At 40.5% G+C, this 121,896-nt stretch overlaps 1 protein-coding gene across 4 annotated transcripts; it reads right to left on the minus strand.

Moving 5' to 3' along the window:
• Positions 1–49,817: 49,817 nt before the first annotated feature.
• Positions 49,818–120,261, minus strand: AHDC1 (AT-hook DNA binding motif containing 1). 4 transcript variants are annotated; one of them, XM_075195813.1, is made up of 6 exons: positions 119,804–120,261; positions 93,047–93,122; positions 75,654–75,786; positions 74,928–74,965; positions 69,868–74,689; positions 49,818–50,373 (listed from the first exon to the last, which is right to left on the minus strand). In XM_075195813.1, the coding sequence occupies exons 2-5, from the start codon at positions 93,087–93,089 to the stop codon at positions 69,918–69,920; spliced, it is 4,986 nt and encodes a 1,661-aa protein (XP_075051914.1). In that variant the 5' UTR covers positions 93,090–93,122; positions 119,804–120,261; the 3' UTR covers positions 49,818–50,373; positions 69,868–69,917. The 4 variants fall into 4 exon arrangements, with proteins under 4 accessions (XP_075051914.1, XP_075051912.1, XP_075051911.1 ...); XM_075195811.1 differs by lacking the exon at positions 93,047–93,122; XM_075195810.1 differs by lacking the exons at positions 93,047–93,122; positions 119,804–120,261 and adding an exon at positions 117,956–118,124 and having other exon boundaries at positions 69,873–74,689.
• Between the last annotated feature and the right edge of the window lie 1,635 nt (positions 120,262–121,896).

Raw genomic sequence — 121,896 nt, forward strand, 5'->3', positions numbered from 1 at the left:
AGTAGAGGGTACAGAAGAATCGTCTGAAGCAGAGGGGTGGGAGAGAAGGACAGGGGGAGTCAGAAGGTAGACAAGAGGAATTGAGATAAGTGAGTTAAATAAAATAATAGCCAACAATGACAATGTGACAATGGACAGGGGGAGTCAGAGGGACAGGGGGAGTCAGAAGGTAGACAAGAGGAAATGAGATAAGTGAGTTAAATAAAGTAATAGCCAACAATGACAATGACGGTGGGGAGAGGTGTGGCAAAGAGGCAAGGCAAGGCAAGCCGTGTTAAATGAGACAGAGAGGCGTGAACGGGGAACAAAGAGACAAGAAAGGCCAATAGACAGAGAGCAGAGGAATACAAAGGGAGAAATAAAATGCGGTTGGAATAGATTAAGAAATGCAAATAAAAATAATTAAATAATTAATTAAATACAGTAAATAAGAGAAGCAAATAGAAATAATTAAATACAGTAAATAAGTAAATAAGAAATGCAAATAGAGATAAATAAATTCAGTAAATGCAATAAAAATAGAGAGCGAAAGATAAAAATAAATACAGTAAATGCAATAAAAATAGAGAGCGAAAAATAAAGATAAAGAATGGAGAAAATAAATATAAAAATATAATAAATAAAGAAATACAAGTAGAATAAAAATAAGGCCTACAAAGGAAGCCAAGAACAATAAATACAGTACAATATGGGCTAGGGTGAAAACAGGAGAATGAGAATGAGAACAAACCCGGGAGATGAGACAAAGTCACTGGGAGAAAGTCTGTGAGGGCTGAGGTGAGACAAAGTCGCTGGAAGAAATTCTGCGACGTCTGTGGTTGCCAGGAGACTTAGAAGCAGGCGCTTCAGGCAGCGGGTGTCCAGAGGAGTGCAGGGCCGATTACCAGAGGTCGCTGTAGTCCTCAGGAGGGCCAGAGATCAGGAACGGCAGCGTGCAGCAGGCAGCGTGGCAGGCAGGCCAGCAGGGACGGGAAGACCAGGCTGCGGGTGTCCAGGGGAACTTGTCAGGAAGACCAGGCGGCGGTGACCAGGGGAACTGGCCGGGATACACCGGCAGCTTAGGCGGCAGGAGACAGCGGACGGATCCGGGTGAGCAGGAAGCGGTACCAGAGATGGCGGCGGCGGTCAGAGAGGAGCCACGTGTAGAGGATGGATGGGGAAGACAGCAGGCGGGTCCAGGCAGTGGGAGACACGAGGCGACCCAGGCGGATCCGAGTCAGCAGATGGCAGGCGGGCTCACAGAAGAAAGCGGAGCGGGGCCCGCAGTAAAGAGATGGCAGTTTGGTCGGAGCCGGAGGGACCGAGGAGGGGAGCCAGAACAGGAACGGACTCAAGCGGGACACATCTGGAGCCAGGGACGGTTGGAGGCATCAGACTGGAGACCGGAGACAATAGACTGGAGGCCAGAGGACCGGAGGTAAGAAGCCAGGGGGGAAAGTAGGCCCAAGCCGCGGCCTGTAGAAGTGGAAGCGGCGGCGGTCAGAGGTAGGCAGGTGGGCATAGTACTGCAATATTTAACTACGTTCACTGTTCCTGCAGTCCAGAAATATTAGTACTGCAATATTAAACTACGTTCACTGTTCATGTAGTCCAGAAATATTAGTACTGCAATATTTAACTACGTTCACTGTTCATGTAGTCCAGAAATATTAGTACTGCAATATTAAACTACGTTCACTGTTCCTGCATTACAGAAATATTAGTACTGCAATATTTAACTACGTTCACTGTTCCTGCAGTCCAGAAATATTAGTACTGCAATATTTAACTACGTTCACTGTTCCTGCAGTCCAGAAATATTAGTACTGCAATATTTAACTACGTTCACTGTTCCTGCACTATAAAGGAATTTGTACTGCTGTATAACTCCAGTCCAGTGGTACTGTCCTGTGCCGCATATAATTTTTAAAGCCTTTGCCGGGTGTGTGTGGTTTAGGGGTACGCTCTCTTGTGCTGCATATAATGGAGTACAAAAATTTGGAGGATAAAGTAGGGAAAGATCAAAAACCACTTCCTCCTAATGCTGAAGCTGCTGCCACTAGTCATGACATAGACGATGAAATGCCATCAACATCGTCTGCAAAGGCCAATGCCCAATCTCCTAGTAGAGGGCATGTAAAATCCAAAAAGCCAAAGTTCACTAAAATTAGCACAAAAAGAAAATTAAAATCATCTGAGGAGAAACGTAAACTTGCCAATATGCCATTTACGACACGGAGTGGCAAGGAACGGCTTAGGCCCTGGCCCGTGTTCATGACTAGTGGTTCAGCTTCACCCAAGGATCTAAGCCCTCCTCCCCCCCCTCTAAAAAATTTAAGAGAGGTAAGCTGTCATCAACAACACAGCAAACAACTCTGCCTTCTAAAGAGATGGCATCACAAATCCCCAAGGCGAGTCCAAGGGTGTTGGTGGTTGCGAAGCCTGACCTTCCCATCACTGTACGGGAAGAGGTGGCTCCTTCCACCATTTGCAGCACGCCCTCTGCATATGCTGGAAGGATCACCCACAGTCCAGTTACAGATTTGGCTAATGAAGGTGTCAATGTTGTACACCGGGAGGAGGATATTGATGTAGCTGGCGCTGAGGAGGAACTTGACGAGGAGGATGCTGATGTGGTAATCTTAAATGAGGCACCAGGGGGTGAAATAGTTGTTGTCCATGGGATGAAAAAGCCCATCGTCATGCCTGGGCAGAAGACCAAAAAATCCACCTCTTCGGTCTGGAATTATTTCTATCCCAATCCGGACAACAAATGTATGGCCATATGTACCTTATGTAAAGCTCAAATAAGCAGGGGTAAGGATCTTGGCCACCTAGGGACATCCTCCCTTATACGTCACCTGAAGAACCTTCATAATTCAGTGTTTAGTTCAGGAACTGTGGCTAGTACCGTCAGCAGTCCAGGGACACCTAAATCCCTTGGTCCTGTTGTATCCACACCAGCAACACCCTCCTCGTCAATTTCCTCCTTGAAGATTGTAGATAGTCCTGCAGGCCATGTCACCGGCATGACTGAGTCCTCTTCAATCCGGGATTCTTCCGGAGGATCTTGCAGCGCTACGCCTACTACTGCCGTTGCTGCTGGTAGTCAGTCATCTTCCCAGAGGGGAAGTCGTAAGACCGCTACGTCTTTCACTAAACAGTTGACCGTACAACAGTCGTTTGCCATGAGCACGAAGTACGACAGTAGTCATCCTATGGCAAAGCGGATAACTGCGGCCATAACAGCTATGTTGGTGTTAGACGTGCGTCCGGTGTCCGCCATCAGTGGAGTGGGATTTAGACGGTTGATGGAGGTTTTGTGTCCCCGGTACCAAATCAGTCGAGATTCCACTTTACTAGGCAGGCGATACCCGGGATGTACAGAGAAGTATGAAAAAGTGTCCTCAGTGCTCTGAAAAATGCGGTTGTACCCACTGTCCACTTAACCACGGACATGTGGACAAGTGGTTCAGGGCAAACTAAGGACTATATGACTGTGACAGCCCACTGGGTAGATGCATCGCCTTCCGCAGCAACAGCAGCAGCATCTCCAAAACGCCTTCTCGTTCCAAGGCAGGCAACGTTGTGTATCACCAGTTTTAATAAGAGGCACAACGCTGACAACCTCTTAGAGAAACTGAGGGAAATAATCTTGCAGTGGCTTACCCCACTTACACTCTCCTGGGGATTTGTGGTGTCGGACAACGTCAGAAACATTGTGCGGGCATTACATATGGGCAATTTCCAGCACGTGCCATGTTTTGCCCACACAATAAATTTGGTGGTGCAGCATTACCTGAAGAGTGACAGGGGTGTGCAAGATATGCTTGCGGTGGCCCGCAAAATTGCTGGACACTTCCGGCATTCTGCCACTGCCTACCGCAGACTCGAGCAACATCAAAAAAACCTTAACCTGCCCTGCCATCACCTCAAACAAGAGGTTGTGACGCGCTGGAACTCCACCCTCTATATTCTGCAGAGGATGGAGGAGCAGCAAAAGGCCATTCAAGCCTACACAGCCACCTACGACATAGGCAAAGGAGTGGGGATGTGCCTGAGTCAAGCGCAGTGGAGACTGATTTCCATGTTGTGCAAGGTTCTCCAGCCGTTTGAACTTGCCACACGAGAAGTCAGTTCCGACACTGCCAGCTTGAGTCAGGTGATTCCCCTGATCAGGCGGTTGCAGAAGCAGCTGGAGAAAGGGAGGGAGGAACTGTTAAAGCATTGTGATTCCACAAAGCATGTAGCTCTTGTGGATGAAGCCCTTCGTACGCTTTGCCAGGATCCGAGGGTGGTCACTCTTTTAAAGTCAGAGGAATACATTCTGGCCACCGTGCTCGATCCTCGGTTTAAAGCGTATGTTGTGTCTCTGTTTCCGGCGGACACAAGTCTACAGCGGTGCTAAGACCTGCTGGTCAGGAGATTGTCCTCTGAGGAGGACCGTGACATGCCAACAGCTCCTCCTTCATTTTCTTCCACCCCTGTGGCTGCGAGGAAACAGCTGAGATTTCATAAACGACCCGCTGGCGGGGATGCTGAGAACATCTGGTCCGGACTGAAGGACCTGCCAACCATTGCAGACATATCTACTGTCGCTGCATTGGATGCTGTCACCATTGAAAAAATGGTGGAGGATTACTTTGCTGACACCATCCAAGTAGACATGTCAGACAGTCCTTATTCTTACTGGCAGGAAAAAAAGGCAGTTTGGAAGCCCCTGTACAAACTGGCTTTATTTTACCTGAGTTGTCCCCCCTCCAGTGTGTACTCCTAAAGAGATTTTAGTGCAGCGGGGAACCTGGTCAGTGAGCGGCGAAGGAGGTTGCTTCCGCAAAACGTTGAGAAGATGATGTTCATAAAAATGAATTATCAATTCTTCAATCAAGACCAGCACTGGCCTCCAGAGACTACAGAGGGACCTGTGATTGTGGAGTCCAGCGGGGACGAATTGATAATGTGTGAGGATGAGGAAGTACACACTCAAGGGGGCGAGGAATCAGAGGATGAGGATGAGGACGACATCTTGCCTCAGTAGTGCCAGTTTAGTTTGTACAGGGAGAGATGAATAGCTTTTTTTGTGTGGGGGTCCAAACAAACCAATCATTTCAGCCACAGTTGTTTGGTAGGCCCTGTCTCTGAAATGATTGATTTGTTAAAGTGTGCATGTCCTATTTCAACAACATAAGGGTGGGTGGGAGGGCCCAAGGACAATTCCATCTTGCACCTCTTTTTTTTCTTTGCCAGCTCGTTTTGTGGGGGTCCAAACAAACCAATCATTTCAGCCACAGTTTTGTAGGCCCTGTCGCTGAAATGATTGGTTTGTTAAAGTGCGAATGTCCTATTTCAACAACATCATGGTGGGTGGGAGGTCCCAAGGACAATTCCATCTTGCACCTCTTTTTTTGCCATTATGTGCACTTTGGGGCCTAGTTTTTCAAACTGCCATCCTGTCTGCCACTGCAGTGCCACTCCTAGATGGGCCACGTGTTTGTGCCGCCCACTTGTGTCTCTTAGCTTAGACATCCAGCTACCTCGGTGCAACCTTTTGGACTAAAAACAATATTGTGAGGTGTTCAGAATAGACTGGAAATTAGTGGAAATGAATGTTATTGAGGTTAATAATAGTGTAGGAGTGAAAAAAAAATAAATATGGATTTTAGCACTTTTTATGCTTTTTAAAAAACAAAAATCAGAACCCAAAACCCAAAATCAGAACCAAAACCTTTCGTGGGGTGTTTTGGCAAAACCAATCAAAGCCCAAAACCTGAAGCTAATCAGTACCCAAAACACGAAAAGTGGCCGGTGCACACCCCTACTTGTAACCAAGGAAAATGCAGTGCAGTGCTCCAGCCTGGCTCAGGCAAGGCAAGACAGAAGTGGACTCTGCTCCAGCGATGGGCATTGACGGAACCCCTCATCTAAAGTGATTACCTAAACAAGTATGGCTTTGCTTGCCAAATAGTATATAATTTTAAATACTGCGTGAGTACAGGGTTAGTACCTTTTACTTGTATGGTTTCATTTGATATGATCCCAGCATTTGCTACATTTAGGCGTTTTCCAACACACTGAAAATTACATTAAATAAGAACTGTGTGTTTCTACTTCACACCTAATCTACAGAATTGATGTCTATTTAAAAAAAAGACTAAAATGCAGCATATAAATACATATGTGACAAATGCTGGTTACAAAATGGTACAACGTCTAAAACATCTGCAAGTATGTATTGCATACGATTTTAACATAATAAACTATTGACAAGGCTCAAAAAAATAGCCCTTTAACTATGCTGCAATGTCTTTACTTCTACGGCCCGGTCTTTTTACAAACAGGCAACATGTTGTCCAGTCACCTTTAAAAAATATAAAGATGTCCCACTAAAGTCCAGTTTACAACCACTTTTAATGACTCCTGTCATTCTTTTAAAATGTTACATTTTTCTTCTAGAACAGTGGATCCCAAACTTTCTCAGTTTGAGGCTCCCTTAGGGTCGCCATCATTTTTTCAAGGCACCCCATAGCCAAAATAATTACCAGGTAGTCCCCCGCCTTGCTTACCACCGGCCCTGGCACAAAGTTTGAGAACCACTGTCCAAGAGTAATACTCGGTTTAGCCCCATTCATTGACTTAAATGGAGGCAGGGGGGTAGTGGTTTTTATATCTCACTTTTTTGTGTGTTTGAAGCTTTTTATTATATGGTCAAAGTGTGACTAGAAATGTGCTTCTCTGCAGAAGTGCAACCAGAAGCTGCAAAATGTGTCCCATTAAAAGAATAGGTATGAGACCCGATATCCAGAAGCTAAGTGATAGCTGAGAATTCAAATCCTTTTGCTAGGATGAGAAAGCTGTTTTCTCTTCCACAAAGAAGGAAACACCCTTTACACCCAAGTATCTCATTTGAATAACCCAATATCACAAAATTATATCTAATTTCTTCACTTCAGTACAAACCGAGCTGATTGTACACTTTATTCACCTTTAGCAATCTGCTCAACTCCTCCCATTGGGTAATGCAAACTTTCTAACCCCTAATATTATCCTTTAGTTATTTGTGGCATTAGTACAGAAGTTAGAGATGGCTGCACTTTAGATCAGCTCGGTGTCTTACGCATACTGGCATTCTCCCTGATGCTGAGCCAGTACAAGACGTGGTTGGCTTCACCATCTGTGGCATGATGACACAGTTCAAAAATTGTGTCCTATGCCAGTGGTTCCCAAACTTTTGCAGTTCGCGGCACCCTTAGAGTCTCCAAATTTTTTCAAGGCACCCCTCCAAAATAATTACTGAACAGTCCTGTTTTAGAGGTAGTTGGATCAAAAAGTTGTAATAAGTATTTAGGTCACGACAGAAATACTTATTTAGTTGTATGCAAAAATGCCCCTCTGCATCCAGGCACACTGCCCCCTCTGCATCCAGGCACACTGCCCCCTCTGCCCTCTGTCACGCTGGCTGCTCCTCTTCCCTCTGTCACGCTGGCCGCTCCTCTGCCACGCTGTCCCCCTCCTCTGCCCTCTCTCATGCTGTCCCCCTCCTCTGCCCTCTGTCCTCCTCCTCTGCCCTCTGTCCTCCTCCTCTGCCCTCTGTCCCCCTCCTCTGCCCCCCTCCTCTGCCTTCTGTCCCCCTTCTCTGCCCTCTGTACCCCTCTTCTGCCCTCTGTCCTCCTCCTCTGCCCCCCTCCTCTGCCCTCTGTCCTCCTCTGTCCTCCTCCTCTGCCCTCTGTCCCCCTCCTCCTCCTCTGCCCTCCTCCTCCTCTGCCCTCCTCCTCTGCCCTCTGTCCTCCTCCTCTGCCCTCTGTCCTCCTCCTCCTCCTCTGTCCTCTGTCCTCCTCCTCTGCCCTCTGCCCTCCTCCTCTGCCCTCTGTCCTCCTCCTCCTCCTCTGCCCTCTGTCCTCCTCCTCCTCCTCTGCCCTCTGTCCTCCTCTGCCCTCTGTCCTCCTCCTCCTCCTCTGCCCTCTGTCCTCCTCCTCCTCTGCCCTCTGTTCTCCTCCTCTGCCCTCTGTCCTCCTCCTCCTCCTCTGCCCTCTGTCCTCCTCCTCTGCCCCCTGTCCTCCTCCTCTGCCCTCTGTCCTCCTCCTCTGCCCTCTGTCCTCCTCCTCTGCCCTCTTTCCTCCTCCTCCTCCTCTGCCCCCTGTCCTCCTCCTCCTTCTCTGCCCCCTGTCCTCCTCCTCTGCCCTCTGTCCTCCTCCTCTGCCCTCTGTCCTCCTCCTCCTCTGCCCTCTGTCCTCCTCCTGCTCCTCTGCCCTCTGTCCTCCTCCTTCTCCTCTGCCCTCTGTCCTTCTCCTCTGCCCTCTGTCCTCCTCCTCTGCCCTCTGTCCTCCTCCTCCTCCTCTGCCCTCTGTCCTCCTCCTCTGCCCCCTGTCCTCCTCCTCTGCCCTCTGTCCCCCTCCTCTGTCCTCTGTCCTCCTCCTCCTCTGCCCTCCTCCTCTGCCCTCTGTCCTCCTCCTCTGCCCTCTGTCCTCCTCCTCCTCCTCTGCCCCCTGTCCTCCTCCTTCTCTGCCCCCTGTCCTCCTCCTCTGCCTTCTGTCCTCCTCCTCGCCTTCTGTCCTCCTCCTCTGCCCTCTGTCCTCCTCCTCTGCCCTCTGTCCTCCTCCTCCTCTGCCCTCTTCCTCCTCCTCTGCCCTCTGCCCTCTGTCCTTCTCCTCTGCCCTCTGTCCTCCGCCAGGCGCCAGCCAAAAAAAAAAGAAAGAAAACAGAAACTTACCAATCCGCGCGGCGCCGGGACCCAGCAGCCTCCTCTCTCCCGCAGCTGTCACTGAATGACGTCAGTGACAGCTGCGGAAGAGAGGAGGCTGCTGGGTCCCGTCGCCGCGCGGATTGGTTAGTTTCTGTTTTCTTTCTTATTTTTTTGGCTGGCCCGCGGCACCCCTGGGAGCCGCGGCGCACACTTTGAGAACCGCCGTCCTATGCCCATGTATTGATGCCTATGGAGGTGGCCATTTTCATGGATACCAAGATTTAATCAAAGACTGACAGGTAAGACAACATGACTTCAGTAATGGAGACAGAAATGTAAAAGACACTTCAGTCTCTAGAGATTCATTAGCTGCTTTTCTTAAACGCATAGTTGCCTACTCTCCCGGAATGTCTTGGAGACTCCCGCATTTCTGGGAGACCTCCCGGGCTCCCGAGAGAGCAGGGCAACCTCCCGGTTCTCGCCCCCAAATAGATAAGTGGTGGGGGCGGGCCTTAATGACGCAAATATCGCGTCATCTTAACCCCACACCCGCCCAATTGGGCAAAATTGTGACAACCGTTTAGGGGCCAAAATGATGTGATTCGTCAAGCCCCGACCCGCACGTCCACCTCCTCTGGGATCTCCCTGAAGCCAACGAGGAAGTTGACAAGTATGGTCTTACGTCCAACTTAATCATCTTTTCACAAATATAAAACAATTAAAATATATGTCAAGAGAGTGGGACATTACCTGGCAGGACTGAAGAGTGTCTTTAAATCAAGGACAGACTTGTTTTGAATACCTACTAGATTACCAGCTTAGTGCAGCTGCTGGACCCATAAAGTTGAACTATCATTGCTGTTGCCATCTTTTTTCCTCCTGCTACAGACTTAACTCACTACTCTGGACAAAGTAACAGTAATTTTATTTTAATCGTCACTCTATTTCTTTCATTTATTTGCCTCCTGTGAATTATTCTTTATTTCCTACAATGTTGAACAAATAGTTATCCTTACTATTCTTTGAACTATAACATCCATCATCCTTCCTGCATCACACCCCCTTTTCCATATTGCCCCATCACTACACCAATCCCCTCTAATTAACACTCATGAACTTTTTTATCCTATAATTTTTCTTTACCCATAACATCTTCAACCTACTGCCAGAAAATAAAAGTTCACACATTTTACAATCATCTTTTTTTTGTTTGTTTAATTTTTTTTATATTAACGATTATACAGATATTACAGAGGTTATATATACAAACAAATAGATGATGATATCAGATAACAATGACATAATCTTCCAAATTTCTCACAACATTAACAGTTGAGTAAGCATGACAAGGGGAGAGGGAGTGAGGAGCAAGGGAGAGAGGGGGTGACCTTCAAGGTATTTTCCTAACTGTATGTTAGGGAATTTAGACTGTAAGCTCCAATGGGGCAGGGACTGATGTGAGTGAGTTCTCTGTACAGCGCTGCGGAATTAGTGGCACTATATAAATAGATGCTGATGATTGCATAATAAAGCCAATTTCCTTCAATATTATAAAAAAAAGTTTAAATTAAAGTCGTATGGTGGCCAGATGCCTGTTAACCACTGTCGAAGTCAGCAAATTGGATAAAGTCATTTCAGTTGATATCGAGCAAACTTGATTGTCCTTGTCTGAAATTATGCGTAGAGCACGCTACGGCGTGGAAGGGCGTATCCAGCCGCAACACATGGCAATAACAGTTTTTACACTTTAGTATACATTCGCACCAACACACACATTTGTAAATAGTACACATTAATCGTAGTTGCAACACATAGTTATTTATGTCGAAATATAGTAGTGTTTATCGGTAATATTATAAGTTATATGCATATTAGTGATACATATGGTTCAGGTTAAAAGAAATGTGTCATGTAATATCATAGTAATCCCCTTTACATCAGCAGCTGTTTGATGCATTCAGCGAAGAGATCGCACATTGCATACTCTAGTTATTAATGTCAGGGAATAAACCTTTAATATGATTATTAACTGTCAAATGCTAATAGACTGATTGTAAGAGGAGTGTGGTGGGAAGAACAGAGGAGTGTGGTGGGAAGAACAGAGCAGTTTAGCGGGAAGAACAGAGAGACCCCCACCTTTGGATTCCTTAGATTGAATCAGCCTATGATGTGTAACCCCCTGGACCCTCCTGATGCCTGGACCAATAGAAACAAGCTATACCACCTGCATTGTTTGACTGTATCTCTGTTTGCATATAAGCAGTAGCTCTCATGTAGTGTTCAGTCACCTAGACCACAGACTTCAGGACTGAATGACTGTACACTGGATCCAGAGCGCCTGCGATAAGTAACGACTGTACTTATTATTTTTTCGCTTGAATATATTCTGCTACTTTTTGAGAATAAATCTTTGTGCGTTGGAAACACAAATCGAGATTCGACAATCGTTATTGAATAGCGACAAAACGCTCATAACAATTTGGGGGCTCTTGAGTTTGGAGGTTTCGTTGCCGGACGATACGCAAGACCAACGGATTTTGGTTCCCCAACAAAGGGTGGAGACGCATCATATACGGGTAAGAACGCAATGTGTTCAAAACCTGAATTTTACTCTGTGTTGTGAAACCGAATGTCCGTTTTGCATTATCTAAGGTACGCTAACTGAATCTAGGGACAAAAGAGAAAACTTTTTCTTTTTTTCTGTCATATTGTGTTTTGATGTATTGTATTGCTGTGCGTATGTGTACTTCCTGCTTTGCGTACGCGAACTTCCGGTAGATTTGCCACGTGGTTAAACAATCGTTTTGATAGTTGTTATACATGCATAGTATAATTACTTGTTAAAACCTCTGGGAAATTATTACTGATGTTGGGAACTTTGATTTTCTGCGCAGAAAAGGTGTATGTCATGTGATTTGTTGACTTTAAATACACTAAGGTTTGATCTATTGTTGAATAGAGTGTCAGTTGCTGTCTGACGAGGCAGGTGCCCAACTGGTGTACGGTATACAAGGCAGGTATAACGGGGGCGGAAACTAAGCGAGTTTTAGCGACGTGCACCCAAGGGTAATCGCATCGCTTACTGATAAGCTTTAAGCGTTGCGATTGCACCGCACGGCAAGGAAAGCCGTGATTGCGACTTGGGGGTAACGGGGAGGAATTACGTTGGTAAGGCTGGTAGGGCTGGTAATTGACTTTACCGGATGCTGCCAGGCGTAATAAACTCAACAGATTTTGTTGGAGAGTCTGGGGTAATCGAGCTGATAACTCTTTAGTCCGAATTGATATTTCTGTATTAGGGGTCCTCGTTCAATACGAGAGGAAGCGAGTGGACGCGGCTTGTAGCAAATACGTTCACGGGCCAGTAAAATATCTCTAGCGGTAGATTGCGGGTAGCAGTGTGTTGAAATTAGTGGCAGGATATTGTGATATTTCTGGAACCCTATTTGTGTGGCAGGATATTGTGATATTACTGGGACCCTATTGTTCAACATGGGTGCTAAGCAGACGCTAGAGATGGCCGAGGTACTGCCTAAGGAAGGGCCTATTGGTTCAGCAAGATTTCTCATGTGTAAGAAATATGGTGCATACGCAACTGCGTATTGCGACACGTGGATCAAGATGACCAAAGATTGTGTTAGGCCTTTCCGAACAATAGGGAGTTTTAATGCAGAGGTAGTAAATAACGTAAAAGATAAAGTGTGGTTGATTAAGTCAACAAAAGTGAGAAATAAAAATAATGACTGTTTAAAATTGTGGCAAATGGAAGGCAACACGTGGCAGAGCAGCGAGTGCACAGCGGAAGTAGGTGTGGCAAAAAGCGGGCGCACAACGGAAGTAGCCGTTGAGAAGCATGGAGAACTCAGCACAAGCGCGCCCCCGTCACCCTATGTGGCGGGGGGAGTAAGTACAGCCGTTATTAAAAATTAAAAAAAGGAAATTGCTAAGTTATATCCTGTTTTAAGTCAGTTTAAAGCAAGTGTTTCTGAAGAAGAGGATGAACCCACGGTAATTTCAGCCATTGCCCATGCTGTTAATATGTTAGATGTTCAGCGTAAGTATGGAAAGGGGGCAATGGCTGAGATAGGTGAGAGTAGTGTGACCACTAGGAGAGACAATATTCAAAGTACTGAAGTAGCTAACCCTGAATATAGTGAACCATTGGGTACGTATCCAGTCCGCACAATATCAGTTCCCAATGGGAAGGCGGATAAGGATGGTGTAGTTCCTTTAAGAAATGTTACAATGCATTGTCCCTGGACTAGATCAGAATTACGTTCCATTATGACTGAATTCCCAGATCCTAGAAAAGAGTTGGCTAAGTGTCAGAAGTTTATTAAAGACTTGGGAAATGCACACGAACCAACCGATAAGGATTGGCGTGTAGTGTTGAGGGCGTGTCAGATGACAGATGAGATTAATCAAGAGAATATTGAACAGATTGTCAAACATTTAGCCATCTATTTTCCAGTAGTAGCGAATTGGAGTAAGATTTTCACCATAAAACAAAAAGATAGTGAAACAGCATCAGATTACTTTAGTAGAGCTATAGCAGCGATAACACAGTTCACTGGGATATCAAACATAGGTGAGGACCCACATCACAGGGAAGTAGCTGTAGGAGTACTAATGGATAGTCTTAGGGAAAATGTAAAAACCAGAGTACAAACCTCATTACCTAATTGGAGAGGCATCACAGTAGATTCCTTTAGGGAGTCTGCTATGGAGCATGATAAAAATATCTTTAGGAAAAAAGAAGCAAAGAGTGACAAGTTGATGACGGTGAGTATACAAGCATTAGAGGGAATGCATACACGACCACCAGCCTATAACCTACATAACAGGATACGCAGAATATTGAGATGTTATAATTGCAAAGAAGGACATATGAGGAAAGATTGTACTAAGGGAAGATATAATCCTAATGAAGGGTCGCATAGATATCCTCCAAGGAGGGATTCACATAGACTAGAAGACTCACACCTGCCCGCGCATATTACAGCAGCAAATGCTGCGCGGAAAAGCAATAGTCAGCGATAGGGGTCAGATCATACCTGTAGTCTACAGCCAGTGAGGTTAACTGAGAGTCTGAGAGAAGAACCAACAATGATAGTTGACATAGCTGGTAGGAAGCAAACTTTTCTTGTAGATACAGGGGCTGCCAGATCTGTGATAACCACTCCTTTTAATCTACAGGTGACCAGTAAAACTATTCCAGCTATGGGAGTAACGGGAGGAGTGTTACATTATCCTCTAACTAAACCCGCTGAAGTTACTATCGGGCCCCTGCATACTAAGCATTCGTTTCTCTTAGCTGCAGCGGCTGCTACTAACTTGCTAGGGAGAGACTTGTTATGTAAAATGGGATGTGTCATATACTGTACTTCAGATGGTGTGTTCTTAGATATACCAGAGAAGGTCGCGCATGAGGTACAGGATATTTTGGACACCCCTCAAAGGTTAATGTTGCACTCTACGTTGTAGAACAAAGTCCATCTCAAGTAAAGGGGATGTTGCTGGAAATACCGGGTTCACTATGGACCAGAAATGGACAGGACACTGGATTGATGGCAAACGTAGCCCCTGTCATGGTCAATCTAAAAAGTGGTAGGATAGCTCCAAAAATCCCACAGTACCCATTGAAACCGGAGGTGGAATTAGGGGTATATCCTGTTATTGAAAGGCTGTTGCAACAAGGGATTTTAATTCGTACATTGAGCACAGCAAATAGTCCAATTTTCCCTGTGAAGAAGAGTGGGGGGAGGGGCTATAGATTAGTTCAGGACTTAAGGGGAATTAATAAAGTTGTTGAGAGCCAATTCCCCGTAGTGCCGAATCCAGCTGTCATCCTCATGCAGATTTCACCGTCTGCTAGTCATTTTACTGTCAATTACCTATGTTCTGCTTTCTTCTCAGTCCCTCTTCACCCTGACTGCCAATACCTTTTTGCATTCTCCTACTAGGGAGTGCAATACACATGGACCAGACTGCCCCAGAGGTTCATTGACAGCCCCAGTATTTTCTCCCAAGCCTTACATGACTGTTTGCAATCCTTTCAACCCCACAATGGGTCTGTTCTAATTCAATATGTGGACGATTTGTTGTTGTGCTCTGATTCTTTTATGTCATGCTTACATGATACTAAATTGTTGTTGCTCCATCTCTCACAAACAGGGCACAATGTGGCAAAGGATAAATTACAGCCATGGCAGACTAAGGTCAAATACTTAGGACACTGCCTCACCAAGGGGCTTAGACACCTGACAGCCGACAGGATTGAGGCTATACAACACATGACTCTGCCGCAGAGCCAGAAGCAGATTCGTACCTTCCTGGGGATGTGTGGATACTGTAGATCCTGGATCCCAGGTTTTTCTATTCTGGCATTACCATTGCAGGAACTAGTCTCTTCCTCAAAACCAGAACGTGTGGTACACACAGAAGAGTCAGAGCAAGCGTTCTTTAATCTAAAATATAGTCAGACTAGAGCACCTGCATTGGGAATACCTGATTATGAAAAGCCTTTTGAGCTGTACTGTACGGAAGCTGATGGTTGTGCAGCAGGTGTCCTCACACAGAAACATGGTGATGCTAGCAGACCGGTAGCATACTACAGTGCACAATTGGACACTGTGGCAAGATCACTCCCAACATGTCTCAGAAGTGTAGCAGCAACTGCTCTTCTGGTAAGTAAGAGTGAGGACGTAGTATTAGGACATAATTCAACTGTCTATACACCCCATGCTGTATCAGCTCTGTTAAATTCAGCTGACATTGGATTGCTATTTGGAGGCTTCTGGGGTACCTCTTTGGTAAGTTAGCTCTCAATTTAAAAACACATATGTATGGCCCAAATATAGGGACTCTCATTGTTTAGAGTAGGACCATCCTATATGCAAAAGCGCCTTGGCGTGGCAGGATGGCTTAAACATACATTTGCAAATGTGTGCAACAAAGACTTTTGCATTTTTATCTACAGTAGAAATGGCAGATCTGTTGCTGGCTATAGCAGTGTGCTGGGGGAAAAAATGTTGTATGTATGTTCCTTGCAGGATAACCCCACCCTTTCAGCACCTGTTATGGCCTATAAATTGATTTGAGCAGCTTCCACTTTTGTATTTGTTTGAGAGGCATGTTGGTGTCAGTAGCTGAGGGGGAGTGCTGACATTGGATTGCTATTTGGAGGCTTCTGGGGTACCTCTTTGGTAAGTTAGCTCTCAATTTAAAAACACATATGTATGGCCCAAATATAGGGACTCTCATTGTTTAGAGTAGGACCATCCTATATGCAAAAGCGCCTTGGCGTGGCAGGATGGCTTAAACATACATTTGCAAATGTGTGCAACAAAGACTTTTGCATTTTTATCTACAGTAGAAATGGCAGATCTGTTGCTGGCTATAGCAGTGTGCTGGGGGAAAAAATGTTGTATGTATGTTCCTTGCAGGATAACCCCACCCTTTCAGCACCTGTTATGGCCTATAAATTGATTTGAGCAGCTTCCACTTTTGTATAAATTCAGCTTAAACCAGACATGTTTCTTCAGCTAGATTCACAAAGTGGGAACTAGCTCTGATGGCACCCTCAAACATCACCATCAAACGATGTAGCACCTTAAATCCAGCTACATACCTTCCATATGTGTCTCTAGAGACACAAGGGGTGGGAGGTGAGGAGACCCTGGTTGATGATGAGTTAGGCAAGAGTACTGATACGCATGATTGTATGGAACACCTGAACCAGACCTTTACTGCAAGGCCCGACATACGTGACATCCCCTTAGAAAATGTCAATTTTATGTTTTATACAGACGGGAGTTGTCATAGACAGACAGAGACGAGAGAACTATGTACTGGTTACGCTGTTGTAGATGATCAGGGTGTGGTAGAAGTGGAACCCCTTGGCCCACCTCACTAAGCTCAAGTGGCGGAACTAGTAGCTTTAAGGAGAGCGTGTGAGTTGGCAGAAGGTAAATCAGCTAATATATATAATGACTCTAGGTACGCCTTTGGGGTAGTGCATGATTTTGGGGCCCTTTGGCGTCTTAGAAACTTTACGACAGCAGCAGGTACGCCAGTGGCACACTCACAACACATAAAAGGACTTTTGACAGCGATACAGTTACCCAAGACGGTAGCCGTCATAAAGTGCAAAGCCCATACCTCTGAAGAAGACCCGGTGTCATTGGGCAATAATAGGGCGGACGAAGCTGCTAAATGGGCAGCAGGGCAACCTGTGACTGTATCGACCGAGACTATGATGGTTTTTCAGACATTAGACATGCAGAAATTAATTGAAATTCAAGATTTGTGTTCCCTGGAGGAAAAGACGGTCTGGAAGGTGAAGGGATGTGGTCAAGAGTCCTCAGGACTCTGGAGGGATAGACAAGGTAACCCTGCAGCTCCCCAAACATATTATCCAAGCCTGGCTGAAGCAGCACACGGTCTGACTCACCTGGGTAAAGAAGGTATGTGCAAACTGGTGAGAGCATACTGGTGTGCTCCTGGATTTTCCTCTCAGGCTGGTAAGAAAGCAATGTCATGTCTTGTTTGAGAAAAAATGTCAGGAAAACTATTCCAACTGAGCCATCCCACATCCCTCCTACAGACGGACCTTTTCAGGTAATACAAATTGACTATATCCAATTACCACCTTGCAGGAATCTAAAGTATGTGTTAGTATGTATTGATGTGTTTTCCGGTTGGGTAAAAGCATATCCAGCAGCCACTAATACTGCTGTGTTCACTGCAAAGAAAATTGTACAAGTGTTTGTGTGTAGGTTCGGTATCCCTAGAATCATTGAAAGTGATAGGGGTACCCACTTTACTGGTGATATCTTCCAAAATATGTGTAAGCTCATGGGAATCCGTAGCAGACTTCACACCCCTTACCGACCACAAGCCAGTGGTAAGGTGGAAAGAGTAAATGGTACTATAAAGAACAAGCTTGGTAAGATAATGGCTGAAACTGGGTTGGCGTGGCCTGAAGCTTTGCCACTAGTCCTCCATAGCATTCGAACCACTCCTAGACCTCCTCTTAATCTGTCCCCCTTTGAGATACTGTTCGGTCGACAACCTTATTTAATCGTGAGCCCACAAGACGACTTGAAGTGTAATAATGAAGTGACTGTACAATATCTTATAAAAATGAGCAGACAGCTAAAGCAACAACAACAAAAACTCAAAATGCTGTCACCTGGTATGCCAGAAACGAACTGTCATGATGTTGAACCTGGGGACTGTGTTATGATCCGCAATTTCTTACGTTCAGGTTGTTTAACAGACTGCTGGGAAGGCCCGTACCAAGTGCTGCTGACCAGTACTACATCACTGAAGGTTGCAGAGAGAGACACTTGGGTCCATTCCACCCACTGCAGGAGAGCCAGTAACCCGGAGAAAGTGCAAGATAAAGCTGAAACCGACGAAACTGATCTGTCACACGTACACCTGTTCCGGGAGACTTAAAGCCTGCAGTCAAGACACCTGAACCAGAGACGTTGCCTCAGAACTATCTTTCCAGCGATAAAGTAGCGGTTTTTGTTTTTCCTTTGTTCCAGGATTTTCCTTGTTTTTACACTCGATTTTTGTGAAGGAGGATGGAGGACAGAGGCAGGTTCTGGTAGTGATACGGATGAGATGGAGTTATTAGAATACCCAGAGCAGCCCATTATCAAGCTTGGTCCAGGGCTTATGAAAAGGTCTGCTAGCTCGGGAACTCGGAGACAGTGTGAGGGGCTATTGTCTGATGAGTATTGTATCTGTAAGTTCTGTGATTCCCTAGTTGAAGAAACGTGCATCCAGCGATGCCAGTCCACCAGTACCCTGGACATGGGCGGGCATCCTCTGGAGGATTATCACTCCTTAGTGGGTAAGGTTCTAAATCAAACTGAGTGATGGGTGTGCTCACATGTGCCTCAGGGACAGCATAACATAGGACTAGTACCATTCCCACTAAACATCTCTGAGGTACTAGAATTGAAGGGAGGGAGGCCCATAGAAGGGAGGTACAATAACACTAGGTCCCCTAGTCTGAAGCTTCGACAATACTCCTTAGACAGATCCTTACTGTGCCTAAACATCTCTCATGCAAAGCGTCTGGAGAATTGGGAAGCTGACCTATCCGATCAGACAATGGCTCGCCACACTCATTTTGGAAGGAGACTTGTAAGGTCACCAATAGCCAGGACTGTTGATGGACACCACAAATTAGGGCAGGTAACTAAACATAAGAAAGTATCCATTGGAAAGGTCTCTATTGGTAATTGTAAGAATGTCATCCATGCTGACACGTATCTCGAACAAATGGAGGCACTAGGCATGGGTAGTTTTGTCAAAACCTTATGTGATATAATTAATGGGCATACTGTTCCTTATGTTCTCCCTGATGATGTGTACTTTGTTTGTGGGAGAAAAGCTTATTCCTGGGTGACTCCGAGTTCCAAGGGTTTGTGTTTCTTAGCTAAACTGGTTCCTGAAATCATGACTATTACTCATGATGAAATGGTTGGTATTCACAAGACTACATCACCACCATACATACACACACAGTATGAACACCATGGCAAGAGAAATATGATTCCTGGTGAGGAACCCATAGCTACAAAATTGATTAGTGAAACCGCTGGTTTTCAAGTTATGGTTGCTCTAGACCTCACCAGGACCACTCGGGGGAATGTTAAATTTTAAATATATTCAAGACCTAGCTAAATTAATAGACTATATCACTGAGATGTATGATGACACTTTCAGGTATACTGGAAGGGAGCTACAAGCGTAAAAAAGGAGTTGGTGCAACATAGACTGGTACTAAATTATCTCACCTCTATTACTGGTGGGTACTGTGTGACACTGGCCACCCAGTTCGGTGTCAAATGTTGCACGTACATCACCAATAATACGGATGACCCTAAGGAGGTTATAGAAGATGGATGAAATTCTGCAACTGAAATGGGACCATAATTCTTCGTTATATGAGATCGGGGAAAAGGTGGCAGAATGGTTCTCGTGGTTGAATCCTGTGAAATGGTTCTCTGGTCTGGGGGAGTGGGTACAGGAAATGGTTGCTAGTGTAGGTAAGCTCCTTCTCCTTATACTGGGTGTCATCTTAGCAATTGGTATATGTGTCAAATGTGTTCCTACTGTGTTGAAGTGTGGAAAACAGTCTTCTAGGAGAAACACTGAGAACGAGACTGAAAGGGAAGTGAGAGATACCGAGATCATGGTCTGTGAAGAGGTGTATAATCCTGAACTTGAGACGGTTATTAGGTGATAGTTCATAACACTATCAAAGGGTGGAGCTGTCGAAGTCAGCAAATTGGATAAAGTCATTTCAATTGATATCGAGCAAACTTGATTGTCCTTGTCTGAAATTATGCGTAGAGCACGCTACGGCGTGGAAGGGCGTATCCAGCCGCAACACGTGGCAATAACAGTTTTTACACTTTAGTATACATTCGCACCAACACACACATTTGTAAATAGTACACATTAATCGTAGTTGCAACACATAGTTATTTATGTCGAAATATAGTAATGTTTATGTATAATATTATAAGTTATATGCATATTAGTGATACATATGGTTCAGGTTAAAAGAAATGTGTCATGTCTAATATCATAGTAATCCCCTTTACATCAGCAGCTGTTCGGTGCATTCAGCGAAGAGATCGCACATTGCATACTCTAGTTATTGATGTCAGGGAATAAACCTTTAATATGATTATTAACTGTCAAATGCTAATAGACTGATTGTAAGAGAAGTGTGGCGGGAAGAACAGAGGAGTGTGGCGGGAAGAACAGAGCAGTTTGGCTGGAAGAACAGAGCTCATCCCCTGGAGAGACCCCCACCTTTGGATTCCTTAGATTGAATCAGCCTATGATGTGTAACCCCCTGGACCCTCCTGATGCCTGGACAATAGAAGCAAGCTATACCACCTGCATTGTTTGACTGTATCTCTGTTTGCATATAAGCAGTAGCTCTCATGTAGTGTTCAGTCACCTAGACCACAGACTTCAGGACTGAATGACTGTACACTGGATCCAGAGCGCCTGCGATAAGTAACGACTGTACTTATTATTATTTCGCTTGAATATATTCTGCTACTTTTTGAGAATAAATCTTTGTGCGTTGGAAACACAAATCGAGATTCGACAATCGTTATTGGATAGCGACAAAACGCTCATAACACCACCTTACAAGGTCATATTTTCTAATTCGCCATAAACATATATACACAAGATATAACAATCATCACTCCAGTAGGAAGGGGAATATTTAAATTATAACAATCTATACCAACTGTGGAAAAGGTAACCAGAATAGGTCCTGTCCAACAGGAAAGGCACAGGCAGGGTTAATGATCCTGTTGTTACCGTGAGGAGGGAGTTTATACACAAGTGCATGACCTGGGTGTAATTGCTGTAGTGTGTGTTTGTGAATAAAAGGATTGTTGGATCTGGTGGGCGGGGCTTCCAACGCTGACTAGCAGCCAGAAAATAGCTAGGGCTTGTGGGTGTAGTAAGTGTGTTAGGATGCCGTGGAATCTATTACATTTTTGTTATGCTGTTTTATGTTGGAATAAAACAGCAACTGCTTCAGAAGCCTGTAGTAAGAAATCTCTTATTTGGTAATTTCTATGCAAGTTGTTGTTTCTGTAAATCTGCATAACGATCTAGACCGCACATGGAGTTGTCGTCCATGGCCATGTAGAAATCTATTCTGCCCACCCAATCTTTGAGGGTAGGGGAAGAGGTTGACCTCCAATGGAATATGATTACCAACTGTACAGTATTATTTAGGTGTCTTAGGAGTGTTTTTTTTTTTTTATTATTATTATTTATTTATTTGTATTGAAAGGCATGTTTGGGAAATTAAACAACCAAAAGCCTGGCACATGAGGAACAGGGGAACCTATTTTTACAGCAAGTTCCCTTACTTTGAGCTAGAAAGAGGCTATTTTGGGACAATTCCACCACATATGTAGGGTCAACCTAACTTCAGAACCACATCTCCAGCAGAGACCTGATACACCCAGATGCATTTTAGACAATTGGAGAGAACACCTGTACCATTTAGAGAGGTCCTTAAACTGTTTCTCCAAGACGGATAGACTAGAAGAGCTTGTCTGTGTAAATTAATAGCTCTGGGGCCAAATCTGATCAGAGTCCTACCTGTCCAAACCGATCCCACTGTTTGACATATCCAGGAAGGGAGATATATAGGTTTTAATTTAATATTTTATAGACTGCAGAGACGGTGTGTTTATGGTCTTGAGGAGCACACAAAGGTCCTCATCCATAGATTGTAAGCTTGCGAGCAGGGTTATCTGTATTGTTTTATTAATGTTTGTTCCCAATTGTAAAGCGCTAGGGAATTTGCTGGCGCTATATAAATAAATGATGATGATGATTATGATAAGGGGTCCAGACTCTTTTCACTTCATTTAAGATATTCCTATCTAGAAGGAAATATCTAGTCTGTAAGTATAGCCAGAACTTGGCTGAGGAAAGGTTCACTTTCTCCTGTAAGATGGTGGATGCATACTTTCCCACCTTCCATTAGCTGGCAGCTCTTGATTACCCCCTAGTTGGACCAGTTTTCAAAAGGTCAAGAATACATTCCAGGGGGTATAGTTTCTAAACTGCGGGTTTGAAAAGTGGAGATGTTGCCTATAGCAACCAATTAGATTCTAGCTTTCATTTTGTAGAGTGTACTAAAAGAATAATAACTAGGATCTGATTGGTTGCTATAGGCAACATCTCCACTTTTTCAAACCCGCAGTTTAGTAATTATACCCCTAGGTGGAAAGTCTGGATTTTGTGATAATTAGGTTAGGAGGTGGGACAAAGATAAACTAGATATAATTAAGTTTGCTCAGCTCAGCTACACGGTGGAGCATGGGACCAATTGTAGGATGTGATGTGCATGGCAATTTGGATAGCCACAGGAAGATACCAGAGGGAATACCTAACTAATGCCCCTCTATTGTCACCCACTGCATAAAATTAGATGCCCATGTCCATTCCAGTACTCTGGTGAGCATTACTGTCTGGTGATATTTGGAGAAAAGGAAGATCTGGAGTCCGCAATGAGACCTCCTTCTATGAAGAATGTTTTGTGAAATCTGAGAAGGTTTCCTGACCCAGACAAAATAACAGATTATTGACTTTCTACCTTTGTGGTATGTTGATAGGAAGTGTCTGGAAGACATACAGGACTTTGGGCAGGATATTCATCTGGATGATATTTATCCTACCTAGCCAAGAGAAGCCACGAGAAGGTCACTGACAAAGCTCAGAAGGCAATCAGAGATTAAAGAGATTAAATTTGCATTGAACAGGTCTTCAGGGTCCTTGGTGATCAATACCCTTACATATGGGTAGAGTGCCAGGAAAAGAGAAAGGTGGGCTTAATGCCATTCAACTTGACTTGACTTGTTTGGAGAAACAGAAAGGTTCAGAGCTACCAATTTGGTATAATTTATTTTGAAGTTCAACAATTGACTGATTTTTTTAAATTCTAGTGGCAAATTTGGAAGAGAGGCGACTGGTTTGGTAATGATTACCTGCAGGTCGTCCACAAATAGGGAAGGTTTATGATCCGCCAACCCCCCCCCTCTCCCCCCCCCCCACACCTGGGTCCACATGATGATTTGGCTATGGCCAATACAAAGGACAAAGACCAAGATGGAGAGCGGGTTCCCTGTCTAGTCCCATTTCTGGTGTGGTAGGGTTCTGAAAGAAGGCTGTTAATTTTAATTCTGGCTGTGAGGTTCATTTCTAAATAAATCATTATTTTTGTGCCCATCTTAAGATTTTACTGCAGAGGTGAGGTGCAACTAAGGAATGACCCACGGGTGGTGTCTTTACTGATGCACTTGTTAAAGCCAAAATGTTGGTGGGGTTGATAATAGGCCTGTGCTCTGGAAAGAAGGGGAGGTCGGAATCCTCAAAAGATCTAGGGAGCATCTGTCATGCTAACCGTGAGAAACAGAACTACCTACTGGTATTAGCGCAGATAATCTAGGAGGCACGGAGTCTAACGTGCCAGGTCTTCGCCAGTGACCCCCGCAAGGAGGTTTGGGCTTCGCGGCAGAGACACGCAGGTCGTGGCCCTCCTAGGTGGCCACCAGAGAGGTAGATATAGAGAGGTCGGGCAATCTGGGTCAGAACCATGCAGGAGATAGGACACGAAGGAGCAGACAGAGGCAGAGTCAGGGGATCCAATACAATTCAAGGAGCAGAGTCAGACAATTGAAATTCTTGGAGCCCAGACGGAAGGATAGGGACCAACGAGCCTGGCAGGGGTTGAGGCACAGTGCAGTTTTATGGTAAGTGACATTCTTGTGATCTGTGAAGACCTTAACTGGATGTTTGGCCCCTTCCAGGAGATTATGCCACTTCTCCAGAGCAGCTTTGATTGTTAGAAGTTCCTTGTCTCCAATGCTGTAGTTCTACTCACTTTAGAGATGAATTCACATGGGATTCTGGGTTGAGCTCCTTTTCATGTGAGTGAAGTGATTGGGGCTATAAGGGTGAAGCAACCCTAGATGAATTGGCGATAATAATTGGTGATGACGATAAAACGTTGGATGGCTTTCACACCTGTGGGTTGAGGCCATTTAAATATAGCCTTGACCTTCTCAGGGTCCATCTGCAGCCCAGAGCCAGAGACCAGGTGACCTAGGAAGGGAAACTGGATGTGGCTAAAGAGACACTAAAGCTTGCAATACAGGGGAATGGAGGCCCCCTTAGCCCAGGGGCCTTCATTCCCTTAATCCGGCCCTGCTTCAGAGACATCCTGTATCGTTTCGTGGTCATCTATTTAGATGATATTCTCATATTGTAACCCCTGCTTCTGGCTCCTGCTGTGTTTTCTAGTTCTCGGCTCCTTGTAAAAATTCTCCTCACGTGTCTGACTACGTTTCCTGGATTAACCCTTGTGCTGTGTTCTTCACACAGTACAAGGGTGTATCTGACCCGGCTTGTTCACTGACCTCACTTTCTGGATTGTCCTTGGCACTGTGTACCTCTATCACATCAGGGTGTTACCCTGAGGGTCACGACCTCCAGTCTCCCGGCAGCAAAATCCATCCTGACTTGCAGCATTTCTTGATGAAGACCGGGGGTCTGTTACACTCCGCACCTCAGAAAGGCCTGCACCAATCCTGTTTGATAGTTGCCCTCAGTGACTGTAACATCCAGGGGTAAATGTATCAAGCTGAGAGTTTTCCGGCGGGTTTGAAAAGTGGAGATGTTGCCTATAGCAACCAATCAGATTCTAGCTATCATTTTGTAGAATGTACTAAATAAATGATAGGTAGAATCTGATTGGTTTTTCAAACCCGCCGGAAAACTCTCAGCTTGATACATTTACCCCCTAGCCTCCAAATGTTAGCTGAAAACTCACCTCTTCAGACAAGCTGATCAGATTCTTGAACTATCCTCCTATCCAATTACTACACCTCTACACCATTACATACAAACTGTGTTCTCTTTCTGTGTTCAAACAATCCTCTGACCCCTAGACCAAAATTTCTGTGTGACTGGATCATTTAGCCCCAAAAAGCAACTTTTCCAATTGTAATCTGGCTGGACCAATATGCAATATCAAACTCCGATTGTCCTATAGATTGTAAGCTTATGAGCAGGGCCCTCTTACTTCTTTGCCTATCTGTTAATACTCAGTTTTGATTGTGCTACGGAATATGCTGACACTATATATGTAAATGTTAACGAATAATAATTGTTCCCCACACCTCTCAGATTGTAAGAACATTTGAGCATGTCCATCTTCAAATTTTCTGTTTCATGTAATTGTTTGTATCATGAGTCCCTCTGTGTGCAGTGCTTAATTGTTGTAGATTTTAGCGCTTTATAAATATAGTAATAACCCCTAGATGATGCCATTTCCCCCTCAAAACCATATGCCTCCCATAAAAGGTTGAATGAATAAGTCCAATGACCAGGCATGGCCTGGCAGATGTCAGCCCGGGGGGGGGGGGGGGGGGGGGACTGAGATGTTAGGGAATTTAGACTGTAAGCTCCAATGGGGCAGGGACTGATATGAATGAGTTCTCTGTACAGCGGTGTGGAATTAGTGGTGCTATATAAATAAATGATGATGATGATGGACTCACAAAGATGGGGGACACACCTGATATCTAGATCACCTGAGCCCAGTTTTCGGTGTACATATCCTTTCATTTTTCTAAGAGAAGAATCCACCCACCCAATTTATGTTTGTTGCTGGGTGAGATTATTTTTAAAATAGTTGTTTTTTTACTTCAATAACAAGACCAAGTTTTAAGTTTTCACAAACCTATTGTTTGCCCTAGTAATAACTTTTTTATTTGTATTTCTATCTGGCTAAGCATATTGTTTTTCTGGTTAATAGATTTTCCTTGCAGAATATTTTACTCTATAGTGGTAGGTGAGCATTTTGTTTTTGCTTAAACATATTCTTTAACTCTGTTGGTAGTTGGCAAGTGTTGGCTGGGTATGCAAGTGGGGTAGGGGTGCAGACATTGGAATAAATAGAGTCTCATTTCTGGATTGGCATATCTAAAAATATGCTACTAGAAAAATATATTTTCAAGGAAAAGATCTATGTCTGTGTGAGTAGACGGTGTAATAGTAACTTTGTGTCTGACGTACAGCAGTACAGAAAACAAGTCATAAATACATTCTATTATTATGTAAACTCTGATCTATAATGTATAGTTATTTGCCAAATATGCGAGAACTAAATGATACAGCATGTTTTCTGTTTTGTAATGAGCAAACACATAATTTTAACAAAATAGACCTATACATTGGTAAGCATGTGCCCACCTGCAACATTCACTATTATCCAGTATTTATAAAGTGCCAACTGTTGGCACCTTGCCTTTCTTTTACTATACTAACAACTACATTACGTCTCATATCTACTAAGACACTTCTACAAATGTACATGATTATCAGAAGAAGTTCCTGAAGCTGGGCAAAAAAGATTCATTGCCTCAATTAACTTTCAAATTATACTCTATACAAACAGAGTGATCGTTTTCCACACCAGCGAGGTGACTTAAATGAGAACTACATTTTTATCCCACTAGTAAACGCCTCGCAACCCAACATTGAATGTGCTGCACCCAATAATGGTCACACCCATTTCATAGTCTTTGGAAATGCCCCCTAAAATCACTCTGTGCCTAGTGGGTTGGCAGATCCCCCGGAAAATGTGCATGGTGGAAAGAGTAAAAATGCCTCATTAAAGTCCAGCCTTTACTCCCTTGCCTAATCCACATTTATCATGGAAAGGTCAAAATCTGCTCAACCTCCCATTGGCCGCTTCTAACTTCTTCCTCCCGGTAGTTGCCACCTTCTAGAATTGCAAATCCTTGTGCTTCTCCATAAAACTTGGTGCAAATGTGCAAAGTAGGTTATCATTGAAGCTAAATGGACAAATCTCAGCAATCATTCAACTAAGTTTATTGACATCAATAAAATGGACTGCATTTACTTTCAAAGTTCTTCCAACTATTAACCTGCTTGAGAATGATTTCTTGCAGTTCCACTGGGACTGAGTAGCAGCTCGTGTCCCAGGCATGTTCATTATTCGGAAAAAAAAAAATTTGCTCAAACTTAAAAATATATGTGCCTACATACAAAAATATATTCAGAGCTGTTGTTGTCATAGATGTGAATTTATATGCCCTAAATTTTTGATTGTGTCGACCATATTCTCATACTCCTCTCTTCAAAGTCCCTTCCTCCATAATTTTTACTGGGAAAAATAGGTTGTTGTCATGACCAAGTAGCAAAGAAAATGTGTTTAACACTAAAGTATGCTGAGCAAATGCTTAGGGACTTACCAGTTATTATACTTTTATTTATTGCTGTTGATTTCTTCAATAACACCTAGAGGATCGGCAGACCTATGTGAAAGTCAAATAATTTAAAAAAGTAAATAAAATTGATTAATATTGTTTTACCGTGCGATTGCGATTAGTACGCCACGTGTTATGACGCAATTGCATGGATAAATAACGCACACATACATTTACACTCACACATTCATTATGTAAATAGTTCACCTTAATAAAGTTCCAACACCCAGTCTTTTATAATCAAATGTAATAAATTTAATAGGTTAATGTAATAATGTTAAAACCACTTTGGTTCAGGGTATAGGAAACATATCAAGTTTAGAGACATTCAAATTCACTTTTCACCATCATACAGCCTAAACGATCGCACCTTGCGAATGCAAGTTATGGATGATGGAAGATTAATGATCAAATTGATAGTGTGTGTGTAATGATAATAGACCAGTTTAAACAAGCTTTTCAGAGGGAAGACACATTTGCAGCTGTTGGAGAGTTGACCCCCACCCTTGGAATGCATTGTTTGAACCGACCTATGATCTGCAGTACACTGGACTGTTCTGAATCCTAAACCAATGGAAACATGCCATGACATCACTACTGTTTTTTATGTACCACAAACTGTATATAAACCAGGCACTGAGACCATCATACAGTCTACTTGACCAGACTTCAGGATTGAATGACTATAAGCTGGATCCAGACCGCTTACGTATGTATTGGCTGTACATTATTTATTGAATTGTTATTTGTTACATCTTGCTATTAAATCTCTTTGTGCGTTAGAACCATACGCTTCGCAGCAGACAATGTTTTATTGGTAAGCAACAAAATGACTTTAATACCTAAAATAGATGGAAGTAGCTGGAGGTGCGGTATGGAGTAGATGCACTCTAGCAGCGAATATATACAGCAAATAATTACAGATAGATTAGAGGTTACAGTTGATTTGGGTCTACTCTGCACATTAAAACTATAAAAGATGTCTATGAAACTATTTGCGCAGCCGGAGATGATATCCACGATCCGGATCACTGTATGATGTGCTGCACATGAACGGGTATTCTCCAAATTAGCTGATAGATGGTGTATGAAGCTCAGGCAAAACAGAACTGTCAGCGAGTCCGGTAGTGAGTTCATGAGTATGTGAAGTGGAATAATCAACACGTTTCGTCAGTGTACACCTGACAAAAGTCCAGTGTATACTAACGAAATGCGTCAGTTTCCGGCTGCGCAAATATTAGGAAAGGGGAGTTTTTCTTCATAACAGCCACCACGCTCCCTGGGGTTAGATCTCAGCCTACTTACATCTACAGAACGAGCTCACTATAAAGTGATTTGAATCATGGATTTTATCTTCGACTGCACAGACGTCAGGAGGGGGAGTTTTCTACTTTACAGCTACCATGCTCCATCAGGGGAGAATGAATCAATATCTCTGGAATTAGGTAATCTCCATATATTTTAACTCTATGTTTAACATTTAACAGACAAGACTTGAATTATCCACCATTTATGGATTTGGATTGTCGAGTGGACTGGCCACCCACTGCAAGTTCCATTACCATCTGCATGATATCTACAGTAACTGGGATATATACAGAACTGCTTGAAATTCAGTAACAACCACCACTTGTGGTTCTTTATTTTACTATTCACTCCCAGCAGTCCGTTGTGACATATTTTGCATTATGTCTTTTTCATTCTGATTTTGCTCTTATTATATATTATGATTATTATATCTGTATATTCATAGAAACTTTTCTAATCAAAATTGCTTTTAGTGTATTGTTCTAATAAATATTTCAGAATATATACATGCTTTCCACCATATTTTTTGCCTATTTTTGCTAGTTATTCATACATACATTTCTGGCGCACCTCTCTATATACGATATTACAGTCCATGTTTTAAAGTTGTCCAATTTGGATGATTTAGACCAACAATTTGCAATGATCAAGCAGAAATGGCAGATGTTTGTTTGTTGCAACCTTAAGTCTTTCACTGTATTCATCACCAATGATTTAAATTAATTGATGGGGCTAGTAATTCTCCCATTATTTGTTACACAAAGACATCTTCAAATCTTGATTTAAGCAGTGTACTCGAGAAAGGGATTGAGAACCTGCAATAGGACAGGGGTCTTTTAAAAAATTCAAACAGTAATTATCAGGAGTTCTCCAGCTTCAGGTAGATTTCTATTTGTCACTGTATTTGTACAACTTGCCAGTTTTTTACCACTCGTCAAAAGTCATGGGTATAGAGCAATTCATTTTATTCAGAAAAGTCTGATGTAGAGTTATAGCTTCCCTGGATATTAGAGTATTTAATGGAAAGCATAAAACCATTTGTTGTGAGAAATATTGGTTAATTCTTGAACAAATTTTTAATGTATGGATTCATCTAATTTTGACATCTGTCAGTCCCTTAAGTGTGCCATGCCATACTAGAGATGTTCACTGACCCCTGTGTTTTGGTTTTGAATCTGCACTAAGTTCGTGTTTTGGTTTTGGCAAAACCGCTCTCGCATGTTTTGGTTTTGGATCTGTATTTTTACAAAAATTGCTAAAATATGCTAAAATCACATAATTTTGCTTTTTGTTTGTTCCTACGCTATTATTAACCTCAATAACACTAATTTCCACTCATTTCCAGTCAATTTTGACCATCTAACAGGTCACAATATTATTTTCATTCACTTTTGGACAAAGACTGCACCGAGCTGGCTGGATGCTAAGCGACAGAGCAACAGCACAAACACATGGCAGTTCATAGCACATCTAGGAAACATTGCCACACAGCAGTGTCAGAAAAGAAAAGTGGTGCAAGATAGAATTGTCCTTGAGCCCTCCCACCTACACTTATGTAAGATATTGAAAAGGACATGTACAGTTTAACAAACCAAGCACTTCAGTGACAAGGAGTACCACTTTTGTGGCTGAAGTGCTTGGTTTGTTTGGCTCCCACAAAACAAGCTACCAATAGCTTAGTTGTCTTAAGCCCAGTAGTACTGTCAATGAACTCTACATTATTAAACCTTGTCTGCTCGTGCTGCATCTTTAATCTCCTTTTCCTCTGTGGATACCTCCCTCTCATCCCTGAAGAACTGCCAAACTTATGTAGACACAGGAATGAATATTACGACTGTAGTGGCATTAGCTCGACTTCACACAGACTGTGACATGAAACATGTGGGCAACATGGAATCTGTCATGTTGGAATACGTTGCATTGAACAGAGATTTAAACCAATATATAGATGCTTGTGCAGATAACAGATACCACATAAAAGGGGGCGCGTAACCCTATTCAGTATACAGTCACTAGGCGGGATAATTACACCCAAAGTCCAATGTACAGGAGGCAGCCAGTTCCAATACAGGTGGTGAGTCTGGAAAATCTATAAAGGAATAAAGGAAACACGGCGCCACATGGTGTATTACCACAATATATAGATGCAGTTGAGGAGATTGTACTTAAGTTAAAACGTGACCCACCGGATGAGATCCTGAATTTAAAAGAGCTTGTACATGAGAGATACACTGTGCTTCAAAATAATAATACAGAGGAGGCCCTAAGGATGATAAGTAGGACAATAGATATGTCCAGTTTAAAGAACAGCTTTGTTCTTTGTTAATAAAACTGATGTCTTTATACCTCCATCATTCTTTGGATGTTGATAGTAGGATCAGATAGAGTTACGCCAGCGGTGTCATCATCATCATCACCATTTATTTATATAGCGCCACTGATTCCGCAGCGCTGTACAGAGAACTCACTCACATCAGTCACTGCCTCTTTTGGAGCTTACAGTCTAAATTCCCTAACATAAACGGACACAGATAGAGAGAGAGACTAGAGTATGTTTTTGGAGTGAGGGAGGAAACCGGAGCACCTGGAGGAAACCCACGCAAATACGGGAGAACATACAAACTCCACACAGATTTTGATCCATTCTTTTAGAGTAGACCAGACCAGGGGGTAAATGTATGAACATGCAGGTTCTTCAACACCCGCGTGTTCAGCGTGATCAGCGATTAAATTTCAAGCGGCGCTGCATTGTAAAGGGAAGTTTCCCTTTACAATGCAGCGGCGCTTGAAATTTAATCGCCGTACACGCGGGTGTTGAAGAACCCGCATGTTCATACATTTACCCCCAGATGTCAAAATGTTGGACTGAGGCATCTACATCATCAATGGGTGTCTTGGGAAAGCTAAGTTTTGCAAAGCACACAACAGTTTATAGCACATCTAGGTAACGGTGGCACACAGTGGTAGCTGAAAGGATAAGTGGTGCAAGATGGAATTGTTCTTGGGCCCTCCCACCACCCTTATAATGATTCTTAAAAAGGACATGCACATTTTAATAAACCAAGCACTTCAGCGACAAGGACTACGACCTGTGTGGCAGATTTGTTTGGGCCCCACAAAACAAGCTAAGAATGTCTCTGTAATTTGATGTAATTGTTGAGAAAGGCCTTCCTCGTTCATTTTGATGAATATCATCTTTTCCACATTTTTAGAAAGTAGCCTCCTATGCCGATCACTGACAAGGATCCCGGCTGTGCTGAAAACCCTGAGTACACACTGGAGGGTGGGCAGCTTAGGTATGGCAAAGCGAGTTTGTACATGGGTCTCCAAATTGCATTTTTTTCCTCACAGTATGTAAAGGGACTGTCTGTCATGTCTATTTTCTATGCTGTTATTCACCACCATCCTTTGGATGTTAATAGTAGGATCAAGTGGAGTTATGGTAGAGGTGTCACAGTTTTTGGTCAATTCTTTTAGACCAGACCAGGGGTAAATGTATTAAGCTCCGGGTTCTTCAACACCCGCGAGTTCGGCATCTTCGGCGTCTAAATTTAAAGCGGCGCTGCCTTGTAAAGGGAAACTTAATATATTTACCCCCAGATGTCAAAATGTTTTGCGGAGTCATCTGCATCAATCCTGGGTCTCTTGGGAGAGCTAAGTTTTTTCCTAGCAGCAGTTGCTCGAGAAACTGAAGGAGGAGACGCCGTTGTGCCACGTACAAATTGAGCTGTCAACTTGCTCACCAGGAACTCCTTGCATTTCTTAAAATCTAGGGCAGTTGGAAGCAAAGAGAAAACATAGCTCTTAAACCTACGATCAAGCACAGTCGGCCAAAATGTAGTGATCTGATTTCAAGATTTTGTGAACTCTTGGATCCCGGCAAAGCGAATAAAGTACTTGATCTACAAGTCCAACATACTTAGCGTAATTGCTTTGTTTTATCTCCTCCTTCAGTTTCGCAAGCTGCTTTTTCAAAAGTCTAATTAGGGAATCACTTGGCTCAAGGTAGCAGTGTCTGAACTCACTTCACAGGTGACCATTTTGAATGGTTTCAGCACCTTGCACAACATGGACAGTATTCTCCACTGCACTTGACTAAAATACATTCCCCCTCCTTTCCCAATATCATGGCTTGTGGAGTAAGCGTGGATGGCTTTTCGCTGTTCCTCCATCCTAAGAAGCATATAAAGGGTGGATTTTCACCTTGTTACAACTTCTTGCTTCCGTTGGTGGGGGGGAATGAAATTGGTTGGGGCAAATGAAATTGGTCTTGTAGCTGCTACAATCTCCTACATGCTGTCGCAGAATGCCAGAAATGTCCCGAAATTTTATGAGCCACAGACAGCATCTCCTATACGTCCCTGTCATTTTTCATAAAGCTCTGCACCACCAAGTTGATTGTGTGAGCAAAATAGGGAATGGGATGGAATTCACCCAGCTGTAATGCTCTCACAATATTGGTGGCATTATCAGGAATAACATATCCTGAGGAGAGTCCAAGCGGGATAAGCCATGTAGCAGTGACATCCCTTAGTTTTTGTAACAGATTGTCAGCTATATGCCTTAATGAAGCCAGTGATACACAGACAGGGGAAGGCTGGGCTGGGGGGCATCTGCCAACTGGGCCAGTCCCATAGCGGGATACCTTGGGCTGGGTCACTGGGCCACATGCATTTTATTTCCTGTAAAATAGGCTGCTGAGTCGAGTCTTGCTCCCCCGGGCTAAAATTTGCCAGCCCTCCCCTGTACACAGAGTAGCCTGCCTCTGAAAAATCTGACGTAGTTGGGTACATGCTGCTGCTGTTCCTGCTGGTGAAAGCAAATCGCCAACCCAGTGGGCTGTCACAGTTATATAATCTTTAGTTTGCCCACTATCGCTTGTCCACATACCTGTGGTTATGTGTACAGTGGGTAGAATGGCATTTTGTAGCTCAATAATTACATTTTTAAGAACCTTCTGGTAGAGGTGAGGAGTAACTTTTCTATTAAAATGGTGTTGTGATGGAATTTGGTAACAGGGATACAAGACCTCAATTAACTGTCTAAAACCAGCTGCATTAATAGTGGATATTGGAAGCAGATCTAATACTAGCATAGTCGACATGGCATCTGTGATCCGCTTTGTGACTGGGTGACAGCTTTCATATTTGCTTCCTCTTGCAAAGGATTGTTTAACAGTCAATTGTTGTAAACTACTAGTAGTCTTCTTCTTGGTCTGCTTCTGAGATAAAAATCCACCCCAGCAGCAGCATAGGGACTAACACTAAAGAATCCTTCTGAGAAATCCTGGATAGGGGAGGAGGCATCTAGCCTTAGCAACTTGGATGCAGGACTATCTCTGATCGCTAGTGAGGATATTGAGGAGGACAGTGTGTTGGGTGTAGATTGCATTTGCCAGGATCTAGGTGAGAGAAGGAAGCTAGCTGATGCTGGACTGCTTGTTGTTATTTTTTAGCATCAATTTCTGATTTTCCCAAAAACTTTGCATGAACTCTCTTCAAATGGCGTAACATGGATGGTGTTCCTAAATGGTTAAGGTCCCTACCTCTACCAGGGCCATCTTTTCCATTGGACATGATAGGCAGCTGCCCGGGGGCCCCACGGGCAAGGGGGCCCTATAGGCACGGCTCTTAATGAGAATAAATAATCCTGCAAAAGAAAAAAACCTGCAAGGGTCACTGAGCAAGTACATCTATATATCTCTATCTCTATATATCTATATCTGTATACATCTATATATCTATATCTAGGGGCCCCGGTGCACTGCTTTGCCCGGGGGGGGGGGGCATAATGTTGTTAAGATGGCCCTGACCTCTACTGATTGTGGCTTTACAAATGCTACAAATGGCTAGACAACTATCAGAATTTGGGTAAAAATAATTCCACACATAAGAGGTGGATTTTTTTGGTCTTATGCCCAGGCATAACAAAGTTCTTCTTCTTATCACTGACAAGAACTGCTTCCACTAGTGCAGGACTTCATCATCATCGTCCTAAACATCCTCATTAGTGCCATCATCAGCTACGCAAATATCCCCCTCATCTTTTTGCAATTCCAAAGTGGTATCCTCAATTTGTGCATCACCGGCTACACTTGTCCTGTTCATGCACACATCTATAGAAATGCTGAAAGGAGGCTTCTTTAGGAGTACAGTATCAGAAAGGTCAGGTTTGCACATAGCACTTGTGGACAGACTCTCCTCAGGGATTTTTGTCATTTCTGAATCTGAACATAGTTTCTTCTAATGCCTTACTGTTTTCTTCAAGCTCGGCTTTAACACTTAAAGTATTTGGGCACCACTTTTTGAGTCTGAATGACAAGGTCTTGCATCGTCATAACTGACCTTACAAGAAGATTCCTCAATGACAGTTGCAGAACTAGCACTCATACAGAAAGGCGAAGGCTTAATTCTTTCCTTGCCACTGTGTGTGTGTAGAATGGCATGTTGGCAATTTTATTTTTTTCTGCAGTTATCTTTGCACTGAGTACAGGTGTTTTTTTCTTTACCAAGGTAAAAGGTGTTTTTTTACATTTATGTTTTTATGACTTAAAAACACTTTCACTTTAGCAGCTGATGTAGAAGGATTACTATCATCATGACTGGTGCCAGCAGCTGCTTGGTGCTCCTGGGCTTCTGTGGACTGATGTGAATCCATATCGATTGCACAGAGCAATGTGAATGGAGAGTTTTAAAAACACTTTTACCCCTATTATTTCTGTTTCAGCACTGACAATGAACAATGGCACATACACTGTAGACTGGCAAGAACACTGCCACCTCTCCTCTTTCGGTGTGAGCTATGGCACAGAGCAATGTCACTGGAGACTTTTAAGAATGTTGCCAGCCCTCCTGTTTTTCTTTTGTTAATCATGCTGCCCAACTGCACTGGAGACTGCCAAGAACCCTGCTACTCCGTTTGTGGGTCTCTTTGAAATGGCGCTGGATCTCCATGGAGAGCGGAACTTAAAGGATCCAAAACTCGCCAGATGATGAAATGATAATGTTTTGCCTCATTTTCAGTTCTGAGGGAGTAATAAAGTACCGAGCCGCCTTGGTTCGGTACTCGGATCTGCAATGTTCGGGTGGGCTTGGTTTTTGGAAAACCGAGTCTGAGCATCTCTACCTAAAAAGTGTCTCTCACATGGAGGCGGTTTTGGAGTACTACCTTTTCTAGACTAATTCACAGTTGTGAGAAAAAAGGAGGAGTACAACCGCACTAGGTCTATAGCCAAGTATCCTATATATATCAGTTTATAGTTGATAATATACTATCATCGAAAATCAGTAGAATCGCTGAAAGGTGCACCCTATAACCTGGAGATATATTGGTAACAAAAAGGACAGAACAGAGGTTATGGCGTGGGGCACTCTAGGATACGAGGTTAATGAAGATGTATATAATAAAATGCAAATCTTTATTGGTATATATTAAAATACATATATCCTAGCAAAATGAAAGCTACGCGAAATAATTAAAAGAAAACAAGGACAGTGAAATTAAAAGTTGTAAATCAACTGCAACAATCGCTCTGTGGTCAAATTCTTAGGGCTGATAAATCATATAATATGATATAAGTACATGAATCGGTGGGCAGCTATCAAGTCTTAATGCAGAGGTATGTCTATAAGATTATCTATCCTCTGTCTATCTTATCATAATAAGTACCATAGACTACTAGGTCAAATAGTCTCCTTTAATTAGGAGCCCTAATCGCTGTTCTGGTACAAATCTCAAGGACATCTCTGTCCTTGAGATTTGTACCAGGACAGCGATTAGGGCTCCTAATTAAAGGAGACTATTTGACCTAGTAGTCTATGGTACTTATTATGATAAGATAGACAGAGGATAGATAATCTTATAGACATACCTCTGCATTAAGACTTGATAGCTGCCCACCGATTCATGTACTTATATCATATTATATAATTTATCAGCCCTAAGAATTTGACCACAGAGCGATTGTTGCAGTTGATTTGCAACTTTTAATTTCACTGTCCTTGTTTTCTTTTAATTATTTCGCGTAGCTTTCATTTTGCTAGGATATATGTATATTAATATATACCAATAAAGATTTGCATTTTATTATATACATCTTCATTAACCTCGTATCCTAGAGTGCCCCACGCCATAACCTCTGTTCTGTCCTTTTTGTTACCAATAATTCACAGTTGTGCCAGTCTCTCCCTTTCTTAATGTTAGAATTGAAAGATTATATAAAAAGTCTTTGAAATGTTCTATTCTAATTGGTGTTTTTCAATAACTTTTCTCAGATTTGGTTTGACTGTTCTTTGATTTTCATGATGAAGCTCATTTGAAAACGGAGTAACCAACTTTGGGATATCTCACAAACAATTGTATTTTAAAATAAATTGAAACACTTTAATTGTACACCAATCAATTAGGTGACCCCGCAAGACAAATTGTTGCACCAGTGTTTATTTATGTATATTTTAGCAACAGGGTGTATATCTATTTAATAAATTATTTCCTTCTTTTTGTTATTAAGAAAAAGCTTTAATGTCATCACTCATTACAGATTATTTTGTGTTAAATCGTAATGTAAGAAACTAAAATGTGAAAAATGCCAAAGGGGTGAACACTTTATAACTAATAACCATATCCTAATTAATAGCTTTTAATTATCTAATACAACCTCCATCTACCTCCACTTTTCAGTGTACGGGTACTGCACCCTTCACTCTGTGCTAGCTCCACCCTCATGTGTTATCCCTAATATTGTGGGATTCAGCTATGGACAATAAGGGAGAGATTCAATTACAAAAAAATATGCGCAATGTGTCTCCAGGATGGGCGAATGCACCTCGAGCATATTTTTTAGTGAAATATCCGCTCTATTTTGCTCACGCTCCATAGAGCTGCAAGCTAAAATGAGGAGATACTTTTACTGTACTAACAGTAAAAATGCGCAGCCACAATGTTCTCAGGAACAGCACGGCTAATTGAATATACCCCTGTAATTCACTTTTCTCACATTGGTATATGGTGTTTATCTTGCAGTTTTAAAGCAGTTTCTAGTACTTATTGGTAGCTGTAACTTTAAAAGTAAAGAAGGTAGATGAGGGGTGGGGATGATATTAGAAGATACATAAATTATGCTCTGCATAATTACATAATAATTTTTTTTTTGAATAGTGGACCTTTTATTCAGGAGCCTTTTAAGTGTAGTATTTGGGTAGCCAAAAATCATGATTGTCCTGGGAAACTGGGCCCTACCTGTGCTATTTATCAGCATGAACATAGCAATGGTCAGATTCCAACGAGTCTCGAATTGTGAGATTTCAACAGTGACCTGTTCAGTCTTCTGCCATCTCTCCTCATTCCAACCGTATCACACCACGGATAGCTGCAATGAAATGACATTCACCAATGTCTGCTTTATTATTAGAGGCTGATAATGCTGCTGCCTAAAAACGCTGCCACACACTTTGGTCAGCAATAAATACAACTGATAGTCCGTTGCTTTATGTATAAAATGTTAGTCACACCTTAGATTGTAAGCTCATTTGAGTGGGGCCATCTTTACTTGTGTCACGATCCCATCAATGTACAGTGGTACATAATACATCAGTATGAATAAAAAAAAATAAAAAAATATTATAATACTTTAATTTTAACATTTTCAGCACTTCAGGATGTCGAGGTTTTAGGAATAGTAGAGTTAGACAACTTGCTGGTTTTCTATTGGTATATAACAGCAGCCAATTATAGAAGGGACAGTTCACTACAAGCAAAGTTTCGGCCTAGTTAATATTCTGAACTGAGATGTTTATATTAGGCACTTATGATACAGTACGGGAGAGACAGGAGTGCTAGTGCAGTTGTACTTTATTTGCAACATTGTTTTAAAAAGGGTATTAATCAGAAATAATGGCATTGCCCTAAGCAGTGGTTCCCAAACTTTTGCAGTTGTCGTCACCCTTAGAGTCTCCATAATTTTTTCAAGGCACCCCTCCAAAATAATTACTGAGCAGTCCTGTTGTAGAAGTAGTTGGGTCAAAAAAATGTAATAAGTATTTAGGTCAGGACAGAAATACTTATTTAGTTGTATGCAAAAATGCCCCCTCTGCACCCAGACACTCTGTCCCCTTTCACGCTGCCCCCTCTGCCCTCTGTCACGCTGTCCCCCTCCTCTGCCCTCTGTCACAAGCCCTCTCACTCTGCCACGGCCAACCAGAGAAAAAAAAAAAATAAAACCTTACCAATCCGCGCGGCGCCGGGACCCAGCATTCTCCTCTCTCACGCAGCTTGTCACGAAATGTCGATATTCAGTGACAAGCTGCGTGAGAGAGGAGGATGCTGGGTTCCGGCGCCGCGAGGATTGGCAAGTTTATGTTTTGGTTTTTTTTTTCTGGCTTGCCCGCGGCACCCCTGTGACAGCGCCGCGGCACCCATCTTTGAGAACCGCTGCCCTAAGCAAAGCGGTTAATGTAGCGTTGGCTCGATATCACACTTATGTTGCCCCAAAACAAACGGCATACTTAGATTTGCCTATTTCAAACAAACCATTCCTATTTTCAGACATACCCAAAAATCAGGTTGGCAGATGACCAGTGTTGGCCTGAGTACTTAGCCATCCGCATACTCTGATTAGCCCCCCTCACATGCTTATTAGGCCTCCCTTGTGATCCTGAGCAACAGATTTTAGCTTGTAATTGCCAAGCAATGCAGTTTACTTTTATTTACTATGAAAGAAATAAAACTACAGTCACTCACATAACAATTACAAAAAGAACATCTCTCTGGTATGGGTAGGAGAGACAGATACGTTATATGTACTCTACACACATATTAGTATCTAATATTTCATTAGCAGCATAGAGCATGTCTGAAGGGACAAACTCAGTTTCATGTGCGACCTTTGAAGTGGGAGCAGGGCTGTTGGTGCCAGTTCCTGCTGACCTCATTACTGACACCTCAGGCTTCTAGAGCAGACATCCCCCACTCTTTCCCTCTTCTCCATCTGTTCTCTTCTACTTACACCCCTCTACTCCCTCCCTTTCCTTCCAGCAGAGTCTGTTTTTCCCCAATTCTCAAATTGCCTAGCATCTACTATTTTGCAGTCTCTCCCTTCTGCACCATTTTTCAGGCTCTCCTTACTACCCCCACCTCCAATCTACCTTTGAACCTTTATTCTTTTCGTTAATGTATTTGGGCTGTTCTTTGCTAAAATAAAAAGCAAGGAAACAAGAGAAGAGGGTTAGGTAGTACAGAATAAAGAGGGGGAGGTGTGCAAAGGGAGAGAGAGAGATAGTGGTGGTGAGATTAAAGACAGGGAAAAACCTTAAATGGACAGCATGAGACAAAAACAGTAAAGGCCTCTTCCTCCTCTCTCCCTCCTTTCCTCTGGTAACCATGGTAACGTGTCACCCTCACACCTTCTGTCCCTGACATGTCACACAGCTCCTGGCTCTGTCCCCAGCACCTGACATTGAGTGACAGTAGAGAGGGAAGAGCCTTGTACAGCAAAACACAGTCATGTCGCACATACACACCTCCTATAATCATTTTCTTGCACAGCACTCTGCATCAACACACACTTTCATGCATCTTTATAGTCACACTGCATTAAAACTTTCCTTCTTGATAGATATATCTATCTATACACACACACACACACACACACTTATTTATCTATATCCTATAATAAAATAATCCCCTCCTTTCTCCATAGTGATGTGACCATTCTCAATTCACATATCTGAAGTCAAGGATGTCTCATTATAAACCGAAGGGGTAAATTAACAATGAACCAGTGCTCATGAGAATACAGCTTGTACATAGCACTTGTTTCTACATTCTCATCAATATTGGCTCAGTCCATGAAATGGCTGCATCCACTGAGTGCAGACAACTGGCATACTTTAGCTGCTTTCTTGAATGTGCAAAGAGTAAGATGATGTACATAGCAATATAAAATGACACATTTTGGTCTATAAAAGACTCAAATTAAAAAATTACAAACAAAAAAACTACATATAGTAAAAACAAAAGCACTCCTTTCTCTCGGTGTATAAATGTTGTCACTATGAGAACAAGCATTCGACCAGTTTTCATGTTATTTTTGACCACTGGGTGGCAGTGTTCTATAGCAGTCTAAAGGCTCATGCACATGGGCGTTGCAAAATTAGTTAAAGCATGGATACAATCTACAGTGTGTGTTTACTTTAAACCAAGCATTTGAAGCACAAACATTAATGCATTTCAAAACTTCTCTTCAGCCTTGTATATAAGACAGAGAAGATAATGCTTGTCAAAAGGTGTGTATATACAGGTCCATTTGCTTCCATTATAACATACCTCTCAACTTTGTTAGCAACGAGTTGGGACACAGTGATCTGCGTGGCCATACTGCCAGGGGCGTGTCTGCCGCTTCTGAGGCACTATAGTGCCCTTCCTCATTACATGCTGAGCAGAGCAGCAGTGCACATGACATACCCCCTAACATTCCGGGAGGGTGGACAGGCCCCTCTAATTTGGAAGTTATGTTATTATTTGGACTATCCACTTGACAGCATGTTTAATAGGCTGAGAATGCATATTCAATGACTTAAAATGATGCCTGCATCTCAAACACTAAGAATTATAAAAATATAATAATAGAGCAGCTCTTAAGAATGTATACATTAAAGGATAAGTCCATCTAAAATGTATTTTTCTTGTAACACTTGGCATCAACCAACTATCAGGACTGTAGCTGTTGCCTACCAAGGACCACCACAGTATGCAAGAACACTTCCCTGCCATTGCCATGCTATGGGTAGCATGGTGGCATAGTGGTTAGCACTTCTGCCTTACAGCACTGGGGTCATGAGTTCAATTCTCGCCATGACCTTATCTGTGTGGAGTTTGTATGTTCTCCCCATGTTTGCGTGGGTTTCCTCTGGGTGCTCTGGTTTCCTCCCACACTCCAAAAACATACTAGTAGGTTTAATTGGCTGCTATCAAAATTCAAACTAGTCCTGTGTGTGTGTGTGTGTGTGTGTATGTTAGGGAATTTAGACTGTAAGCTCCAATGCGGCAGGGACTGATGTGAGTGAGTTCTCTGTACAACGCTGCAGAATCAGTGGCGCTATATAAATAAACTGTGATGATGATGTTTAATCTGCACTATATCAGTTTTTAGCAGAAATTTATACAGTTGCAGCTCTGTCCAATCTGTGCCTGTGTTAGAAACAGTGTGGCTTAAAATGTAACTGTTTCTGATGATCAATGCAGGAACAAGAAGCCATGTCACGTCTGGTGGCGGCAAGTACTCCTGAATTGTGGAGTTCCTTGGCAAAAACACGGTTCTTCTAGTTCAGAAAGTAGTGTTTTGTTAAAAACATTTTAGTTGGAATTAGCCGTTGAGGTGCCACTACAAATAAAAGTTGCCATTTATAAAAGAGTTGCTTATATCATTCTCAGATAGAGTTGCTCAAATTAGAAAGATATTTGAGATAAAGCTGTAATTGGAAAGATTTACATGTATATTTGTGGGAACTCTTTAATATAAAGCAACTTGTATTTTATTTATTAATGGTCCTTTAATAGATGCAAATATGCAGAGACATATAAACATGTATAGAAAAATAAACAGATCTTATAGTTATGATATATTTTTTCCTTGATAATTATTATTAATATAGCACTGATCAAGTTACAAAGCGCTGTACAGTAACCTCAAAATCCCACTGGTGCATAACTCAAATAATTTGTAGGTATATATAAAGCATTTGCATTAACCCATTCATAATTATACAATTGTGGTTATGAAAATATTAGAAAACGTAACTCTTCTCTACCCAGGTAAATGTTTGGGCACAAATCGGAGGGGGATGGATGTATAAATAGCATAGCAGACTTTGAAGTGGGCACAATTTCCCATTAATCATGCCACTAAGATTTATGGGTGCGACACCTTCCACCAACACGATAATCTGAATGAGCAAGGGGCAAACACAGGAGTTGGGAGAAAAGCAGTTATAGTAGATTGAGAACTGTACCTAAAGAAACAAAATCCACAATATTTTACATAAGCATAACAATAATTATATATATATATATATATATATATATATATATATATATATATAATACACACAAGAATGGTATATGTTCTAGTTCAGTTTATAAAACTACATTGACTAGAAGGGGCTCTGTAGTACTCAATGGTTACAAGATATACTGCATTTTTGTTTTACTATAGCATTCTTACTACCTTTTGACACTCACATACTTAACTAGCCCGTGTTTCAAATTAATCGCAAAATGCTGGATAACTATCGAGAAACAATATCATATTTAAAGATTTGTTTTAAGGGACGTCTAATGTCTAATCCACGGTCACTGAACAGTGCCACCTAGAGGCCAAATATGTGCAGAATACATTAATGGTATTACCAATTATTATTATATTTTTTTTAACAAAGCCTCATAGAAAGTAGCTTTAAACTGGCATGAACTAAGGGATGTAACTAAAAAGCCTAAGTCGTCAACCAATTGGAACTAGAATTATTAACATTTTTTGCACCAATCTTCAAATAGCAAAATATGTCTGCTGCAGTTCTAAATATGAAAGTAGAGATTTGTAATTTACATAAGTTTGTACAATGTGCAGGTCAGCCCTCCAACATCAAGACAGTCCCTAAAAGGGCTAGGTACATCTGCTATATAAATTACATATTTTGCTTACATGGGACTGAATCTCACATCTGTATCTTTTGATTTATTGGGGTGCTTTCCCATAATCCTCCAGTGGCTTCAGTTCTATACACTAAAGTTTGCGGGTGTAGCGCTAACAATGGCAACCGCTGCACCTCCTATGTTCCCTGTATTGCTTTGAGCACAGCACACACCACTCACTCTAAGATTGGAGTGGCAGATTCAGCGCTTACCCCGTATCCCGATCTCGCCATGAACTTGTGCTTAAAAAACAAAGTATATGGGGGAAAAAAGGGTAATAAAAACAATGTAACTATTCAGATGTAAAACTAGTCTCTTGAAATGATGCAAAAGATTGATCAGCAAGCACCTGCACATTGCTAGTAACTCACCTCCTCTTCAATAACTGCTGGCTCCCTATAGGATAGGACATTCTAGCTGCTCTGTCCTGTTACTGCAGGACAAAGATACAATGGGCTGCTTCTTTCTCAGACAGTAGACAAGCAGCATATATAATGATCCCATAGGAAACCTGCAGCTTCAGAAGAAAAGATAATTTTTCAGATAAGTGCAGTCATTTGCTACACAGCCGCCAGCACAAAATGTGTAGCTGTAGTCTTAGGTTAGGGTTATGTTGGTGATTGTTTTATTGCAACCAGAAGCTACATCAACAGCATGCAACAAATTGCTGCATACAACATTAAGTGACTCAGCAAACTAGCATCAAGTAATTATTACCAAATAGGGGATTAGCTTCCATATTCCAGAATGCAAAAACTAGGAGACTACGTGTGACTATGACATTAACAAGTGTGGGAGAAGTAACCCCCCCTTCCCCCATAGTACAGCTCGGTCAGTCATTGTGCTCCTCACCTAGTGACTGCAGGAGGTAACACACAAAATGTGTGCCACTGGGCGCTTACTCCTGTGGTCACTGTAGGAGGCAAACAATGGGAACTGGAGAGGCAGGGCACTCAGAGAAACCACCTCACTGCCATATCTGGAATTGTGCTGCCTAGGACAAAGATCTCATCTTGCCACAATGGAAAAAATTGCCCCTGAAACACTTAAAAAAAATGCCCCACTTATGCTATTTGTCACAGACCCGGAGACCTTACTGCCAGTAGTAATCCATGATGTATTATCCCAATTTAGTAGAGCCTCTCTTTATAAACTTAATACTTCTAAGACAGAGGTACTCACAATGAATATCTCAACTGAGAGATTAGAGTTTGAAAAACAAATTTAGTTATACTTGGAAATCCACTGAACTATCATACCTGGGTATCCAGATAACTCTGCATCTCAATACAGTTATAGATAAAAACTTCTCTTCACTCCAAGCCCAACTGGTGTCATTAACAAACACGTGGATGAGCTACGAGGTTTCTTGGCTGGGCAGAATTTCAGCATTTAAAATGTCACTCCTCCCAATGCGGATGTACTTTTTCCGCATGTTGCCGTTCTTTCTCCCTGAGCGCCCCACAGCAAACGTGTCCATAAGGGCGGTGGAAAAACAGATCGCAGATTTTAACCTGTCAAGTTGGGCGGCTAGAGGTATCCAGACATTAGGCCATTTAGTTGAAACAGGCAGGCTCTCCTCCTTTAGTCACCTCAGTTGGCCCTCCACCAGTATTGTTTTATTCTAAACTGATGAAAGGGGGTAATAGAGCTAACATAACGTCCTGGTACAATATCCTACAAACACAAATAGACCCACCCAAGACCAAGATACAACTCCAATGGGAGAGGGACCTCCAGGTAGAACTGGCAGGTAGGGGCTGGGAACACATATTTTTAAACTCCTTCAAAATGTCTAAATGCATTAATCATACAGAAATGCTGGTAAAACTTATAAATAGAATGTAAGCTACTCCGGAAAGATTACATAAGATGTGGCCCACTACTTCCCCTATGTGTTGGCGTAATTGTGCAGAAAAGGGAGACATCTTCCATATGTTTTGGTCTTGTCCGATATTGCAGCCCCTGTGGAGTGAGATATTTAAGCTATTAAGCAAAATTCTTGGTTATCCGGTTCACCCGTCCCCTGAAATGGCCCTGCTACACCATTACTCTGCTCTAATTCCACAATGGGACAGATATGTGACGGGTCAGGTCCTTACAGCATCTAGAGCGGCTATTGCCCAGGCGTGGAAACAACCCTTCCCACCCCCAATATCAAAGATCATCTCCAAAATTAATTTCAGCTTCGAAATGGAAACACTCGGTATGCCTTACTCCACAGCAGCTCCCTCCCCATTAGTAAAATGGTGTGCTTGGCATATTTATGTTACTGAGGGAACACCAATTAGAATTAGTCTCAGAACAGAGCACTGGAGGTATGCCCTCAAGTTCACAGATTGTAGCTAACCTAATAAGAGCCCTTCGCTCTGGTTGGGCAACTGAGCATGCCCGGGGTTGGGGTAGGAGAAAACGGACTAAGTCCTCCTGCCTGCTCCTTTGGTATGCCATTCCAAGATGGTGATGCTGTGTATCTATTTGTCAAACTATGTAGACTTTGATATATTATGTTCCATACACACCCGCTGCGCGGATTGGTAAGTTTATGTTTCGTTTTTTCTCTGGCTGGCCGCGGCAGAGGGGGCATAGTGAGAGGCCAGAGGAGGGGGACAGCGTGACAGAGGCCATAGGAGGGGGACAGCGTGACAGAGGCCAGAGGAGGGGGACAGTGTGAGAGGTGGCAGAGGAGGGGGACAGCGTGAGAGGTGGCAGTGGAGGGGGACAGCGTGAGAGGTGGCAGTGGAGGGGGACAGCGTGAGAGGGGCCAGAGGAGGGGGACAGCGTGAGAGGGGGCAAAGTGAGAGGGGCAGTGAGAGAGGGCAGAATGACTGGATGCAGAGGGGGCATTTTTGCATACAACTAAATAAGTATTTAGGTCACGACAGAAATACTTATTAAATTTTTTTGACCCGACTACTTCTAAAACAGGACTGCTCAGTAATTATTTTGGAGGGGTGCCTTGAAAAAATTATGAAGACTCTAAGGGTGCCGCAAACTGCAAAGTTTTGAGAACCACTGGCTTAGCCCTTCATTTTTACAGCTGTGGTAACAAGCAATGCCCGATGAAATTAATGGACTGATATGGGAGTATGTTGTACAACAACCTCCATTTCTACAAATATAGTGTTATGGGACACCCAATAAAACGCATGGACAGTTTGCTAAACTTACATCACCTACACCCATTGTAGAACATGGTTTCTACTATTTGGAATATTTTTAAAAGAAGGCAGTTAGGCCAGAACTTTCGGTTTCAACATACTGCCAATGCATTAACATTTGACAGTCACAGCACCAGGTTATTAAGGCTTTCAAATATTACTTCAGCAAACTGAAACAGTAAAATAATATGGCGGTAGGTGAGCCCAAGGCTAGTTCTTTACATCAGATCTATCCTGGTGAAGGCTCGCATTTGTTAAGTGTTCATCATGGGCAGAAGGCAGGCCTGGGGAGGGACCTCCACCATTATAGGTCAAATTCTACAGGATTCAGTGATTTTCCCTGTTTCCCTCATAATCCTATGTATGTTAAAAGTAGAAAATATTAGACTATTAAAACAAATAGATAATTTATTAAACACAACAGTTGTATTTGCTAACAAAGTGCAAAGTATAACCAGTCAGCAATTTGCTTTGATCAGTTACACAATGAAAGCAAACGTCTGGTTGGTTGCTATGTGTTCCTGCATATTTGCACTTTGTTCGTAAATAACCTCCAAGGAGAGGAGCCAGTGTCCATGATGCTCATAAATTGTACTGGATGAAAATGGTGACAACAGCTGTGACCTCGAGTGAAAGCTCTACTGCAGCATCCTTATGCTTGTCCGTTCCAGCTGCTTACTTCCTTGCCTCCCACCCCCTGCCTTGCGATGGCACAAAATATGCTCACATTTCACATACACACACACACACATATATATATATATATATATGTTGGGCACAAACTTTGCATGCACAGCTATGCTATAACTGCTGCATAATAACGCACTCAGCCAGGACAAGAAGCTACTTCAGCATAAAATACATGCAGCATGACCATGTGAGTGCTGGCTTGTGAATAGCAGATGACCTTTACATATAACTATATCCATTTTTGAGTACTTTACGTTAACCAGAGGTTCTCAAGTCATGGGCCTTGCCTTCATTTTAGGTGGTGTCCATATGCCTCAATTTAGATAGTACACAGGATAAAGGAAATGATGGAGCTTTCAAGAGATGAATGGGGAAATACATGAGGCACATAAGCAATTTAAACAAAAAAAAAGCTAAAATAACTAGATACAGCTATGAACTGTGAAATAAATACACTGTACCCATAAATGTATTTAATAAAAAACATGGGCACTATATAAATTGATAAAAGGTATCAGAACTATTTGCAGATGAAAGAATTTGCCTTAGTATTGACTTCTTTTAATTAATATAGGAGACAGAGTAGAAGCACCTTACGACAATCTGCTCATTAGTGTACACTAGAGAATAAAATGGTTTCATTTATGCTGCATTTTTTTTTTTTAATCATTTACACGAGTGGTAGAAATGGCAATAAAAAAACATAAACCTGTTTTTCACTATAATTTCTCTTTAAATTCATCTTCGTCACAGATTTCTCAAGTAAAATTCACAAGGTATTTATATCCATTGCTTCTTCTCGCACATTTGCATGATACTGTGTACACCACATGCATGTTTAGCTGTTACATATGCAAGTTCGTGTACAAACAAATAAGAGATTTCAGTCACATACAGCGGTCTTGGAAATATTTCTCATTCACACAAACACATCTATTATATCTCACAAACAACCCTCTCTCACTCTGTTGCATGCACACCTCGCACACACAGCTGTGTCAGTGCACATTGTACAGGGTCAGACATCTGGGCTGTTGCTGGGCAACGCAGCCCCCCCACTCGCCACTTACCTGGCAGAGAGACACTCCCCCCCCTGGGCAAATCTGGAGGAGCAGCAGTGACCTCCACCCCCCCACTAATCTACAAGGCCAGAACAGAGGATTAACCAGCACCCTGCCAGAGAGAATCCAGCAGAGCTTAGCAAGTAACCCTTTCCCAGCCAAAGACAGACATACAAAGCATAGCAATCTATACCCTGACAGAGACAAAAACCTACACAGCCTTTCACTGTAACCTCTTCCATGCCAGACAGAGCTCTTGAAAGCAGATGCATGTAACACACTACCTAGAAGCACTCAAAGCAAGGTAATGGCAATTACGATTTCAGAGACCAAATGCATAACTCCCTCACAGCTACAAAGCCTGGGAGATGTATTCTGTGCTTGTACAAATATTCATATAACACGCACACACATATATATATATATATATATATACACACACACACACACAATTTGTGCTACTGCAGTATTTGAAAGCCTTTCAACCACCAATAAGGTGTACCTGGGGTAATTAGTATTGGAGGGCGATAGGCCTTGGGGGATTGTGGAAGGACAGTCTGTTCAGAGCAAGAAGGGTCATAGAGCAGCAGGAGCTTGGCACTGCTAGGAGATAGAAACTGAGGATTGGGACATGGAGAGCCTGGTGTGAACTGGTGAGAGGGGGAAAAGCAGGGGACAACGATCAGAAAGAAGAGCAGAGAAAGAGGGTAATGTATATACAAATACAGGAGGCAAATTATGGGAACTACAGGTTGCAGGAGCAGAGGTAGTGGAAAGATTGAAATAGATATTAGACAGGAAGTGCTGGACTTTTTGGCAAGGTCAGGAAAGAGATGAGGCTTATAGAAGGGGACATTAGACATAAGGGAGGGTACTATTAAAGTGGAAAACTTAATGTGCATGCAGAATATGAGCTAGCGGAATATGACCGAGCAACAGACCAGGTAGAGAGTAGCATGAGAAAGTACAGGGACATTGTGATATAAAGATTCTGATAAACAATAACATAAAGGAAGGCAGAATGTGTGAGGACGAGATAAGGAACATGTGAGGTTAGAAAAGATGCAAGGTAAACACCCCAAAAAAAAAAAAAACACGAAAAGAGATGGAATATATATATATATATATATATATGAAAAGGGGAAAATCTGATTAAGGGAGTGTGGGTAGAAATACAGAAAGAACTGATGAAAGAGCAGAGATACAAAGGAGACTAATGGAAACTGAGTCCCGATCACTGTCACCTTGGATTATCACACTGCTCAAATAACACTCTGTATACAAATTCCAGAAACAGAGTACGCACACATACACAAACCCACTGTCTGCTATGTAAAGGCACCCGCTTCTACCCATTCTCTCATACTGAAAACACAAAAAACTGTTTTTGGACAATACACAATTTATGAGAAATCCTTATTTACAATAAATAGTTTTAACCGCCGAGGGTGGTGGTAGGGCTTTAACATATGCAAGTTCAGTGCAGCCGGTAGATGGGGGACAAAGGGTGTTGGTGCAGGATTGGGGGTATGTGAGGGAAAGGGATTGGATTGTTTAACCCTTTCCTCCTTAACAGAGGTGCCAAGGCATTTCAGGCCACTCGGCTCACATGGGAATAAGAGATCAGACTTTCCACCCTGCCGCATTCCCTACCTCCCCCCTCACATACTCCCCATCTCCGCATAATTTTTTTTTTATACATTTTAAAACATTTAAAAAAAATTCTTATGTACAATTTTTGCTGGTTTTGTGAAGAGAAACTAAAACAAAAACAAAAAAAAATAACAAAAACACAAATTTCTTCTTAGGGGAGGAACTGGAGGGGAGGAGGTTCCAGAGCTCAGGGAGGAGAGGGAGCGCACTCATGATGTAGGTGGTGCAGGCTCAGAAGGGGATCCCACGGCATTTCTTCTGGCTTCAGTGGAGGGGAAGGGTCTCAGCTGTGGAATCAAGAGAGAAAGACGTATTAGGCTGAAGACTAAAAACAATGTCAATAATACAATTCGCACAGAAGCAGGAAGAGACGAAAAAAGAAAGGTGCAAAATGTGTATAGTGAAAAAAAAAAAAAGAAAGACAAAAAAAAAAAAAAAAGACCTGACTCGTGGGTCTAGGTGGACGTGCACCTGAGTACCATATTCTTAGTGGAATAAGGCTGGATGACAGCAGTTAGTTGGGCAGCATACAATATCAGTAGTTGAAATCAATGGAAGGGTTAAGTATGGCAATGCTAGATTCTTATGTCAAGCCACCTGATAGTCCTGCTAAAGCTTCAACAGTACTAGAAGATTCCAGTGAAGTCAATGGTGATCATAGGTAGGTTGCTAAGATACATCTGTGAAGCTCTCTGAGAACTATACTGAATCATGTACAATTTTTAAACACACATACACCATTACTGAGGGTGTTAAACAAGTTGTTGCATTAAACCCAGTAACTGTATTTAACAGCAATTGTCCCTGGAAAATCTTGAAAGTAGTATGGTGTTCACGACTGCAATATCAAGGTGGTTCAACCCTTTCATAAAGGCAAGGAGATAGATAAGGAAGGGTCGGTACTGGAAGAATACAGGGCAGCACGGTGGTGTAGTGGTTAGCACTTCTGCCTCACAGCACTGGGGTCATGAGTTCAATTCCCGACCATGGCCTTATCTGTGTGGTTTGTATGTTCTTCCTGTGTTTGCGTGGGTTTCCTCCCGGTGCTCAGGTTTCCTCCCACACTCCAAAAACATACTAGTAGGTTAATTGGCTGCTATCAAAATTGACCCTAGTCTCTACCTGTCTGTCTGTCTGTGAGTGTGTGTCTATATTAGGGAATTTAGACTGTAAGCTCCAATGGGGCAGGGACAGACATGAATGAGTTCTCTGTACAGCACTGCGGAATCAGTGGCGCTATATAAATAAATGGTGATGAATACAGAATGAAGGTAAACAAGCTGTTTGCATGTACACAGGGCTGTTGTGTCTCCAATGACCAATTACAGAATACTTTCTGAATATAATATGTTCCACAGTGGGCGATGCCCAACTACTAAGCACAGATAAATGACAGACACTTCAGCCGAGTTTTAAGGACAATTTTGTGTTTTGGTAGAACACCCAAAATAATGAGAAATCAGGAAATTAAAATGGCAGCTTATTTGTTGTGTTACAATATTAAACATAACACCTGGGGTAGTAGCAACATAACAATATGTTTAGTAAAAAAATATAACAAACAATTGTACTTATTTCACTATGAAAATGGTTATAGTTTCTCCTCAGCATGCAGTATCTTCATCTACCCAGCAGATGTCTCTAGTCTAATCAATTTCTTTAGAGCACATTTGGCACACGGCTCAGTATCACACAGCAGTAGACACGGCAACATTTTTTTTTTTATTAAAGCGGTGGGAATAGCATAAATTTTATTTTTTTACTTAAGATCAAAAATTTACTTTTTTTCAGAATTGCTGAATCAAGTATTAATTCTACACCTTCTAGACTTCTTCCTCTCCTGAAACTTAACTGTGAAAAGAAAACCCCAGGCCAGCAACATGTCTAAATTACGAGTGTGTATACTACCCACTACAAACGCTGTCACATTTAGCCATATTTCTTTAAGGTAGTCCCAAATGGTGAGAACCAGGTGTTTGGCTTAAATCTGTTCTTTAAGGGAGGAGTCAAATAAATCAAATCACAATGCAATCATGCATTTCTGGTCAGCACATGAAACCATGTATACATTGATATAATCATTAGACCAATTGGGGGCCAAAGCAATGTCAGCCATCTTGGTTAAACATTACCATCTTGGGGGGGAGTCAATCCAGCCCGAGCTGCCTCGCACGCCATTTATAGGGCAGCACGGTGGCTTAGTGGTTAGCACTTCTGCCTCACAGCACTGGAGTCATGAGTTCGATTCCCAACCATGGCCTTATCTGTGTGGAGATTGTATGTTCTCCCCGTGTTTGCATCGGTTTCCTCCCACAATCCAAATACTGGTAGGTTAATTGGCTGCTATCAAATTGACACTAATCTGTCCGGGTGTGTGTGTGTTCGGGAATTTAGACTGTAAGCTCCAATGGGGCAGGGACTGATGCGAGCGAGTTATCTGTACAGCGCTGCGGAATTAGTGACGCTATATAAATAAATGATGATGATGATGATGATTTATATGTAGTGAATGCCTGGGGAGCTATTCAATTCCTGGACTCATGGTTCTCATTATAGGAAAAAGGGCTCAATTACACAAATTCTTTGCTTATACCACCATTACTCACTTAACTTGAAATAATTTGATTATTTCCATAATAAACTTCAGACAAATTTTTACACTCAAATTTTCCTCAGTCATTTATAAAGTTACAAAGGAAATTTACAACAATTCTCAGAGCTAAATTAAGCACCTATAGGTACAGTCAAGTCCAAAATTCAGACAAATGCTTGCTTGCAATCTATATTGCCCAATAAATAGAAACAAACCTATAGTAACATAGGGAACACTGAAATGTTAGTAACACAACCAAAGGTGACACCACCAGCTATGTTGTGTAGTGTTCAGAAAAAGGGTGTCTATTGCAAGGGTTAATGTTTACATATACATAGGAGTTTGAAAAAAAACCATAGGATTTACGAAAGGTTGAACTTGATAGACCTTATTGTGATGTGGCACAGGAGGGCTAAACAAAACCTTCAGCAAATTACATAAACTAATTGCTTACATATACAAGTGGCCATGGCTGGTGTAATATGTAAAAAGGCGCACTTGTCCTGGGCATTCTAGTTCTATAACTCAGATGGAGGAATGGTCTAGAGTCTAAATAGGCCCTTCGTATACTAGGAACCCCCAACCATGAAATCACATATTTCATACAATTGTTTTGCTCAAGGAAACCTAAATGTGCCTGATGAGTTTAGTAAGAAACAGAAAAAAGTAAAGTTATCCTCAACATTATCCTGTTCTTAGTCATTAGACTAAACTAAATTAAGTTTAAACACTAGCCTTAACTAAAAAAGGAAACATCTTCAGTATTGCAGGACCACTAAAGCTAAAATATAAGCTTGACATATACAAATATTCTATGTACCTGGGTGCAAGCAATTGTCATATTTTAGAGAGTTCAGAAAGGAAGTTAAGTGCAATGTCTTCAATGGGATTACAAACAGGGAGATCAATGCATTAGGGAAGATACACTATTTGAATGAAAAAAAGCAAAATGTAAATCCTGATTTTTTTTATTTTATTTCAGTGTTCAAACCTTCCCACCTCAAAAGTTAAATGGGACACACAGTACTGCACAGCAATGACAAGGGACAGTGTAAATATGATGGGGTGATCAGGGATAACTACTTTACTTCCTTTATATACAGTTATAAGTTTACATAACATGGCAACTGAATTTGCTTTAACTAGAGTTGCTTACATTTACAAAAATATCTAGAAAAAAATGTAATATACAATTATATTTTATTTTTACTGAAGAGCATCTGTTGTCTACGCAAAATGGAGGCAGCCAGTTTCTGGGCTGAACCAATGAGAATGCAGCTTATCCACTACAAACCAGTGACATAACTTTAAGACAAATATTCATGAGAAACCATTAAATTAGCTGTATTCAGACAAAAATTATTTCAACCCCACTGCCCCCCCTCAGAAAAAAGGCTGCCTCTGTTGTGTTTAGATGAGCTCAATTTATTTAAATCTACGTATGCCCAAAACACAAAAAATTGATGAGCAGATGTTCAACAGGTATGAATGTGAATACCAAAGTGGGGGGTGAAATAAATTGTAGCTAATCTGCCCACAGCAGTACAGATTATTTCATTATGAAATAATAAGTAAATTGATCTTGTAAATCTACTTGTGAGATTATGTTCGGAAGGACTGGGCTGCAGGTGACAGCTACAATGTCACAAACCAAGTTAGGAAATTGAGAAGTCTCCCAACAGCACCAAGCAGTGATTTGAGGCACTTTTCAAACTGCTGCAAGAAGATTGTGGTGTAAAATGTACCTATCAAAAACAAACATCACACATCCAACGTCTATTGGGATACAATTCTATTTTTCGATCAGGGGGATACGAATACATTTTGTTAGAAAACGCTGTAGGGTAAAGTACACCAATCAAATTAATATATTCTATCTTTATATGCTATTTCAGACCTTATCTAATTAATTAAATGCACATTAAAAGTGCTTTGATAAACATAAGCCCTAAAATTTGGGACTATAATCTCACCACTAAATTTACATGGTTTTCATGTGTGAACGGAGTGAAAAATGCATGGAGAAGAAAACTATTACCAGTGACTCTAGCCAGTCGCATTGTTATGCAAACTGTTTCGCTGGTTATGTTTGACGTCAAATTTGTAAGTCTGATGCTGCAGTTTGTTTAAATATCTTTAATGGAGTCAGAGACAATCCATATCTGTTATTGTTTTGATTACTTTTTCTATTACCTGTACAGGAAAAATAAGAACATAAATATGGACGTGAGCATATAGCCTTTAGTAGGTATTAATATGTGCCAGCTACCTCTAATATGAGACAAATATCCTCAATTTTGTCATCTGAAATTTTTGTGCCCATCAGTTCTTATTTTACAAGTACCTCTAAGGAATTAAAAATGTATTGTGCTGACCTAGCTATGTCCCCAATAATATCATAGCCTGTTTTACCCAAGTTGCAGGTAGCAAAAGAAAATGTACATATATTAGGGCTATATATCTAAACATACGGACATACAGACACATGTGGAAAATAGAAAGTACATGCTCTTTTTTTTTTTTTTTACATATCAGGACAAAATATAGTCCTCACCATGTCCTAAAATTTGATCAATGTAATCTTGTACCAAAACACACATATTTTACTTTGTCATTATTTAATCAACAACTAAACCAACATGAAGAAGCCATGTGTGAAAAAGTACACCACTGTAATTGCTGCCTGATAGGAGGTTCTTATGACGATATGCTCCCAGACATGGTGCTGTGCATTAAGACCAAACAACTCGCATTGTTCCAGAAGTCCTATGTATGTTCAGATGCAAGTCTGCACACCTAAGCCATTTGTTTTCTCCTGGCCATCCTTCCATGAAAGCCATACAGATGTTTTTATGATGACAGTCAAGAACTTTAAAGTGCACTTGATTAAGCATTACCTGGCTCATATTACCTACAATGCAGATATAAATGCACACATTATACTGTATTTAACCAATCTAGGTAGGATGTGCTCCAAAACTTCCACTCAACTTAAAACACATAGGGCCTGATTCATTAAGGAAAGTTAAGCAAAAGAACGAGTAAGTTTTCTGGACACAACTATGTTACAATGCAAGGAGTACAAATTAGTTTTTTCATGTTGCACAATACTTGATAGCTTATTTGTACTGAAATTTAAAAGTTGATAAAGGACATGCTTTACCCCAACTATAAATCTGCCATCAAATTCTAAGCCAGCATAGGCAGACAATGAATAGGTCTCAAAACCCTGTCAATGGGACTTTGCTACTTTACACCCATGTACAAAAAAGATCAGTATCAACCCTTCCGAAGTTCATATTTCACAGGCAGAGAGACATCTGTAAAAAAGATGGTGTATGCGCAAGTAGTGTAAAATTTCTTATTTCAAAGTATCCCCTTACAGAGACACAGGACACAAACAAAATTAAAATCAAAGTAACAGTTTATCTTTATATGGACAAAAACAATGCAAGGAGTGCTAAGGAGTTTAATGTTCTGATAAGGTGGAGACCCAAAACAACCAAAAGAAACCACCCACTGCCATCAGCAAAGAGTCCTTCTGCTGCTAGTCCAGATGAGAGATCCTAGCCTCCACTCACAAACCAACACTTGCTCTCCATGTACAGTTGTTACTTAACAAGAAGTAGTCTAGAGTGGAGGGTTGAAGGAGGTGGCCCAGGTTTTGCAGGAATATAGATGCCTTAGACCAGGGTTTCCCAAACCCAGTCCTCCGGGCTCCCCAACAGTGCATGTTTTCCATATCTCCTTGCTGGAGCACAGGTGTATTCATTACTGACTGACACATTGTAACAGATCCACAGGTGGTCCTAATTATGTCAGATGTGATTCAGAAAACCTGCACTGTTGGGGAGCCCTGAGGACTGGGTTTGGGAAACCCTGCCTTAGACTAACATGTCTAGGAGTCCCATTTTCTAGTATCTGAAAGGATTCATAGAGCTTTAACCAACCCCCCTTGGGCATTCAATTGTGTCTGGGATTGGTTCAGTAATTTTCAGGAAATCACTTTAGAATGTTTTAAGCCTGCATTCTTATACTGCATATACATTCGGTTATCACTTTATTAGGTACACCCGCTTGCTAATACAAATATCTAAAATCAGACAATTGTGTGCAACTCAATGCATAAAAGCATGCAGACATGGTCAATAGATTCACTTGTTGTTCAGGCCAGATCTCCTAGGAATTTGCACACACCGCAGTCTACAGAGTTTACAGAGAATGGGGCATAAAATGAAAAAACATCCAGTGAGTGGCAGTTCTGTAGGAGAAAAAATGCCTGGTTAAGGAGAAGTCAAATGAGAATTGCCAGGCTGATTCAAGATGACAGGAAGGCGACAACTCAAATAATCATGCGGTGCAACAAAAGTGCTATGCAGAAGGCAGCACCAGTTTCCACTCCCATCAGTAAAGAACAGGAAACTAAGGCTACAGTGGACACAGGCTCACCAAAATTGGACAGTTGGAGAGTGAAAAAACATTGCCTAGTCTGACAAATCTCTAATTCTACAGCAACATGCAGCTGGTAGTGTCAGAATTTAGTGTAAATAATATGAAACCGTGGATCCATTCTGCAATGTGCCATCAGTGCAGACTGGCAGTGTAATAGTGTGGGGAAAGTTTTCTTGGCATCATTAGGCCCCTTAATAATGACTGAAAATCATTTAAATGCAACCGTTTACCTGAATATTGTTGCTTATCATGTTCATCTATTTATGGCCACAGTCTACCCATGGCTACTTCCAGCAAGATAACATGCCATATTACAGAGCAGAAGTCATGTTAAGCTGGTTCTAAGAACAAGACAATGAGTTCAGTGTACTCCAATGGCCTCCAGTCACCAGATCTCAATCCAACAGAGCACCTTTGGGATGTGCTGGAACGGGACATTTTTAGCATTTATGTACAACAAACAAATCTGTAGCAACTGCAAGATACTATCATGTCAACATGGACCAGAATCTCTGAGGAATGTTACCAGCAGCTTGTTGAATCCATGCCAAGAACATTTCAAGGTATTCTGGGGTCACGGGGCAGTCTTACCCAGTACTCGAAAAGTGTACCTAATAAAGCAGCCACGGAGTGTTTTTTGCAATATTAGAAGGATTTCTAAAATGGGGAAAAAAGCTGCAGTGCATAGCGATGTTGAAACACTCTACATCTCCAACTTGAAATTAACCTTATGACAATGAACGCAATTCATAGCCGACACTTGCAACTGCCTACGACTTGAAGGGACGAACAGGAGAAGAAAGGGCCAGATGAACATTGGCAAAGTAAGGGTGTGCCTACGCAGATGCGGCCTAATTCAAGCCTAGGATTTCTAGAGTGCACTTTTTTTTTTTTAGCTATATCATTTGCACCAGCTACAGGGCAGGTGTAAGTACCGACTGATAGTGATGAAAACTAGGCATGTATGCCACTAGATAGAAAAGAACATTTGTATGCAAGCAAGAGAATATAAAAATGCATTGTATGTACAGTACGTATTAACGTCCTAATTTATGTATTTAATGTAAAAAAAAAAAACATTTTTACTAAAGGTTATATTATTTATTTTTTTGCATGCATTCTGATGGGACTTTATATTACATATTCGCATGTGGTTATCCTGCACTGTGTTCTGTCTTAACATATGACCAAGCAATGTTTAAACAGAGCAAACTTCATCATCAGCTATTTATATTGCACTACTAATTCCGCAGCGCTGTACAGAGAACTCATTCACATTAGTCCCTGCCCCATTGGAACTTACATTCTAAATTCCCTAACATATATACACACACAGACAGACAGAGACTAGGGTCAATTTGATAGCAGCCAATTAATCTACCAGTATGTTTTTGGAATGTGGGAGGAAACCAGAGTATACGGGGGAAACCCACGCAAACACGGGGAGAACATACAAACTCCACACAGATAAGGTCATGGTCGGGAATCGAACTCATGACCCCAGTCCTGTGAGGCAGAAATGCTAGCCACTAAACCACTGTGCTGCCCAACAAGTGCCATGTCTAGACTCAAGTGCTGCAAGGCTTTTTTTTTTTTCTTACACCAAGAACCAAATTGAAACAGATCTTGAGATGCACATGGATTTGAATACAGTTGGAACTAAGTTCTGTGCTCGTTTTCTCAAAGATAGTTGCATGCAGGTTGCGAACATATGAATCAGATCCGAGGGGGTCTAGATTTGACTGGAGAAGTACTAAAAATGATCATGCAGTGTCAAGTAGCAGACAGCCATTTATGCTAGACTGTATAAAATGCATTGAAACACAATTACCTCACTTTTCAAAATCAATTTGATTTACAGCAGTGTGGTATAGTAATGGGTAGTTTGCCAATTTGCCAATTTGTTTAGAATTATATAATTTATTTATAATCTGAATACAATGTGATATATCAATGTTATTCTTATAATCTAAGGTGGAGAGGGTTAAAGAATTTGAGGCCTTTATGTCTCTAATGAAAATAACTAACTTGAAGTTTACCCATACATGCGATTGGAAAATTATTTTTTTTGATCTCACTCTGTATAACAGTAATTCTGCAGAAACGCTGTGTTTTGATACTTCATGAAAAAAATCTATACTAAAAGCAACCTGCATTATGATAGCAGTGATTTAAACAGTTAAAAATAAGTACTCTTCTCTGGTTTCTAGGGTCAAATTGAACTATTTTAAAGCAATGGTTTATATGACTAGATTTGAGAAATATGGCAGGTAGGAGTGAGGTATTTGGATCAGACAAGAGTGCTCCAAAGTGCGTTAAAAACAAAAAACAAAATTAAAACATTTGTGTCCTTTTATTACTGAACACATCAGAATAAAGTACTAAACACTCAAACATATTCAACCTGGAACTGATTTTAGATGATATATTCCTAACAAACATCTCATGATTTTAAAAGACATTTATAAATAAATAATTTAAAAACATATTTGACACCTAGTCCCCTGGAGAATAAGAATCTGTTTAAAAATAGATGGAACAAAGACAATGGAAAATATACATGTAATCAAATGTAATGTCTATGACCAAGGTTATATTTTCACGGTATATAAATCAAAACTTATGTTTTATATTTATTGGAATGTGACTGTGGTAAGTACATTTTTTCAACAAATAGCACTAAAACCGGGGATCGAAGAACACATTTGTAATATAAGAAAAACATTAAAACTTAGTGTTCATAGATACGTTATGCCTTTTGATTCAGATCTCCAATGTCTTTGTTTTAAAGCTATAGAACATGTTGATAGATAGAAGAGGTGGAGGTAGATTACTCAAGTAGGAAAACCTATATTAGAAAGCTATGATTAATTTGTCCCAAAAAGTTTAAAAAACAGTTTGAGAAATTATCCTATTTGATCTCTCCATGAAACCCAAATTGTTATTAATCAAAGCGACTTTCTACTTGTGATATGCTAAATAATATCTAACATTTGGATGCATTAGATATTGTGTTTTCATATTGAATTGTGAAACTGTTGTTTTAAACAATGTTGATTGTCGATCTCAGATTTTGTGGCTACACCTCTCTGACCAAAGTCTGTGTGAGAAAATGCTTTGTGACATGGCATATGCGATATTTACATGTGACAAAGTATTGATATATATACGAGAATGGAGGGTAGAACGCCTCATATGGACTTGTAGCACAGGGGCATTAACAAGTGGCAGCAGGTGTTACAGTTCTTCTGGTCATTTCACCTTACCAGAATGGAGCCTCCTTGACACTCCTGTTTTTGGCTATATATAAACAGTTACTCAATTTCAATCATGTAAAATATTCTGTGTGGTCTCCATTAGGGGCCAATCTGATAATATGATTTTACATTATTTGTGCCCCCTACATCTTTGTTACTATACAAATACACAACTGAAAACATCAATATAAATCCCTTTAATAGCGCATCAGGTTACCATATGTAGCCAATACAGTCTGTATGCCCTGTGGCATACATACCAATCTCTGGAATTATACAAGAGGGATGCAAAAGAAAGTCACTCATCTTACAAGTGAGTAATGGTGGTGGAAAATGTTTCAGGTGTTTTTCAAATTTGGTGACAAAGGAGGCCACGACATATGAACAACATCAGCGTCATGCTCATCAAATCATAGGTCGACCACACTTGCCCTGTGGATGGGAAGCAGGCTGTCCTTACATGTGGAAAGTTGGGATACAAATACGATTAACATGGTCACACCATACCCTTACTTATCAATTAGCATTGATCTTGCCTTCTAAAGGAATGACTGCACAAACGATGACAGGAAAATGCGATCCACAACATTACAGAACCACCAGAATCCTTTAATGTTGGAAACAAGCACTTATGGCTGTTTCTTATGTTTGTGCCACACGTGCACTCATCTGTTTATCAAATATGAAGGTGGATTCATCTGACACTATCACCTTTCTCCACTGCGCTGTGGTACATTGCCTATCCTCTTTGCACCACTGGACTTGCAAACATGCAATGCTACGGGTGGTCAGCAGTTTATGCACTGGAATCAGACTACTTTATTAGAACTCTGGAGTGCTCCTCAGACCATTTTATAAAAATGGCTGCTCACACAAGTTGAAATTTGCAATCAATTGTTCTGCAGTTGCTCGCCTGTTTTTCACCATTCTGGAGTATGCACTTACACCAACGGTTGTCCTTCACTATTGATGTCTCTTTCGCTCAGACCTCCATACAGACATCAGTTTAGACACTGCTGCTTGACATACTTTTGTAGTTATAAGATCAGCAGAAATGGTGACTATCATTTTAAAGTGCAGTGTATGAACTAAGATAGGGGATAAAGCCCATGACTTGCTGTTGTATATAGTGTGTGTACCAATTAATATGGATGTACGAGGGAGACACACAGAGAGACACAGAGACACACACACACAGAGCGAGAGAGACACACACACACACAGAGCGAGAGACAGACACAGAGAGAGACACACAGAGAGACAGACAGACAGACAGACAGACAATATATATATATATATATATATATATATATATATATATATATATATATATATATATATATATATATATATATATATATATTATATATGGACTGATTCATTAAGAAAAGTAAGGCCAAAAATTGAGTAAGTTTTCTCCAGGACAAAACCATGTTACAATGCAAGGGGCGCAATTTAGTTTATTATTTTTGCACATAAGTTAAATACAAGCCGTTTTTTGTTTTTTCATGTAGCACACAAATACTTGATAGTTTTATTTTACAACGAAATTTAAAGTTGATCTAGGACAAATTAGGTCTTTGACTAATATCTGGATAAGGGTAGGCTCACATTTAGCAAGTGGTTTGAGGCTAGTAGGTTACTTTGTTTTTTGTTTGACCTATGGTCATCTTGGTAAAGCAAATCACTTACAAAATAATATATAGGGGACATACCTTTAAGACCCATACTTTCGCTAGTAGTCAATAGAGCTATATAGACTAAAAAAAAACAAAAAAAAAAAAACTCCTGTAACTGTCACTTTTTTGTGAGGCAATTTGATCATTACGTGCTCTCATCAGTAGACAGAAACCTATCATTCATGTTATCATTTCTGTTTTGCTCCTTTTTATTTTACAAGAAACTATTGTATTATATCTTTGTATGTCATTTTGTTATCTTCAGCATTAAGGATTTATTTTCACATTGGCATAGTGGTTAGCACTTCTGCCTCACAGCACTGTTGTCGAGTTCGATTCCCGACCATGGCCTTATCTGTGTGGAGTTTGTATGTTTTCCCTGTGCTTGTGTGGGTTTCCTCCCACACTCCAAAAACATACTGGTAGGTTAATTGGCTACTATCAAAATTGACGTGTGCGTGTGTTAGAGAATTTAGATTGTAAGCTCCAATGGGGCAGGGACTGATGTTAACAAGTTCTCTGTGCAGCGCTATATAAATAACTGATAATGATTTTCAATATTAGATTAAACTTTAGTTTAGGTCTCTGTCTTCTTAAGAATTCACGTGTCAGGCTTGGTATTAGAATGCTAGTTGAAATAGAGGCGATCATTCAGTTTATGATCACTCTGATGAAAGTAAATTGTGATAGATTAGTTTAAAGGGAGAACCGAAGGCGGCGACAGAATTGATAAAGACAAAAGTTAGTGTGTGGCATATACAGGGAAAGTTTTTATAATTTTAAACAGACCAGTCGGTTGGTCTTGATTAACCATTCGCCACAGATTTTACGCAGGCTCAAGTGTGCTAGATCATGACAACCTTATTTGTTATTTAGATTTCATTGTGTTTTAATAAAGTATTTGTGTTTTTCTGCCATAACTAAATATTAATCTCCTGTATTACAGACATACAAATGTATAGTGGGGTCATTCAACATCAAATCAACACAATTTTAGAGAAAAATTCTACCTTATATTCAATTAAATTTAGTATAATAAATACTGCCATGGGTGTAAAGAAAACACCTAAATCTTAGACTAATATGTGCACTGGTTCTGAAGTTATATGCCTTTAAAGTTACACTTTTTTAACCAAAAACTTGCTTTTACCATTTTTTAAAATGTAATTTGCAGCTCCCCTGATTGAGCTAGAGAGTTGGGCAAGGTCTCATTCTGAAGCTCTTTTTATGAGTTTTCATAGGATATATGACAGCATCAGGTTTCAATAAAAATTAAAAATAAGTTCAAAATTCAAAATTTTGATTCTCAAAAAACCATTTTTGAAAAACATCTAAAAAATTGTTCACACTGTTAATTAATCCCCAAACTTTTATTTTGGGATCATCTGCTATAACCGCTTCCATTTTGGACAGTTTGTTACAATAATGAAAATGAGAAGTATCTAGGCCTGTTCATTACTTTTAATTAACCTCCTTAAACAATCCCTTTGATGTACATTATGTACAATTACACATTATGCTAAATGCTGAAATATTTAAAACATTGTTGATAATGTTTCGTCTTTTCATATAGTTTAAGAAAGCTTACTACATACATATTAACCCCATTTGGTGCTGCTGCTCTGGATGGATGGTGCTACTTGATGGGTTGGAACTGGCCGATTTTGAAAATGTTACATTTATAATTTTTAAATATATAATGAAAGCCCATAAAAAGAGGTTTAAAATTAGACCTTGCCCTACTCTCTAGCTCAATCAGATAAGTTACAAATGCAATTTTAAAAAAACATTAAAAGCGAGTGTTTCGTTAAAAAAGTGTAACTTTAAAGGCGTATAACTTCAAAACCAGTGCACATATCAGCCAAAGATTTGGGGGTTTTCTTTACACCCGTGATAGCATTATACCAAATTTCATTACAAACTGAAACGGTCAGTTTGAAACCCTGTGTTGATTTGATGTGGAATGACCCAGTGAGCTTATTATTCTATTATATGCTGTTTTGTTTTATTTTTGACCATGTTTAACATCCGCAGAAAAAAATTGTGCCTTTGATGTTTTGTAGGATTTAAGCTTAGCACCAGTTTTCTCTTTTGGTCCTTTTGACGAATTTATGTAACCACACTGCGAAATGGCCACTCATATTGAATACACATTTAAAATGCATCTTATTCCTTATATTTTTTCTGTTAACACTACTATCTTCAACATGAGTGAACACGGTGGAGGGAAAGTTCACAATTTCTATGCCTGATAGCCGCACCTGTCCTGTTACCAACAACAGCTCTAGATGAGATCACTCAAAGGGGAGGAAGGAATATTGTTTTAATGTATTTCTAGCCAATTGAGATAAGCAGTTTTAAATAAATGTAAATGGCTGTGTGTCTTTTGGTGGCATTGGAAATCGCATTAAACCACATTGTTTAGATGTGTCTGTTTTGTGCCCTTCTTCTCGTCCTAGTTTTGCCAAGCTCCACCCAAAACAATAAAAACCAACAATAAAACGTGACAATACTGTTATAACTCAAATGTCAGTGAATATAATCTTAATTAACATTAATGTTGAGGGCCGATCATTTTCACTGTCACCCCTGCGTTTTATAACTAATGGACTGTACAAAGTAGTAATTCTTCTGTGGATTGCTTGGATTGTATACGACATTAATCAATGATACCGAGCTCAAATAAAATAGTCTGGAGGTCCACATTTGTGACACCATTCATAACACAAATTTAGAGACCTATTGTGTGGTGCAGTGCATATATACAGCTGAAAACGTATGCTTTCATTTTAGAAGGCCTGTTCCACAAGAACCACCAGAGTAGCTGAGTGACTGGCATGAAACAGGTAGCATTTAACTGAGTGTCCAAAGTATTAGAACCCATTGCTTGAAAAGGAACTTAAGAATTACCAGTGGGAAATAACATTCACTCAAAACTTTAACGGCTTTATATCATAGTAGTATTCATTTAAAAAAAATATTTTGGTAAATAAAACACAGCTAGACTTATTTTATTTAATTAGGTGCTGTGTTTAATATACACACACACACTTCTGATTGTCACTCCTTCATGACCAGGTCAACTGTTCCATTTTGAAGGTGCCACAGTTTTACTGGTTATAGCTTTTTTAAATTAAGTCTGCCAAGCCAATTTTGTGCACAATTTTAACCATGCAAAAAAAGTTAATAGGCTACTTGTGAGTATAGGAATTCCATATGTGTGTACTTTGTACAAGGTCTGACAGTTATAGGGCCAAGAAACAAAATGTATACACTTTACTTTTAGAAGAGTTTATTTTGTTCTTTAGAAAAAGCAAGGGTGCACATTTCTCAACATGGCTTCCTAAAGATGGCTTAATAATGACACACTAAAACATGTCTTCTTAAGTTGTCATGACTTGGGAAAATGAAATGTAAAACACACACCTGAAAGGGTGTACTTTATATACACACAAAAAAGCATGGCACTTTCACCTCACATTTACAATTTTTTCAGAATTTAGCCAGTGTTGGCCATTTATTTTGTCCCTCCCCTCCATTTTATTTAATAGTTATTTAATTTACACATATCCAAAAGTAGCACAAAGCTATGCTACCACACACAAATATTAAAATAGATTAGGTTCTATTTGCAGATCAGATGTAAAAGAAATACAGACAAGTACATTAATTATATGGAAAAAAAACAACCCAAACAAAATAAGAGGTGATTTATTATAATATATACAACCTTAAACAATACAAAGCATCTTTGGCTACCCCTGACAAGCAAATTCCAGCTGTTTGAGGTCTGAAAACATATAGCATGTCTGGTAAATTAAACCAGAGAGAAATATGAGGGAATACTTTACAATTGACAAGATCTCTACTGGCATCTCCTTAAAGGAAAAGATTTAGCTTAACATGTGAACATTTTACCCTGAAAAGGCTTCTCACCCTGCACAGCAAAGGGGTATGCGCATTGGTTGATGTAGGGACTGCAGTTATAATTACTGGTTATAATGAAAATTATAACAGGCATATTTTTCATGTAATTTGCACAAGTTTGGTGTGAAATGTACCATTTTTTGCCATGCCAAATATCCAATATAAGGCTCTGAACATGGAGGAAATTTTATTCATATGTACATCAACCTTCCTGTCAGCAAACATGCTGGAAGAAACATGTACAGCACTGCATGGATCAAATTTACCATCCCAAACAACAGTACCAGCCACTGGTTCTAGCCCCAGTTTACCACTTACCCACAACATTATACGCTGGAAGGTGGCAAAAATAGAAAGGTCAGCGACATGTGATGTATACATAGAAAAAAGTAGGTGAAACCTTATGCAAGTACTTTTATAGATAGGAAATTTAAATAATGATGGGAAACTTGGCTTGTGTGGGAATTTGCTAGTTTTGATTCAAGTAGGTAAATAATTTAAACATATGGAGTGTGAGCTGTTAGCCAACTCCATTTATTGCATTAATTTAAATTAGGTAACTCCCACTAATAAGCTAAATCTAATCATTAAGTCTCTACGCCCTTATGCTTCCCTGCACCTGAGTGACCTTATTAAGATACCTAGAACAAAAAACAAACAAACATGGGATCCGTGGTCCCTGACTGTCAGACATGAAATACATTCTGGTGGAAAGTGCTTCTTTTGGGGATGCATACAATGTAAGATGAATTTTCATAGTGTAATTATCTATACTTTATTAGTTACTTCTAATGCAAAAAGGTTAAGTTGTTTTAAATTAAAATCTAAAAATCTCATTATATCCTTTACATTCAATCAGATCAGAGTAGAAGTGTTGAGGTAATGCAAGACCAATTTTTGCAAGTTGGCAAAGTTCACTAAAATTGCTTTAAGACCACTTGTGATCTAAGGAAACAAAGTAGTACGCAAGTGAACAGGTGAAGCCATATTCAGCAACTCTGTTACAGCCAGCACTGGAGAACAGTCTACATTTTTTATTTGTTTAGAGTACTGTCAAATTTCTTCATTGCCAAACAAATACTGTAGATTGGCAACACTTAGAATTATTTTGATTAAAAGCCTCTTGAAAGAAAATGGGTAAAACAAACAAAAAAAGTATATATTTTACCTAATCTTACATTCCTTGCATCCAAACATTGCCTGAAGATATTGAAATGTTTGTTCTCTTGAACTTGCTGGACATATTTAAAGAACTGGTAATACTATAATACAATGTTATATAAAGTGAAGACACATCTTCCAAAGTTACACACTTACTTATATGTAGAAGTTTTTGCTTGGGGGATCACCTCAAATTTACTGTTCTATTCTGCAGGGGATATATATATATATATATATATATATATATATATATATATATATATATATATATATATATATATATATATATATATATATATATATATATATTTATTTGCCACAGAGTAGAACCCTTACTGGCACTTGAATATGCACAAGACAGGTGTTGAAATGTTGGATACCGATGTTTTATATATTTTTTTTGTTATCCATTTCACCGCTTTTATCCTTTGTTATCCACATTTAAGCCTCAGGACAGCACTGCAATACAATACATGACTGAAAACTCTAGAAAAGGAAACATCCCCCTTTAAAACAGTTTTCAATTTTCCAGATATGTTAAAAAAAAAATGACATTTTATTTTCATACAACAAACCTAGCTTGTCTGAATATATACGGTGGCTAAGTGGTTAGCACTTCTGCCTTACAGCAATGAAGTCATGAGTTTGATTCCCGACCATGGCCTTATCTGTGAGGAGTTTGTATGTTCTCCCCGTGTTTGCGTGGGTTTCCTCCGGGTTCTCCGGTTTCCTCCCACACTCCAAAAACATACTGGTAGGTTAATTGGCTGCTAACAAAATTCACCCTAGTGTGTGTGTCTGTGTGTGTTAGGGAATTTAGACTGTAAGCTCCAATGGGGCAGGGACTGATGTGAGCGAGTTCTCTGTACAGCGCTGTGGAATTAGTGGCGCTATATAAATAAATGGTGATGATGATGATATATTTAAGTTAGTGGAGGTTACAAGTGACGTCACTGCCAGAACAAGTGAATATTGACTCCCCCTATCTAAAAAAGATCATTTTATCAGGTAAACATGTTATCAACCATATTTCTGAACAAAGTCTATTTGGGAGTAAACTTTTTAACTTACAAAAAACACAAAATAACTAGATTTCAGAATAATGTTCCTGTGAAATCATCTTGCTTGTGTGGCACTGGAAAACAGGCTGGTTAACAAATACTACAAACACAAGATCTGAATTTCATACACCATACAGGAGTATACAAAGTCTCCAGTCTTAACCTGCCCCATTGCAAACAAATAGCATTCTTCTAATCTTTAGGTGGTCTTTTCGAGCTTTTCCTTTTTACTATAAGCAGCAATTTAGTCAATTGTGAGCTTCAATCTTAAAATTCTATTTATATACAGGCTGAATATAGTAACCCATATGGACCATATAGGACATGTAAAACGTGTTTGCCGACAGGCATGATTGGGGTTTTACCAATTTCTACACAAAAATGTGGATAATTTGTGCATTTATCTCCCAGAATAAAATGATTCAAACGCATTGAAATTTGCAAATGTGCTGTAAATTCAGCAGCATTATTTTCACACTCCCTCTGACATCTAAACTTCATGATTACCTACTTTCTCCCTGCCCATCCAGGCTGGATTAAATAATTCAATATAGGTCTCTTTAATGTTGCGCAATCCCAAACAGATTGCTGCTGAGCAGATCCCCTGTCTTCTGGCAGAGTCTTCTCCTGTTCTGAACTACCCCATGAAGGTCATAATTCAGAGTTTGTCTGCTCCATTTCTATCTCCTGTCCAATAGCTCTGTCTACTATTACTATTGCTGTCCCAAACTGTCTGCTGTGTAGGACAAAAAGACAGGGCCAGGAGGACTTCTCCATGTGATAGTATAACTGATTGGGAAACAGGTAAAGAGAGGCATGGATGAAGCAGCAGTTTATTGAAAGACGCCAGAGCAGCAATTGACAGTGTAAAGCTGGGTACACATCTATGTAATTATCGTGCAGATCACACGATTCACGCGTGTACATACTCACAACAAGCAACATAGGCAGATATCTATAGAGTGTGTACAGAGTCAATCTTTTCAGCAAATGGTTATGAGACATGAAGATCACAGATCTGAATTATGTAGGTGTTTACGTATGAATCGGAATGCTCATCGGGATTTTCAATTGTTGGTGAAATGTTTACAGAAATTGCATCTGAAGTAAGCAGCATAAATTTGTACCCATCTTAACAGTAATCTGTGAAAGACACTTAACTTTACTTCAGCCATTTGCATCAGTATGAGAAAGGGGCAACTGTCAAAGTTAGAGTGCAAATATTGTAACCGCAAATGTGGCAGCATTTATTATGCTCCACTACATGATTCATTTTATATGCACTTTTGCCTTTTGGAGTCAATAGTACATTTCTTTGGACTTTTCCCCCCCAACATAAGCATGTTTTATAAATAGAAAACCATAAATTAGACAAAGGTCAAAAAAATACCAAAAACTTTCCCAGAATGCAAATGAAATTTAGTTCATTAAGTGCATTCCTGACAGCAAATAGGTACATTTCTTTCGAAAATATAAAACATACTCCTAAAGGTAATCGGAGCAACCAATTATTTACGGTGTGTTTAAAAATCTCACGCAGAACTATGGAGGACTGAATTTAGCATAGCTTTCATAGGCATGGGTACATATAAAAGATAGTCATTTTATAGGTCAGTAATTCAGCACCAAAAAACACTCAACTGCTTCTCACCTCACCCCTTTGTCTCTGCTGCTCCTGACGACTCTGGATATGCCACTCCCCTAGAGGGAGGTGACCGTGAAGTTGTCCTCTGGGATGTTCTCGGGTCCCAAGAAGCCACCCTTCAGATTAGGGGGTGACAGGACTGGGGGACCCTGGGGGGGAAAGGCTGGGTAACGATAGGTATCCTGGAGCTGCACCATGGAGTCTCTCTGCACAGGGGAATGGGTAATATCATTGAGCAAGGGGCAGGGGTATGAGGCTCTATGATGTCCCCTTACAATGTCCAGCGTCTCTTTGTCTCTTTTGGGGCTTGGGATGTGGGGACTCAGACAGGACACTCCCTCTCCCCGTCTGCCCATGAAGTCCGAGAGTAACCCACCCTTACCATCATAAGGGGGGCTGCGGGGTGGGTACCAATAACCGGCATTCTTGCAGCTGGGTGGGTCATAGCGGTGATGCGTTGAAGGTTGGGGAGTCAGCTGCTCCCTGCAAGAGGGTAAGTGGGGAGGCAGGCTGTGTTTCAAGGGATCACAAGATGAGTGGGGAGGGGGCACAAGCTTTCTTCCCTCCCCTGGCCGTAACTCAAGAGTAGGGGAGCAATTGGGGGAGAAGGGAGAGTCCTGTAGTGGGTGATCATAACCCAGACCAGGTGGTGGTGGAGGATGAGGGGCACCAGTGTTGGTGTTGCCAACTGTAGTGAGATGGGAGAAGTGTTTACCAGGATCAAGCTCTGTGGACGGAGGGCCCAGCCCTGGAGAGTCACTCTGGAAGCCAAACGTGCCATCAGAAGGGGTAGATGGATTCATGGAATAGGGTCCAGAGAAATCACAAGGAGGCTCCCTCTCACCCACCCCATACGCCCGCGAGTGGGAGGGCAGAGGTGACATGCTGCTATCCCCACTATAGCAGTCCAGTCCTAAATCTGATGTATCCTGAAAGAGGGAACTGACTGAGGAGGATGGTGGTGGAGCAGGTGGTTTTGGGGAAAATTTGGCCTTGCCTGATCCTCTCTCTTTCTTGTTGGCTGCACAGCTCCCACCTCTTCCACCCCTTGGGCCCCTGGGTCCCCCACCTCTCTTGGTCGGAAAGCCTGCTGGGGGTGCAGCAGCAGACGATGAGGAGGAAGATGGGGAGGATGATGAAAAGCCTAGATGATGGTGGTGTTGGTGAGATGGCTCAAATATGTCTGCTTTCTTCCTGCGGCCTCTGCCAGGTTTTGCTGTTTGGTGGAAGAGGACAGTCTGGTTCCAACTGTATCCTGGTGCAGATGATGTATCATTCCAGTCCATCATTAGTTTTTCAAGGCTGGAGAGACTCGATTGACCTTCACTGGATGAAGCTTCACTGTTGGCCCTGCGGTAGCCAGCACCAGGTTGAGTGTACTGTGTGCTGTCAGAGGATGACTCTGACATGTTGTCAGTGTTTTGTTTGGCCTTCTGTGGTGTATAGTTACTGATGTCCAAGATAACATTGGGTTCTGTCATGTGGCAATCAAAACCGGGACCATAAAGTTGGCCAAAGTTTTCAGAGCCCCAATCGGACTGACTAAATCCTTGTCGAAATCCCCACTGCCCTGTCCCTACAGATCCTGGAAAGGTGCGGTTGTTTTCGCCAGGAAACATTGGACCAGAGACTTTGGGCATCATGTATCCAGCTGGTGAGGATGTGCCTGAGCGGCTTTCACTCCTAAGTGGTGGGAAAGGTGGCAATTCCGATGTGTTGAAAAAGGGATTTTTAGACATGTTAGTACCTGACCCTACTGCTGGCAGCTGTTGTTGCTGACTAAAGCTAGTGCTACTATGGGCACTGCCTGGTGATGAAGGGAGGCTATTACCACCACCACTGAAGGAAAAGCTGCAATCCTTGTTACCTAAACAGTCAGGGGGGGCTGGATACTGCTTGTTTGGTGCAAATATCCCATGGCCAGGCAAGTTCTGTGCAGTAGATCCAGAAAAACCACTAAATTGACCAAAGCATCCAGTATTTTGGGAGGTGGGAGAACGTGACAAAAGCTTCTGAAAGGCATCTGATCCACGGCATTCTTGTTGTGCAATTGATACATAATTTGCATTTCCCCGGTTTGTAGGAAATTGTTGTCTGGCAGCTGTTGAACTTTGGTATGGTGATTCCTGTGTGCTAGATTTTGCACCCCGGGAATTGGAGTAGGACTGGATAGCCCTTGGGTTTGGGGAGGCTGATGATCCAGAAAAGGTAGACGCAGATTTTCTTGCTTCTTGTCTCTGTGCGACAGACGAAAAATCTACTAGGTCTGAAGAGTCATCAGAGTCCAAAAGAGACCGGAAATAGCCTGTAAACAGACCATGATGATCCTGCCCTCCACCTTCTGCCTGAGACATTGATCCAGTTCCAGTATAGTAACCTGGACGAGATGGGGATCCACTGTGCAAGGCAGAAAAGTTTCTGTGCTCAGATCCTTGGTATGTACAATGTCGGCCACTTGATTGACTGTTGGAAAGCTGTGTCATCCATGGCCCACCCTTACCCCCACCACCCCAATCAGACATACCTTGGTATCCTAAGCCAGCTTCTCCCCCAATGTCACCAAGAAGTGCACCATTTTTTCTAGACCGCCTCTTACGTTTGGGTTTTGCATTGGGGTCTGGTTCAGCCTTTGGCTGTCTACGCTTACGTGGCTTTAAAGGATCAACAGGTCTTGGCTTTGTCTTTTTCTTTCCAATTCCTTCAAAGAATTCACTAAACGAACAGCGAGAAAGTTCTGCATTGTGACTATTGCATCCTCCTCTGCGACCTGGCCCTCCTCCACGCCCTCCTCTTCTCCGGTATCCCTGGACTCTGTGCAAGTATTGGGAGATATTATGAGTTTCAGGGGCCTGGTGTACAGATTCTGGCAGTGTCGGTGTCCAACAACGAGGTGGAGAGGTGCGTCCTGCCCCTTGACTTTGACGGTTTAGAAATGCAAGCTTCGCCAGTACATCACTATATTCAGACTTGCTATCATTAGTGTCTGCCACATAGGAGGGCTGGGGTGATGCCAATTTCTGCTTCCTCCTCCTCCTTTTCTTCACAAACTCTCCTTCTGCAATGGGTGGGGGTGGCTGGGGAGTTGGTGGAGGTGGTAATGCAGGTTCAATAGGTGGGGGCTGAAGCAGTATAGGTGGGGCTTCTCTAGCCAGCACCAGGTTTTTGGGTGGCCGGCCTCGTCGCCTTTTGAGGATGATCGGAAGCTCGCCTGGTGGAAATACCATTACAACATTGCGACCATTGTTTTTCATTTTAAGAAGAGAGGTGGGACCTGGGCCTGTCCCACCAATCAGTTCTCCTCCTTCAACACTGAGAGTACTACTGAATGACGACACTTTATAACTTGTTTTGTTTCTCCTTCCCATTGGCATTGGTATTTTGGCAATCCGCACCACCATCTTGCGTATGCCTTTGCGTTTTGGTTTTTGTGGAGGGCCCTGTTCCACGTTGGCTTCTACTGCAGAAGGCTTCTGATTAAGAGTTGGAAGTGGAAATAGTGTATTTTGTTCATGGGGCCTATAAGCCCTGGGCTCTTCTGGTGTCCGATGGTAGGGAGGCATCACAAATGCACGAGACATACTGCTCTCAGATGTTCGTGGTCTTCCAGGTCTTCTCCGACGACCTCTGCCAGGTCTATCACCTCTGCGGCCTCTGAGACCAAACCTGTGGGCTCCTCGGCTAGAAAATGGAGTTCGTCTAAGGGTTTCTGATGTTGCAGAAAAAAGGGGAAGCATCCAGGGCATTTCTTCCACCTGTGGCTCTACCATACTTTCCCTTCCTTTATATCTCTCTACCCTTTTCCTGTACTCTTCTAACACAATTTTGTTATCTGATGACTCTCCTTTGACATCCTCATCTCTTGCCCTCTCTTCCTCTTTAATACACAAATTTACCTCCTGGCTCATTTTGTTACCCTGCTCCACTTCAGATTTTACATCTTCTGGGCCCTCCTCTGTAATTTTGACTACAGACTCCTCTTCCTGATCCTCATCTGATGACTCTTCTTCCTGTTTAGTTTCCTCCTGATCTTCCCCAGATTCTTCTTCCCGTTTATTCTCCTCTTGCTCCTCCCCTGAGGACTCCTCTCCCTGTTTACTCTCTTCCTGAAAACCCTGTTCCTGATTACTCTCCGCCTGCTCCTCACCAGATTCCTCTTCCTGTTTATTTTCTTCCTGCTCTTCCCCAGATTCATCTGATTCCTGCTTACTATCACCCTGCTCATCCCCTGATGACCCCTCTTTATTATCATTGCTGTCCCCTGTCCTTACTGTGTTTGTAATGTCCTCCACTTTCCCGCTACCCATCTCTTCCTGTTCACTCTCCTGCACATTTTCCACTGGCTGTGGTTCCATCCAGGCAAGGGCTGCTAACTCTCTAAGGACATTTGAACTGGCAGATTCAATTGAGTCTGGGTTGGGTGAAGCAGAGTTTGGATCTTTATCCAATGTCTCAGAGGGTTTTTCTTCAGGGCTTCGCAGTCCACAAGCAAGGCTTTGAGAAGAAAAGAAGCTGTACTGTAATCCTGGCTCTACATCCTCAGGCTCTGATTGAGGACTGACCACATGGGTATAATCAAGACGGACACCACTGGATTGTAGGTCACTGGACAACTGGCTAAGGTCCTTCATGATATCCATCAAACGTACAACTGGCTGAAGATTGACACGACCATTGCCACATTTACTTTTCAGTAGGGCAATTATTCCATCAACACCTAGCTTGGGGGTTCCTGTTGATGAACGGCAGAAAGATTTGCTTGAACGACCCCAAGAATGCTGGGATCTGGCGTCTTCACCTTGGTGTTCAAGGAGGGCAGCAGCCGTAGAATCTGAAAGAGAATCCAGGATAAGTATAAAGAGCAATAGGAATGTCGTGTAGCATATAAACCAAAAAAGTTATCTTCAGAATTGCAAAACTGTTTGTCATAACTTAGCTGAATGTCTTGACACTTTACCTGGCTGCATATTACATTTTAACACTAGGTATGATGAATGAGTGAATAGCAAATAAACCAGAGGGGTTTGCATAGATTACGTGGTTTGTATTTTAATTGCACATTTACTTACTTTCTTGCCTTTCACTTCTCCCGCTGTACTTGTGGTCTCTGTAAAGAGATAATGTTTATTAGCTAATGATAATTAAAACACTTCCTTGGGCTGACAACTAGGAAAGTGCATGTACATAGTAGGCAGGTAAAGCAAATTCAAAGGCCAAAGAGCAAAAACAAAACACACTAGCACAATTTTTATTACAAACATGTGTACTTCAACAGTGATGCAACCTAATCAATACTATTTGGCCGACAGCAAGAGACAATAAAAAGGATAATGAATCAGTTCTATGAACTCAGTCAACTCTAGGGTGGCAGAACTCAGATCTGTGCACACAAACAGTCTATTTTGATTGAATGTAAATAAAATAAAAGTATAAAAATTGGTAATTGAAACATAATTCACCTTAAAAATATAATACATAAGCAATTCTATTATGCTTTAGGTTTTGCAACTTAAATCTTGCAATACAAATGTTATGTTGTGGACCTTGCTCGTTTTTAGGAAATAAAATCACCAAGCATTAAATGTGGATTTACAACAGGATTTCTGTACACGCAAGATGAAACATTTTTATGCCAAATAGTCTAAAAAGAGCTCAACACATACAAATGGGAAAGGCAACAAATATTAAGATTTACAAAAGATTGAAAACAAAGTCCCCTTGTAAAAACAGCACAATGTACATGTCAAATATTTACATAAAGATGACATGCAAACACATGACAAATGCACTCTCACCTTGAACGCGGGTGTCTGCACACCAGGGTCACTCTGCGGCCCCTCTCGGCCTCCTTTGGGTGTGGAGGGTGCTTCTCAGCAGGAGTGTCTCCATTTTCCAGGGTAGGGGGAACAAGGCCAGCAGCACTGACATCTGCAAGAGTGACAAAATCAAATCATTTATGTGCTTTTTCATGTCTGGTGGTTTTTTGATAAAATATAGGCACTCGTTCTGCTTTCTGTCATAAGCAAAAACTGCATACAAACATCATACCATTAACTAAGCTAGGTTACATATTCTTTTGTTTAGATACTCCTAAAAATGCCCAAACATATGTTTTACATACGTAGAAGGGGTTCAAGACATAATCCAGCATTTACCCCACCAGGCTTCATTATCTCTTCCCGGTTCCTCTCCACATTTTTTTTCCCCAGTCCCCCCCCTTTCCTCTCACTATTTCCTCCACTCCTCTCTCCCCTGCTGTCTCTCTGCTCCTGCTACTCTCCCTCTTTCCTGTTATCTGCATCTCAGTATCCAGCAGAATGGTGTATATATAATGTGTCTCTCCTCCATATACTGACTAAAGTCCTCACCTCAGGGCTACATTGCTCTCCCCCCTCCACTCTTCAACTTAATCCCATGATCTCCTCACGCCTTTCCTCAAGGCTTCAAGCTCTCTCTCTGCATCCACAAGCTCTACCATACAACTCACCTCAGCCTACAGATAGATATGCCTCTCTAGATGCCGAATCATTTATCCTACTTCTGGTTTTTTTCCTATACCTGTCAATTCATTTCACTCCCCATTCTCCCCCTTTACATACATATTGGCACTACACAATGTCTGCTATTCCTATGTGCCGCTAGCATGCCTAAGCCCAGTGATGTGCGTGCACGCATGTCTTTGCCTATGGCCAGAAAAGAGTGTGCACCTGCCGCCTGTGTGTAATACAAGGGTTCCTTTTCCTACAGAAACATGCACGTCTATGTATGTTTTCATGAAAAATGTGCTCAGATTTTGGATGATTTAACATCTGCCTGTAAATTTGAAATACTCTAAGCCACATCACTGTGATCTCCTCCACACGATAACCATATAGGACAGCATGGTCATTCATGTACTAATGCAAACGTATGCTCCAGCATAACAATTTTCCAGCAATATACACTACAAGCACCGTAAGTATTACATTTGTTACAGCAAAGAGTTACAATACAAGATATTGTATGTTTAGTAGTGGTTGAAGAATTTAGGAAGAAGTAAAGAGGGGGGGGGGGAGGGGACAGGCTCCTAGTAGCAATAAAGAAATTGGACTTTAATGGACCATCCACATGGTGTCCATGAAATGCTTTGGATTATAGCAGGCAAGGCCTCTATCTTAGAGAAAATGGTTGAGTAGCTTTGAAGAGACATCTTGGGAAGGGCAGGTATGACGAAATCAGATGGCAGTAGATGGGGAAAGGAGTGAGAATGTAAGTAGACATTGAAAGAATGAATACTTAGTGATTTAAAAAAAAAAAAATTACAAAAAAAAAAATGTATTGGATTGACTAAAAAAAAGGGATGCAGGATAAGAGGCATTCCACATATAAACACATGTCAAAACATGAACGTGTATTTTAAACACACAGATATTTTCATTATCAACATACGTGTATCAAATAGGTTCTACACCTATACAGTCAGACATCAGGAAGTGTGGTAGCTGAGTGTATGAGTGGGGGGAGGGTACAGGGCAGACAGATGGTGCAGTGATGAGAGGAGGGAGCAGGCATTGGATTCCAGGCACAGGACTAATTATAGCTGCCCTTCTCCCAGAATGCTTTGAGGCAGAAAGCACTCAGCCAGGGAACCACATCCTGGCAAAGCATTCCCTTTCCAGCCAGAAAGCCCTGCAGACTTTGGCATTTTGACCAACCTCTTTCCTGCCTGAGCCCAGCATGTGACTGAATAACCCTTTCTGTTCCAGTGATGTGTCCTAATACCTAACAGTAGCCTACATTTTTTTGTAGCTCAAACATATTATGCAGCCCTAAACAAAGGAAACAAACAAGCAATTTATACTAATAAAAGAGAAAAGAGAGTGGAAAATATTTTCAATTAAGGTAACATTACTATTTTCTGTACAGACATGTTAGCAACCAGAACAGAAGCCCAAAAAGCCTGTGAGCAAGTTAAGCAGGCACACACACAGTTTACGTATATGCTGAAAAGAATGCAAAAGATATGAAACACATTAACATGGAGAAACAGTGACTCTTGGATCAAGTGAAGTATATATCCACCTAGGAGATAATCTAACAAATCTTTATGTTAAAAAGACAAAATAAAAAACACACAGATATTAACTAGTATGTGAAACTAATTTATGCAATTCAGACCAGTCATTCAGAAATCGAGATCAAGAACACTAATATTATTAGAGGCTGAGAAAGTAACAATTTTTTGGGGGGTATTGAGGCTGTGTCCTCCTTTACCCAAGTCAATTATATGAACCTCTGGCCTAAAAATCTTACAAAATAACTTTCATGGTAATTAGGAATAAGGAGAATACAATACACATTCCTAATATAGGTTTAACAGGTACATGAAATGATGTTTGTACAATAGTAGTAGGCCTCATCATGGAAATGGTCACATAACTACTGTGATTTCTAATGCTCTTAAAATTTCCCATAAAAGAAACCAATATAAATGAAAAGTACACATAATGGAATACAGACGTATGCATTACTAAAGTTTCTGTGACAAAAATTAGATTGACGTTTTTATACTGCGCATATAGGGAACAATGTTTTCTTAATTTCTACTTAGAGCATTGCAAGGGCCCTAAATATGTGTACATAGTGAGAAACTATACATTATTATAAAAGTAGAAGTTCTGCAATATATTTTTCTGGTGGAGAGATGTTTATTCACTATAGTCTCTAAATAATTCACTGATAAATAATATCTTTATAGGTATGACTTCCTTAAGAAAGGAGATACGAGGAGGACCCCTGATCCCCATGTATTATAAATGTACTGTGACCATAAATATAGGAGTTTTTAAGAACCGCCACACTGCTGGTAAGTGATCACATCTCTCTGCAACGTAGAGAAAAATCTATTCTTTCCACCAGATGTCTCGCTTTACTTCTTTTCCCACTACAAAGGCCTGCACACTAACTCCTTCCTTCCCTCCCTCTCTCCTGTCTGTCCTGTCTCCTCTGTCTCTCTCATCCTTTATTTATCTGCTTCCTCCTGTGTGCACAGATTAGCTGCTCCCCGCTGGATCCAGGATCTGTCAGACAGGCAGATAAAATACACAGCTACAAACAGAGAGGGGGTGTGCAGATACTCAGCATCATTATACAGCTCAGCGTGTGCATTTTCTGTACAGATACTCAGTGCCACTCTCTGTTCTAACAGGATGCCGCTGTACCGGGCGTTACATGAGGTAGGGCAGAAGGAGCAGGAGCATGTTGCCTGGATACCGAATGTGGAAGTGGGTCATGCAGCAGTGGGGACACGGTGACATCCGAACAGGGAGTGCTCACCATTAACCCTTAGACTGCTAGGGCCCTGCTATACTGGGAAAGCACTTCATATGGCTACAAAATGTCTTTAGGTAAAATGAAATTCAGATAAACCGTGAAATAAAAAATAGTAGAACATTAATGAGAACCAAAAAAAAAAAAAAATGTTGGCTGAGGCAATAGAGTTCATAATTAATACATATATAAAAGTTAAACTCAATTGTACACACAAATTTAACCACTCCCCAAACTCTCCATTTCACATTTTAATTTAATTTTTAAACACAATGATCAGCTATCAAATATAAAACATCTACAACTGGTTATATACCCCCAAAATGTGATTACCCCCACCTACACACATCTGAGACGCCACCTCACCCCACTTAATATTGTGTCCATTTACTCCCATGCAAACCTAGAGGGCCTCTTATGCCCCACATAAATATACTGTGTAAATGGAAATCCAGAGACCACCCCTTACGTGTGCACTAACAGGTTCATGGAGCAGTACAGTCATTGGACATCACTAAATCTATCCAACACATACTAGGCACCTGTTCAGGATACATATAGTGCAAACAAAATGGGACTATGAAAACTACAAAAAAAAAATAAAAAAAAAAATGAATATGAAACTGAATAGTGCAGGATGGCTACAGGTAAAACAAACTGTGAATGAACTGCGTAGAGAGTACTGGAACATAGTTATTTACAACCCGGTATGTCCTATTAACAGCTTATAAGATTTAAAAACATTAGTACAAAACTAAAATTTCCAGTAGCTGTCAACAACTGAACATTGTTTTTTCTACTAATGGCAGAAAAAGTAGACTAGTAACTGCCAACACTAAACGTATTTTACACACAATGGATGCTTCAATACATACATCACGGTAAGGGAAAGGACGATCCCATATGTGTATTATATCCCTGTTACATGTGTATAGCTCACTTCACCAATCACAGGGATTGTAGTATTAAGTATAGTACATGGAGTATATACCCAGGTGTGTGCAGCATTTTGTTAAGAGGATTGAGTTTTCCTTCCTGATACTAGTATAGCTCAGTGAATTTTTTTTTCAGACGCTGTACATCTATAGACACATTATGTGTGCAGGAAGCTTTTATTCCAAGCTGTCTCTGGCTGGAAGGTGACAAGGTCACATTCTCCCCAGAGCTGACAGTGACATCATATGACAGGGGAGGGGTGTTTTCTTACTGACAAGGTGCTGTGTTACCATAGGTACTCTGCGGCAATGTTCAGAGCTCAGAAAGGAAAGTGTTACATTGCTATGCTCTGCAGGGTGCTCTATGATGCAAAGCTTTACAGATCTCTCTGTGGCAGGAAAGAGGTTGCAGTGAAAGAACTGACAGGAAAGGGTTACACATTGCCACACTGCAGTGAATGGTCTCTCACAGTCTGACCTCTCTCAGTATAATCAGTTCAGTGATTCGGACTCTGACAGCTAGAGATGGCTATGCTGCTGGAGCTTTCTAAATAGAGAGCAGATGGGCCCCAGTATAGCTGACTTGGCCAGTGATAGCTCTGATACAGAGAACAAAGCCATGAAAGCGTATTTCTCAAAACTGACTTTTATAGCATTTTAACAGCTAAAGTTGTCATCTTAATCATGACCCACCAATGAATTTACATAACCCATTTGCTGTATTAGAAGCCCACAAACCCAATATGCAGCAGCACAACAGCATAATGGTTCTTGTATTTAACAGTTAAAAGGGAACCAAAAACGGCTTTAAAAAAAAAAATTAGAAGGGGTAAGACAAGAGTTTTAGAAACACACACACAGAAAAGAAATGGGGCTAGAAAGGTTGTACATGAAAATCCATGCAGTGTTACTCATACAAGCTCTGCTTGAAGAACACAGCTGCAACATGAAATCAGACAGGTATTCATTTAAACCCACTTGCCTTAACCAAAGTTAATTAACAATAAAACTTTGATCTGTTGCCAAAAAAGCAGTTTACAGAGCATAATTTACTAATTGGTCAATGAAGGTTACCATTTTCCTGAGAATGTCCACCCCATATCCAAATATTAAGTGTTGGCTTAAGTTAGTTATTAAAAGAAGAACACCTATAATCAGCAGTCTGTCACTTTCACTTACATTCTTTAGAAAAATATTTCACACAGGTAATACAGTACATTAGAGGAGACCAGTCCCTGTAGATTGCAGATCATTAGCTGCCAACTTAAACAGAAATGACCCCTCTTATTGCAAGTTTCCAGTATCTGAGAATCAGCCTTTTCCTGGTATAAGTGTGGAGTAGTTTTCCTTTTTAACTACTTTATCAGTGATTTCTAATAAATTTAATATTTTAACTATGCACATGAAATGGGGGAGGCGGAGGCCAGAGATGGGTGGGAGGCACCAAAAAAAGAGAAAGGGGGGGGGGGGTTAATATTTAATTATTTTACAATAGGAGCCCACAACCACGGTTGCTTTGAGAATAAATTAAAAACATCTATTAACCTTGTTGAAAAACAATTTATCCTTCCGTTAACTTTCTATCTTCTTCCCCTCTAATTTCAAAGTGTGCCACCTGAACTCTTAATACTTTTGAATGTTTCCATCATATCTGTCAATACTCTTCTATATGATGTAAGTAGTGTTCTCCCCAGCACCTATTTCCCGGGTGCTCCTCACAGCTGTTTCTTACATTATTATAATAGAATAAACCATTGTTTCTCCTATTAGAACAGGCACTATATGAACACTACAACCAGCAGTGTGCTCAGTCCTGGCAGGTGTGGGCAATAACTTCCAGAATTTTTCAATATTATTGCAAAGTATTACAACTGCCCCCACCCGGCTACTTGTTAATGCCACCCGGCTGACAACATTTTCTGGGAAGAACACTCTGTACATGGTCCAGCTCTTAAAGTCTTTCCTGGTAAGTTTTTGCAATGACAATATAACTTCCTCATCTTCCTAATAATTCACCTTTTCATATCCAACCAAGTATTCTGCTGGCTTTTACTGCTAATTGATTATGCTGCTTACTTGCCTTCATACAATCAGAAACTACAAGGCCAAGGTCCCTTTCTTTTGTTGCTGCAGACAACACAGAATCATTCATTCTGCCTTTGTATCCTGCATGCATTATTATTTATTTTATTAACAATTCAATGTGTTTTCCACTTTCTCGAATTCACTATGTATTTGTTTCACCACTTCTAGGGTATCAACCCTGTTACCAATCTTTAAACAATTTGCAAAAAGACACACCTTTTCAGTAATGTCACTAAAGAATGCATTAAACAGGACACATCCATGAGGTACATCACTGGTCACCAGCCTGTCAACTCAGCATCAACTGCAACATTGCCTTCTGTTCTTTAGATAACCCTCTATCCATTCCACTATCAAATACAGTCAGTTTCTGAATTAATTTACTTAGAGATACCAACTCAAATGCCATATCAAATGCCATATCAAACTGATCCACCCTGATCACAGAGTACAAAAAAAATCCACTAGATCGCCCAGCGGAAAATTCATACTGCCTTTGAGGTTGTAATTTGTAGGACTCGAAAACAGAATTTTTTAAAGTAATTATTATATTATTGTTTGGAGGCTCACGGGTTTATAATTCTCTCATTCTCCCCTATTGCCTTTTTTTGTATTAGAAATGCATTTATCGTTCTCTAGCATGTCAGCAGCAAACTTACTTTGATCATGTAGAATCTCATCTTTTACAAACATATCTGGCAGAAAGTATTTGGCATTTTATAATGTTTATTATTGGTTTATTCCATTAATCCTACACACCACTATTTCAGCATATCACCTATTAATTCTTAACCAGTTGAAGATTTCCAATTTGTCCAATGTTAGCTTTTCTAAAATCTAAAACCTTTGTCCAAATTGACCGATGGTCACTAGACCCCACAGTGTCTCTTACGTACATACACATTTTTATATACATAATTTTTTTATGTAGGCAGCAGTGGAGAGTCAGAGAGATCACCACATTGCAAGAGCAGTTATAATAGTGATCTAATATTAGCCCACAATAGTGCTGCATCTTCCACATTATTCTATTGAATGCTGCATTCAAGTGCTTAGTTATCCCAAAAAAACAAAATGAACCAATTTCCAGACACATTGGTGGAACAAGAGGTTGCTACTGACAGTTTCAGAAGGGGTGGCATCTACATATGTGTATTTCAGGGTGATGATTAAAATTACTTATTAACCATTGTTCACCAAACCCCCCCCCCCCAATAATGTCTTTTTAAGCCAATTCTATTGCCATTTTATATTCATCTCCAATACTTAAGGCAGATCTGTAATTTGTAGCGCACAGTTTTACAGAGGACCTCCACAAGCAAATAATGGGAAAACATTTAAATAATGTCAATCCATACAGGTAGCATATTTATCATAATAAATATCTATGTATCAGTGAAATTGGAGCATTGCTTTATAAATATTCTTGCTTGGGGCGTGTATAATTTAAAAAATTTAACCACTATTTTAAAACAGAAGAATGAGTTCTGTGTCAATATAATAGCACAAAATCAGAGTCTTTCATACAAGCCACAAAACAGGTCACTTCCAATATTAACTTTATTTTTTAAATACACAGGTTTTAGATCAGGCCTGTCCAACCTGCGGCCCTCCAGATGTTTGTGAAACTACAAGTCCCAGCATGCCCTTCCAGATATCAACAGGTTGTCTACTGGCAAAGCATGCTGGGGCTTGTAGTTTCACAACACCTGGAGGGCCGCAGGTTGGACAGGCCTGTTTTAGATGAACAAAAGTAGCGTATGAGGTGGATCCTTATATCCAGGTGTGGTATTGCTACAATACATCACTGCTCACTATTTATACATCACTGCTATTCATTACTGCTCACTATTTATAAATGAGCTTTTACATATATTTACGTCGCTGGTGATCTCACTCCCGTAAAATATATCCCTACATTTGGTGAGCCACATAACTAATTTTCAGCATGATCCCATCCCAACCAATGGAGGTAACACCTAGGTATGAGGGCGATTTCATACAAGCAACTTTTAAAATAGACCCCGATTTGCATTATACAGTAGGGGACAAATACCTTAAAAATACAATATTAATAGCTCATGGAAGTTTAAAAGTGACTATTTATGTTTTAGCATACCTATCTACACGTACTTTTTTCTTACCAACTGATACTGACAGTTTCACAATGTGGCACACAGAAATAATGACATCCACAAAGAAGGGGCACAGTGTGTGGATGGCACAATTTGTTAGGGTAGTTCAGAGGTGGAGAGCAGTCAGGTAGTCATGGCATCCAAAACATTTTCTGCTGTCACCTAAATTTGGAAGTAATGTCTACAGATTTTAAAGGATGTACAGCTTAACTAGCTCCATTTTACATGGTAAAGTAAATGGCATGGCGGATTTGTAAATTTATTTTGCATTAGGTGACAACAGAAAGTGTTAGAGGCCACTGCTACCAGTGTGCTGGGAATTAATAAAATGAGGGTAAAGAAAACCAAAACCCCACACCCTTCAGAGTTTAGACTTTAGGGAAATGATGCGTGCCTGAATAGTGAAGTTAAAATGGAAAGAGTGGTAAATATGTCCCTAAAATATTTTTATCCCTAAATAAAATCCCTATTTTTCAATATGGACAAACTATTTATTACAATCTTATTCTATACATAAAATACAGCTTTTATTTGCTACAGAGAATATACTGAGTGTGTTACACTAGCACAGTCGAATTGCGTCTATTACCGAAAGCAGACAATTTGCCTGTATGACGCCGTACTAGGAAAAAACATGCTGAGGAAGTTAGATGTACAAAGGAAAATGGTCTTGCCCACAGAGCACACTGAATTGCAAATACATCAAGTTTCATCAAAACTTGCATATACTTTAATCGTACAACTTTTCTAGTCACAGAAATGTTATTATAGTGCTGTATTGCATTTGACCAGAAAGTTCCCCAGACAAAAAAAACAAAAACTTGACGAAAGGAAAAAAAACCAAAACATGATCATGTGAGAGAGAGAGAAGAGCACAAATGAGGAAAAATTACTTTTCATGCAGTTTTTTTTATGTTTTTCCAAGCGTCCAATATGCACGAAATCCACTTAAGAGTGAAGAAGCCCCCCCCCCCTTACATGTAGTTTGTGGCTTTTTATTTCACAATAGTCTGTCAGTGACTGAAGCAGCAGGGTATAGAGACTCAAGCTGAAGTGTGTTTCTGCATATCTATCATCCGAATCTACCAGTCTTGGAAATGAACATGTACATACCTTTTTCTGCAGTTTGCTTCTATGGAGAATTCCATATTTGAATGCCCAATGGTAGAGGGTGAGGGGGAAGACACAAAAAAAAAAAAAAAAAAAAAAAAAAAGAAGGTTATGGGAAAAGGTATTCCCTTTTTTTTTTTTTTTTTAGCACTGATGCTCTGGGCTGTGGACCATTCAGTCCTCCTCACAAAAAAGAAAAGCCCCTTTATCGCTGAGCCCCTGGGCCAAAAGGGTCCTTAGAGGAGGGTCCCCTTTACCCTGGGATCCACCAAAGCTTCACACAGGAAACTGCATCTTCAGCCTTCCCATGTAGGGGATTCGGAGGAATCAGGGAGGTGGGAGCCTCATGGACACATCACCTCCCCAAGATCTGAGGAAACAGAGCCCATAAAAAAAGTGTCAAATCCAGCGGTGGCGTGGGGTACAAAAAAAAACGAGAATAAATAGTACAGTGAATAACAGCCCCAGACTTCCCTATGGGGAAAGGATTACATAAAGATAGCTGAATATTTTTCCCCCGAAAGATTCGTCCAACAGTTCATGTTTTAAGGATATCTTTAACCTAGCCAGTAACATGTTCTTACATGAGAGCCTCATAACACGTGAACAACAATGTGTGTAGTAGTTGCTTGTCCATAAAATTTACCAGAGCCAATGAAAACTTAAGCTTCTGACAATAAATTTCTGCAACATTCGGGATTGGAAGTGCAGTTTTAGTCATGTCATCAACAATATACATGTGACAACGATGCTCTTGCCCACAGATGTCATAAAAAAAATATATGTTTCTACTAATGTTTTAAACCGTGGTAAAGGCATGTAAATGAGTATGGAGATGGAAGCTTTTGGTTCCAATGACCAAATACCCACTTGCACTTGTGTTCAGGATCTGTGTCTTTAACACTGTCTGCTCTATTTACTCACATACTCAAGGGGGGGGTCAATCAAGTGTGCACCATTATCCAACCACTACCTGTAAATGGCTTTTTTCCTATCATCAGTGAATAACCAGACCAATAAGAGAACTCCAAACAACATTTTGACAAGGCACCTCAAAGCTAAGAGCAACTAAAGAAGGGATTCCTATTTGTCCTATACAAACAAAATACAAAATTTGGTGTTATTTACATATACTAACAAATTTAAGGTCCATTAATACATAATAAAGAAAGAAAAAAAAAAAAAAAAAAAAAATTATATATATATATATATATATATATATATATATATATATATATATATATATATATATATATATATATATATATATATATATATATATATAATATATATATATACACACACATACATACACCTATACATACACACGATTGCTTAGTATGCCTAAAATATACATTTAAAACCTCTTATAGTAACTGCTGGAACAGGTTGATTATGTTTCAGACTATATATCTATCCATCAATATGTAATCTTCCTACTATGAACCAGAAAGTTGCCATTTCATTTCTGGGACCTTATAGATAGTATTTTTCCCAAAATAGATCAAAATAAGCAAGTTGTTCCTTGTTTGTCACACATGTGAAAATTGCCCTGGTTTTTAAACCAGCATTCCACCTAGACAGCCTTTTTTTGGCAACATTTTCATTCTAGAATTGGGGTAAGGTAGTAGCTTTGTTTACTTGACAAATTCAGCCTAAAGCCTGGGGAACTACAAACATTCTCAAACACAAATTCCAAGAAGAAGGAGTAGCTGATCGGCATATCTATTGTACCTATTAATGGTAGTTGCTCTTTAAGTGTTCACTATCTGTTCTCTACTGCAATCACAGGCCTGATCCTTGGGTGCAATAGATTACCATACAAGAAACTGACTAGATTAATATAAATTCATAGTGAACCGGAAGTGCTCTAGAATGAAAGGAGCAAAGCTTTCCTGAATCACAACACTTTCTGATGCTACTATACCAAAGATCTAATGAAAGGAGCTGAACATAACAAGACATCTGAATCTTATTTACATGACACACAATCATTACATATAATCATATAAACCTTATAATAAAATTGTATAAACTGAAAAAAAACAAAAAAAACTAAAACTTTTAAAGCACAAATAACTGTCCAAAAACCCTAAATCTCATATTAAACATTTAGATGTTTGAAGCTCAGATGTTTTTAAGCACAAGATCAAGACTTATTATGAACATACCCGGAGACATTGTTTACAATATAAATGGCAAATATAGATAGACCGGTATCTTTAAACCCACAGCATACTTCGGCTAATTTGCATAAAATTGTTACAGGTGAAAGAGGGGGGGCAACTACTATGGCTTCTGAAGCAGCCAGCCTGGGATTTCTAACAGAATAAGTGAAACTTACAACAGAAATTCAGTTAGAAACATCAAATAAGAAAAAACGGGCAGAGCGCTGAGATTGTGGCCATATTACCTGAAACCCTGAGCATTTACAGCTTACTTCCAATAAGGCTAAGCATCTATAGTTTGTACATTTTATCAGGTATTGCTAAGTATTTCAATACAAATATAAGACTATGCAGCATAACATGATGAGCACTGGGATAAGAAACATAAAATATATAATGCAGCTGAGGAAAGAGCTCAGTACCGGTATATACTGCACCAAGAATAAGGGCCTCCCTCTAGGCAATGGTGCTGAAGGTTATTCTAATGGATGTTGGATCTGAAACAGATCCAGGGACATCTGTTCCACCCTGTAATTATGGAGAGCCAAGAGGGAGAGAGACAGAGGGAAAGAGATTAGGAGGCAGGAAGATAAGGCCAAGGAGAGAGGGAGGAGAGTGCCCTCAGCAATACAGCTACACAACACATACCTCGCACATTTTACAGCTGGACTGGTACAAAATACCATCATTGTCCCTGCAGAATTCTACCTCACCTGCAAAATGCCCCCTCCCCTTATCACACAGTGCAGAACGCTCCCACAGAAATCCTATACACAGTAACTCCCCTGGAAGCATTTCAGACCCTTTTAGTGCTCATCATACAGAAATTTACACAGAAATCTGTGGATTTAAGGCTGTCATGCAATACTGTATTTGGAAAATATGTATTGTATGCAATAAAGGCCAGCGAGGATTGAAAGACGGAGTATATGTAAAGGAGACCTGTAAAAGGATAAACAACCCTCTGTAATCTCACACCCTGCTTGTTCTGCCCTAACACCACATGGCCAGCACTCCACCCCCTTCTAATCCGGCCTGGAGCAAAAGAGGGCAGAGCAAGGATTCCAGGCCTCCAGCCCTGGGGAGAGGGGGGAGCAGAGAGGATACTGTCTCCTCAAACATATGTGAAGCAATGTCCAGAGAGAGGAAGGGAGGGCGAGACAGAAAAAGGCGTACAAAGAGCGAAAAGGGGGAGTTGTAAGACTGGCGAAAAGGACAAATCAAATTGGAAAACATGAATAGACAGACATTCGTAGTGAAAGAGAAAAAGTATAAAAGGGTTAGGAAAGAGATAAAAAGACACTGAATTAAAAAAAACTTGGGAGAGATTAAAGGAGAGAAGGTTGAGTGAGAAAAGTGAGAAAATGAAAGACGGGGAGCGCTTGGGGGTGGAATTTAAGACACAGACAGGAGAGAATGAACAGAGCGAGGGGGGGGGGGGGGTTAGGGAAAGGGGGGAGTGTGGGAGAGGAAGAGCAGAGGGAGGGAGACAGATCCGCCAAGACATTATCACCTCTTTCCAACATCTAAAACAGACCAGGAATAACCACACAGGCACACATGAGGGAAACTGGGAGGAGGAGGGGAGAGAGGAGTTACACTGACACACTATACAGATCTGTGTGACACAGAGAGGGTTATATCCCTGTGCTGGCTGGCCAGAGGGGGGTCATACTGCAGTGCTATCATTGGAGATTTCAATTAAACACTATATACCCTTAGTAATCTCTCAGGGAGCTGGAGAGGGTAATGCCAAATAAACACGCAAGTGTGATAAGGCAATCCAGCTGCCTAGCTATTTCAGAAACCATTAAAAATGTTCCTTTACCGCAAAAGATATGTAGACATATCAACTGAGAGACAATCTTCATATTAAACATAATGTACACATCCTTGAAAATAGTTTACACACTGGAAGAATTCTGCACCAAGCTCCCTATATTTACCATATCAATGATTGAAAAACAGACCTTTATTGCATTTTTCACAGTATTAAAAATGCATATGTGAAGAATGTAGGGTTTAGTTTCTGACATTGGCACTGCAATCCATAATTCTCTGGAAAACCAGTTTTGCTTATATGCCAAAATCAGGGATGTAACTTTCTGTGTTGAGATAGTTGCCATTAAAGCTGCATCATTGTTAATATTCAGTACTTCTAAAGAGTACACTTTACATAGGGCTATTACAATTAAAAACAAAGGATCACACTAATATACACACACACACACACTTTAAGTTGCAATGACTAAGCGATGAAAAGATCCTCAATCCATGTTTTTTCAAAAACTTACATCATTGTCTAAAGACAGGTGTGCCCCAATAGGGGCGCACGCAAGGGGGGGTTTCTGGGTCTCCAGAAACCCCTACCCTCCGCTAAAGAAGTGCCCCACATAGCGGCACTGTACTATATAGCAGCCGCGGCGCTGTCAAAGAAGTGTCCGCGGCGGTGCTGTATTGTATACAGCGCCGCGGCTACTGTATAGTACAGTGCTGCCGAATCTGAGCTGCTGCGCATGTGCAGCAGCTCTCTGTTTTTTTTTTTTTTTTCTTTCAATACCACAGGACCTACTTTCACCTAGGTTCTGTGGTATTGAAGTTGGCTGCTACTTTTTCTCAAGCCTTGTCTAAAAAGTACAATGCATATGAATAACACATTTACAAGTTTGCTGCTCTTGGCACTATCATAATATAGGTCTGTAGTCCTCATGTACAACCATTTTGGGAACCTCTGGCCTAAATTCTTATACCAAAGGTGGAAGGCAAGAAAGAAAATTAGGAGGAGTTAAGTAAAATCAAAGCATTTACAAACACTTAAACACACAGACATTGCTGTCTCACAGAGCTGGGGGTCACGGATTCATTTCCAACCAGGGCCCCATCTGTATGGTGTTTGTATATTCTCAACGTGTCTCTCTTCTGGGTAACATACAGATAAGTTAATTGGCTTGTGACAAAATTTAAGACTGGTATATGTGTGTGGGAAGGGAATACAGAGTGTAAGCTCCACTTGGGCAGGGGACTGATGTGATTGAAATATTCTATGTAAAGTGCTTCATAATATGTAGGTGCTATAAAAATAATTAGATCTGTTTCTATATACATACGCACCTTATGCATACAGCAGTATGCAAAAACTTGGGCATCGCTGATGAGACTTTCACTGAATGTTTGGTGGGAATTCAATTAGACCTGATGTTCTGAGGAATTTTTACAGAAACCTCTGCTGATTTTGTGAGGAAAAGGGAGCGGAGAATTTACTGTAGTACCGGTAAAAATCTGTGCTGAGGAGCATCGTGGCTAATCGAATTGCTCCCCCCTTTAAGTAAATAAAAGTTAACACAACCTTTGTAGGGACAAAGGGAAATATTACCTTTCTGCATATTATAGTACACGATTACGATTTGATGAATTGAATAAAAATCCAAAACAGCAAATGTGACATGTTTGGCTGAACATTGATTTGTTAGACCTTAAATTAGGCATGCTGAAGAAAATTCCAGAGCTACATAAATAATCTCACCCTCCTAACCTCGCAGGATGTTGTGCCTATTCTCAACAACCATGGGCTCCTTTAGGAGCTAACGGAGGACTTGAAAACAAAGATAATTACGGTTACAAAGCTAGAGAAGACTATAAAAAAAGATAGCAAAAAGCATTTCTACTGTCAGAAACCTTGTTAAGAAATGGAAGTTCAGGCAAGATCTGGAAAACCCCAAAAAATTTGATCACATTGCTTGTAAACTGGTAAAACATGCAAAACAGATCCAACATATAACTGCAAATAACCTGCAGAAAGGTTAAGCTGACACTGGAATAGTGAGCCACACACACACACACACACACACACACACACGACAACCTATACTATTTGTGGTTTAGAAGAATTCAGCAAGGAACAGTGGTGTAAAAACAAAGAATAGAACAGACTAAGCTGGCTACCAGAAACGTTTGTCAAAAAAACGTATTACCAATACGGGCAATTGTGAATGCTGCAAGTGCATAAGTTGACAAATATACTTCTGGACATGTTAATAGGCAGTTTCAATATGTTATGCTGAAGAATGTACTATGTAGAAGTTGTATTTTCATTTACCAGGTGTGCCCATCTTTTGCATAAATCGGTATGTATATATACATACACACGTATACATATATTCTGTACATGTGTCTATAGAGAAAATATTGTGCACTAATTATATAGATATATAATATATACATCTGTATATATCTATAAACGTGTTTCGAGACCAAACCCTTATTGTAGGTCATACTCAGTCCTTCGCCAAATCCTATTGCTTCTACTCCTGGGGAACATTTCCAGAATCCAGCAGTCTCTCACCTTGGAAGCAACCAAATGTCTCATTCACAACCTCACAGGTTACGGTAACCTCCTCCTCTCTGGCCTACCCTACTCCCAACGTCGCCCTCTTCAGTCTGTCCGCAACGACATTGCCCGCCTATTCTTCATCTCTTGCCCGCCTATTCTTCATCTCTTGCAGCTCTACTTCTGCCGACGCTCTCCGCTAGTCGCTATATTGGCTTCCCAGAAACAATTTCAAACTCCTCACCCTCAACCACTCCTCTGCCCTCTATATTTCCAACATCATTTCTCATTTCTACCTACACAGCCTACTGCTCTGCTCAGCCAATGACCTCCTCTAGGCCGTTCTCAGAGGCCTATGCTCCTGAGCACGGGCCTACTTCACTTATGCTGGTTATCTACTGCATGCACTTCCACAGATAAAACAAGTAAAGCAAGATACAGTTCATGAAATGTGCTTGGACAAAAAAACAATTTCATACAAATGTATACAATACAACAGACCAAACATACTCGCCAACTGTTCCTTGTTGATGTCAGGGAGATCCCGGGGGAGGTGGGCGTGGGGGGGGTGGGGGGGGGGGTCTTGACGAATCAACCGAATCGCTTTGGCCCCTGAACAATCGTCACAATTTTGGCCAATTACAGCAGGGGCGGGGCTAAGATGACGCAATATTTGTGTCATTAAGCCCTCCGCCACTTATCTATTGCTGGGGCAAGAACCGGAAGCATTGGAGGTCTCCCAGAAATGCGGGAGTCTCCCGGACATTCCGAGAGAGTAGGCAACTATGCATTAAAGAAAGGCAGCGAATTAATCTCTAGAGGCTAAAGTGTCTTACATTTCTGTCCCCATTAATGAAGTCATTTTGTCTTACCTGTCAGTCTATGATTAAATCTTGGTCTCCATGAAAATGGCCACCTCCATAGTCATCAATACATGGACATAGGACACAATTTCTGAACTGTGTCATCATGCCACAGATGGCGAAGCCAACCACGTCTTGTACTGGCTCAGCATCAGGGAGAATGCCAGACTCTTACAGGGAGTCTCCCTGACATTCAGGGAGAGTTGGCAAGTATGACATCTAAATGCTATTTGCTTATGTAACACATGAGCCACACCTGTGTCAAAGCCCTGGCTTTCAATATGCTTGGGGCCCCTCATTTACCCAGATGTTTCCATGTTTTTGTCCACTACCTGTATACAAACAAATATAGAAGCACACATCCTGTCAACTTTTGCTTTAGAAATTCACCTTGAAATACCATTGTAACAAAGATGTGCATAATGTTAGTGCATATTTATTTGATATAAGCATATGGAGCAGCATAAGCGCCACTCACACCATGCACATTACAGAACTATACATAAACAGCAGCTGTACATTACTCATTTATATTATGAAATAGAAGGTGCAGGTATAAAGAAGAAACCTATGTACACAGACATCAATATACAATGCATTGCCCAAAGTAGCTAGGGGTTAAGTGAGGGGATGGCTAAATTCCTTCCCAGCTGCAGGCCTGGCTGCTCCTCCCCCTCCTCCTATCAGCACACACCTGGCAGGACACTGTTTAGCCTCACAATGCAGCTCTCAGCTCACAGGAGCAGCATTGTGTAGGACCTGTCATGGGAAGAAGGAGGGGGCAAGAGGACACAGAAGGACCTGTGTCAGATCCAATGTGACAACCAACACAGGGTATAAAGAATTTCAGGATTACGCTCACATTGCAGAGTAATAATGGCAGGCATTTAAATCAAACTGTTTGCTCTTTTGGGTAAGGAATGCAATCTATGGTGTTTTCGCTTATCGAGAGTTTATATGAATCCGCCTAAATTAATTAAAATAGCAGGTAAACACTACAGGCAGTAATCTCAAAAAGCACAAGTTCACTTCTATAAACTATAAAGTTTGAAAGAGGGAATTATATACAACTCGGACTAAAAATATTAACATGCATTTGTAGAGAAAAAAGAAGCTCTGAAAAACTAAGTATTCTTCCAGCATCAGGAACTAAAATGATTGCAGCACCGAGACTGTAGTTACAACATTTTTTATTCCTTCCCTTCCTGGCACTATTTACAGGGTGGGGATTCCAAATAAACACTTCCTCCCAGTAGACTCTGCCCCAAGGGGGGACAGAAAGGCACATGGTTACCATCTGCTTTACTCAATGGAGTCATCCATATACTGCAACATTATGGACAACATACCAAATGTATTAATTCACTTTGAAAATGCTTTTATGACCATTTACTTAGTTGTAAAATACTTCCACAGCAGCATTCCCAAAACAAGAGAACAGAGGTAACTGTATGAAAATGATATAGAAGATAGTACAGAGCAGAGGGGGGCACAAGAGTTTTAAAGGAAAGAGGTGGGTTTGGAGGAGGAGGAATAGGAAAGGAGCAATAAGGGGTGTGATCAGGACAGTCCGTAGATTAAAGTGATGCAGAGGTAGGGAAGAAGGGTGTCAGTAGTGTCTGTATGACAAAGAATTACTAATGATCAGTTTACAAGGAAAATAAAAGCTGCATATAAGAAATAAGAGGTAGCAGAGAAGGGGGAGAGGAAAAAGAAAAGACTTAAAACTCAGCTATTGTGATTGGGAGAAAAACACATCATAGAGTAAGCACATAAGAGAAAAGCTGAGAGCAATGAAATCAAAATGAGAAAAGTGCAGAGGGAGCACAAAGAGAAAAGCGCAAGAAAAGCAAAATAAAGAGAGGGAGAAAGCGGAGGGGAGAGGGCAGAGCAAAATGAAGGAAAGAGGGTGGGAGCAAGGGAAAAAGTGCAGACGCCAGAGAGAAGGAAAAAAAAAAAGCGAGAGAGAAAGAGAGGGAGGGAATGAAATGAAAGGGTAAAAGGTAAAAAGTAAAGGAGTGTGGAAAGAGATAGAAGCCAAGGAGCATAAAAAGCAGAAATGAGACAGGAGATGGAATAAAAGTAGAGTAAGACAAGAGCATGAAAAGCATGCACAGGAAACAAATGACCTAAAACGAGACAGGCAAAGGTGTGGGGGAACTTGGACAGAAGGGGAGAATGGAGAAGGGTGGTGAAAAGTAGGATAGTGCAAGAAGCAGAGATGGCAGGGAAGTGAGAATAGGTGGGGTAAATGAAATAGGTAGTAGAAGGAGAACACAATGAAGCAGAAAGAGCTGCATTAAAAGAGAGAGAAGAAAGGGAGGGAGACACAGAAAGAGGAGTTAGAGAGGCAGCAGTTAGCAGCAGGCAGGGGACCTGGCAGTGCCAGCCCTCAGCATGTAACACAGAGCACAGATGGGGGGAGAGAGAGAGTGAGAGAGGAATAGCATGTTGTTCAATCTCCTTTCAGCGTCCAAATCCTACTCCCCCCTCCTCCTCCTCTCTTCACTCTCTCGCTCCCTCTCTCCCCGGCTGCAGGGCTGGAATTTTCCACTGGTTTTTTGCACATCCCTCAGCCTCCAGGAATGCGGCTGGCTACTTCTCCCTCCATGCACAACCAGGGGAGAGGAGGCCAGGACACCAGTGGCTGTATGGGGGTGGAGGAGAGGAGGTGGCAGGACACAGCTGGCCAGCCCCCTGGAAGGGAGGGCTCTGACTACTCAACACATGTGCTTTTCTTATCCAACCCCCATAAATACCCACACAGCATGCAGACACCACTGATTTGGGACCCTAAGTAGCGCAGTATTTCAAAATGAAGCCATCTCTCAAATAAGTGATTTTACAGAATATAACCAGAATTATTGCCTAAAATATACTGCAGTCATCCCTGTTTTTAGTCACTGATAGTATAAAATGCAGGGTCGGGAAACATATTGCGATACATAGATGTGAATCACAGAAATGTGAATAAGTAATTACATAAGGAAAACACCTGTACTGACATTTAATCTTCAAGGCCAGTGGTAGACAAAATTGAAGGCTTTTTCACATCAGCTTAAATTGCATTTTCACCTACTGTAAAAATATATGTAAGCATATTAAAAAAAAAAAAAAAAAAAAGATGAATGGTTTCTTATGGGCTTGTACCCACTGCTGTGTTTTTGTTTATAAACAAAAATGAAATAAAAATGCCACAACCTATTTCTAATGCACGCCATCAGTGAAAACAGACGGAACTGATAAAAGCACAATGCACTTGAAAATCAGAGTAAAGTAGAAATAAAAAAGTATTAAAAAAAGCATCACTTAAAAATGCACCTAATGCATACTTGTCCACGTTTGTATTATGCCTCACTGGAGATCCCGGAGGGGGCAACTGCGGAGGCGGGCAGAGAGCTATGAATTGTGTGCTTGCCCTCCTACCCCCACAGTGCAATGCTGTGATCGCGTCATTTCGCTGTGGGTGGCGGGGCGATTTGCTACAAATGTAGTCATAGAGGCCCCCATCTCACATACTTCATTAAGAAGTGGGCAGGATGCAGGACTCCAGGAGAGTTGGCAAGTATGACCTAAAGTGCATGCAAGTTTTTGTACACATTTATCCATTCTAATATTTATTTATTTAGTGCAAACATACTACACTGCACTTTACATAAAATGTTTAATTCAAATAAATCTCTGCACCAGGGAAGCTTACAGTCTATTTCCCACCACAGTAACACATACTGGGGTCAATTTCACCTCAAAACCACCAGAAAAGTTTTCGGACTCTAGGACAAGACCGGAGCACCTGGAGAAAATTCACACGAGTAGAGGGAGAACATACAAACTCCAAACAGATAGTGCCCTGGTTGGAGTTGCACCCATAGCCCCAGCGGTGTGTGGCAGCAAGAAAAACCACTGTGCTTCAATGTCATGACATTCTCCCAGCGCATGTGTGAACGAGCATTTAGTCTCAAAGCCAAAGTCTACTAGGTGCCAGCAAAAGTCAATGATGTTTAAACTTACCATAAAACCAAGAAATGCACAGGTGTACATTACACTAGGCTCTGAAGGGACTTTGGGCCAGTTAAAAAGTGCTGCTTCTATTTTTTTGTAAAACTGAATTCCATTGCAAAATGGGAGCAACTGCAAAAATGCAAGCAGCTATATGTTTATATACAACTGTTTATTCACCAACTGCAAATAACATAAGAGCTACACAGTTCAAAATTACATTTAAAGCTTCAGCCTCATATGCTATAGGTACGTGTACAAAGAAAATGTATGAAAAGTTTAGATACATCTCATTTTTATAAAACAAAGAGGAAAACATTTAAAATCGCATTTTCTGCATATAACTGTGCAGTGTCTGGTGCCACTACCTTTTAGGTATGATCAGAGGAGTGCTTCCTATTTGTATTAGTTACCTTAATAAGTTAAAATAGAGCCATTTAGCTGCATATCTGGCCACAACAGTGTTTCTACTGTACAAACTGGAATGAATCAACATATTCCTCTTTTTAGAATATTGTGTATGGCAAACACACATGTTGTAGATCAATCTATTCAGTAGGTAAAGGGTCTCAAACTCATATACAAGCTCTTCTGCTGTGCTGGCTGGAGGAGACAGTAAGAGGCTGAATAAAATGCGTTGGGCACCCCATTTCTTTACTTACTCCATAGTGCTACAGACATTATAACAAACAAAAATAAATAATGCTAGAGTACCTGATGACAGGTCATCCAAATATTCATTTCTGACGTTCCTGCATGCATAAAAACAGATGAGGTTAAACGCACACACAAAAAAGTCTGCTGTATGGCGGTTTGTTGGCAGGTCTGTCACACAGCAATGTGGGATGGATATCCACAGAAATAACATAGTGAACAACTTCACCATGATTTTCAGTATAAGAAAAAAAAAACCCTCTGATATTCAAGGAAAAGTAACAATTCACCTTAGTCCATATTACACACAAATATTTTCAGGTTTCGTTACATACCATTTATCAATGCATCTTTATTCAGGTATCAAGTATTAATTGGATACTTCTGGTGGTCATTTTAATCCTGACATTTCTGTGCCAAATCTAATATAAAAAAAAGTTCTCCCCACATCAATGGCATAATTTGTTTATCAGTGCAGAAAACAATATGGGACATCCTAATTTGCAAACCAATCATGTACTTTACAACATAACCACATTGTATTCAAAGCTAGAGGTAACACAAATATATCAATACCAAACAAAACACGCCACGTAAACAACCATAACAGACAATTTGGCCACAAACAGACCAAGATTGCACACAACTAGCTATCTGGTGCTCAAGGTGAACAACTGTACTTTGCAAGGGACGTGTCACGATTTGATCTGTCAGGTGCAAACACTTGAGGGCCACATATACCACGATTTTGGGACAGTTTTAGAGAAAATTACTGAACATGTCAATCATATTGTAATGTCAGCTTAAATAAACATTATTGATCCCTGTTCAGTGGTTGGTAGTAATGTGACCATAGGGCACCCTGCAACTAAATGGTTCTTTTAGGTGATGCAGCAACAGAGGGCATCAAGGCCTCACACTGGAGAGAACAGACATTCTATGCCAAGCCTGGTTGGATAGGCTGTGGCATGATTTAAGGGACCTTTATATCTTTATATGATATGGCCGTTCTATATTTAGGCATAGTTGCACTTAGCTTACAGTCAGATATGTACCACTGTGCAAGAACCACTGCGTTATCCTATTCTTCACTGGTCTAAGGTTGTGTCCTGTGAGAGGGCAGGAGTGTTTATAGCTAAACTGTGGGCAACTCCTACTAAATCCAAGCTCTACACTGTTGGAAGAGGAGGGAGCAGAAAGTGAGAAAAACTTCCTGAATCAAGCTCCCTTAAACTGCTTAAGAGTGTTAGATGTTATCTAGGTGCTATTGCCATCATCCCACCTACACAGAAAGCATTTTAGAGTTAATCATATCACCATATTGACAACAATTGCAACCACAATGCCCCGATGTATAATATATACATATATATATATATATATATATATATACACACACACACACACAAATGTGTATACCCATCCCTGTCTGGCAGGGAAATGGCACACACCAGAGGTCTCTCCTGAAGCCAGGCAGGAAAACCAAGCATTGCCCAAGAATCATTGGTCTGTTTCTATTCTGGCATTAGTGCCTCATAGCACTGGGCCATTGGGTTCTATTCCAACCAGGGCACTATCTGTGTGGAGTTTGTATGGGTTTCCTCCCACAGGACAAAAACATACTGGTAGGATAAAGAGCTGCTGGAAAAATAGACCCTACTGTGTCTTTTTGTAGGACAGAGAATTTAGACTAAGCTCTGAAAGACTGGGACTGTTGTGAATTGTTAAATATTTTCCACACAGCACTGCAAAATATGGCAGTGCTAATAACTAAGAGAATATAATAATAATAATAATAATAATAATAATAATAATAATAATAATAATAATAATAATAATAATAATAAATAATAATAATAATAATAAATAATAATAATTTCACTGAGAATATGGCGGAATTCAGAAATGGGCACAACTGGCCCAGGAGTTCACAAGCAGCCACTAAGGCAGGGTGGCAGGTACATATGTGTCTTGAGAATGTACTAATGGAATTTCAAATTGAACACCTTGTAATGCCAATCATATTTCTTTGTCTTTACAGCCATTTTGTAGCTTAGAAAACTGCAATTCTTCATGTCAATCATTACATTCACCCTATTGCACTTTTATAATGGAGACAAGTTATTCGCTTGAGATGAGGGTTTTTTTGCCCTTTCTTATTTTATCATCATTTTCACTACAGAGCACATTGAAACAGAGTGATGTCATAGTGCAAGTTCATTTAGTGACCAGAGGCAAATATATGGATTAGATGTGTAATGCACTGGTCCTTATTTACATTAATGTTCCCTATTCAAGACATTTGTTTATTGATAAAACAAACCTACTTTTAGATTATTGATGGGCACCAGCTGTAGTGTAGGAACAGAGTGATTTCTAGGTGTGCAACTTCAACAAAATAAATTGCTGTTATAAATAAGTAATCCTGTAAGTCAGTGGTTCCCAAACTGTGTGCCGCAGCGATCTCACAAGGGTGCCGCGGCCAGGGCCGGTGGTAAGTAAAGCAGGTGACTACTTGGTAACAATTTTGGCTTAGGGGTGCCTTGAAAAAATTATGGAGACCCTAAGGATGCCTTGAACTGAAAAAGTTTGGAATCCACTGCTATAAGTAATACCATAGGCTTCCAGCATTTGTTTGTCAGGAGCATCATTCACTATTTTATGTTGAGGACGCTGCTCTTACATCTGAGTTCTTAGTCTGTAGTTTCATGCTTTCCTCTACTTCACGCAAACTCACTGACTGCAACAAGATAAGCACACTGACATAATCTGCACTGCTGTGAGCATTCTGATGATCTCATTGGCTACAGATTGCATTTTAAGCTGGGGATATACTGACAAGCAGGAGTGGAAGATTGAATAAAGTAAGGCAGTGGTTTTTTTTTTATTTGTATTTTATTTTTTAGTCGAGACCTGGTGTAAAGTGTGGCAATATGGTGTGTTCTGGGACCCAGAAAGAGAGGTGGCTCCCTAAAAAACATTGAATTTATGGACAATCAGGACAACCCAAAAAGATTCTGGGTTACCAGTTGGGGTCCTAGTCAGGTGTACCTGAAAAAAAATTCTCGCTCTCGCTCTCCATCATCACATATGAGCCCAAATTAGGCTTGATGGTAGAATTAGATTTGCACAATTGTGACAGAGAATAGCCAGTGGTAGAGAAAGTATTAAATTATTTTCAGAAAAATAAACATACCTCTTCCAGAAAAAAGAGAAGCTAAATTTTTTGGTCAATTGCTATGTAGAACAATAGATTATGTTTAAAAAAAAAACCTGTTCAAAGTACATGAATTAAAATAATGAAACTTACCATTCATAAATAAGTACTTGATAGGCACACTAACACCATTTACCCCCTTGTATTTGTTTAATGCCTAATTAAGCAATGGCTATAATAATCATTACCATTTATTTATGTATCATGCAGAACTTTCTTCAGTAAAGAAGCTACCAAGCCTACTGGCAGCATTAGTCATGCAATAGACTACCAATGTTTTTGTCTTTGTTGCCTCTCACAATAATGGATTAACATTACAGGATGCATGTTTGGGTGAGACTATGAAACAGCAGATGGAAGATGACCAAGTTTGCTTATATACTGTACATAAGGGCAGCATTGACTTAGGCCTAGCATATGCTTAGCGCTGTACTAGTTCCAATTAAGCACAAAAAAATGGAGGTTAGAGTTAGTACCTTACAGCACTGCAATCAGGATGCATTTACTATATGCCCCCTAACACTTAAGTACAGATAATCTATTATCAGGTTCAGTGACTGGCGCCTTCAAAAAGTATTTAAATTCTTTTTGATTTGCAGGATTTCTGTAAGTTCTGGTGTTTCCATAGTAACCAAACGCTGTAGAGAAATCCTATACAGCCCTTCTTTAAACGTCTAGGGAACTGTGTCTGAAACAGATTGCAATCCCTTGCATTGTGTTTTTCACTCAACATTTCCTTGTACCACAAACCTGCATTTATTACCAGGCCTGAACATATTTACACAAATACTAGGAGCCAGTAATTTTGCAATTAGCAATTTGCTAGCCATGGAAACATGTAGGACTATGCTCACTGGCAGGTACCCACATCACAGTGAGGCAATGATTGCTATAAACAGATATGTAAAACTAAATATATAACACACAATATATTACATACACACACACACACAGACCAGTATATTATATACAGCTATACTCAACACATTTCACCCACCAGAACCCAACCAGTTCCTGTCCCGCAAACAAATTAATTACATCATTCAGCATTGACAACAGTCACAATTACCATACTATGCTACATCACATGGTATTACCAGGGCCGCCGAGAAGGGGGGGGGTTGTTGGGTACTAATTACCTGGGCATGCCAGGGGGGCTGGGCCCTCACTGCTAACGATTGTTTTGTTTTTGGGGGGGGGGGGGGGGGGTTGCAAAACGGGGGGACAACATGGCACAGTGGGCTTGAAAAACGAGGGGGCAGCATGGAATAGTGGGATTGAATAAGAGGAAAGCGGCATGGCACAGTGAGATTGAAAAGGGGGGGAGCAGCATAGCGCAATGAGATTAAAAAAGGGGGTGGGAGCGGCATAGCATTGTGCGATGAAGGGGGGCCAGGTGAAGGGGGGAAAAGCAGCATGAAAGGCGCAGTGTGATCATAAGCGGTACAGTAATGTGTGATGGCACAGGAGACTTGTGGCAATGTAGTGTGCGTGAGGTAGGTGGTAGCTAATTAATGGGTGTTTTGTTTGTGGGGCGATAGTGGGGCAATTTTATAGTGGGGACTATTAATTTAAGATGGGTGGCTTGGGGGCGAGTTTGGGGAGAATGAGGTCTCTATTAAATGTGACTATGAATTATTTAATGGCAGTGATGGTTTCTGGAAATAGGTATATTTCTGAAATGTAAATACTATTCATTTATTGCTGGAGCTGCTTGCAGGGATGGAAATTGGTTTATTTATTAAATACTATTATTTTAATGTTGAAGATGGAGGAAGGCCTAATTATTAATCGTGGGTGGTATTGATTTAACGCCGGGGTTGTTTGGAATCATCTAAATGTAGCCATTTTTCCCCAAAATAGGGCCCCCAGCATTCCAGGATCCAGACAAGCTGCAACTAAAGAAACCTGCAGCCACAGGTGGTGAAATTGAGAAGAACAGGTAGGAGAGAGAAGAGTCTGAAATGTTGTGATTCTAGTAGGGACAATGCCAAATTTTGGCGAGTGTTCTGCGGCGAATTTAGGGCCAAGTGATTTTGACCTGCTAGCTACTTCCCAATGATGCATTGCCACGACCCAATTGTATGACCACACCCATTAAAAATTTGCTGTGGTGCAAATTTTTTAGCCTGCTCGACTATAATGGTCTCCCCTTGAATTTGTTGTACTGGGGCCATGAATTCCTCTTAGCAGCCCTGAGTATTACTGCAAAGATGGTCATGGTCATTATAATAGTGTGAATGTAAATGCTGGGACCTATTTTAATGGCAGATGCACAGGGAAAGGGGGTTCACACCAAGAAGTCATCTCCAGTAAATGAAGGAGGAACAAAAAACAAAAAAAAAAAAAAAGGAGCAGGCAGGACAGTGGTAACTAATATTTTATATCACACCATGGTGACCAGGATTTGTTCAATACTGTTTATTCCTCCACCTCTCTCTCAGGGAAAAAATAGACTTCCTCCACAAATTCTGTTGTCTTCATATTACTCTAATATCACACCATCACACCCACGCATGAGTACAACTGGGTCTTACAAAAGCAAAATATTCATGTAATAGCAGAAAAAGGGTTGTCATCACCCTTCCTATCCCTTCACCTACACAGAGCTGTTGGTTAGGTTTCCTTACAGTATTAGGATGTTGTTGAATGTGCACATATGTAGAAATACCAGAAACATTTAAATGTGAGCATATGAAAATCAACCTTAACCTACAAAAAACATCATCAAGTGAGAGACACACATGATCTCCTCCAGGAACCTGCACATCCGCTAGTAACCGTCCACTAGCAAACAATGAGTTATTTACTAGCAAAACTAACTTACTGCACATTTGTATTTTGTTAGCGACCAACAGCAAATAGACATTTGCCTTTTTCTGGTTGTGGCTAATGTGCATTTTTCTATTTATTCAGTTGAATTGATTCCTGATCCATAACAAATACACACCTCAAAGCTAAATTTTCTATGACCTGAGCTGCAAAGTTACATGCTTGGCGGCTGACTGCTTTTACACAAATATTTATATTTAGGCAGCACGGTGGCCTAGTAGTTAGCACTTCTGCCTCACAGCACTGGGGTCATGAGTTCAATTCCCGACCATGGCCTTATCTGTGTGGAGTTTGTATGTTCTCCCCGTGTTTGTGTGGGTTTCCTCCCACACTCCAAAAACATACTGGTAGAAAATTAATCCATAGCGACCCAGGCGGTTGGCTGCTAGTCTCCCTCTCTGTCTGTGTCTGTGTGTGTGTGTTAGGGAATTTAGACTGTAAGCTCGAATTGGGCAGGGACTGATGTGAATGAGTTCTCTGTACAGCGCTGCGGAATTAGTGGCGCTGTATAAATAAAATGATGATGAAGTTGGAGGACACTAAAAAAAAAAAAAAAAGTATCTGGCCGACAGGCTGGCAATTGTGACAACGTAGTGTAATAGTGTACACTTTCTAAGGTTAGCTCTACACTGGCCCGATGATTGCACGAAAAACCTCCAATCAGCCAACATCCGACAGTTTGGTCAGATATCGTGAGTGTATATAGTGACACGATGCTCTCAAGTCGTCCAGAAGTGCCGATTAACGTTTTATTTGGTCGTACTGTTTAATATTTTCCGACCATGTAGTGGGTATGCACTCATGCTCACAATCTCCATAGAGTTTAGAGTCATGTATGGACAAATATTGTGCTGTTATTCTCTGAAGACTAGAAGACCAGATGAAGAGCACAGATCTGAAAGTAAATCGTGTCAGTGTGTACGCATGAATCGCCAGACTGATTGGACCTTCAGTCGTAGGTTCAATCGTTTGAGATAACACGTCGGTTTGGAAAATTCTTCAGTGTACCTAGCCTATAACCCCCTTCAAGTGTAAGTAAGAATTCCAAAACAGACACTTATTTTAAAAATGCAATATAAGAGGTATTTCATTAGCTCAATAATTCATATAGAATCTCAGCTATTGCAGACAGACTGCTGCCATAAAACCTCTCAGAGTGAGAGTCTGTGCCATCTTTTCTGAGAGCATTCATTTTGTTAATCTTTTGTATGACTAAAGTTTGACTACATATTTTCCTCGTTCTTTAAGAAAAGACACAGACAAGGAGCACATGAAGTACATGTTTAAGCCAATCAGATCATTAGAATGTTGACAGCAGCACAGAGTGGTGTAGACAATTGTGATGATAGCAACATATACAGAAATATAAAAAGGCATATGGAAACGGGTACATGGGAAAAAAGGTGATGTAACCCATAGTAACCTGACATAGTTCTCTCTCTCGTGCAGTCTAAAAAATGAAAGCTGTTTAACTGCTCTGAGTTACAGCACCTTTTTCACATGTGCTGTTATAAATATTAACCTATATATACATACTTTGTAAAAAGCTTAAATGATCTTTATCTGAAGTACATCAACCACTCTGTTCCCCCTATGAATCGCATCACCAAATTGTTAAAAAAAAAAAGTTAATTAGCATGAAAACTAGCTGATTAATATTTGGGGTAAATGAAAGGGTTGTCCCATCAGCATGAAAATAGCCTTTAGCGGAATCTCAATAAGGTATATTTTTCCTTCGATGATTGCTTGTAATGATTAAGATAAAAAAATATATTTGGCTAGGTCACCAAAAGAAAGTTCATCCACAATACAGAGGAAAAGTATTCCATGATTTACTTTGCCAAAGTTATTGCAAATACTCTATCACTGCCCATTAAGTTAATAGTGAATGAAAGTGCTCCTCTTCCACAATCAGTAGGTTTTAGTGATCAGATCCATATTTGCATTCCCAGATAGGGTGAATAGGAGTCACCCTACTGCGCAGGAGTGTGTGGCCTCAAACCAATACGAAGCCGCAAGTACAGAGTTTACAGTTTCTTATTGAGCACCTCCTGCTTATACCAATCTCAGTGGCCAAAGCTCTCCAGGAGTGCAGCTTTAAGGTGATCAAAGAGACATGTTTGTTTGTTTATTTTTTTCTTCAAAACCTTGAAATACATAGATTCTTCTTTGTCAATTATCAACTAAAAAAATAAGGCAATATAAAGTCATATGTGAAAAAGTAAGTGGACCTTTTGTTGCTATATCAATGCAGAAGGCAATTTAATACAGACATATTCAGTAATATATATATATATATATATATATATATATATATATATATATATATATATATATATATATATATACATATACACACACACACATATATACACACATATATACACACATATATACACACTATATATCCACCGTAGTATATGGAGGAATAAGCGAGGTATCAGATGGAAGGGGTGTAGAAGTCTGCAGGGAGATCATCCCTTAACATAAGCAAGGACATGATTTTCATGCTTCTGTAGGAGCAACATTGGGGAGGGATTCAAATTTGTCTTTTTGTTTTTATATTTCCAAGGCAAAACCAAACTTAGATTACCATTGCCGCAATGTGTGAGTCAGGGCCAAAATCCAGATTCTAACATTTTCCTGGCTGAAACAATGTTTCCAGTGGTAAAGTATAAGTGTGTTGGGGTACATAGAGGGGCAAGACTATACCTAAAAGTAATGAGTGATTCATTTGTTGGTTTAATTTTATTCATTTTTAACCGAAAACAAACCACCCATTTGGATGATAGAATTGGACGGCAGATAAGAACTACTTGGCCCATCCAGTCTGCCCATTATCCTTATCTCTATCCGAAGCATGTTTAAATGCTCTACTGTACTAGCCTCCAACACCTCTGATTGGAGGATATTCCACTTATCTACTTCCCTTTCTGTGAAATAATTTTCCCTCACTTTTTTTCTAAACCTACTTCCCTCCAGTTTCAGTGCATGTCCTCATGTTCTAATACTTCTCTTCCTTTGAAGGTTTTTCCTCCTGTACCTTGTTAAAACCCTTGTTATAGTCAAAAGTTTCTATCAAGTAGAAACTCTGTGTGTATGTTTGGGAATTTAGACTGTAAGCTCCAATGGGGCAAGATACATTGCTGCAAGATTAGTGGCGCTATACAAATAACTGCTGCTGCTCCAAACTATACATATTACGATCTTTTTTCTTTCCGGGTAGATTTTCTGCTGTAGACCATGCACCATTTTAGTTGCCCTTCTTTGTACAGTCTCTAATGAATTAATATCCTTCTGGAGATATTGCCTACCTAATTGAACACCGTATTCTAGATGAGAACAGATTATGAATTGGGTCATTATTCCACTTTTATTAACCGCAATAATTTGTTGTGAGTTTTTAAGCATCATTCTGGGGAGGTTGTCTACCAAATACAGATGAACTCTCAATTTGGTGTTAACTACTTAAACGAAAAGTCCATATTTTGCCAAACCCTGCACATAGAAAACAAACTTGTCTTCACAATTTTACCTTTTGGGTTGTATTCGTCTCCACAAAACTAATGCAAATACAATCTCTTTTCTTCTTCCCAATAAAAACAGCAAACTTATATGGAATAATCTTTACCGTGCATCTAACATTTTGTATCACCCATAAAATATCTATGAAAGTCTATAATACACGCCTATGCCCCCCTTAATAGATTATACAGCATGACCCCACTTCTGATTTGTAGGCCACTACTCAGGGCATAAAATCTCTGAACAGACTAGGAATTCATAATGCCATCTACTGATCATATGCAAGGAAATTAAAATCATTTTTATCATTTTGTGTGTGTTAACAGATAAAGCTGTTCTATGACGGACCTGGTAACCACTACTTCATTCACATATGGGTATATGTCTAGATACAAAGATACCTACTTGATCTAGAACAGAGGTAGGTAGCCTTTAGCAGTCCAACACATCCTGAGAAACACAGATTACCAAAACCTGACCTAGCGGATGACCTGAACTTTTATAGTTATGCCAGGTGCACAAGATCTCAAGATTGTTACTTGACCCAATGTTTTATACATGCACAACTAACTTACTAATACTATGTTACCATTACAGACAATTTTTCCCCAAACGGTGTCACATGCTACATATGATCTGTGTTTTAATTGTTAAAAGCATGTAATACACCTTTATTTAAAAGAAAATACCATGTACTCCTTTGGCTTCTCAAGTTTTCCACAACTCACCTGCTGATCCTTTACAAAACATAGCTTCATACTCACATAGCCTAAGCCAATATAACTGCATGGTATAAGAATATTCCATTACAGGGAATAACTTATTCTACAGTCTACAAAAAGTAACTTTTATAGTGATTTTTTTTCAGGACAGATAAGGAATTAATTTGGTGGCAAATCAGAAAATATATTGTTTTATTTATGGGTCTCAATCTACTAGTCTAAATAACCAAAGAAATAAGTAACCATACTTTAAACAAATGACATTTAGGCCTAGTTAGAGGGTCCAGTAACAAAAGACATTCTTCCTTTCGGAATAATGTTCAGTGGAATAAGGCTTGGAATAAGGAAGAGAAGGACAAGGACTGGGAAGACCCATATTGAAGGAATGCCATGGTCAATCTGGGGTGACCTTTATCCATGTTTGAACAGGTGCATGACTCTTGCACAAAATGTAAGATGTGTCCTCATCATGCTTCGAAAGGGTATTAAGAGACACTATTGTAAACTTTTTTTTTTCCACACTGGTTAAATCACACTTTTGGCATGTCACAGTCAACGAGAGGAGAGTCTGACTATTACACCCAAATAACACTGGATTTAATAGTTTTAGTAGCAGATGTGTCTATCTGGGTCTCCCATACATTGTCATTGAGACACCACCACACAGGAAATTCTAGATTAATGGGTATCCCCCACCACTTTGTTTCCAACTTTCATTCAGCACACTGTGTACACTTTTCGTAATACCCTAGGTCCAACAATGGACCTAGGTACACAGAAGGACGAAGTTGCAATGAAGAGTCAATGTAAAAAATATAAAATACATAAAAAGAAGGGTCAGAGCAACACAGCAACCCACCTAGTTAAGGACAGTGGAAGGAATTTATGAAAACTAGAGCACAGGAATATTGTGGAGTTGCCAATAGCGACCATTCATGTATTTGCCATCATAACCTGCAGTACAAAAATGGCAGCTAGAACTTGATAGGTTGCTACAGGCAACACCAGTGTTCCTATGCACTAATTTTCATAAATATTTCCCTTCAGGATCTGATACAGGACAAAAAGGTCACTTAATCTGTTCTGTCGATGACCCTACCCAATGTACAACTCAAGTTCTACACTGAGCATTTCTATACAGCTAGTCTAAAAGCCGATCATTGCTGGCTCAGAAAAAGCAACTCCCTCATAAGGTGGCAATCCGATGTCATTAGGCGAGAGAGCAGGATGGACGTATTTAAAGGTAAGCCAGCTCAGTTATTTCAGATATATATTATCTCTGTAATAAAAAGCCTGCGAGATAATATATGTGTATACATTTATAAATAAGGAGCGGTCAAAAATCATAACATATATTAAACAAGATGCTGCAGGGTATCACACACACACCACCTGTGGAAAATAAAGCTGTATTTCTCATGGGTATCATAATCACTTTTTGATTTTGACATTTAAGGTTGCTGTGTCTACTCTTATCGAGTAACAAACAGAGCATTTATGCAAAAACTATTTTATTTCATAAATCACTATTCTTATTAGAATTTTACTAAGTACAACATAAAATAAAGGGCTTCAGATACTGGCATCTTCAAATGAATGTGAGGTTAAGATCGTTATTTACATTAAATAATGTATAATGGTAGAAAACTTATTATAGCTTGCAGTGGCATACAGCACCAATTTGGCATAGTACTGCTTATTAACCTTATTATTAGTATTAATATTAGTTCACTTTCCAACTCCTATTACTACTTGTTTTCAATTAAATATCTGCCTAATTCCATTAGAGAATATACATAATATAAATATATCTACACACTTTTTTTTTTTTTTCAATCTGCCACCCAACTCCCCGCTTATTTAAGATTACTTTCCTCTATCACCCCTGTACCAATTTAACCCCAGCCCCCCCTTACCAAGCCTTATTCAGGAATATCACAGCCCTGTCTCTCCTCCCCCTCTCCTCTGGGATGCGGCCCACTCTCTGATGCCTGCTGTCTGTCAGGTCCTTGCCACATATTTTCCGCTGACCCCCAACCGCTCCTTGCTGCAGCAGAGTGTGTGTGTGTGTGTGAGGGGGGGGGGGGGGCGCACTAGCACAAGCTCCAGGGCATGGAGGGAGGAGGGGGGAGAAATCTGACAGAGCTCTACCATCGATCTGATAACTGAGCTTAAGCTGGCACCTCTCCCTTCCTGTGCAGATAACACATGAAAAAAGTGGTAATAAGTATCCATTGGAAGAGAGTATGCAAGACTGTGATATGAACTTCACAATTAAGTATTGAGACTTTATCTGAACAAAAATTGTCATCTACATGCTCAATTTTTCATTTACATGGCAGAGAGAACCTATGCTTCGGATCAGCATCTGGAACTGTACATGTACCCTGTATATGTGTAAACAGTCAGACAAACTTTTTGTATTATTTGAGGCGTGTATACAATTATTGTAGCTTATATAAAGATGTGCTTTATAAATACGTTTCTCTAACTATACAAGTAGCAGGAAAAGTCAGATAATTATAAAACAGAATTCTGCATATACCCAATGGGGTAGAGACAATATGCTTATCTATTACCACTTATAGAGCATTAATAATGTATTATAATGTATATGTAGGTCTTATGTAGAATTGCAAACTGATACAAGAATTAGAGACAGCGCTGTTTAAAAGAACTTAAGTCTATATTTTAAACATACACAGACTAGTTAGAAGGGGTAAACCATCAACCCAGAAGTCTTAAATTAACTAACTTTTCAATTACACAAAAAAAAAAAAAAAAAACTCCATCCAAAATTATTAAAGATTGAGTACACCTTGGACAGATCTTGGTGGTAGTAGCAAATATTCAAACGAGAACTTTGAAGGCCAAAGTGGAGAAGGGTTCCATGTGAACAGCAGTTGAACATGGGTCAGTCGGTCCTAAGAGCGAAAACTTCGGAGGGAACCAGCTACTAGATGGTTCGATTAGTCTTTTATTCCCTTCATTCACAAGGCTCCTGAAGCATAACAGCCATACAGCATGCTCCTCTTACCATTTTGCCAATTTGAAACAAAAAAATAAAGAAAATAGACTATTTACACCCGCTCAACAGGCACAGCGATAATAGGAGAGGGTAATGAGGTGGACCATTACATTGGGGACCACAGAGCATACTCTCAAAAGTGCAGCCTAAGCAGGTCCTTTTTTTTTTTTTTATAAACTTACCTCTTTGCACACTAGAGTTTTAATTTTAGTAACCCAGCTCACACAAAAATGAAATTACAGTGTGGTTACTACATTTGACCAAAAACATGCTTTCCTCAGAGTTCAACAGCAAAAAACATTGCTCTTTGCAGTAAAAGCAAAGTCTCTTGCAGGTTTGTTAAAAAGTAAGATTTGATTGATTTATTCATTACCAGTTATTTTTATAGCACTAGGATATTATGCAGCACTTCACAGATGACAACAGTAATACAAATAATAGTAACAATAAGAAGATTTAATAATTATCAGTCCTTATCCCAGTGGAGCTTACAAGCCATATTCCCTACCACACGGACACACTGGGGTTAATGTTGGCAGAAGCCAATTAACTATGTCTACTGAGTATGGCAAGAACTGGCAAGCAAGGAGAGAACATACAAACAGGGCCCTGGTTGGAATCAAACCCATAACCTCAGTGCTGTAAGTGCCTTACAAAACCTCCACTATAGCTGCATTACTCGAGCACCCCCTACAAGTGGTGTTCATATAACTAACAAAGTACCATGTGCACGGACTGTATGGACCCTGGGGATAATATAAACTATACAGAAGTGAAAGTTGCTCAATCAATTTATAGGCTCATAGCAGGTGCTTTAAAGGGAGGATGTGCTGGTGGATTTTTCTCTGCGTTTGTTCCTTTCAGGATAATATAAACCAGTCTTCTTTCTGGTCAGTGGTATTACAACGATGAACTACATTAGCTTTTTTTACTTTATGGGTAAAGCAAGGATGAGGCATACTATCCGAGATACCCTCATGCTAGTGTTTAATCAATCAAACCCTGGAAGAAAAAGCCAAGGTAGGTGCTTGTAACAGATTGCGAAAGAAAAGTAAACACCAACATACTCTTGATTCAAACTAAATACATACATTTCTAAAACAGGTGAACTAGCAGATTTACTGTTTATTAGCCTTTCTACCATCCATAACAAACATGCTATTAGTGTAAAGATATGGTCGCAAAGCAATTTTCACATACTGATTATTGTATTATTCTTCTGCAGCTGTAATAAACCCCAATTAGTATCTATAACAGCAGATGCCATGATATAAGTGGTCAGAGAATGCATATAGGTTTCACAAGAGATTCCAATAAGTTATGACAATTAACATAGTGTTGTTTAACTTCATTGAATATTTTTTTGTCAACCCCCCAGGAATCAATTATATAAATGTATTATTTAGCAGTAATCACTAATATGGTGTATGCAGTATCTCCTTCCTGTATGTAAATTGGTTTCATTAAAAACCACGTGAATTCAGGTGAAAAGATTATATGTGGCCAGCCCCCAGCCATGTATTACACCTGATGCCACAGCTATTGCTTTTAGCCTGGATGTTAAAGCTCCCCAGTACTGTTGAGAGTATGAGATGTGTACCAATTCCTATGCTGCCCTAGTGTTTCCTATTAAAACTATTTGTAAACAGAACAGAAAAAGGATATGGTACATAGAGTTGAAGTATTTAACCCACAATAAAAAAAAAGGAAGTCAATATTTTAAATAAATCAACCTTAAGGTATAACAAACAAAAAAAAGGTTTCTTAAAGGGAAGGACAGACAGCATCCTAGATAGGCTTATTTAAGTATAAACATCATTTATTTTAAAGTATTACAGGATTTGATATAAATTAAATGTTGCAAAATGGCTTCAATTGTCAACATGTCAGCAACTCCACATATTTTCTTTTAAAAAATAAATACAACACTTCTACCCTCGTCATCCCCTTCCTCCCACTTGCAGTGGTGCTTCATGTCCGATGTCTACAGTCATGGCCAAAAGTTTTGAGAATGACACAAGTATTGGTTTTCACAAAGTTTGCTGCTTCAGTGTTTTTAAACCTTTTTGTCAGATGTTGCTATGGTATACTGAAGTAAAAATACAAGCATTTCATAAGTGTCAAAGGCTTTTATTGACAATTACATTAAGTTTATGCAAAGAGTCAATATTTGCAGTGTTGACCCTTCTTTTTGAAGACCTCTGCAATCCGCCCTGGCATGCTGTCAATCAACTTCTGGGCCACATACTGACTGATGGCCGCCCATTCTTGCCTAATAAATGCTTGGGGTTTGTTAGAATTTGTGGGTTTTTGTTTGTCCACCCACCTCTTGAGGATTGACCACAAGCTCTCAATGAAATTAAGGTCTGGGGAGTTTTCAGGCCATGGACCCAAAATTTCGATCTTTTGATCCCCAAGCCACTTAGTTATCACTATTGCCTTTTGGCAAGGTGCTCCATCATACTGGAAAAGACATTGTTTGACACCAAACTGTTCTTGGATGCTTGGAAGAAGTTGCTCTTGGAGGATGTTTTGGTACCATTCTCTATTCATGGCAAAATTGTGAGCCCACTCCATTGGCAGAGAAGCAACACCACAAATGAATGGTCTCAGGATGCTTTACTGTTGGCACAACACAGGACTGTTGGTAGCGCTCCCCCCCTTTCCTTCTCCAGACAAGCATTTTTCCAGATGCCTTAAACAATCTGAAACAGGATTCACCAGAGAAAATTACTTTATCCCAGTCTTCGGCAGTCCAATCCCTTTTGCAGAATATCAGTCTGTCCCTGATGTTTTTCCTAAGAGAAATGGCTTCTTTGCTGGCCTTCTTGACATCAGGCCATCCTCCAAAGGTCTTTGCCTCACTGTGTGTGCAGATGCACTCACACCTGCCTGCTACCATTCCTGAACGAGCTCTGCACTGGTGATGCCCCAATCCCGCAGCTGAATCAACTTCGGGAGATGGTGCTGGCGCTTGCTGGATGTTCTTGGGCACCCTGAAGCCTTCTTCACAACTATTGAACCTCTCTCCTTGAAGTTCTTGATGATCCCATAAATGATTGATTAAGGTGCAATCTTACTAGCAGCAATATCCTTGCCTGTGATGCCCTATTTGTGCAAAGCAACGATGACTGCACGTGTTTCCTTGCAGATAACCATGGTCAACAGAGAAAGAACAATGATTTCAAGCACCACCCTCCTTTTAAAGCTTCCAGTCTGTTATTCTAACTTTATCAGCATGACAGAGTGATCTCCAGCCTTGTCCTCGTCAACACTCACCTGTCTTAACGAGAGAATCACTTACTTGATGTCAGCTGGTCCTTTTGTGGCACGGCTGAAATGCAGTGGAAATGTTTTTGGCATAAAGTTCATTGTCATGGCAAAGAGGGACTTTGAAATTAATTGCAATTCATCTGATCACTCTTTATGACATTCTGGAGTATATGCAAACTGCCATCATAAAAACTGAGGTAGAAGACTTTGACAAATATTATTTTTCCACACTCTCAAAACCTTTGGCCATGACTGTACTATATATACACACTATATTTTCTTCTCTGCATCGCTTTCCTAACCAACTTGAATACTAAAGTAAGCTGGAACTAATTTGTGTAAAACTAGGGTAAACTGCTTCTCCTAGCCCTTTAGGTGGCGCCAGACAGACTAATGCAGCTAATCCACCTAAGAGTAAAGTGACAGGATTATCGTTTAATTCGACCTGATAAATTCTGGTTCCATCGCAACCTGTTTGGGTCATGGGTTCCCTCACCTTGAAGCATCCTGAAAAAGGAACACAGGAAGAACGTACAAGGTCAGAATAGAACCAATGGTCCCAGCGCTGTGAGAAACCGTAGGCCACCCAAAATGTTCTATTTTCCTTAATTCAGACTCCAAATTAACAGGATAATTTCCTGTTAAAGGTTTTACTTCATCTGTAAATGAAAAGGCGCTGTCAATATTCTCTCCAAACTTACTGGAAATATGAGCAAAACATGAACACGCACTTTAGAAGCAATGTAGGGATACTTTTTTTAAACACATATGATGCGCTGCACTTTCACTAAAGCAATCTCTGGCTGTTTAATAAAACAGACAATTGAGCCTGCTTGTGTATTACGGAATTTAGACTGTAATGGGGCAGGGATAGATATAGATATATACACACACATATATACACATATATATATATATTTATATTAATCTACTGCAATGGTATTGCACATAAATGTATGAAAAATAATTTGTGCATCGTTTTAAATGTTAAATGCAGCATTAATGCAAAGCGCAATTCAGGGCTTTGTTGTAATGCTGCAGCCACACAAGCCCATAAGAAGCCATTCTATCTATTTTAGTGTAATTTTCAGGCATTTCTTAACAGATGAAAAGTGCATACATTAAAAACTATATTCCCTTCTGAAATATTTCACTAAACATAGAATAGGTGACCAGATTTTTCCCTTTAATTTTCCCTTTACAGCTAAGCCACCACCTATTAAATTACTAAAGACAATATAGACTTCTAGAACTTACATATGCCATTAGTAGGTGACATCTAATGAAAGTAAAACAGACACTATGACAATAGAGAAAGATAAAAATGTGGTCCTGCTTTTCAGTGGGGAGATTACTAGGGATGTTATACCAACCTAGAAATGCAAACACTGCCAATCAGTGCAGTTACAAACTTGGAGTTTACATTACATGTGACATTAGCACTGATGACTATATAACATCCAGGTGGGAAAAAAAAACATTTGAAAAATGTTGAGATATTTTCTGGGTAAATTCAGAGGAATGTTACTGACGACTATCCTTATCTGTTGGCTAAAGCCATTAGTGCAGACTTGGCAAACCTGGGGGGAGAAACAAAAACAGAAAACAAATTCTTGAGGGAGCACAAACCTACAGACAGGTTTTCACTGCTGGGAAATGAACAAAATACTAAAAACAAATGGAAGTGTATACATTCTAGCCCAACTCTTAGTCCCGTTCAATGCTGGAGCTGTCCATGCTGGAGCCGTTCATACATACCTAAATCTGACCAGACAAAAAAGGCCTAGCCAAATAGAGGTCATGACACACTGGGCCCGATTCATCAAGGAACGCAAAATAAACGTATTGTGCATTATTTTTAATTTTTTTTTAAACGTACATATACCAGGAATATGCACGTCTGTATTCAACTAGAAGTAGCTCTGAAGATACGTCTATTGATGAATACGGGTCTAGGTCAAAGCTGCTCTAACAAACAAGACACTGCATGATACGTCAAATACGCACGAGGAATATCAGGGCATAAAAGACTACACAGAAATAAATAATAATAAAATATTCCATGATTTTCACCTGATAATATACTCATTAATGATAAACCATTACACATAAAAAAAGTATTTTTCTACATTTGTTTCTATAAAAATACATTTATTGGAATGCTATTAATGTCTACTGTACATAAAATACAATTTTACAGTTGTTCCCGATTATAAACATGTTCTAGCATGCATACACAGCCATCATCACTGGTAATCATCACTTACACCAGAACTGTATATCTCCCAACTCGGCAACTCCGTTCTACACAAGATCTGCGTCTCTCATCCACCCTCATTACATCCTCCCATTCCCGGTTACAGGACTTTTTTCGGGCTGCACCCATTCTATGGAATTCTCTCCCTTGCACAGTAAGACTCTCCTCTGGTCTACAAACTTTCAAGCGTTCTCTGAAAACCTACCTTTTCAGACAAGCTTATAATATTCCTCAGCCACCTTCTTAACCTCACTACCTTTAGCCTGTTACGGCCGGTTACACAATTTCACACAAGACAACTACCCCCTGACCAACATTGTTGTGTGACAGGATCATTTAGCTTATGAGTCACTTTTACCTTTGCAGTCTGGCTGGGCCAAAATGCAAAATGTAGGCTTAACCTCATGTGTCAATCTCCCATTGTCCCATAGATTGTAAGCTTGCGAGCAGGGCCTTCTCACCTCTTTGTCTGTTTTACCCCAATTGTAAAGCGCTGCGGAATATGTTGGCGCTATATAAATAAATGATGATGATAACTGTAGGTGGTGCAAATGATACGACTGAAAATCACTTAACTTAGAGATGCCCAAAGCTTGAATCAGACGCTGCTGCGTGTACTCGAGCTTGGCACGCCCTTACTGTACACTGACTACGTGCAAACGCCCATTCCCCTCCCCGTTTTGCACAACAAAACATATGCTGTAGTAAGGGTCAATTGCGCTTGAAGTTGAATTGGAATTTGCTGCATATGGTCCGGTTCTGGCTATGCAAAGAGCGATTTTACGCAATATATTGCATGTATCAGCATTTACGTGTCTTAATGAATCAGGCCCACCATTTCTGACACTAGTCCACCCATTCACATGCGCACAAAGATATAATCTCCTTTACTCTACACCAAACACAAACGGCTTCCTCAAGATAACAATACTTTAAGCTGCCCTTTACAATTAACTAAAAAGGAATATGCACACATATTGCATAGTGCAATGAAAAGCTACAATTCACCTCAAATATATAGATACAGCCACAAAATGACCCTCTGCTATCAAAAGTCTACAGTTTCCCATCATTAAGCAAGGTTTTAAAGCAGTAATCAGCTAAATATTTGAGTAAATGTATTGACAAGTACAACATTAATATACTTATATATGATCAATATTACATGATAACTGTTCTTAGGGAAAAGTGTACATAAATCATAAGGACATCCATTTAAAAATCAAACTAAAAATATATGTATATTTAAACGGATAATGTTAGAGCATATTAAAAAATATATTTTTAATTGTGGATGTAATATGGAAACTCAGAGCAGAAACTAATTGTGCTCAGTTTTTATTGCTGCTTGTATACAGCAGCCACATATATCCACATCACCCACTACATGAACAATACAAAGACCAACATCTCTTCAAACAAACCTACATATAGACAAAATAAACTCAGCTACACATATATAATGCAACTATGTAGACTTAACCAAATATAGATATACAGAAATTAGTGAAAACAATCAATATTCTTGAACTGTACAGGGCTAGAAGTTCACAAATAGCTCCATTATATGAAAAAAATAATAAGCAATCCACAATATAAGTTAAACAGCCGTTATAAATATGAGCCGAAGGATGATCATCCACTTATATCTACCTTACCCTGTTCCCTTCTTTCTGCCACCTCAAGCTCCTCTCGACTGTGTAAATGTAAATATGTATATATGAGTGTGATATTTTTCCCAGGCACCTCCCCTTCACTCCGATTGGCTGCAAAGCCCATCATTGGTTTTTTTTGCCTAGCACTCAGACATTTACATAATACAAACAAAAAAATAATAAACAGTATATCCCATGAGAAAGGGAGACAGTATTCCTTAAAAGTCACTTCTAGCTAATAAGGATTTTTTTTTCTGTTTTACCAATAAGGATTAGATATGTTATCCATCCACTTAGAACACGTTTGTTAACTGTACATAGTAGAAAGCTATAAACAAAATATGCCTACAGTAATGCAATGTATTTAAGAGAAAAAAAATCACTACATAGGAGAATTAATTTTAGACGAGAGCATTTTAGAAATTTCACTCCAGTACTATGCAATAACAAACAGAAAAGGCAAAACAGATGCACAGAGTGTCTAAGTTTTGTAGTACCAAAGGGGTTAAAGGAAAATGGAGAAATGAGAGGCACTCAGACAATGAATGTCACCTGAGCTGGGACATATGTCCCCTGACCCTCCGCCCCTCCTCCACCTCTGTGAGGGTATAATGGCACCTTTTTAATTAGAAGAGAGGCAGAGGGGGTAGGGAGGGGAGATATGAGAGTTGGAGGATATGACATGATGTCAGTCCTTATTTTAGGTACATAAGTAAAATAGAACTATAGTAATATACAGTGATATGAAGGTGATAACTAAGTGCAAGGTGAAAATGGTTAACAGAGGAAAGGATTGCAGTATTCAGCAGATTACAAAGCAGTGGAAGAAAGAGGCATTTCACAAGTGACAGCAATGTAGAGAGACTACTGAGAGACAAGGTAACTAGGCAGCTCATGTAAGGGGGAAAAGAGATTGAAAGTGATGACAGCAAGTTTGCAGATATATAACTACAGGTCTGTAAATAATGGCATTTGTAGAAATTTAAACGTCATATATAAATACCCACAGTAATTAAGCAGAGTTCATAATCAGCCAAACAGTAAAAATGCAGAAAGACAAGCACTATAGGCTATAGAAGCATGTATAGTGATATAAGGCGACAGACAGTAGTATCTAACATGCAGAGGCCTACACACTAAACATTGCTTTAGTGTCAAAAGGAGGGCTGAGGTAGTCAGAAACATGAGATGAAGTCGTGGACAGACACATGCCTATCTGCAGAGACCACTGTGGATATAGGCTCCCCATATTAGACAGTCACATAAGGTTGCTATTATCAGAAGATAGAGACACGGATCAGTGTAGAGAAAAAGAACACAAGATAGAGGAACAGCTAAAATGACACACGGAAAACTATCCAGATTAGAAGATATTTAAAATAGTCACAGGATTTAGAATTAGACAAAAAAAAAAAAAAAAAAAGAGAGAGAGAGACAAGCACAGAAAGGGGAATTATAGAGAGGACTCAAAGGAAATAAGAGACGGCTGTTGTGTGTATTTCCACTGGATGAGACAACCCCCTGGGTATATATAGTACAGAAGACCGTCTCAAATTGGACCCCCTGAGAATTCATCCTCCTTCAACACACTGCAACCTACTCTGGATATTTATAATCGATTTCACTAAAATAAAGGAGGAAGCCACACAAATGTCAAATATCTATGTTGCTCTACACTAAAACATGCCATACAGAGCACAGATATTGTAAACGGTGCCCATCCTCCGTACTTACACACAGCGCACAGTACTGATCAGTACACACGTACATGCCCCGGGATAACCCCCTGGCACTGGCCGATCCCCCACCCTCCCGGTTGGACGTGTCCCTATGCCCGGTGCACACACTGACCGCTCCCTGCCGGCTCCGGCTGTTCTCGGCCGCTCATAGCTGCTCCAGGTCCGGGCACGCTGAGCATGGTCACATCATCACGGGGCCGTGCAGTCCCTGGGCCCTTGGAAAGCGGTAATTTCCCGGGGAGTGATCTGGAAGAAAGTCACCGGTGCCCTTTGGACTCTCCAGTCGCTAGTGGTTCGGCTCTGACAGCCCGGCGTGTCCCGGTTCCCTCTGGCTGCGTTCTCGCTTCCGTCTCCAGGTATCTCCCAGGTGAATTCACCCAGCCCCACTGTGATATGATGTGCTACTACGTCCGTCTATGCACCGTCCACCCCCTGTGTATGTTTTTCTGGCGCTGTGTCTGTCTCTCCGGTATATTCCCGGTCTTAGTGCCGCTCTCCCTTCTCCTCCTCCGTGTCTCTGCGCGGAGTGTCTCTGAGCCGCCTCCGCCCGCCGCTGGCACCGCCCCCTCTCCCTTGGAGCCGCGGAGCATGCTGGTACATGGAGTCCTCCCCGCTGAGTCTCTCACAGGGGATTAGAGTATGTCGGGATTTGTAGTCCACATTACAAAATTAATCCATACGCGCATGCGTTAGTTTACCAAACAGGAAAGAGGAATGCGATTACCTTGGAAATATCAAAGGATGCCGGGAAATGTAGTTTTTTTTCCTGTTTTTATCGATTTCGTGCTCAGGATTAAGGAAACACATAATATTTGCAGTATTTGGTTAAAAGACGCTTCAGAAGCATGATCGTTTTCATCCTTCTTAGTCCGCCATAATCCTTTTCATTTCATTTCTGCATGATGGGACTTGCAGTTCTTTACTATTATAATGCATTTTGGTATATGTAGTTTCTACGGTTGAAGAGCATTGCATATTGGAAGTTGTAGTATATAGTAAACATGGGCACTATTTTAAACACACTACTCTCTTGATTTTGTGAACATATATGTAAATCTACTTGCTCTTGCAAATTCCATTGTTGCATTTCCCATTACTTATTTCTCACATATTCTACATTATATCAGTATTTTTTTATTCTAGAACACAACATATATATATATATTTAGCCCTAACAGCAGAATATGCTATGTTGCATTAAATATATATATTTGTTAAAAATAATGGTGAAAAATAGAAAAAATATTTCAGTTTTGAAACATTGGATTTCTAACAGCTGCATGTAATGGTTATTAACAAACACTAACAGCAGTAAGTCTACGAAAGACCCCAAGATTGACCTGATAACTTTGCATCACTCATTCCAATCTCAACTTATTAATATTGCAGCATTTTGGTTTGGATAATGCTGGTACTGAAGATGAAGAGAAGGGCATTGTCATTATTCTAGGTAAATGTTTTTATAATGGGTATATTTACTAAACTGGGTTTGAAAAAGTGGAGATGTTGCTATAGCAACCAATCAGATTCTAGTTGTCATTTATTTAGTACATTCTACAAAAGGACAGCTAGAATCTGATTGGTTGCTGTTGGCAACATCTCCACTTTTCCAAACCCGCAGTTTAGTAAATATACCCCTAAGGTTTTATGAAAAAAAACAAGGTTAATATGGCTACTGCAGACATGGGTATGGCCAATGGTTTAGCTAAGGGCTCCTTGGACCTAGTACAAAACAGAGCAAATCCCCACTAGACATACTCAAGCATCAGAACAGACTGTAGTAAATATTGTAAACTTTTTAATGCAAACTTCTCACAGGACTGCAGAACAGGGGCTGCGGGACAGGGGGGCATATCCCCCTGAGTCAGTCCCACGGTGGGCCATCTTGGTCTCAGACACTGGGTTACTTGCATTTTCTTCCTTTAAAATGTTCCTAATAGGCTTCTGAGCCGAGTCTCATGCACTTACATCTTCCATACCAACATTTCTAAATTTCCATTTCGACCACTGATTGTATATATAGTACAGTTATGGCCAAAAGTTTTGAGAATGGCACAAATATTATTTTTCACAAAGTCTGCTGCCTAAGTATTAATGATGGCAATTTGCATATACTCCAGAATGTCATGAAGAGTGATCAGATGAATTGCAATTAATTGTAAAGTCCCTGGTTGCCATGACATTGAACTTTATCCCAAAAACAAC

The sequence above is a fragment of the Mixophyes fleayi genome, chromosome 2 (assembly GCF_038048845.1).
Source record: "Mixophyes fleayi isolate aMixFle1 chromosome 2, aMixFle1.hap1, whole genome shotgun sequence".
NCBI lineage: Eukaryota > Metazoa > Chordata > Amphibia > Anura > Limnodynastidae > Mixophyes > Mixophyes fleayi.

Excerpts from the sequence above, each read along its gene's own strand:
- AHDC1 (XM_075195810.1), bottom strand. The coding sequence starts at position 118,079 with ATGATGGGCTTTGCAGCCAATCGGAGTGAAGGGGAGGTGCCTGGGAAA. Across the intron at positions 74,966-75,653 it reads TGCAGACACCCGCGTTCAAG|AGACCACAAGTACAGCGGGA; the intron begins GTGAGAGTGCAT and ends ATCTCTTTACAG. Across the intron at positions 74,690-74,927 it reads GAGAAGTGAAAGGCAAGAAA|ATTCTACGGCTGCTGCCCTC; the intron begins GTAAGTAAATGT and ends ATTCTCTTTCAG.